Source organism: Muscardinus avellanarius (genome assembly GCF_963383645.1).
Source record: "Muscardinus avellanarius genome assembly, chromosome: 17".
Classification (NCBI taxonomy): domain Eukaryota; kingdom Metazoa; phylum Chordata; class Mammalia; order Rodentia; family Gliridae; genus Muscardinus; species Muscardinus avellanarius.
The window spans coordinates 2,263,466-2,407,644 of record NC_137803.1 but is presented as its reverse complement, the minus strand read 5'-3'; the positions used below and the strand labels follow the sequence as shown (position 1 = coordinate 2,407,644).

Below are 144,179 nucleotides of genomic sequence, written 5' to 3'. Positions count from 1 at the left end.
GGCGCCCATGGGTGCCGATGGAAAGCACCACCATTAGGGCTAAGTGAATCATGAGGGATCTTGGAGGGGCAAGGATGGCGCATCCTTGAGAACAACAGGAGGTGGACGACCAGAAATCCCACATCCAGCTTGGGGCCTCACCCTGCGCCCTCGTCAACATCGCTTGTCCACACATAGTCCAGAAGCATGGAGTGCCAAGAATCAGGGAGACTCAAGCCCCCACTAGGGAAAGAAACCAAAAGCCACATGACACAACTGCAAGGTAGAAACCCTCACCCTTTAAGAGATACAGATCTAGAGAGTCTGAATCTCTCTTCATCCAGATATGTTTTATGTTTCTTCTTACAATGTTTTTGATTTGTGCATCTTTCTCTATTTTTTTTGTATTGAACCCAAAGGCATTCTACCTCAAAGCACAAATTTTTATTCTTTATTTTGAAACAGGGTCTCACTAAATTACAAAAGGCCTCACTAAGTAGCTGAGGCTGGCTGTGAACCGGGATCCTCCTGTCTCGGCCTCCCAAGTACTGGGATACAAGCACGCGCCGCCATGCCCAGCTTTATCTTTCTCTGTTTAATTGGCACATCACCGTATGTACTTATGTAGGTCTGTTGATGCCCAGACTCAAAGACCCACACTGTTCTTTTTGGAAAGCCGCCCTACCTGGTGACCCTCAGGACTCCAAGAAATGGCAAACAAATGCTAAGCAACAACCGTGTCCCGGAACCGGGTCTCCTGCGGCTACTCGCCTAGGTCATGGGACACCAGCAGAGAGAGAACAACAGGACAAGAAAACCAGAAATGCGTGGTAGACAGACGTCTGCCCCAACACCTCAGCAACTACACTAAATGTAAATGGTCTAACAATTAAGACTGCGATCCAGCACATACTCCTCGCAGGTGTCCACGCTACTGTGCACCCCACCTCCTCCATCTAACACCTGCACAATCAATATGGTGGCCTCCAGGCACATACAGCTCCTGAACACGTGGAATCCAGCTCTCAGTGGAAAGAGAAAGCACACACTAGGTGTTAAGGATGAAGAAGACTTCCCAGAGGAGGAGCTTCAGTGGGCAGAAGGAAGCAGAGACGGGAAGGCTGTCCTCAGATGGAACAGCACGTGGCTGGCTGGGGGCAGCACGAACAGCCTTCTCAAGAGCACAGCGTACACAAAGCAGAGTAGATTCATTTGCTGGGGCTCTCATGACAAAGTACCACAATCTGGGTGGCTTAAAACAATAGAAATGGAGGCCAGATGTCCAAAACCATGGTGTCAGTGGGACCACGCTCCCTCCAGAGTCGCTAGGGGAGAGCCTTGTTTCTTCGACTTCTGGAGGTTTCCAGCAAGGCTTGGTGTTCATCAGCTTGTGCCACCACTGCAACTGCCACCTCTGTCTCCACACACCCTTGCCCCACCTCCACACCACACACCACTGTCCTCAGCCTCCACCTACACATCTGCCTCCGCCTCCATTTCCACACACTATCACACCTCAGCCTCCACCTCCACATCTGCCTCCGCCTCCATCTCTACACACCATCTTTCTCTACCTCCATCCCCACAGGACATCTTCCTTGGCCTCCATCTTCACCAGTCATCTCTCCTGACCTCCATCTCCATAGTACACCTTCTTCAGCCTCCACTTCCACAAGTGTTCTTTTCCCAGGTCCGAGCTCAAATTTCCCTCATTTTAAAAAGACACCAGTCATGGGATTAGGGCCCGCTCTGCTCTGTGTGAGTCCATCTCGACTGGGTCACATCCACAAGGATCCCCTTGCACAAATGAGGCCATGCTCACAAACGTTGGTGGCCAGGACCTCAACAAATCTTTTGGGGACACAAGTCAGCCCACCGTGAGGAGTGTCAGGAAACAGAGATCGGAATGAGGAGCTAGCCCTCAGAGGGCAGCAGGCCCACCTGGCAGGGAACCTGCCATTTCTGTGACCCATGCAGAAATGAGCTCTCCCACCAGGTTCAAAATCTAAATTCCTTCTGCCAGAGCCTCTTCCCTTGGGAAGTAGAGTCTCAGAGCACCCCACTCTCCCACAGGCACACCAGCCAGCTTCAGGAGTTCCTTGGGTTCTGTGGGGAAACTTCTGGACCCTGGGTCGACCTTACAGCTCTTTGAAGCCGGATGCTGCAGAAGAACCAGCATTACATGGAGGCCAGAGCTCTCTGTGAAGACCACTGTCTGTCAACATTCACATGACTATCATCCAAAACCACCAACCACACATCTTAGAGGGAGAAAGGTTTATTTGCTCTCAGTATTTTTTGGAGATTTTGAGTCCGGTCCATGTGAGGCTAGGTCTGTGAAGCTCAGGACACGGTGGGAGAAGCAGAGAGAGAAGCAAGCCAGGGGTCCGAAGCACAGCCCCTGAGGCCACACCCCCGGGACCCACCTTCTCTAGCCTCACACCACCTGCTTAGGTGACTGCCCAGTAAATCAATTGCCATGGATTGCTCCATTGACGAGATTGCAACCCTCATGACTTAATTACATAAACTCTGAACATTAATACGTGAGCTATTCAGGGAACATTCTATATGTAACCATAACAACCCTGCAGACCTGAATGGTGTCAGGGGCAGCCAGGGGCAGTGACGGGGAGCTTGGTCATGCCAGCCCCGTGGCACAATGCCGCAGACTCCCAGAAAGTCTGCAGGCTGCCATTATGCATATCTTCTGACACTACTGCTGTGTAGCCCAGCTGAGGGTTCCTCAGCCAGCACATGCACACCCAGCTTAGAAATATGTATTAGAATTTCCTCAGACTATGGAACTTTGCATACAACATGGATCCCAGTCCATTTCCAAGTGGGACTGAATCACTCACACTGGACAACCTAAAAACAGTGTGTGTCACTGAACACCTGCCACGTCGGGATGCGATAGTTTTCAGAAATTAAAAGCACAAATGCATAAACACATATTCAATATCCCGACAGAGGCTCAGTAAATCTTAATGAAAATGCGCTGATTAAAGACATCACCCACCGAAGATCCAGCTTTGGGGCTGTGAAATGCTATCAAATTACAGCCTCTTGCCTGGCCTCTCTGCCTGCTCCCCACTCCTTTGGAAAGATTTATTTGTGCCTGACCCTGAATCTGATGCCTGCCCACCAACTGTCCCCGTGAGGAAGTCCCTATATCTCTTTCCAGAGGAAATACTTAGATAAGAAGACAACCATTTTCTCCAAAAGCTCATCTGTTCTGCCATGATGATCTCTTTAGAAGATGGCCATGAAGGGAGTGGCTGTTGGAAAGCCTACGAGAGGTTGCTGTGCTTTGAAGAACAGAGATTTCTAGTGGAGCAAGGAAATAATGAGAAGACACATTCCCAGCCCCCCACAGCCGTAAATCCCTCCACCCAACAAGGCTCGACCGGAGGACTAGACATGGGGTCCCCTTGAACCTCCAACGCTCGGCAGTATGGTCACAAACTTGCAGACCTAGCTGAAGCCTAGATTCGGGAAGCTGCTCTTGTGACCAGCTCATTCAAGCAAGTATGTGAGCCCCACCTTGGTGCCCATCGCTGCCTGCTAACCCATTTCAACTTCCTTGTCCCCACGTCCCCCATCTCTATTTCCAGGGTACCAAGGAAGTCATATATGATACTGTGATTTACAGGAACAAGAACGGTGCCCCCCCCCACCCTGCATCTGTTCTGTCAATAGGGATCCTGCAGAGATGCATCTAGAAAAATTAGAAGGTACCAGGATGAGCAGACTGCCGGTCATACCTGCCGGTCACCGAGCAGCGCTAGTGACATCTTCTGGTTGGAGCTGATAGCAGCTGCTCCTCACACCCTCCCTGTGACTGCGCAAGCTGTCTGGAGCATCAAGTCCTGTCATGGCTCATACATCAGCAAAGAGACATCTGGGACTTTGATAACGGCTGCCAGGATCCACTAATGTGCCCACTAGAATGTTCTCCCCGCTTGGCTCAGCCTTGAACGCACAGACAGGCTAGCTCTTTGCACACCGAAAGCTGTTGAATTGGGGGAATGATTTGTTTGCTGTTAAATCACAGTTGTACCCTTCGGTTAAATTCATACAAAAAAAAAAAAGAAAGATTCTTTTCTAGTGTAGCTGTCGGCAATAATATTTGTGAACCCTGAGCCCCATAATGAGAACATTCCCGGAAACAGGCAGGGGAACCAGCGGAATGATTTAGGACGTGTCCCCCAAGCAACGTGGAAGCCTGATTTTTCCCAGGCGCAGACTGACACAGGGCCATGGGGAACGGAGACAGGAAAGGGGCCTCGAGGTGTATTGTGCGTCTCTCTCGTGTTCCTTCTCAACATTTACATTTTATCCATGATGGTGAGGTCTTTGGGTTTTTGTTTTCTTTTTTTTTTTTCAAGCAGTAAATTCTAGGTCCATACTCTCTGTGTCATTGATAACAGAAAAATATAAAAATTTTAACCAACCCAGCAGCAGTATCTTTCTAAGCGCCTGTGGTTCACATCTGAAGCCCACCAGCCTACTGAATACAAATGCATTTGCTTTGGGTCATACCACCTGTATACCCAATCTGCTAAGCGTAGCCCACTGGGGCTCCCTACTTCAGGGAAATTGTTATAATGTGTCACCTGGTGGTACAAAGTTGATCTTTTTAGATTTTTCCTGACTGTCACCCAGTGTGCCTCTAAACAATCTCTGTGGGTGGAGATATCACCAGAACCATGTTTTCAACAGAATACATTGGAAAAGAGAGGTTGTATTTTCCTCCAGAGTTATATAACGAGAGACAAACTCAGGAAATAAGGCAGGCGTGGTGCACATAATCTCAGCACTATGATCCCAGTACGTGAGAGGTTCAGACAAGAGGACTGCAGGTTGAGGACAGCCTCAGCAATTTAGTGAGACTCTTAGCAACCTAGCAAGACCATGTTTCAAAACAAAAAAATAAAAAGAGCCCGGATGTAGAATGTCGCGGGGTTCAATCCCTAGTAACACACACACACACACACACACACACACACACACACACACACACATAGACCACCTCCCTCCTGCTGTCTTGCCGGGGATCCTGCACCCACCCTTCCCCTGAATTCAAGCCATCTCTCTCTCAGCAACCTGAGGGTAATTCTGTCCCACTATGGGGAGGACCCAGTTGTTCAGGGTGCCGAGGAACCTGAGCCGGCGATCTCAAGAGAAGAATTCCCAGAGCTCCAAGATCGGTCCATCCCACCGGCTCCCATGTGCATTGGCTCAAGTTGTACCCTGCATAATTGGGGTATGGAATAATCACACTGTGGCCTATGCAAATAGAACCTGCTGATGGGCCTTGCAAGACCTCCACAGCTGTGGACGGCAGCCTCTGGGTGAGCTTCACCCTGTTTCCCCCTGACTTCCTGGAAAGGAAACGTCTCCTGGGGTGGGCTGGGTTGAACCTTATTTCTATCCTAGTACCTTCCTGGTTGGCCTAGAGTGCTGGCTCCAGATTGGGAAAAAAAAAATTCCCCAGTGGGTACCTCGAGGGGAGTCTTTGCTATTCAAGTTTCAGCAGCCAATGAGAAACAGGAAGGCAGGGCTCAGGAAAGCTGGGCTTCTTCCTGTTGGGAACGTTTAGGCAGTACCCTGGAATCGGGATGGCAAATGCAAAGTCCACTTGGACTGAGCCCTGCGTTCCCCTGTGTCCCACCCAGGCAGACGTGTGACGGCATCACCCCTAAACAGCCATGCCATGCTTCCAACTCAGCATTTCACAGTCTACAGGAGAGAACCACTGGTGATCAAAATTGGAGGCTCTGTCTTTAAAGGTTCCTGTGGGCATCTGACATCTTCACATCTAAATAAAGAGTAATCTACATCTGCAAAGGAAACTGGAACGATGCACAGTGGCTGGTCCTCAGGCACACACCTCCCTCCCACCTGACAGCCCTTGATGGCCCTGCTGTGATTGGTCCTCAGTATGGGGGCAGTAAGGTCAGAGGAGCTCCTAGCTTTGACCTTGCTTTGCCGCATTTGCAGCAGACCCTGACGTCAGTAGTGGTTTAACTTCTCCTACTCCCTAGATATTAACTTACTAATAAGCTGAAACAACTCCCTTGGATTCCAGTGTTTTGAAGTCCCCATGGCGGCTCTCTTCATGCAGCCTTTGTATGCAGCGCTGGTGCATGCAGAAGACTCCCTGAGCATTACCCTGGAGCTTCATGGATAAAGGTGCAAAGACTGTGGCTTTGGGAGACAGAATAGCACATTGTTAAAAATTAGACAGGCATGGTGACACACACTTGTAATCTCAGTACTCAGGAGCCTGAGACGGGAGGATCGCAGGTTGGAGGGCAGCTTTAGCAAGTCAGTAGGACTCTCAGCACCCTAGTGAGACTTTATTTCAAAACCGAAAATAAAAAGAATTAAGAGTGTAGCTCAGAGGTAGAATGCCTCTGGGCTTCATCCCAGTAACACACACACACACACACACACACACACACACACACACACACACGTTGCCTGAGTGATTTGCTGATAGATAACTAATCATACATTACAAAGAAAATATTTTCCATAAATAGTTTACTTCCTCTGTTCTGTCATCAGTTCTAATGGTAACAGCAACTCAAAAAGAATAATGTTTAATTATTATGCACCAAAATTCCTCCATGTGTTGGAGTCACTCGCTCAGGATCTGCTCTGTGGAGATCCTCACCAAATTTGTTATTGCTCTTGAAAAAAAATAAAACCTTAAAATCAGGAGTAAAGGATAGATACATGAGCATTTTAACTTGTCTGACAGCAGGAATGAAGGCCAACCTTGGAGCAGGGTAACAGAAAACACCAGCATGCCCAAAGGCAGACAAAGAACAGGCTCCTGAAGAAAGCCCCACCCCTGACCTAGTGCAGACGCCATGCTTCTCCCCAGGTGGGTGGGGCCAAGAGAGGAGACCAGGAGGAGAAATAGAGAAGCTGAGCGAGCTTAACCATGCCCCTTATTTGCAGAGTTTAAGTAAGGGCAAACCTACGTTCCTCTGTCCCATGGAACCGACGTGGAAGGCACTGATTGCCAGTGCTGGATACTGACCTCCCCCAGCTCTAGGCTGCTCCGTTTCATAAAGCACCACTAACTGAATGATAGATGGAGAAGTCGCTCGGGCAGTAGCCAGGAGCTCTCTCCTTCTGTTCTGAGACCCGATTCCAAATTTGAGCCTGTGAAGTGGCTTGGGTGATCTTAATTTGACAGTTGTCAACATTTCAAAATCATTGCCAAGTTCAACCAAATGGAAGTCTTTGATCAGCCCCGGCTCTCCGTGTGTGTGTGTGCGTGAGCTCGTGTGTGCCGGTGTGTGTCTAGCAGAGAGTTGCCAATCTGAGCCGGATGATACACCTGTGCGCCCTTCCTCAGTCACACCTCATTAGCGTCTCTCGCTTGACGGTTTCTGCAGGAGGGCGAGGGGAAAATGGAGCTTCAACTTCAATAAGTTTGGTCCGAGATGGAGCAAAATAGGCAGGCCAAAATGTTTGGGTGGTGGATTCAACTAGACACAGAAATCTGAAAATAAGGAAATGATTGCACCGAATAAAAGCTTTTGTATAAATAAGACAGAGACGGTAGTTGCGGGGAAAACAGTTCACAGCCAGTATCATTTCATGCTTGCATGTATTTTGCTGCGCAAAAGTCTTCGTCTAAACTAAATCGTTCTCAAGAGCAACTGAGCTGATCCAAGAGCAGAAGGGAAAAAAGCCAAAAACAAAAGGAATGCTAATCATTGTGAAGATAAGGAGACTTTCCTGAGATATGCTATGTACAAAATCTCTCATTTGGAAGTGAAGCCATTGGCACACGGATGCGGGATCACTGTGGGAAGGCATGGAAATAAAAACGCAAAAGTATCTGAACCCATCGAGCAGAGAACAGCGCCGCTGCGGCTCTGATCACCCTGGCGCTCTGGCTGTGCTGAGGCAGGGCTGAAGGTCAGCTCTAGGAGCGCCAAATATCAGGAAGTCCTGGAGAGAAGAGGAAGGAGACTGCTCTAGATTTTCTTTCCTATGTTTCATATTTTCATGTGTTGGGAGTAAAGTCCTCCATCAAAGCCCAGATGTATAAATAAAAAGCCACATTTGATAATGGAATCCATGTTTGCAAATGAAGTCAATGGATGACCAAATAGCACACAGGCGCACAAGGCTCGCAAAATGCCTTAGACACTGAGATGTGATTTCTGGTTGACACTATGGTGTGAGCTTCTTCAAACTATCCCCAGCTGGATCGTGCCAAGCGTGCAAGTTGTAATCATGCTGAGCTTGTAAGATATTGCCGCTTGACATTCAAGTCCTGTCACCACTCACTGGACAGAGGCTGGGCAGAGTCTCTGCAGGGTCTGGAACGCTGTCCAGTGATGCCGCTCGGCTTCCCTGGGCAGCTCAGCCTTCCCAGTCCCAGGCTCACCTGGGCCCATCCAGGGTACCAGGATCATGTGAGCTTGTGCCAAGGCATGTCCTGCACCACTGAGTTCAACACCAGGGTCCATCCGTCAGAATTCCCCCTGCCATCTATGGGATGAACACAGGTGACCAGAAAGTTTATAGAATTGATCCATGATAACCATGTGTCTTTCTACCGTGGGACTCAATGGTGAAGTTCAAATAGGTTTTGTGGAGGGAAGGTAGAACCCAGGATCTGTTTGGCCAGTTTAAAGGGACAAGATTTTTCAATGCATTGACCCATATGTTATGTGGACAATGAGCTTCACCAAGGGCCTGTGAGATTTGGCAAGTTTGAAATGTCCATCAACCACTGGAAAGTGCGCCACAAATATCTGGTGAGCCCCTCGGCCCACAGACCATCTTCCCTGATCCAGAAGGGTTATTGTCACATTTAGATAGAACCACAGGTCTTCTTTTAACTTAACGGTCCTCCAAATGTGTGTGCTACCAATGGTGACTGGTGTTTTAATGAAATTTTTTAATTTGAGATAATTACAGGTTTGCATGCAGTTCTAAGCAGTGATACAGAGAAATTCCCCTGTACCTTTTACCCAAATTCCTGGAATAGCAACATCTTTCAGGACCGTAGTAGAATGTCGCCATGGAGACAGTGATGTTGACACTGAAGATACAGAACATCCCCACCTACAACAGTTTCTCCAGGTGTCCTAGTCGAGACACCCGCCCAGACCCCACCCTCTCTTTTGCTCCTACCAACCACTAATCTGTTCCCCATTTTTATAATTTTATCACTCTAATAATATTATGCCTGTATTCCTAGTATTGAGGAGGCTGAGACAGGAGGATCACAGGTTCAGGGACACCCTCAACAACATAGTGAAACTCCCAGCAACCTAGTGAGACCCTGTTTTAAAACAAAAAATAAAAAAGGGCTGAAGTTGTAGCTCAAAGTCAAAAATGCTCCTAACTTTATGGTATATATATTTAATAAAATCAGATAGCTATGTCGACTCGGTGTAATTCCCTGGACACTCATGCAGGCTGCTGCAGTCAGAGAACTTCTCCTGTTGCTAAGCAGTATTTTGTGCCCCAACTCCAACACTGAGAGCACTCCAGGCACCCTGGACACACAGCTGTATTGAGTCCAGCCTGAGGTCACTATAAATAACACTGTTGTGAAAATCCATAAACAATGTTTCTATGAAAATAAGTTTTCTTTGAGGCAAATGAAACTGAATGTGATTGCTGGATTATGGTAAGTGTGTTCTGACTTTTTAAGCATCGTACACTTTTCCAGAATAGCTGTAGCTTTTCTCCATCCAGAACAGCAGTGTCTGAATGAGCCAGTCTCTTCATGTTTCGACAAAATGTAATGTTGGCCTTGTTACTTCTTTAGTTTCAGACACTGCGTCACATGTATAGTGACATCTCTATTTCCATTTTCCTCAGTGATGCTGGACCTCTTTCCAGATACTTGGCCGCCATCTGTATTTCCTCCAGGCTGAACTGCCTGTTCATGATTTTTTCCCACTTCTAATTAGACTGTTTCTTTCTGTTTCTAACAATGAAGTTTACCCCAAATCACTGGTTCTCTTCTCACTTCCCTCATCCTTCTGTTGCGCCTATCCATTGAGTTTCTACCTCACGTCATGCATTTTTTACTTCGAGTGCCCATTCTCATCTTGGTAACTCCTGTTATTCTGCTGACACTTCATATTTCCTTGTGGAGACTATTTCTTTTCTCAGACTTTCTGCCTTTTCACCTAGCATGTTGTGGTGGAGACTTCTTCACAATTTTTTTTTTTATCACCTTGACATTTCTGTCACCTGGTGTTGGCATCTGTTGGTGGTCATTGTTCTGTCTTCTGGAGAGCTCCCTGACTCTTGGTATGACGCCTGCGTTTCAGTTGAAAGCTGCACATCTGGGCATTACGTTTCCAGAAGTGGATCTTTTCTAAGCTTCAGTGTAACTGGTTCCCTCTGATGCACACTAATGGGAATGCCGTAGCACTTGAAGTCGCCAGACTGCCAGAGGCAGAGACTCCTTCTGTGCTGCCAGTGACCTCCAGGTGCTCAGGGCTCCCTCCCTAAGGGTGAGCAACCAGAATCCACCCCTAGTCTATGATGAACTTCTGTGCGATCAACATTTTTCAGCTCCACATAGGAGTGAGATCAATATGGCACTTGTCTTTCTGTGCCTAGCTCATTTCACTGCATGCAACATCATCCAGGTTCATCCATGTTGTTGCAAATGCTAGGATTTTGTTCTTTTTATGGCATAACAGTTTTCTGCTATGTATATGTACTGACGTTAACACCATGCCCCTCCTTGAGTCAGGCTACCCTAATCCACCTTCAGATCCTTCAAATTTAACTTTTCTAGACACATTAGAGGAATCAATCAGTTTGTGGTCTCTTTTGCATCTGGCTTCTTTCTCTTTTGAAGATTCAACCATATATGAATAATTTGTTCCTTTTAGTTGATAGACTTTTCAATTGCTTCTAGTTTGGGTCTATTAAAAAATGATACTAGCTGGGCATGGTGGTGCATGCTTGTAGTCCCAGTACTTGAGAGGCGGAGACAGGAGGATTGAGGTTCACAGCCAACCTCAGCTACATAGTGAGGCCCTCTGCAACTTAGTGAGACCTTGTTTCAAAATAAAGAATAAAAAATGGGCCAGCCTTGTAGCTTGGAGGTAAAATGCCCCTGGGTTCCATTCCCAGTACGGTAAAAAAAAAAAAAAAAAAAAAAAAAAAAAAATTTTAGGAAGTGTTTTCAGGGAAATAGAGTCTAATTTTTCCTGGATTGATGCTACCTAGAAGTGGGTAGAATTGCAGGGTCATATGGTAATTTTATGTTCCAGTTTAATTTTTTTTAATTACCAAACTGTTTTCCAAAACAGCTTCTCCTCTTCCTCCTCTTTTCTCCTTCTTCTTCTTCTTCTTTATTCTGTTTTGTGGTAACTGGGTATTGAAACCAGTGGCATTCTCATATGAGAAATAACTCCAGCCTTTTTAATTTTTATGTTTTTGTTTTGAAACAAGACCTCATTAGGCTGCTGAGAATCTCACTAAGTTTCTGAGGCTGGTCTTGATGACCCTGCCGTCTCAGTACTTTTGTTTAGGGGTGTGGGTACTAGGGAGTGAACTCAGAGCCATTTTACCTCCAAGCTACACCCTTAGCCTTATTTATTAATTATTATTATTTTTGTCTTGAAACACAATCTCAAACTTCTGTCTCAGGCTCCCAAGGACCGAGATTACAAGCGAATGCCACCACTCCCAGGTAGTTCTTGACATTTTTAAGAGTAGTATCTGTGGATTCTCATATCTCTACATCCTCACCAATATTTGTTATTGGCCATCCTATTGATTGCAGCCATTCCAGGAGGTGTAAAATGGCGCGACACTGAGGCTGTCGTCCACACTTCTTTAATGGCTACAGTTCCTGAGCATCATTTCATGTACTTTTTAGTCACTCGAAATTTTTTGATTGAATGTCAGTTCATATCTTTGTCCATTTTTATTGAGTTTTTTACCTTGAATTGTAAGAAGGTTTTGAAAATTCTAGATGCAAGATAAATGTTTTGCAAACATTTCCTCTAAGTCCACCACTTGTTTATCCATTTTCTTATTTTCTGTCTTTTTGTTGTTGTTGTTGTTGTTGTTTGTTTTATGTTTTTTGTTTTGTTTTGTTTTTGTGATACTAGGGGTAGAACCCAGAGGCTTTTCTATACCTCCAGGCTATACTCCCAGACCTATTTTATACTTTATTTGGAAACAGGGTCTCACTAAGTTGCTGAGAGCCTCACTAAGTAGCTGAGGCTGGCTTCGAACCTGTGAGATTCCCCTGCCTCGGCCTCCCAAGTGCAGGGATTGCAAGCGTGCGCCACCATGCCCAGCTTATTTCCTGTTTTTTAAAGTGGGATGGCTTTAAGTTGTGATGAGGCCAAATTTGTGCATGATTTTCCTTTATTGAACCATGTTTTGGGTGTAATCACTAAGGAATCCTTGTTTTATCAAGGTCCAAAAGACTTTGTCCCATGTTTTCTTTTTAAAGTTTTCTTGCTTAAAGGTAAATGTTGTGTATGGCATCAAATGAGAATCTAAATAATTCCTTTTGCATGTGGCATCCAGTTGTTCCTGTACCTTTCTCTCAAATAACTGACTTGGCACCTTTGTCAGAAATCAATTGACTCTAAGTACTGGATTTATTTATAGGCTCCCAGTTTTATTCCCTTTACCAATAGACAGATCTGTATTCACATTACCACCATCATGAAAACTGTAGCTTTAGAGAAGGTTTTAGAATTAGGAAGCAAAAATCCTTAAACAGTCTTACCTTTCAAAATTGTGTTGGCTAGTCAAAGTGCCTTGTAATACGTATAAACATTGAGAATTTGGTTGGCAACTTCTGGGGGAAAAAATCTGCTGGAATTTTGAGTAAATAGACAAATAAGTAAGAAGTGCCATGCTACCAATATTGACTCTCCCAATCTAAGAACCTGGAATGTCTCTCCATCTACTCAGATTTTTTATTTTCCTCAACACTTCTGTAATTTTCCATGTACAGGTTTGGCACTTCTTTTATTAAATTTGTTTCAACTTACTTTGCTCTTGTGGCTAAAACTGTACTCTAAATTTTATTTGGAGGGCGTTCCTTATTGGCATATAGAGTTCACTTGACTTTTTATATTTATCTTCCACCCTGTGACCCTGATATCCTTGTGTATTTATGCTAATAGTGTGTGTTGGTACTTATGTGAGTAGATTCCTGAGGCTACTTTATATACAGGATTTGGTCATCTTTGAATAAAACAGTCTTACATCATCCTTTCAATCCACATGGCTCTTGGGTTTTTGTTTTGTTGTTTTGTTTTTTCCTGGCCTGGATGTGCTGATTAGGACCTCCAGTGCCTGTGGAGTACAGGAGATAAGAACTAGAATTCTGCCTTCGTATTGAACTTACAAAGGAGCTGTCCATCTTTACCATGAGGGTGGCATCCTCTGCTGGTCTGCCTCTGAGGTGCTGTGGGCCTAGTGGCTCACAGAGCATGTCAAGGGAGAGCCCTTCCACTCCGAGTGTGCTGAGGAGCTTTGTCCTGAACAAGTGCTGTGTTTAATGAGTTTTCCGCACCCATCATCACACTGCTTGATGTGTTGACGTTAAACCAACCTTGAATTCCTGGGGTAAAACCACTTCACCATGTATAAAGCTTGTGTGTGTGTGTGTGTGTGTGTGTGTGTGTGTGTGGCAATAGGGATTGTCGGGGGCATTCTACCTCTGAGCTACGCCTCCAGTCCTATTTTTTATTCTTTAGTTTGAAACAGGGTCTCACTGAGTTTCAAAGGGCCTCACTAAGTAGCTGAGGCTGTCTGCAAACTGCGATCCTCCTGTCTCAGCCTCACAAAAGCTAGGATTACAAACATGCACCACCACACCCAGATATAAAGCATTTTTATATGCTGCTGAACTTTTATAATCTTTCAGTGAGGATTTTTGTATTTATATTCATAAGGAAAATTGGTCTGTAGCCTTCTAGGCCATCCAGATAGGGCATCCTTTAGATGTTTCGGTGGGGGGAGGGGGACACAGCCCTTCATATGTGTAAGTCCTTGCACATAACCAAGACTAGATCAGCATGCTGTGCAGGAGCAAGGAACGGCCTGTACACATTTCCTTTCCAGATCTTCTCTTCATGTTTTTGGCCACACTGTCTGCACTAAGAGGTACCTGGAAACCGTGATGTTAAACAATCATAGCTGACATTTTCAACAAATGCCTTAAGAACGGAGGTTTCCTGCAGTGTGAGCTCTAAGTCAGGTCAAATGATGACCACCTTTTGCTAATGGGGCTTCTTCAGGGGTCGTGAGGCAGGTCACAGGGTGCATCTGGCTTTGGAGGTTATTCAGACCTGCTCTGCCTCTTTTGATGGCCGAAAAGCTGCAGGTTCTCACCACCATCCTGGCACTCAGACTGCTGGTTTTCAAGGCTGCAACAGAACTGAGGATACTGGTGGAGTGGGCTGTGTTGAGAGTGGTAAAGTGGGCTGTGTAGATATGCTCCTGGCCTCACTGTTTGAATGGAGACTCACCAGAATTTTTTTAATACGTGTGTCTTCAATTGTTACATGCCTTTGGTCAGTCTTCAGAGTTCCATAAATAAATAAATAAATAAATAAATAAATAAATAAATAAATGTCGACTTTGGTAATTTTGCCAGTATTTTCCTTGCTTTATGGGCTAGTGTATCAGTTTCCATCATGCTGTAACAAATTACCACAAACACAGGGACTTAAAGCCACACAAACTCTGTCTCACAATTGAGGGGATCAAAAGTCTGAATCTGATTTTACAGGATTAAAAGCAAGCTGTCACGAGGCTGGGTGCATTCTGGAAGCTGTAGGGTAGGGGTTCATTTCCTCTCTCCTCTCTTTGCCCACATTCCACAGCTGCTGACCCTCCACTGTCAGAGTGGGCAGCCACACCCCGGCCACCTCTGCTTCCCCGCTCGCTCTTCTCTGACTGTGGCCACGAGGGCTCCCTCCTTCACACCTCAGAGATCTTTGTATGACACTCGGCGTCTTGGCTAATCCAGGAGAATCTTCTACCACAAGGTCTTTAAGTTAATCACACCTGCAAAGTCCTCTTTGCCAAGAAAGGCAACACTTCACAGGCTCCCGGGAATCAGGGCGTGGGCATCTTTGAAGAATCGCGATTTAGGGAGGACTGTACAATGTGCTGCCCTCCCCCGCCATGCGCAGCCACACAGTCCCGCAGGGCTGGCCTGATCCAGCTCCAGCCACCCACTTGTCTTTTGGCTTCTCCTCAGTTGTTCCTTAACAATAAACAGTCAAAACTCTCGGTGGCTTACAGCAACAGTGCTAAATTCATTGGCCCTGCTACACGTCAGTGTGGTCCACTGCAGCTCCGTGGCCTCTGCGGAGCTCTTGCTTTATTTTCATATTCCGGCTAAAAGAATTCCCCACCTGTGGCATGCCAGACTTGCCATTTCCCTTGATTTAGGATGGTAGTTCTCAACTAGTGGTTATGTTGCCACTTGGATCCAGTTGTGATCAGATGTGCACAAGTGTAGAAGGACCTTTGACGTCTCTGAGAATAATTAGTTGCCTGCTGGTTCTGGTTGGTCGTGATACTTCTTTACAACAAGATAAACTTTCTAACTGACTCATGGGGCACTGTGTTCATAAGCTTGAGACCTCTTAGCACCACAATAAGTAAATACATAGAAGGAAGGGGGAGAATACAAATATGAGACGTCTACTATGTCCAGCTAGTTATAATAAAATTAACGATATAAGTAGACTGCATCACTGTTTAAAATTACACAGGAAAAGAGAAATTGAAACAAATGTGAGCACAGGAGAATGGATTATTTAGAGGATAGTCTAAAATTTTTATGATAAAAGAATTTATCGAGCCAATATATTTGATCTATTCATGGACTCTTCAAATAATTAGGAAGATCCGTGTACAGGATCCCAGATTATTTGTCCTCATATTGTGCTACACTGATTCCGAAACTGATATGTCATTAAAATTCAGTCTTGCTCAAGTAATGGCAAAGTTGGCTGGGAAGTGTTTCAAAACAAAAACCCCCAGAATAGAGTCTCGAAACCTAAGGGTGAGTTAAACATTGTGCTGTGTGGAGTCCACAGAAAGCTTAGCCCTGTGCAGAAGTAGGATTTGATTTCTTTTTTCAAAACAGAGAGCCTTAGACTGAAATTTTTACCAGTATCAAGTATGTAATTTTGGAATTTTATATATTATGATGTTCTACCAATAAATTCAAGTAAGTTTTAAAAATAGAATAAATAAAACACTGAGTTTAATTCACTATGAAAGATGAAGGTTAAACCAAAGTCTAAATATTTTCTTAGCATGATTTTGATGAAATAGCAATTTTTTCCCCACCCACAGTATCAGAAATCATGGTCTGGCTTCAGGAAAACAAGAAGTTCATTCCTGACCCACGTTTGGAGTGCTTGGTCTGTTGCCAGCTAAACCAGAGGCCTCCGGAAATATTCACAATATCTGAACATGGTTCAAGACAAGGTGGTGCAGCACAGCCTACCGGATGCCCACGTCTTCCCACATGACTGTGAATAATGAAACCAACATGACAGCAGAATTTGTATCCAGGCATCTCCAGAGAAGTCCTCTCAATGAAATCTGAAGATGACGACCACATTAAGATACTTCTGTGATTCCTAATCTGACCGCTGTTTTAGCCCACTTTCCTATAATAGTGACCAAAGCACTTGATGCAAACCACAGAGAGGAGGAAGGGTTTACTTGGCTTACGGTTCCAGAACTACAGGGCATAGTCGGCCAACTCCATAGTCACCGTCATGGCAGCACTGCATGCGGCAGGGGACAGCAGTTCATCTCACAGACGGGCAGACAGAAAGACAGGAAGCAACAGGAAGGGAGAAATACAACCCCCAAGGTCACGTTCCCACTGAACTACCTCCTCCAACCACCCCTGACCTACCGGGTTTCCTAACCAATAAACCCATCCAAATAATCAGTCCTTCAGTGTATTACCCATTGATCAGTCCTCAACCACTGATCAGTCCTCAACCCACTGATGAGATTAGGCCCTCAACTCAACTATTTCACCTCTGAATGTGTCTCACTTCCAGCACATAAGCCTTTCAGGGACAACCTGTACCCAATCCACAGCACCATTTCTTGCCTGTATTTAAATCAATTGATTCAAAAAGGAAAAATAAATAGGGCTTGGCTTGAGAGTCTACATGAAGTAATGTCTATATAAAGGTTGACCGAGACTAGTTTAAAACGCAGGCGAATGCTATGTTGTTAATGGAGCTTTTGCTTTAGAAGAGTCAGGCCTGATCCTGCAAGGCTGGAAGTTCTCAGTGGGGTTAATGAGAGGATTCAATTTGCATTGCAGATGCGGGAGGCAGTGTGGTACAGAGGGGCAAGATCCAGGAGGACGGTTACAGGCAGGTGCAGGCGGCTAGAAGACATTCAAATGAGAGGCAGAGACCCTGTGCCCCTACCGCCCATCAGGCTCCCAGGCGGGACAGCTGAGCAGGGGCCTCTGAGACCTGAAAGGCAGGACCCTCAAGGAAGCCAGACCTTCTGGATTCTTCTTCCCACCCCTTCCTTGGGTTCAGAGGCACCATTTAAATCCAGAAGGTCTCATGTCATTAGCCCAAAGCCCACAGCATCTGGCCACAGCCGCCTTCAATCCATTCTCTTTCAGAGAGACCCACAGAACTTATGCCTGGAGGATGGTTTCAGGCAAGAGAAATCATACAGGATGTTTCTCTAAATACTTAAAAGAAGGCCATTTAATTTGAAATGGTAACATGTTAACAAGTACAACGGCAGCTTGAAGAGCAGAGAGAGCAGAAATGCATACAGATAAGTCACAGCATCAAGAGAGGGAGGGACTGGGGTGGGAACTGGGGAAGGGCTGAGTGAGTGATGTGTGCACGGATGCCTCTCCATCTTGTACCCCATTAAGATGTATGACTACAATGCACCAATAAAATAAAATAAAAACTAGAAATAGAAGCTGGGTGTGGTGGTGCATGCTTATAATCCCAGCATTTGGGAGGCTGAGTAAGGAGGATCGCGGTTCGCGGACAGGCTCAGCTACTTACTTAGTGAGGCCCTTGCAACTCAGTGAGATTCTTTTTCAAAATAAAGGATATAAAATAGGGCTGAAGGCATAGCTCAGAGGTAGAATGCCCCTGAGTTCCATTCCCAGTACCACACACACACAAAATAAAAACTAGAAATAAAAAAAAAGGGTTGAAAGGTGGAAACACATACCAAAAAAACAAAAAGCAAAAAACAAAAAAGGTGTGTAGAGGCTGGGTGTAGATATAGAGCATCTGAAAATATCAAGCTGGGCATGGCAGCACACACCTGTAAGTCTAGTATTTAGAAGGCTGAGACAGGAAGATCAAAGGTTTGAGGCCAGCCTCAGCAATTCAGTAAGACTCTCAGCAACTTAGACTCTGTTTCAAAATAAAAAATAAAAAGACTTGAGGTGTAGCTCATGGGTAGAATGGCCCTGGGTTTTATACCCTGTAGCCCCCCAAAAAAACCATAAAAAATTGGAATAGTAAAATTATTTCATTGCAAATGGACCATAAAATAGCAAAGCAATGCAATGGTATCAGTGAGATTTAAATTTTTAACTTTTTTATTGGTGCAGTGTAGTCATACATCTTAACGGGGCACAAGATGGTGGAGGCGCACACGCACACATCACTCACTCAGCCCTTCCCCGGCTCCCACCCCCTCCCTCCCCCTCCCTCCTTCTCATGTTTGGCTTAGTGATTGACTTCGATATGTTTGTGAATGTACATCATGTACGTTAGGGAATTTCCCTCTTCCCCCTCTGAGCCCCCTCAGTCAGGTCGCCTTAACTGCTCATCTGTGGTTTCTCCTTCTTTGTCTAGAGCTCCTCCTAGGGCCCTTTTTCTCCCTACCGTCCACATATTAGGGAGAGCATCGATTTTGTGTGTGTGTGTGTGTGTGTGTGTGTGTGTGTGTGTGTGACTGACGAATCTCACTTAGAGAAATGGATAAAACTGAAGATTTAAATTTTGTAAAGAAAGATGTAGGCCTAAGACCACAAGAGATTTCCTCAGAAGCTTCTGAGCATAGTCACAGCCTATGGGGCTGGAGCAGCTTGAAACCTGGGTCATCAAACAAGTTTGGCCAAACATTTTGGAGACTGAAGGCAAAGTGTGGCTCCTTCCCAGATACAAGCTGCAGTTGCTGGGATTTAAAAATGCATAGAAAGGAAATGGGATGTCATGGCACAGTATTTAAGGGGCCGAGGCAGGACGATGGCAAGTTTGAGGGAAGCCTCAGCAACTTAGCAAGACCCTGATTCAAAATAAAAAATAAAATAAAATAAGATAGGGCTGGGAGTGTAGCTCAGAGTTAGAATGTCCCTGGGTTTAATCCCCAGCGCCACAAACGTCCATATATGCATACATAAAAATATAGAGAATGAAAATATCTTTTCCTGTTGGGAGGACAGCTCTGCTGTTTAGCTGCTTTCTGGCTCCAGCTGAGATCTGCCTGCACACCAGGAGGGTCTGTGCAGGGAGGTCGGCCCGCAGCAGAGGCAGCCCTGGGACGCAGCTCAGGCAGGGATTCCAGGAGCAGAAATCAGGCCCTTGAAGAAGCAGGGGCAGGTCTGCCAGGTGGCAGGGCCGGGCCTCTGAGAAAGAGACCTGCCATGCATTCCAGAAGATTCCACCCACGCTTCTATCAGAATAAGTTCTTTAGAAACTCATTTTTGTACCCGTTTGTCTCTTTCTTTTGTTTGGATTTCGTTGGGAAGACCAGACGTGAGCAGAAGAAACTGTCTTTGGAGATCAATTCTTTCTGCCCCCTTCTTCTTGGACGCCAGCGCTCGCAGGATGGTCTGTGTAGGTGTAAATGACACGCCGAGGAGAGGGAGGCTCTTCCTCACATCCAACACTGTCATCCCCATGAAAAGGAAAAGGCAGGGGTCATTTATTACAGGTTATTTTTCATGCAAAACACCCCATGTTCGCTGTCATTCCAAAGGCCTCCGACTACACCCTGACTCACACATTAATGGGGCTTCAGGCCATAACCTTTTATGGCATTTGGAATTTCAGAACCTCTGATTACTACCATATTTACATATCCTTCAGTAAAAACGGCCCTCCACAGAGAGCCGTGAAGTGCTGCAAATTTGTTTGGCCTTTAGTCCAGTCTATACATGAACTCTGGATTCAAAGCAGGGTGCATTAAACGATACCACCTTGTCTCACGATGGTGTTTCCATTAGTGGGACGCGGTTAACCCTTTGCAGATGCGCCAGCCATCCAGACCAGGAACATCAATTGGGGGAGGTCTTTTCAATAAAATTAATAGTTGCCACTTACTTGAACTACCTTGACCATCTGATCCCATTTATATGTTTCCATATAAGAGAAATATTCATGTCTGAATCGGCCCTGATTTAATGGCCTCAGTAGGATTTGAAGTTGATGGAAATTTACTGGAAGTTTTAAGAACACCATTGAATTATTGCACCACCGCCTTCTAAGAAGAGATCACCAATCACGGGCTTTCTGATCGCCAACAGAAAGGGAGCGTCTTTTGTCTGCGTGGCATGACCAGTACCTGCTTTCTTTCCTTTATTTGCCAAACTCTCTTATTCTGCTGGATCAGACTGCAGTGTCGAGTCTTCCCCTGGCTTGCTGGTTTAGCCACGAGCAGAGTACTGCAGGCTACCATGTGCCATGTTAAAAAGCTGCTCAGCAATCTAGCCGTTCAACGTGAAAAATGCTTTTTTTCTTTGGTACTGAGGATCGAACCCAGAGTCTTTTACCTCCGGGCTATACTCCCAGACCCATTTTATATTTTATTTGGAAACAAGGCTCACTAAGTTGTTGAGAGCTTCTCTAAGTAGCTGAGGCTGGCTTTGAACCTGTGCAATCCTTCCCTCTCAGCCTCTCAAGTACTGAATACAAAGTGCTTTTTTTGTGGTGTGTGTGATGGTACTGGGGTTCCTGGAAACCCTTCTACCTCCGGGCTACGCTTTTAGACCTATTTTTATACTTTTTTTTTTTTTTTGAAAACAGTGTCTCTTAAGCCAGCACAGCTGGCTTCGAAACTGTGTGATCCTCCTGTCTCCACCTCCCAAGCGCAGGGATTACTAGCGTGCTCCACCACACCCGGCTTTACAAAGTGCTTTTAAAACCTAACACTTTACCTAGAAAGGCAGTCCATAGCTATGGTGGAAGTATTCCAGGAATAGACCACTTGCTGCAAGTCTGGCACTGCGCAGACTGAGGGACGCGCAGTGCTCGTTTCAGAAAGAGAATATACAAACCTCCCTTAATCTGATCATCGAGCTGCACGGGATTTTGAAAAGACAGAGGGATTGTTGTTATTTCCTTCCAAAACATAACCTCCTTTCTGCGAAGCTGCACCTACAGATGGCCAGTGTAACATCAAATTTCAAAAAGGATTTCCTTGCAGATTAACCTACGTCCTACTGAACTTTCTGAGCATCCTTTAAAGTATGTCTGGTTGAGAGGGGTATCCAGTGAAGGGAGAGATGTGTTGCTGAATTTTACACCTTTAAGCTGTGGACGCTGCCTGGAATCATGAATGTGGGACTCTGTTTCCATGGTAAAAGTGACAGGACTGATCAAAAGCAGGGAAGGTTAAAGACCAAGCCCAGGTGTGCCCGGCGACTATTTACAACACTCAACCCACTTACAACTCCTTCCAGATACACAGTGTTCAAACACTCATGTTGTAATCCTCACACCACCTCCTTCAGATCAGGGCTAACGACCTGCCGTTGCTCTGAGGCTTGGTATCTCTTCTTAATCTCCATCTTCCAACACTCTTCCTCTGTTCTCAAAAGCTATTCCATCTTTCTGACTAATTGTCCACCCAGAATACGGTGAACATCTGATGTGCATCTAACAGAGCAGCGTGTCCCAAAGACCTGTGGTAGCAGACACAGTGTCATAAATGCGTTTCACCCCGTGAAACAAAACATATTAGTTACTGTACTGTGTTAGTTAGAATATTAAAAAACTGATCCTTCTTCCCCAGTCTCTGAAAAATAGGGTAATCTTTTAGCTTGGTTAGAGAAGCAAGGTTGAAATAATAGGAATTATCATGGAAAGGACTCTTCAATGTATCATCAAATCAATCAAAGCATTCAGATGTGTGTGTGCATGCGTGCGTGCGTGTGTGTGTGCATGCGTGTGTGTGTGTGTGCGTGTGTGTGTGTGTGTGTGTGTGTGTGTGTGTGTGTGTGTAGGGGGGCACTGCAATCTGAACCCCAGAAGGGTTCTACCTCTGAGCTACAACCCTAACCCTATATTTTTAAATGTTAAAACAAGGTCTTACCAAGTTGCTGAGGACTTCTTTGAACTGCAGACTGACTTAGAACCCATGATCCTTCTGTCTCAGCCTCCCGAGTACTAGGATAATAATCCATACCTAGCTGTATTCAGACTCTTTTAAACTCCTGCATATTTGTTGCAATCAGAAGCTGATTTACAAAGTACAAAGAGCAGCTATCATGTATGAAGCTCTTACTGTATGCCAAACATCGCTCAATATAAATGACATCCTCCACATTGCTTCCGACTCACTGGAAATATCTGATGGTGCTGGGAATTTCATGTTACCACCTTGACACTCGGAGACAGAAGTTCACTTGCCTAAAGCTATGGCCAGGTTGGAGGCACCAGGGAAGGGTCCGAAATTGGGTCTGGCCTCTGCCAGTGTTCTTGAGCACAGCTGGGTTAAGGACGGTCTCTCCTTTCCCCATAATTGTAATGTCCTGCATCTCAGCTCCATGGATGGTATTCGAGGAGGTGTGCCCACCCAAGGATCAGCTTGTTCAGGGGAAGAACTGATAAAACAGCCGACCGCAGGCTGGGCTTGAAGAATCCTAGAAGAACAGCGTCTGAATGAGGAGGCATGCTGCAAAGCAGATTCTCCTCTTACTCAGAACAGACTGGCCATGCCTTTCTTCCTTATTTGATCTGTGCTCCTTTGGTTTTTTGTTTTTGTTTTTGTGGTACTGGAGATGGAACCCAGGGACATTCTACCTCCGAGCTATACCCTCAGCCCTATTTTTTATTCTTTATTTTGAAACAGGGTCTTACTGAGTTGCAAAGGGCCTCGCCAAGTAGCTGAGGCTGTCCATGAACTGCACTCCTCTTGTCTTAGCCTCCCAAATGCTGGGATTACAAGCAGGAGCCACCACGCCCGGCTTTTGATCTGTGTTCTACTTGCACCTACAGAAAATGCAAAGAAAAACACATGTTCCCCAATCAAATGCAAATGGCTGAAGGATTGTGGACTGTTTGGGATTCTCTGCCCCATAGCACACTTTTGTTCCCGTGGGAGCCACAGCATCTGCCAAAGTAAAAGATTTTCATGCAAAGAAGAATAATAAATATCTGTCCAAATAAGCAAACCAAGATCAAGCCAAGAGGCCCCCTGTAGACCTGACTCACGCAAAGAAGGATAATAAATACCCAGCCAAAGGAGCAACCTGAGATCCCGCCCCAAGACCTTGTTCTTCCCAGGCCCCTGTAGATCTCACACAAAGTGTAGGAACAGCGCCACCCATCTCACACAGCAAACCTCCAAAAACACAGGCCAGCTTCCCAGGCCAGGCTGCGAGCAGACTGCCTGAGAGGAAGGGCGTGCTGGAAGCCTCGAGTGAGAGCATTATCCCAAGAAAACAGCAAGGCCGGTGTTTCACAAAATTATAATCCATCACATACACACACATGGACACACACACACACACACACACACACACACACACACACGTACGCAGGGGTATTGCAGAGAGGAACACAGTGAGTCCCTATACATGGTCAGATGTACGTTTTGATAAGCCACTCAAGCAGAGTAGCCAAGCCAAGGGTGCAGGGTCTGGACAGATGGACGGACAGCAGTTTCAGAGTGTCACCCTGAGGTGTCCCCTTGAATCTGCCCCGTGTTGTCCTCACAGGCAGGAGGAACCGCACGGAGCTGAGCTGGGGCACGGAGAACTGGAGGACCCTCGCTGTGGCACTCATCCGGGCCCAGGCCTGTGACAAGTGACCAGATGACAGGGTCAGGGTGGCGCTGGGACCAGTCTTGGGCTGCTCCTCACTGTACAGGTCTCAGGCGAGCAGAGTGCTTCGTTCATGGGCCCGTTGTGCTTGACAAGCTCACGGGCTGGGTTTTGGATAGGTTGGTCAACACACCACGCATCCAGGTACTACTGATTTAATTCTGTGAGCTCACAAGCAGCCATTTTTATTAGCATGATTGATTCGTCATGACTGTTGTCTATTTAATAAATTTATAGTTTATTAATTTATCAGTCCATTATGGTTGTGCTAGGCAGATGGTGGCTGTTGACTTCTGCAAACAAAGTATAAAATCTTTCTACCTCGACACTTATACTCAAAATAGTCACTTCACCATCAAGGAGAGGAGAGCCCTGGAACCTATTCGAGCAGTCTGCCTTGCCAGGAAAGTTTCATTCTAGGCAGCCTTATCTGATTTGATGGACATACCAGTGGGCTCACTGGAAAGGGAGGAGGCATTTTTTTTTTTTTTTTTTTGGTGGTACTGGGGTTCCTGGAAGCCCTTCTACCTCCGGGCTACACTCCCAAACCTATTTTATATTTTTGAAACAGGGTCTCTTAACGCCAGCGAGGCTGACTTCGAACCTGCGCGATCCTCCTGTCTCCGCCTCCCAAGCAGGGGGATTACAAGCGTGTGCTACCACGCCCGGCTTAGGAGGCATTTTTATCTCACACATCGGTCTGGACTTTGGGGCAGTGCTCACACACAAGTTCAACTCCGTGCACAGCTTTGTCGCGAGCAATTCCTTCTCCTCCCGGAGAGAGGTAAGTCCCACGAAGTTGTACGAACCTGCATCCCCTCTTCCATGGGAATATTTGCTTTATCTATCCCTGACAGTTCCCAAAACAGATATAAATGCATTTGCTTCAGAAAACAAAGCCACACACAATTCTTTAACTCATTAACATGATTTAGCAGCGACTCTGTATTGCCTTTGGCTGAGCAACCTGGAAAAACTCCTATGTATACAGACTCGTGTTTCAGACCAATACTCCATCACATATTCAAAATATTCCGGATCAAAGACCTTCACGCAGCTCCTAGGGAAAAAATGGCTTACATAAGAATAGCCTTGTCCACATGTGCTGAGCCAGTTTTTAAGAATGAAATGTAAATAAACAGTATTTTATGGATGTGGTGACCGTGATTGAAGAAACCAATAGGAAAGGCAGGCTCCATCTCATGTGTGTGCACCCAGATGTTTGCTAAGCAAATGTAAGCACAGCGATAACAAACAATGGCGCTACTGTACCCAAATGTACCCTTTCCTCAGCATTTATCTTCTTTCTCCGTCTCTAAAACCACGTGCGCGTACCCAGAAAGAAAATAACCATGGTGTGGAAGGGCAGAACTAGTACATAGTCTAGTCTATGAATACCTTTTGTCCCGACTTTCATTGGCTTTGTGTGCTTAGAAGATATAAAATAGACCTTTGAGAATTCCATGAAATAACTCTACTTTATGATCGAATAGCCCATAAAATGCACACGGAGAGCCATGAATGTAATTTTCAAACCAAATTGAATTCCAGGCCTAGGTGGCTTGGTGCTTTTGACTAGTGGAACAGACTAGTTATCTTGAGCGAAATGTACAGGGAGAGGCTGGAAACCCCAGCTCTGTGCTGGAAAATCAACTTTGCTTTCTTTCTGTGGCCACAGACAACTCACCTCCTGCCCAGCAGGCTTCTTCTAACTGGATGTTATCAGTCCCAAAAGCACTTGGACAAGAAATCGAGGAGAAAGCCACCCCTGTGGCTCTACAGAGCTGGCCCAGCTAAAAGCCAGTCTCCTATCATCCCTGTGGGAACACGGGGAGAACGTGGAATGGACGTCTGAATAATGATCTTCAAAGAGGCAAAAGCCACACAAGTATATGTGCAACCAGAGGCCAACTCCAGAAAGCCTGACAGTAGCAGAACCCAAAGGAAACTCGTACACATTCAATCTGGACCAGGCCCATTACTGCAAAGCCTTCGCCGACGCCTTCAGTGGTTTGATTCTACTGTAAATTGATACGTAGTACAGATTAAGAAAGTCAGAGTTATGAGAAATCTGAGCTGATCTAACCCAGTACTGTCACTGGGCCACTGCAAACACGATCGCACTGCCCTGCGGGTTTTGTGAGATTGTGCATCAGCAGGGCTTCTCATAAAATGCCCTCGGTGCGCCCAACGCGGTGATCAGCCTTCGGATAGGTCACGGACACGTGCTCTACCTGCATGCGTAATGCCTCGCGGGGAAACTTACGTCCCCCCCTCTCAGCTCTGCAAACACACACACCACCTGCCCTTTGAAGCCACTGTATCCTCCCAACCCTTTCGGGCAGACATAGTAGTGCACGCACATCATCCTAGTACTTGGAAGACTGAGACAGGAGGGTCGCAGGCTTCAGCCTCAGCAACTTAGTGAAACTCCGTTTCGAAATTAAAAAATAAATAAATAAAATGGGACTGGCAGTGTAGCTTGAAGGTAGAATGCCCTAGACTTGATTTCAAAACCAAAAATAAGTAAGTAAATAAATAAATAAATAAATAAATAAATACCCTTCTTGGCAGACAAAGAACAGTGGCATTAGCAAACAGAACAAAAGGAAGAGTTTCTTTTTCATCCTTGTCTCCCATTGCTGATAGTGAGCCTGGTACCAACGGTTGCTCAGTGAACTATACGCGAAGCCTGTCTGTTCTTCGGGGTTCATGGTTGGTGTCCAGGGGGGTCGCTTTCTCTGGAGAGGCAGGCCAATTTTGTCCAGCCATGAGACCTTCCACTCTAACAACAATAGAGCGAGTTGGTAACCACCAACTCATGATGTTCCCTGGACCAAACCGTTCCTTTAGCACAAGAGTCTCATTGATGATGAAGGAGAGGTCACTGGGCCCTTCACTGCACTGTTTTCTTGGCCATCAAAACCCTCAGACAGCCGGGCGTGGTGGCGCACGCTTGTAATCCCCGCACTTGGGAGGCTGAGACAGGAGGATCGTGCAGGTTTGAAGCTAGCCTCAGCTGGTTTAAGAGACCTTCTTTCCAAATAAAATATAACATAGGTCTAGGAGTGTAGCCCAGAGGTAGAAGGCCCCTGGGTTTCATTTCCAGTCCACAAAATAAATAAATAAAAAATAAAAAAACACTCAGACACCTGCAAACTTCCAATAAAACTTTGAAAGAGATACAAAAATCATGCTGTTGTGTTTATATAAAAATATTTAAGATGTGGGAGAAGAATCCTTGACATAAAAATTGTTTTTGTTGTTGTTGTTTGATTTTGGTGGTACTGAGGTTCCTGAAAACCCTTCTACCTCCGGGTAACACTCCCAGACACTATATATATATATTTTTTTTTTTTAACTTGGAAACAGGGTCTCTTAAGCCAGCATGGCTGGCTTCAAAACTGTGCGATCCTCCTGTCTCCGCCTCCCAAGTGCAAGGATTACACGCATGCATCACCACACACGGCTTAACATAAAAATTGTAATGCACGCAGAGGACCATCTTTTGTGTGGAGATCTGACATCTGTTTTATGACATGAATGGGTGAGATCAGAGCTTCTGCACCTACCAAAAAATCTACCCTCACCTTTCAAACAGGGACCATTCTCAAGAGAAGCCTGGTTACGTGGTACACGCGACTCGGCAGCTAGGACAGCTCCGCGCGTGCACAGGATGGAAAGCAGCCCACTGTGGTGACAGAGTGATGCCGTGACACGCCACAGAAGGATCAGTGGGCCTGTCATGTGCAAAAGAAAGTCTCACTGAGACCAAACCTTCTATAAACTGTATTATGAAACATCCTAAGAGCAAATATTTTTAAGAGATGCCCTTTGCTTATTCTTAAGTTGTTTTTAAGGGGGGTATCTTTTACAATTCCATTTTCTTCCCTTTTTTTTCTTTTCTTCTTTGCTTTCTTCCTTCCTTCCCTTTTGTGGTACTGGAGATTAAACCCAGGTGTGCTCTACCTCTGAGCTACACCCCCAACCCTTTTTAATACTTATTTATTATTCATTCATTCATTCATTCATTCATTCATTTTGGTGGTACTGGGGTTCCTGGAAGCCCTTCTACCTCCAGGCTACACTCCCAGACCTATTTTATACTTTTTTTATATTTGGAAACAGGGTCTCCTAAGCCAGCACGAGCGGCTGGCTTCGAACCTGCGCGATCCTCCTGTCTCTGCCTCCCAAGCGCGGGGATTACAAGCGTGCACCACCACGTCCGGCTCTAGTTTTTATTTTTAAAATATGTATTTCTAAGTTGTTGAGAGTCTTGCTACTGGCTACAGCTGTCACTGAACCTGCACTCCTCTGTCTCAGTCTCCCAAATACTGAGATAACAAGCGTGCAGCACCACGCCCAGCTGCAGCTTCAGTTTCTTAAGAAGCACAGTGAGGAAGCACACCAGGGTACCATCAAAACACAGGAAAACAGGTCTGCAGCTTACGTGTTCCAAGGGATGTTTCACAAGAGGCCGTCCATTTTGTTAAGCTATATTAATGTGCTTATTCAAAGAAAAAACTCCAGATTTGACGGGTTGCTCTGCCTTTAGAGTAAAATATTCAGAGAGTTCATCAAAAGTCACTGAGAGAAAGCTGAAACCTTTGAAGAAGAATACCTCCATCACTTCCAAGCTGTACAATTTAGCTGAAGCCTTTTCTACTTGTCTGCAATGATTCAAAAGTGGACTGATGTGAAGGTTCTCTAATTGCCAGGCCGTCTACACCGACCTGGTGCCAACTCTACACAGCGCCCACATTTCAGGAATCTCCTTGGAGCATGACTAGACTCTCGGGTTCCCGAGACGCCCTCTGTCATCTCTCGGCGGCTCGTTCCCCTGCCATTCACAGCCAGGCGACGGGGAACAAAGCCTGAGCTCGGATCTCAGTGTGTTATGCTAAAAATGCAAAATTAAAGAAAAATGAGGAAAGTTTAATATTAGCAGGGAATGTGATTGATAACATTGTGTCATGTTACGATTTTTAATATTATAAACTGAGTTTTATGTTACTCTCTTCTAATAGTGACATATTTAACATTTTAAGACTGGATATAATAATTTTATGGGGTAAAATGGGTATTATTAGATGATTATACTGTAGCACTTTGTCAAATTCTTGTATATTAAATACAAAAGAACTACAATAAAAATAAGAGCCAATTCTGGCCTGGCCTCCGCTGAGGGAAAGCAGACAGCCCCTCCTGGGTTCTCTTCCTGGGCTCGCAGTGCCCGGCTTTATCTCAAGGACCTGAGTCCTGTTTCTGTGGTCCATGAAAGGCAAGCAGGACATTTTGTCTCCATAAATACTTTCAGGTCGTTTGTTGCTGGCCATCAGGGGGATCTTAGATTTATTCTGAGGCAGTATTACCAACCTTCTTTATTCCTTGGGATGCGTTTCTGGGGCAATCCGGCCTCCGATGAGCCAGTGAAAGGGCAATTCCTGGGTGCCAGTTAAAGAAGGGCTGAGATCCGCGGGAACAGGCCTTGGACACCACGCAGCCAGAACTGCCTACACCTCTAGAAGCGATATCCTGGATGGTAGCAAAGCCAGACTGAACTTCAGCCCAATGTCTATACTAGCAAGAGGTTTCCTTGGAGGCAAACAGTTTATAGCTAACAAGGAAGGGAGGCCCAAGACCAAGCCAGACGGCATATTCAGAGGACAGAAATATTCAGAGGTCAGGAGGTCAAATTGTCCTCTAAGGCTGTGCAGGCCCGGTTGACTACCTAGGCCGGAGGAGGCTGGGGAGGCCTTGGCCTCCACAAGGCCAGGACACGCAGGCATATGAGGCCAGGTTCTCAACTCCAGTGGCCCAGGGTGCTTCTCCTAGCTCCCTGCTTAGAAGACAGAGCCTTTCTATCATCCACGAACACACATCTATCATTTTCTGAGTATAATAAAAGAGAAAAACAAAATCTTGACTTCTCTTCCAAATGCTCAGTGCACAACAACTACAGAACAACGTTGTAGTTTTTCTCTTAACTGATTCTTTACTCTCAAACATTATATAATATGTATATATCTAATGCATACACATATACATTCTATATATACATATATTTCCTATATGTGTTTAAAGACTGTATGTAAGCCGGGCGTGGTGGCACATGCTTGTAATCCCAGCATTCGGGAGGCTGAGACCGGAGGATCGCGGTTCACGAACAGCCTCAGCTACTTAGTGAGGCCCTTTGCAACTCAGTGAGACCCGGTTTCAAAATAAAGAATAAAAAATAGGGCAGGGAGTGTAGCTTGGAGGTCAAATGCCCCTGGGTTCCATCTCCAGACCCACAAAAAAAATAAAAATAAAAATAAAGACTGTATTTATACAATATATGTATATATGTGAGTTGCATATATATAAGTATATAGATATATAGATTTAGATATCACTACAGATACAAATACAGGGAAAGGTATAGCTATAGATCTATATTTAGAATATATAGATGTAGATATGTCTGTCTACATTTCTGAAACATTTTCATTTTATAGTTTAAATATATGAGGTCTTAATAGCAAGCCAGTTTAACCCAAACAACCAGCCATTAAGAACAGCACCACACAGTACCTTCCATCTCCCGTGGGCTGCTGCCCATCCAGATGTTTCCCGGGGCCATTTGGGAGGCCATAGGCCATCCGGACTGTCGGGTGTGCAGGCAGTAAGAGTGGGCCCGAGACGGGAAGCATTTGACCCTGCTCTGAGTCACGAAAACAAAAATACAGCCCAAGCCTGAGCTCGCGAGGGGAGGCCCCGTCAGTAGGCGGCTATGTGGGCCTCATTTGGGTCCAAATGATGATTCGGAGCATCAGTTATTGTTTCAGTAACTCAGATTCCCTGATACAGAAGGCTCTGACAGATCAAAGTGGTAGAAGGAGAAGGAGAAGGAGGAGGAGGAGGAGAAGGAGAAGGAGAAGGAGAAGGAAGATGAGGAGGGGAAGGGGGAGGAGGAAGAGGGGGAGAGGGAGGGAGGGAGGGAGGGAGGGAGGGAGGGAGGAAGGAAGGAAGGAAGGAAGGAAGGAAGGAAGGAAGGAGAGGAGAGGAGGAGGAAATGGGGAGAGAAAGAGGAGGAGGAGAAAAAGAAAGACAGAGGAGAAAGGAAGAGGAGGAGGAGAGGGAGGGAGGGAGGGAGGAGAGGAGGAGGAGAATGAGGAGAGAAAGAGGAGGAGAAAAAGGAAGATGGAGGAGGAAGGAGGAGGAGGAGGAGGAGGAGGAGGAGGAGGAGGAGATAGCACCTAGCACCTGGAAGCAGGTCCTCCTTCGGGTGCAGCAGCTTAGGCAGAATGAAGGCTCTCTAGGGCCCCAGCCCAGCACATCATGTGGATCCAGGCTTAGAACTGAGAGAACTGTCGCTGGCCACCTCACCATGTTCTTTACCCTTGTCTGCTTCAGGAGTACATCAGTAAAGCTGCCTGCTGTCCCCCAAGGCAGTGGCAGCGCTGAGGGGGAACAGTGGGCCCTGGGCAGTGGGAGAGGCAGCAGGCACCAGAAGCCAACTCACTGCACTGCACCCAGGTCGCCCAACATCCCACAGAGCCGTGGGATTGAACGAGCTCCCAGCAGGCTTTGTGGAGTGTCATACATCCTAACTCATGGTTGGCCAGGTCTCATCTATCCTAACTCTTTTGGTGAAAAGTCTCATGTAGGTCCAGCTCAAAGGCTCTGTGTTAACCCACAACTCTGGACACAGCCTGCAAGATATGTCTGAGCTTAGGGGAATTTGTTTACATTTGCTTTTTGTTAAAGGAAATCAATAGTTGGCCAAACAAATCTTGTAAAGATATTAAAAGCCCTTTGCACAAGCAGTTGTATGGGTGATTCCAAAGACTCAAACTATTAACCTATTTGGACGCATCTACTCAAAATGGAATGTTTCGGGGCCATTGACTGGCTACACAGAGAGAGGGCAGGAACAGCAGCTTCACATCTGGTCTCTGGATTCTGCTTCTCAAACAAACAGCCCTTCACAGAGGCCAGGCCCAGGCGGCTGGGTGGGGGGTCTTCAGAGCCGAGCCTGTGGCCTTCCAAAGACCACACAGCCAGTTGGAAAGAGCTGGAGCTCCTAACAGGATGCATTTACCCTCCACCCTGTTCAGTCACGGCTAAGTCTCACCTGCTGTGCCCACAGAAGAAGCTTGCTCTCAGGCCTGGTGGGCCAGGGGCTCCAGAAACTCCTTCTCCCTCTCTTATTACACAAGGATTCTGACTCATCGCATGCAGGCTCTGTCCGTTGGACTTGGGCTCCTCGTGGGCAGGGGCCATCGGTATGAGCAGTGCCTAATGAACAAAGAGGACACCATTCCATCCTCTAAGTGCTCACAGGTGCAGGAACGCTGAGGGTGCTCACAGAACACAAGAAAGGGAACGAGGCCGATGGCCCCTGATTTAGTTTTTAGACTTGATTGGTGCAATGTAATTGTACATCAGAGTGATGTCAAAGAGATACGATCACACATGCGCACAGCACTTGGCGTGCTCCTTCTGCGTCCTCCCTAGCTCCCCTCCCCATCTCCCTGCAGGAAAAAGGAGACTGGAGAAAAGAAACTTTTAAATAAAGTGGTATCCGCATATGAAGGTATCACTGCCAACCCCTGAATTTGTTGATGATGCATTTTATTTCCAAAAGAAGTAATATTAATGTTTGAGACTGTGGCACACGATCGCCCATGGACAACTAGCTGATAATAGGGGAGACAGTGCAGCTGGCCTCAGAGCCAGGCAGTCCACGTTCAAGTCCTGGCTCTGCCACTGCTTAATGGCGTGGCCTTTGGTAGGTTAATTAACCTGGCTCAGCCCCAGAGTGGTGATGCTGACATCCCTAAGTCCGCAAAGTGCAGATAATAAGATGATCCTTAAAAGGCTCTTAGTAGTCATAAATAAGATAGATGATGGATAGATATAGATGATAGATAGGTAGATATTATATGCATATATTACATATCTATAATGTGAGTGTGTGAAGAACACAACAGTATGTTGCATCTAGACTAAAATCACTCATGAAAGTGGAGAGAAGGAGAAGAGGGAAGAATGAGAAGCCAGCTTTGACCCTGGTGGGAGAAGGCGTTTAATGACTCAGGCACAATACTAACCCTAGTGTTTATAATGCATCACATCGACACCAAGCAAGGCACTTGCCAAACACAGGCAATAGCACGCTCGCTACTGCTACTTGACCAACTCAGACACAGAAAGCAAGCCCCTGGAGAGGCTGGCCAACTGGGACTTTCGGTTTTGTTTTAAAGCAGAGGAATTCCTGCTGCTGTTAATACTGCTCTGTGTGGTATGTGTTGGTGAAGTAAGTAATCACACGCACGGTTCCCCAAGCTGGGAGAAAACATTAGAAAAAAGAGAAGGGGGATCGTCATTGGCAATATCTTATCCTGAAAAAAAAGATTCTACTCAAAGACAGAATGGTGCCAGCAATATAAAACTAGTACAAAAATAATTATGATTCTGGAATAAATGATTGGAAATACCAGTGTACAGGTATTTTCAATCAACACTGGAGATATAGAAGAGAAAAAATTTCAAGGGGATGTCCTGCTAACGTCCTACGGTGAGGAAGAATCCTTTATCTCAGTGGACTTCACAGACACGTGTCTCACCAAGACCTTGGGACCAGACGGGCACGGCCATGTCCAGTCCCACTGCCCTCTCTCTGGATACTCTGTGTCTGAGCTCCGTGAGGGGCTTGTCCAGCACATAGCTGCTGGTAATAACGAAAGACGGTTGGTTTATTTTGGCTCCTGCCCCATTGAAACCAAAGAAACCTCCATCTCATAAATGAAGGTGTTTATGGGGAGCATTCCGGTTGGGTTTTAAATTGTCAAAAATTGTAAAGCAGCCATATTTTTTAAGCCATAGTACCACCGAGCTAATTGCAGGGACTATTTTATATTGTGACATGTGTGTGGCACAATACGGAGACAGCACGTGAACTTGTCAAAACAAATAAACCTTTTTTTAAATTTAATGAAATCTATTTCACAAAGAGCTAAACAAATTATGGGGTAGAGGCAAATGTCTACTACATCATTGGCATTAATACCTGCAGAAAAATACCGGAAACTTTCAGGGATTGAATAGAAAACTAATTGAGCGCAGAGGAAAGTCTCCGCCACCCTGGGAAGCGGGCCATGGCAGCGTCGGGACAGCATGGACCTTCACAGCTCAGACCTCAGAACAGTGCACCATGCTTGGAAACAGGGACGTACCACTGGGCTGCAAGTGATGGCTCAGAATCTCAGAGATGTGTCAAGATATGTCTTAGGTGTGGCTAAGAGGAGGGGTGCTGAGACAATCCTCAGGTTGTTGGGTTGCTACTCCTACTTACTGAAAGGCAGAGACCAGGCACCATCTGATGGCTACTTTCTTGTTTCTGACCTTACATGTCTGTCTGTCTGTTTGTTTATGGGAGGGGGGGTAATGCTGAGGAATGAACTCAGAGATGTTCCCCTTCTGAGTTACATACCCAGCCTATTTTATTTTCCTATTTTGAAATAGTGTCTCACTAGGTTGCTGAGAATCTTGCTAATCTGCTGAGGCTGGTCTTGAACCTGCTTCCCAAATACTGAGATTACAGGTATTTGTCATTATGCCCAGCTGAGATATTAGGCCAAAATCCAGAAAGGATAATAAAAATTAACAAGAAGCAGCTTGCTTTAAAGGGAGCTGGGTGAAGAACTGCAGGGAGACCTGTGTGTGGGTACAGGGGTAAAACAGTTAGATCTCTGGATTCCTCCAACAAGATGACACAGAAGCTCTAGAAAGAGCAGCTGCCCCACACTGAGGCACACACCATCAAAAGACAGTTACACCTGTCCAGGGGGGCCGAGCAACAGATGCTATCAGAGCTCTGTTTGCACTAACTTTTTACTAAACAAAATCACCAGGAGCAGTAGTGCATGCCTGTAATTTCAGAACGTGTGAGAATGTGACAGGAGGGACGCAGGTTCAAGGCCAGCCTCAGCAATGCAGTGAGCCTCTCGGCAACCTATCAAGACTCTGTTTCAAAATAAAAAGTAAAAAGGGTTGGTGGTGAAGCTTGGAGGTAAGAATGGCCCTGTGTTCACACTCTAGTAACACACACATACACACACATGAAAATAATTTACAGGCCCATCAAGGCAGAATTAGCTAGGTAAATAATACAGCCACAAAAATGAATTGCTTTGCTACCATTAAAAATAGTGTTTATTAGTATGGAAGACATTCACACAGTAAATTAAACAAGCTTTAAAAATAATGGCTATTAGTGTGGAAGCAAGCCATGCAACAGTGTGCAAACAGAACCTCGTTTGGGGTAAGCGAGGGTATCACAGCACATGCCACACACGGGATCACGGGGAATCACACGCACCACGTGAGCTGTGGCCGTCTTTATGGGACTTCACACTGTTATTTTATGTTGGGCTTATCTGCCTTTTCTATTACTTTTTTAAAATCAACATGTTAAGTCTCACATTAAAGGGAAATTATTTGAAATTTTAAGAATGGTGACATTAGAAGATATTACTGAAAACTGAAGTGGAGGAGAAAGAGGGGAGTTGGGAGGAGGAAAAGGAAGAGGAAGCAGCTGGAGGAGGGGAGAGTAGGAGGAGGAGAGGCGGGGAGGCCCTGCATACACACACACGCACACACACGCACACGCACGCACACGCACGCACACACGCGCATGCATGCACGCACACACACACAGGCACACATGGGCACATGCACACGCGCACACGCACGCACACACATGCATGCACGCACACACACGGGCACATGCACACGCGCACACACACATGCACACGCACGCACACACACGCACACACACAGAGCGGGAGAAGCAGATGCAGAAGTACACTGTTGTTCTCATACACCACTTTTCCTCCTTCAGTCTCTGATCAGCCAGGCCTATTTGTTTCCAAAGTGTGACAGCAAATGCTGGTCATAGCCTCCTTTTCTGCGTCTGAACAAAATTTTAAAATTTGAATTCCTGCAAGGAGACAGCGAGATGACATTAGAAGGCGCTGCCTCTGGAAGCCAAGCACTCCAGGGAGTTCATAGTCCTGTGGAGACGCAGGACCGTAATGTGATACCCATTGATTTTTTTTCCCTACCAATTCATTTAAAAAAAAGAGAGAGAGTGTTACTAAATCTAAAACGAGGCAAGCCTGCTCGGATGGTGGCGATTCACTGCATGAGCTGACGCCTGCCACCACAATGTGTCCTTAAAGCAGACATGGGCTCGGGGGCCTGGGGCGACCCCAGCAGCACATGGACTTGGGAGGTGCTGGGAGACGGCAGCCCTCTGCCCCAGAGCCCAGAGGCCGCACACAGGGCCACAGCAGCTGGGCAGCCCCTCTCCCGGCAGGGCAGCGGGGCTCAGCGGCCAGACCCTGTCAGCTCGTCCCTCGGAGCGAAGGCCATTTCAGTGGCTCTTCCTGAGCGTGCAGGAGGGTTTCTCGGATACTGGATACTGGTTTCCATGGTGAAGCCAATTCTCTGGGGAGCGGGCTGGGTTGATAGCACTTTCCACACACCAGACTACTACAAATTCCTGGTCTTTTATTTTTAAATCACTTGCATGGTTTTGGTGTTGCTTCCCAGACCAACCTGGGAGAGAATGATTTTGCAGATGAGAAGGGCTGGAAGGAAGGCCACGGTGGACAAGGTTTGCTTCAGGCATCAACCCCTCCCCGCCAAGAGCCAGATGAGATTCTGGTCTTGAGACTCGCTCCACAGAACAAGGGTGGCGCCTTCTCGGTGTCCGTATTCGCTCCAAGTTGAAGAGTTTCCTGCACTCAGCTCCCTGCGACCACCTGGAAGGATTAGTGTGGTTTCCACTCAGCCATACCAGGGAATTTTACTATACACATGCAGCACCAAATCATCCTCATATGGAGAAAAAAGAAATGGAGCAGCTTCTTTTTTTCTTTTTTCTTTTTTCTTTCTTTTTTTTTTTTTGGTACTGAACTTGGAACCCAGGGGTATTCTACCTCTGAGTGACACCCACAGTCCTATTTTTTTTATTCCTTATTTTGAAACCAGGTGTCACTGAGTTGCAAAGGCCTCACTAAGTAGCCGAGGCTGCCCTCAAATCACAATCCTACTGTCTCCGCTTCCCAAATGCCGGGATTACAAGCGTGAGCCACCACGCCCAGCTTGGAGCAACTCCTGAGAGTGTAAAGGACGTGCACAGCTCACTGGAGGATGTGGGAAGGGCCACGGTGCTGGATCTGGGCCTGTGGTTGCTGTGGACTGCGGTTGGGGAAGGCCTCACAAGGATTCCGGCTGGATTCGTACATGTCCCCCAACAGCTGTAGTCATCACTGAGTTCTGTGTTTACCCCTCTGGAGTGAAGACTCTGTGAGAATGTCCACAGGGGAAGCGGTGGACCCCATGCGTGGAGCAACGCAAGCTTTGCAGAGGCTGCTCCCCCTGCCCACGGTGGTCCCGTGCGGTCCACGCCAAGTCTTGCCACCCACCTCCTAATACTACATCCGTGTGGCCACCTCTTGCCTCCTTCCTGCATCCTTTTAACCCAAGCCACCACCCACCACCACCACCACCGATAGGCCTTGGGAAACACAGCTCGGATGATGTCACCACTTGCCTTAAATTAAACCAGTGTCTCGTGTTTTCACTTGGCTTAGGACCAGGAGTCCTGGCCGGCCCCAGCCCCTAGGTCTGCACTTCTGCACACCACTCAGCCTCTCCTGTCCTCTGCTGAACCAAGTTCCTGCCTGGAGCAAGCTCTTCCTCCAGCCTCTCCCCTGCCAAATCTCTCCTCCTTTCTTTGGGTTCAGCTTCCACTGTTCCTTCAGGTAAGAATTCTTTGACCCCCCTTACCCAAATCTAAATTGGAACTCCCCCTTTTAATATCTCAGTTTGTGCTGGGTGTGGTGGCGCATGCCTGTGGTAACAGTACACTGGAGGGAGGCTGAGGCATGAGCATCACGGGTTTGAGGCCGGCTTTAGCAACTTAGCCCGTTTGGAAATAAAAAGGACTAGGGGGAAGAGGTGCAGCTCAGAAGTAGGATGCCCCTGGGCTCAACCCTCAGTACCACACGAAAACATTACAAATAAGACGTTAATGTGTTGATATCAATCTACTTGTATGGGTTTCATTAAATATCTTCTGAATGAACACCTAGGTAGCTTGTGAGGAGATCTTTGTGCTTTACTAACACCTGGCTCCTGGCTTTCATTTTCCTGCAAGGATAGTTTGTCAAATATCTCTCCGCAATCCAAATTTGCAAGTTCTCTCTTAATTTGCATTCACCAATGGACAGGTGCATTTCAAAGCTTCCAAAGGTGGAAATGCAGTTAACTCACAACCCTTGTGTCAACTCCTTTTATTTGCCCAAAGGACGTTTCCAGAGCCTATCAACTTGTGAGGCCTGGGCTGCAAGAGGAGATCTGGAGGAGCCACTGGCCTGGTTCTTAGTGAATTGTGTCTCTTCCAGGAGCTCTCCCATCATTTCTTTCACAATGTCTTCCAGAAGACCGCTCAAGCAAACCAGGAGAGAGGATGTGAATCTACCGCCTTATTATTTTTTTAGATGTGAGCAGCATTCATCTATTTCTTGGCACTTCTTCAATTTCCCAACCCTAGAAGACCACCGATTATGCTCTCGTCTGCAGGTGGTTCCATGCCCTAGGACCCAGTAGAGGACATCCGAACCCACGCCAAGCATGCAGATGGCCTGCCCACACATTCTCTCTCCCCGTCCTCTCCTCCTCGCTCCCTCCCACTTTGCAGAAAGGAGCCGGTCACAGTGAAAAGAACTGGGTACAGAAAACACGGCTCTGAACCCCTGATGTGTGCCTGAGCATTCTCACTTCTAGAATCCAAGACAACTGACCCCACAGATTAGAGGAAGGAAAATTCATTTGCTCAATTTTCTTGGGAATTTAGAGTCCAGTCCATGTGAGGCCAGGGACTGAGTATCTCGAAACATGGCGGCAGGAAGTGGAGAAAAGGAGACTGCAAGGCTTTGCGCTCACACCACGGAGGCCAAGAGCCACGGGAGCCAGCAGGGCGAGGAGAGGACCTTATGTAATCCCCAAGGACACACCCCTGAAACCCCTCCTTAGCAACCAAGCCCTGCTCTCAGCATGGCTACTACCTCTTTTCTGTGAGGTAGCTAGAGGGACACTCTAAATCCAAACCCTTATCATACGTTTTCCAGCAAATCAGCTCATGGTCATGTAATCCAGAATGCATCTCAACAGTAAACAGCCTTATCGGCTCTGAGTATTGTATTGTGGTCACTACTTGCCTTGCAATTGTCCTGATCAGAAAATATTTGAGTGGCATTTGAAGCCTATCAGAACCATCCCTGAAATGAGCTCAGCATCTTTTCTCCTCTGCAATCTTACAACAGAAGCTTCTTCAGCCTTTCCTAAAGTAGCAGTGGTATAAAAGGAACCGTCTGGAACTCCCCAATGACAACTCTCTTCCAAGAAACCATTTTAAAGTTACATAACTGATTTACGGTGGCTGCTAATTCCCTTCTATTAATAGGGCAAATTTAAATTCTGGTTCTCCAAGCAAATATCCCAGAAGGGGATCCTTATTTTGGTTAATGACAAACACAGCAGGTGTTCGGCAAAGGGCCTGACCTCTGTGGGCTGCTCCAGGGTGCTGGGACAGCAGAATGACGAGCATTCCCTGATGCCGCTGCAGTCTGCAGGGATCTGCAGGGTGGGGCACCCTGCCATCCATATTCTGTCTGCCAGGCTTCCAACTCTGCCTTCTCATATCCGGAAGATCCTCTTTAGAGGCACATGAGCCCCATCTGGCTTCCTACTTGCCCTGACCTCACCTGGTTATGAGTAGTCCTAGGCAGCTCTGTGTCCAAACCCCACACCAGCTACATTGCCTCCTCCTTGATACCCACAAGAGTATTGTGGCCTACGGATGCTTTATTTTTATTTTATATTTATTTTTCTTAGAAATCTCACACAGTTTCCTGGTTTAAGCCATGAGTCTAGTCACACACAAGTCTTTGTTTTCAGTCTTATCTCCTCCTATATTTTCTGGTCTATGCTTCCAGCTAATATTAGGGTAATGTTATTATATGTGAAAATAATGGAATGATGATAATGGTGATGATGCTAGTGATGGTGATATTGGTAATGGTGACTATGATGATGGTGATGGTGGGTATAACCATGGTGATGATGATGGTGGTGATGATGCTGGTGAAGGTGAGCATGATGATGGCGATGGTGGGTGTAACCATGGTGATGATGACGGTGGTGATGATGTTGGTGATGGTGACCATGATGATGGTGACCATGATGATGGTGATGGTGGGTGTAACCATGGTGATGATGATGGTGATGGTGACCATGATGATGGTGATGGTGGGAGTAACAATGGTGATGATGATAATGGTGACTGTGGTGGTTGATTATGATAAAGTAAACATGGCAATGGCAATTATGGTAACAATGATGATGATAATGATGAGGAAGAGGAGGGTGCTAATTGATAACAATGATGGTGATGTTGATGGTGATGGTGGGGATAGTGATGATGGGAATGATGGTAGTAACAATGATGGTTATATCAATGATAGTGACGGTGATGACAACAGTGATGAATAGGGAGATGTTGTGATTGTCATATACTGGTGCTGAGGATGCTGATGGGGTGAGAGTGGTAATAATGGTGATGGTGATAATAGTAATGATGGTGAGGACTGTGATGATAATAATGATGGTGATGGCGATGATGACAGTGTAATGGTAATGATGGTGATGTTAGTAAGAATGGTGATGGTGATGGTGATGATCAGGGTAATGATGGCAAGGATTATGATGGTAATAATGGTGATGGTGAGGATGATAGTGTAATGGCAATGATGATGATGGTCATGATGGCGATGGTGATGATGATGTAATAATGCTGATGATGGTGATGATCATGATGGTAACAACGGTGATGATGATAATGATGATGGTGATCATGGTAGTGATGGTGAGGATTGTGATGGTGATGCTGACAGTGTAATAATATTGATGGTGGTGATGGTAATAATGGTGATGATGTCAACAGTAATGCCGGTAATGCTGATGGTGATGATGGTGATGGTATTAATGGCGATGGTGGTGATGGTAATGGTGAGTATGACACTATAAAAGTAATGATGGTGATGATGATAATAATGGCGATAATGATAATGATGACAATGGTAATAATAAGGATGGTGATGATGATGATGATGATGGTGTTGGTGACCATGGTGATGACAATGATAATGATGGTATCATCAGAACCTCAGGCTTTTTGTGGGCAGAATTCATGTCTCAAGAAAGTATATTTATTCAGAAGATAATTTATAAAATATAACAGGACAGTCCTACTCTAATAAACTTGCTGATCTCAGGAACAAAGACACTACTATTGAGCCTCAAATCTAAGTGAAAAATGTGAACTTATACAGGTCAGAGTGCTTAGTTTTTAGAAGTTAAAGCAGATACCCTGGGGATTATGTAAGTAAAGTCCTGCATGAAAAGTGAAGAAATCGCTGAAATTCAGGACAGAGCCAACCAAATAGACCCAGAGTTGTCCATAGAATGCCCTCATGTTTATCAGAAGGGAAGACTCCAGCAGCATTTAGCCATCCCTGTCTGGCTCCCCAATTGCTTTGTGGGCTCACCATTCACGTTCGGGATGTCCACGGACGCACACACACGGGTGTCCATGAGCTTCCCTGGAAACCATGCTGGCACCCTAAAGTTCAGCTAATATTCCTCCTTCGTTCTCTGAGGGTGCTGTGCATACGTGTCTTGTGTATTTGACAGATTATCTGCGATGAGATGATGGCAAAAAAAGCCCAACCCTCAGCCATCTCTGTGCTCCCAGTGCTTGCATTCTGGCTCAGGGCTTCCCCGGGGGTCTTCTCCCCACCCTGAGTCTGGCTCAGGGCTTCCCCGGAGGTCTTCTCCCCACCCTGAGTCTGAGTCACCTTGGGAATGGAGTGGGGGGACGGAGTGCAAGTCCACACCTTGCTCATCTCTACCAACTTGCTTCTCTGCCTTTGCTACAAGCACAGGCCAGCACTGATGCAAAATAAAACCCCATTAGAAGCAGCAGCCCAGCTGAGCCAAGATCATCAAACCGTCTCGTCAGCCCGTGGCCAGCTCCCAAGGCTGAATGACCCCCATGCCCAGCCCAGCTTGGGCCAGCCCACGAGGCGCCGGGCGGTTTGTATCTGGAGACTGGAAGGAAAAGTCCAGGGCTCTTGCTCTGCACCACTTGGTTGAGTGGCTATTTGTCTTCTGGGCACGGTCCGGAGCAGCAATCATGGCAGTCTCTGCCTTCGTGTGTTTACGCTGTGGAGTAGGAGAAGGGCGAAGAAAGACGCACATGAGGCGCACGTGGCGACAGTCTGTACAGAGAACAACAGTGAGGAGCAGGGATGGCAAGGCCTCTCCGTGCCGATGACCAGCCGGGAGGATCCCCTGCAGAGGCCCTGAGTGAGTCAAAGGGGCTCTCCGCAGAGCGGTCGGAAGGCACACGCACTCTCATCAGCATGACATTTTATTCACCTCAATGCACAACCTGCTGCCCAGGATGTAAATACAGTGTATTTGTTGACCAGAATATGGAAAACCAATTTCTATGGGCTTCTGCAATGTGCCCACAGGATGACCAGGACAACAGAGATCTCTCTCACCGGAAACACTTCTAGCTCTAGTTAAATTGATATTCTATATGTGTATATATGGGCCATAAGGCTTTCATCTAGAAAAGGCACTAAATTTGAAAATATAGAAATACCTTAGAAGGCTGACCTGCCTACATCTGACTCCTCCTGAGCTGTTTTCAAAACATCCCATTATTCTTATTATTTGAGAATGTGAAGGAATTTCACTACCCTGGAGTCCTTCCTGACTACAGTGGCCTCGAGGCTGCTAGGCACATTGGCCTTGCAGGGAGGAGATGACCAGCCTGGTGCCCCGTCTCCCCGCCATCCACATGTGTCTCAGGACAGCTGGCTAGAAGGTCCAACTTCTTCCTGCTCCCCTCCACTCAGGCCTGAGGAACGCATGAGCCCCCTCGCTGGGCTCTGAACTGTCTGCTGCCCAGGTGTACAGCCAAGCTACCTGGACGGGCCAAGATGGGGCTGGCACAGGGAATATGTCACCTGTTTATCCTGGCAACAGCAACCACGGCACATCCCCGTGGGATCTTGGAGCAGCTCCCCAAGCCTCCCTGGGCAGAAGGGTCCTGCAGATTCGGGGCCAGTGCAGCCAGAGCATCAACAAGCCAGTGCCTAGGTGAGCAGAGGAGGCCTAGCTGAGGGAGGGCAGAGGAAGAGATGAGCCTGGGATGGCAGAGAGGAGGCCACCTGGAGCGCCCAGAGCCCGGAGCAGGCCCAGCCCAGAGGTACTGGTCCCACAGCACTATCTCTCTCTGAGTTCCTCGCCTGCTTTAGTCTCAAGGTAGAATGCATAGCTACTGAACCTACCTGGGGAGCCTGGAGATCTTGAGAGGGAGGGCACTGGTAGGCCCAGCCTCCTGGTCCATGCCAAGGCTCCCAGGACAGGGGACCTGCCTTCCTGGCCATCAAGTTCCCTCTCAGAAGGCGTCTTCCCACCTATAAACTGTTCCCTGTGCACATTCTCCATGAAACTGAGAGAATGCGCCTCAGCCTCCTGGGAGGAGCGCCACCCCCGGCCCCAGCCCCTTCTCTTCCCCAGACTCCCAGCCCCACCACCTCTGCACCTGTAGAGCTGCTGGCGGCCGCTGCTGCCTTCAAACACGCGTCCTGCAGCTCTGGCACACCCAGTGAGCCAGCGCAGGGCTCAGAGCCTGGCCCTGCTTGGTCCAACCTGTGGCAGGGCCCGGCACAGAGCTGACCCCAGGGAAGGGCAGGAGGCTGCATCGCCCTGCATCTCTCCACATGACCCTGGCCATTCCCCGGCCTCCAAGGCTGCCTTCTCAGCCTCCTCGCAGGAGGCAGGGAGATGCTCACTGTTCTGGGCTGAACCACGTCTCCAGGTGCATAGACCTGGCTCAGCCACCCACCTGGCTCTGCCTGCCCCTGTGCCCCTTGCCCGGCTGGACCCTGGGACCCGTGGCCTCCTCCTGAGCACAGGTGGGATTCTGGGGCAGGCAGAGCTGGCAGCACCCTCCTGGGCTCCATCCCCCACTGTCCTCTCTCGGCCTAATCCTACACCCACCGGCTCCCCCTCCTGGTGGACATTCCCCAGCCTCCAGAGGGAGAGGCTCCTGTGTGCAAGTCACAGGCTGCTCCTCCCTCCAGCCCCTGCAGAGGTCGCCTCACACGGGGAGGCCCTGCGGATCCAAGGCCCTTCTCAGAGCCCACAGCCTCCCCCAGCTCACTGCTCTCACTGTGGAATGTCTGCATGCACCTGCGAATTCAGCTGCTCTGGGTATCCCCAGGAGAATGGAAAAACCCTGGAGAGGCAGAGGCCCGGACCACTCCCCGCATCCCCAGCCCCCAGTGCTGGAGCAGAGCACGAGGCCGGTCTCCGCGGAGCTGGGTAGAGTGAGGCACCACAGGTCATCAGCACTGTGGGTTCCGTGTCACCGCCCTGCCTGACTCCACACAGCCCGCTCTGTGTGCAGTAGGTGCTCAATATATGTCTGCTGGAAGAGATAATGGAGAGGGCTGAGCCTGGAGGCGGGCTTTTGTGCATATGTGACCACCATCTACCATCTAGTGGTGGAAGAGGGCAACTTCAGGAACACCACCATTTTGCAAAGAAATCTGGGGAAGGGGAAGGATCCAGGAGTGCTGCGTCCAGGGTGGCCCCGGTGGTGGGCGTGGCCGGCGCCTCCCGCCTTCTTCCTGTAGCCGACCTGAGAATCCTGCCCTGTAGCCGGGTAGCCTGGGGAGCAGCATATTGGGGAAGGCAAAGGAAAGAAACACCAACACGACTGTGGAAGGAGCCGGGTGAATTGCATTGTGACGTGAGATTACAGCGCACAACGGAAGTATAGATATAAAAAAGGAACGAGATGTCCACGTCCGGTCGGCTCACAAGGGGGCAGTGCAGGTGCTCGGCCGGGCTGTGAGGACAGTCAAGCCCATCTATCCGCCTCTGATGCAGGTGCGAACAACTCACTGAACATGGGCAGCGACTGACTGTGCACACAGCTCATGATAGAAACACCCTGATTTAAGCTGGGCGTGGTGGTGCAGGCTTGCAATCCCAGTACTTGGGAGGCTGAGACAGGAGGATCGCAGTTCAAGGACAGCCTCAGCTACTTATTGAGGCCTTTTGCAACATACTGAGACCCTGTTTCAAATAAAGAATAAAAAATAGGGCTGGTGGTATAGCTCAGAGGTAGAATTCCCCTGGGTTCCAGCCCCACTATTGAACAACAACAACAACAACAACAACAACAACAACAACAAATCCCTATTTATAAACACAAAACCATTAAAAAAAAAAAAAAGGCATCGGAGCCGGGCGTGGTGGCGCACGCTTGTAATCCCAGCTCTTGGGAGGCTGAGACAGGAGGATCGTGCAATTCAAGGCCAGCCTCAGCTACTTAGTGAGACCCTGTTTTTAAATAAAATATAAAATAGGTCTGGGAGTATAGCCCAGAGGTAGAAAGCCCCTGGGTTCCACCCCCAGTACCACCACCAAAAATAAGAAAACTTTAAAAAGCAGCTGGAGACCATGTGACTTAATCATTCTATGGATTTGAAGAAATAATGTAACTTTCCTTGTAAATTTCTTGAGAGTAATTTCGACCTACACTCAGGAATCAAACTCAAGTTTACAAAACAGCCCATAAGTTAGCCCAGGAGCCACCTGATCAGTCCCGTCATATGGCGGAGACCGAGGTGTGCATGGCTCCCCCGAGTTCCTCTAGGGCTTACCAGGGACCCGGCTGGGCAGCCCACGGAACGAAACGCAGGAACCCTGAGGCCAAGCTCGGGGTGGGAACTGGAGATAAGGTTCATTTTCACTTTTAGACGTCTTAGAAATGCCAAGGTGCGCCAAGCGGGTCCAGTGTGCGGGGACACTGCAGGGGCGCTGCCCTGTGTGGAAGGGCTGAAGGTGCGGCAAGAGGGTGCGTGGGCACGGGTCCCGGGCCACCTCCTCCAGGGCTGTCGTGTTGGAGGGGAACGGCAAAGACGTCGAATGTGAACAGGCGCTGCTAGAGACGTGCGCACCCATGGATGACTATCCAGGTCAAATCAGGAAATTACTTCGGGAGGAATTCAGGACTCAAAGATTTGAGTCGAGGCTATGGGGTAATCTAACAGACTGAAGATCCCTGTGGTGGCCACACTGCACAGGCAGGAAGATGAGCGGTCTTAGAAAGCAGGCGGGGAGAGCCGGGCGTGGTGGCACACTCTTGTAATCCCAGCATTCGGGAGGCTGAGACAGGAGGATCACGGTTCGCGGACGGCCTCGGCTACTTAGTGAAGCCCTCCGCAAATTAGACCCTGTTTCAAAATAAAGAATAAAAATAGGGCAGGGGGTGTGGCTCGGAGGTCAAATGCCCCTGGGTTCCATCCCCAGACCCACAAAAAAAAAAAAAAAAAGAGAGAAAAAGAAAAGGAAGGAAAGAAAAGAAAGCAGGCAGGGAGGCTGGGGACCAGAGAAAGGGGCGTCACACTTCTGCCTCGGGTGCAACACTCCGGTCCCTAGAGGTGGCACAGAAGAACCACGGCAGGCTGTCCTGGTATCTGTGGGTCATCTGAGACGGCCCAGAGGACAGTGATGCACAAGGAGCCGCAGAGCTGGCCCGGGTATCCTAATGGTTCATTCTGGGTGGGTAGGGAAGAGATGCCGGGGTGGGTGCTATCTCCCATATGAAAAGCCAGAACGAAATGCAGAATAATGGGGGGAAGCTCATCTTTATATGCAGGCAGCAGCCCCTGCAAACCTAAGAGGGGGCAGTTCTGTGATGCAACAATCTCTGGACCCAGGGCACGGAGGGCAAGAGAAAGGGGTGCGCCTGGTGCAGTTAGGGTGAGGGGTGCCTTAAGTGTGTCTGTGTGCCTAAGGGAAGAGCTTATGGAGACAAGAAGGAAACTAGGTGCAGACACACCTGGAGCTCACACCTGAAGCTCACACCCAGGCCTTCAGAACCTCCCAAGTCCCCGGATCCTCACTGTTGTGCGTGAACTCTTAACTTGCACAACGGTGTCCATGACAATCACCCACGCCTCAAGGGAAGGTCTCAGAACACTAGAGCATCTAACGCAGGTGCACTCCCTGCCCGTGTCCAGAGCGTCTGATGCGGGCATGGTCCCTGCCTGTGTCCAGAGCAGGCTGATAGCATTTACACCCTCCTGAGCTCACAGAGCTCTGTGACAATCCGTGGAATAGTGTACATCTGAGCGCTCTGAAGAGCAGCCACGTAACAGAAAAAGGCCACCTGTCACATGGACACCATCGTCCCTAGCTATGGGTGCCATGTCCCTCATACAGCAGGCGAGGAGTGCACAGAGTGGTGGGTCAGATGAGCTCACGTGCCTGGACCCTGTGGCCTCTGAAGGCCACTGGTTGGGTCCTTTGGGTCAAGGGACGCTTCTCTGACTCACAACTGCCCAATGGAGTTAATAGTGCCTCCCTAGAAAAGCGCCAAGACTGAGTGAGACAGAGCAGAGGAAAACACCTGCGGTCCAGCACCTGAGGGGCCTGGTAGGTGTCCGCTGCCTGCCCTTCTCAATGTCCCTCCCTCTCTCCATGTGAGCGCCGTGCCTCCTGCACACAGGCTGAGATGCCTCACGCACCTGCGTCTGACCATGGGCTTGCTGTGCGGGCTGGCACTCACCCTCTCCTGCGGTCACCATCTCACAGCGCTGTGTCTCATACCAATGTGTTTCCTCTGGACCACTTCACTGTCTGCCTCTGGGAATTTTAGTAACAGGGGCATACAAACCCAGAAACGCAGGCACCACCCACATGCCCTGGGCTGCTATTTTGTTGATGCTCCATCGTGTGGGTATCTGATGTCAATGATCATACTGTTGTGTAGAGCCCCGCTCTGAGTTAATGCCATCAGGGATAACTGGCAACCTCCCAGTGCCTTTCCCATCAGACTTGACAATTCATAAATCTTTCTCTTCCTTTCTTTCTTTCTTTCTTTCTTCCTCTCATGTATATGTGAAGGGGTACTGGGGAGTGTACCCAGGGGCATTTTACTTTTGAGCTATACCCCAGCCCAATTTTATTTTATTTCATTTGGAAAAAGGGTCTCACTAAGTGTGGAGGGACTCACTAAGTTGCTGAGGCTGGCCACGATCCTGTGATCCTCCTGTCCCAGCCTCCCAAGAACTGAAATTACAAGTGTGCACCGCCACAACCGGCTTACAGATGCTTTAAGTGCAGATGGGCTACTTCCTCGTTTCTTTTTTAAAAATTTTTATTGGTGCACTGTAGTCATACATCTTAATGGAGTAAAAGATGGTGGAGGCACACACGCACACATCACCCAGTGAGCCCTTCCCCTAGTCACACCCCATCCCCTCCCCTCTCCCTCCTCCTCATGGTTGGCTTAGTGCTTGACTTTGACATGTTTATGAATGGACGGAACTGGAGGACATTATGCTAAGTGAGATTAGTCAGTCACAAAAAGTAAGAAATCAGATGCTCTTCCTAATGTGTGGAAGCCAGGGAGAAAATGGGTTCTAGGAGGGACCCTGGAGGAAGGAGGAGGAACCACAGGTGAGCAGATGAGGCGACCTGAGGGGCGGGGACTCCCTAAGGTAATGATGTACTTTCCATTCCCTTGGACTTCTTCCAGAAATCCACGTCACCTGTTTCCCATGCCCAGATGTCCTTAGGGATTATCCACGTCAACTCAGGAATCCTGTCTGAATTCCAAGTAACTACCCCGATCAGAATGATCAAATTCTTCCAACAGTAAGGGAAGACGAGTGAAGTTCATTGGCGGGGTTGCTATCCTCCGCTGTGTGTACACATATGAAAATCCCAAGGTCAACCCCGGTCCGTATGAGAAAGACGGGGACGGGAGGCAGCCGGGGCACCAAGTGCTGAGCACGGACGTCACTGCCAGCATGATTCACGTCATGACCCGAGACTGTAATGCACCGAGAAGTGTATTTGGAAAAAGTTTCCTGTGGGTGTCGCCTGCTGCTGGTGCCACAGCGAGAGGTTTGTGGAGGTGGTGGAATAGGCCCAAGGTAGACCCAGGATCCACAGGACATACGTGATGGGTAAGGTAGGACAGGGTCTGAATAGACTTCAGCACCCTGATTATTGAATTGTATAGTTTTTTTTGTTTTTTGTTTTTTTTTTTTAGGGCAGTATAGGGACAAGTCAACTCATAGTCACACACAGATGGAGGTTGTGAGGGAAGCCGACTGGAACATTCTCTGGCTAGGGAACAAAACATTCCGTGGTTTATGGCTGGTGTGGACGCCTCGAGGTCGCGGTGGTCTGGGGGTTGGTGTCTTTGTCAAGGTTGCTGAAGGGCCTGATGGCCATGCATGAGCTGGGAGGAGGTCTGCATGACCGGGGCGAGTGGCTTGACTGGGTCCTGACATCTCTCCCCCTACGTCCTTAAAAGGACCCTGCCTCCCTGAGGCTTTGATGCCCTCTGCTTTAGGCCCTCGTTCCCCCTCCTGTGAGGCCCAAACACAGGCTCCTTGCGCACTGGCTCTTAACACCGTGCTTAGTACACGGCAGGCCATATGTTAGGCAAATCGTGATGTCAAAAACTTTCTTCACAATTTCCACCATTTTAAAGAAGCCTGTAATGTTTTTCTTTGTGTTATTTATTTATCTATTTATCTATTTATTTTTGGTGGTACTGGGGTTCCTGGAAGCACTCCCATCTCCGGTCTACACTCCCAGGCTTATTTTATATTTTTTATTTGGAAACAGGGTCTCTTAAGCCAGCACGAATGGCTTCGAACCTGCGCGATCCTCCTGTCTCCGCCTCCCAAGCGCGGGGATTACAAGCATGCCGCCCACCTATAATCTTTTGATGAGCAGCGATGTGCGTGTTTTTCTGGGCAAGGATTATAATTTTGTATTCTTCAAAAATGAACAGCAAGCAGGGTTGTGGGGTCTGTCACGTCTGAGGGCTGCCCTGGCCCAAGCCTGTGCCCAGCGCGCAAGCACCGAGCCTGTGTCCAGTGCACCTGACTCCTAGTTTATGCCCAGTGCGCATGCACGAAGCTTAGGACCAGTGCGCCTGACACCCAGCCTGTGCCCAGTGCGTATGCACCAAGCTCCTGCCCAATGTGCATGCGCGAGTGTCCCGCAGGCACCAGCCCAAGGCCCCAGGTAAGGCTCTAGACGGTTCCCCACCGCTTGCCCCGCTTCTGTGAGCCTTCCTTAGACCCACTCCACCTCATCTCAACGCCAGTAGGCCTGTGCTAGAAACTGGCTCACCAAGCTGCCCCAAGAGTGTTTTCCAGAAGGAATCCGGCATGCCCTGAGGACACAGCGGAACCAGAGTCCGGGAGCAGGGTGTCTCGTGAGCCCTGCTGCACTGCCTAGAACACTAGCGGTTGCGGGGAGCCCCTGGCCCCTCAAGTCGGAGCTGTGGGCATCCGAGGTAAGGGTTTACTGTGAGGTTCTCGGTGCGCCAGACTAACGGGCTTGCGATAGGACCTCCTATGGTCTTCCGGTGAGGGAGAGAGCACTCGCCCCGGCTGTGCATCCCCGAAGGCAGCTTCGGAGTTGGTCCCTGCCCACCGTGCTGCTGTAGGAGGTGGGGCTTTGGGGCGGCGAGGAGGCCCTTAGTGCCCTCGGGAAGAGGCTGGTGGGGGCCCGGCCCCGGGATGTGGCAGAAGGTGGCACCTGCGAAGCAGAGAGCAGCCCACCAGACACGGGGTCCGCCGGCCTCTTGATCGCCAGAGTCCCGGCTGCTGCTCAGAGATCCCCGGGCCGAGGTGTGTAGAGCAGCCAGGGCGGAAGGAGACCACAGCTCGGGATAATGTGTCTCGCTACTCTACCTTTCCCCATAATGGAAATCGAACAGAAGGGCGCATCCTCGCCGTGTGCCCAGCTGGCTGCAGGACTCCCCTTCCCTGAAGCCATCCTGCGGCCTTGGGCAGCGGGCAGCGGGCAGCGGGGAGGAACACAGGTACTGCAAGAGCCTGCCGCGCAAGCAAACGCCGGTGCGCCTCACTTCTCCCGGTCTTGTTGATAGGCCCTTGAATAATATTGACCTTTTTAAAAAGGTAAAATTGAAGCCGGGCTTGATAGCACACGCTTGTGATCCCAGCATTCGGGAGGCTGAGACAGGAGGACCGTGGTTTACCGACAGCCTCAGCTACTTAGTGAGGCCCTTTGCAACTCAATGCGACCCTATTTTAAAACAAAAAATTAAAAATAGGGCTGGGCGTGTAGCTTGGAGGTAGGATGCCCCTGGGTTCCATCCTCCATACTGCAAATAAAATAAAAATTACATATATAAAAAGTTTATATGTAAAATAAAAATAACATTTTATATATGTAAAATACATAAAAAATAAAAATAACATTTATATATAATAAAAATAACATATAATATATATAAAATAAAAATAAAATTGAAAATACTCGTAACCTAAAAGAGGAATTCCCTACTGCCAGCTAGAAACTGCATGGTAGCCAGGCACAGCGCCCTCTGCCTTGTTTTCTGCCCTCGCACAGGTACAAAATCATGTTTCAGTACTTACCTCCTTCCTTCCTCTTTCTGTCCAGAGACATGGGTGTCTTTTAACTTTAAATCACATCTTTTTGGGTTAGAACTGTGACTGCATCCGATGGCCCTAAAACTTGCTCTTGCTATTCAGCAAACCACAGCACCAGCCTCCCACATACAGTTATTGGTACAGTGATTTCACCCTTTGGGAGTGACCAACTCGGAATTCCTCTCCCATCCATTCCTACACAGCCTGCGTGGCCATGATGTAAGCCTTTGAATACCATGTGCATTCAGTGGGGGTAAAAAGAGTGTGCTATGGGAAAGAAAGAAAAAGACCAGCTTCCCTTAATAAAAAGTGTGTACATCCTGAGCTGGGCGTGGTGGCGCATGCTTGTAATCCCCACGCTTGGGAGGCTGAGACGGGAGGATCGCACGGGTTCGAAGCCAGCATCAGCTACTTAGTGAGGCTTTCAGCAGCTTATTGAGACCCTGTTTCCAAATAAAATATAAAAAAGGTCTGGGAGTATAGCTTTCTACCTCCGGAGGTAGAAAGCCTCTGGGTTCCACCCCCAGTACCACAAAAAAAAAAAAAAAAAAAAAAAATTGTGTATATCCTGGAGTCCACAGCTTGGAGAAAAACACCCTGGCCATTTTGGCCTCTTTACAAATGACTTAACTTGGAAATCATACGGAAACTATCACGCTTATGTAAATACAGAACCATAACACTTTGGTTTATGCTCAGCCAACACAAACAACCACAGATCAAGACGGCTGTCAGATGATTTAAGCCACCTTCTGAAATAGGGGGAGATGTCTAACGAATCTCAAGAACTCCAAGATGATTTTATTTATTTCAAATTCCAATAGAATATGTTTTATCTAAATATTTTTATCACACAACTGAAACACTGAATTACTTTTTTTTCCAGAAATAGAGTTAAATACATCAATCTAGTTACAAATTCTAATATAAAGAGTACAAAATATAATGTTATAAACTGTATTTTTTTAAAAAAAGGAAATACAAATTCTATGGTCTTTTGCATTTTACTGCTTCCAAGTAAAATGAGCGGAATTGAGGAGGAGTGGACGTTTCCCTTGGCGGGTGGCCATGGCGGGCCACTCCCTATAAGCACATCATAGGTCTCTACAACTCCTGTCAATCACGGCAGACAAAGGATTTCTTGCTGGGCTCATCCATCACCTGTCATTTCTGTTTTCTTTGTTTTCTCAGAGAATAGAGTGTTCTGCAATCAGAAGTCACCAAAGTTAAAAGCAGTAAAGCAACACATTACTTTAGACACTGGTGTAAGAGGCAGGGACGCTTCCAAGCGCAGGCCTTCCTTCTTCTGTCTCCAAGATTGGAACCTCTCAGTGTGCCTGTGGGTGGGGGTCTTGTTCAAGGAAGAAATACCAGTAGAGAGTTTCTGGCTATACGGCTCAGGAGGTGCTGTCTTCTACGCAGACTGGGAACTGCACCCACTTTCTTTGATCTGAAAGACACCCCATAAACTACACCAGCTCTCCTTGTTTAAAGAACAGGAGACCAGAGCCACCATCCCAAGAGGCACCAGAGAGATGGGACTTGCTGGCTGCCGTGCCCAAGGCTGCATCCTACATCCTACAGGAGCGAGAGGCTGTTGACCCTAGCATACCACGCCTTGCAGAGAGGAGGGGACACGCCCCAGTGAGAGGTGTGCAGCGGCCACGCCCTCAGCCCGACAGGTCAGCTCTCCTTCAACGCAGAGTGACCACGGGTGGCTCCCACCTGCTATTTCCCGGAGCACCTTATTTTCACAAAACCAGTGTATTTCTTGGTTTAAAAATAAATAAATAAGTAAATAGTGGGGAACCCTCTTAAAACATTTAATGCCTTTTAGAACTCCAAAGGGGGGGGGGGATCCACTTGGCTTGAAAACGTGTCTTGTGTTGACAGAGTAAAGTGTCCTCTTAAGACAGCGAGAAGACTTCCCAGGAACCAGGCAGAAATGTGGGTGGGGATCGCAGGGGATTTCCCAGAGAAGAAAATTAACAACCACTTTTTCAAGGGATTTGAATGTGCATTCTTTGAATTAAGGTCTGTGAGTGAATATCCTGAAAGATTTTTAGAAGCTCGTTATTTGTGTATTATTTGAATTGGAAAGTGAGGAAGGGCTGTGGGCAGGGCGGGGCGGGGGAAGAGGAGCAGCAGGTGGGAGGTGGCGGGGTAGAGCTAGCAGGTGCAGGAGGCAGCAGAAGCAAGGGCGGCTGAGGGCGCACAAGGAGCCCTTTCCTGTCTAAGTGGCATCAGACTCAACACTGTAGAACTCCTGCCGGGACCCCGGAGGCCGCCGCGGGCAGAGGTAGTAGGAGGCCTGTAACAGTCAGAGGGTGGCATGAAGAAGCAGGATATGATCATTTGAAAGAAAAGCGCATCAAAACATACTGGCTAAATAAATAAGAAAACACTAATCATATTAAATATTACTGGTCGAACTGACGTAAACGGACTGACAAACCCATACAGCACAGAAGATCAGTGGAAGCCAGGAGCCAGCCTGGGCGGGCGCGGTCTCGGGCCCGGTGTCTGCGGCCCCGTGAAAACCTTATTTCTGCACTTGGTACAGTGCATCACTACGTGAGCTGTCTCCCGGGTGCCAGGTTTCGAGATGCATCGTGCCTCGGGGACCCCAGTGTGCCCCTCTCTCCCCACCAAACCAACTGGGAAGGGGTTACAGAAAGACGCTGCGCTTCTCCGTGCCGCTTCTGAAACAGTTAAGAACGCAGACGATACCTCCGTGGCGCTTTGGGCACAGAATGTCTTTTAATAACTAGAACACAGAACAAACAGGATCGACCCCTCGTCCCTGCACGTCCCACACGGTCACCTGTTGACTTTCAGCTGAGAAAACAGAAAGCCGGAAGAACGCAGAAATGATCACCTTGGGGAAATGATCCGACACAAATCGACAGAAAGGATTTCTGATTTCTTAGGTGGTCAGAGGACCACACCACTACCACTCTGCTTCAAGGCAACCTCATAGACAACCCACACCAGAGCGGCCCCTGCACGGACGCACCTCGGCACGCCAGCGCGGCAGATGGTTCCCATCGTGCCTGGTGTAAGAATATGAGGAAAGTAAGTAAAAAAAATAATATAATATATATATATATATATATAAGCTAGCAGTTACATTGCATTGTCTGCAAATGTCGCAGTCACCTGAACTGTCAAGTAATTTAAACTCAGGAACAAGTAGAATCCAGAACCAAACATCAACTAACAATAACAATAAAATAATAACAATAATAACAATAATAATAATATAACCCAACAAATCATTAGAACAGAAAAACCACACGTCAGGGTGTGTGTGTGTGTGTGTGTGTGTGTGTGTGTGTGTGTTTCAACAAGTCTTTGTATCAGAAGCCCATTTTTCTACAAAAACTGTACTAATCCATTACTGTATTAAGTAAACTGTCTCTCTCACCAGTATTAAAGGTTAGGATAATTTCTGTACATGTAAAATTATTGCTTTTTCTGAAAAATATATTTAGCATGCTCATTTTAATCCATTTCCTGCCTTTACAAAATTTCACAATTAAAAAAAAAAACTAGTAAAGCTTTTGCAAAAAATTTCACAGAACATTTCCATTCAAGGCAGCAGTAACTTCTGATAATGCATAAAATCATATGTGCAAAAATCTGAAACTCTCAGAGATATTGCCATCACACATGGTGTCACAGCAACAGGGAAAGAAAATCTCTTATATTGTGAAATACAATTTAAGTTGCGTACATTGCGTGGTTTAAGGCCCTTTACCTCGGGCCTTAACCCCGCCACGAAAACTCGCACTGTGTTACTGCGGAAGAGGTATATAAAGCCATCCCCGCCCACGGGCCTGCTGACCCCACGTCTGTGACGAAGCTCCTCGCCCTGAAGAGGTCACTGGGCCCAGGGAGAGAAGACACCTACTTGCTGGGTGGCACAGGGAAAGATCGGGATGGGGGAGGGGAGCAGGAGGTTCCAGAGCATCAGCACCCTAGTGGTCAGGACCCCAGAGCTGCTCAGAGATCCTTCTGCCATTACCAACCAGACCAGAATTGGGAGGATTCAGTGGCTAAGTAATGTGTTAAGACCTGCAGTCTTCCTTTGTGAGCAGTTTGCATAATGTAGCCCTGTTACAAAAAGGTCCTGAGAATAAGCAGAGAAGTCTGCCCGGCTTAGTGTTCCGCCAGCTCGCTCGCCCACAGACATTTCCCTGGAGGGACTTAGCACGCATGCTGGGAAGGGTGAGGCAAAGCAGGAGACGCAAGTGGCTTCTGAGGGTGATGCGCTCGAACCTCTGAGTAACTAGGTCCTGGCATCACCCCATCCGCCATGCCCCACTTCCACAGCACCTGGACACCACCTCCTTCCTCTCTCTCGGTTACTGTTTTAAATACCCTCTAAGACACGGAGAGGCAGTAGTATCAATACTTCATCCACCTGGCCACCACCTCCACCCTGACACCATTGCGACAGTCCTTCTGAGCATTCATTCAGAGACTCCTCCGAAGGCGCACAGCTTCTCTGCTCCGTCCAACACACACAAGTATCTTTGAGTATTTTTTCCAGTGTCTCAAACTCGTCTTGAATGATTCTGATGCCTTGAGCTCCCACGGTGCCTGCCAGTACCGCTGCTTGTTATAAGAAAACACGGGCTATGGTCGATAAGCACATATACGCGTGTGCGAGATCTACACGGAATTCTAAGCTTAGCATCTTCGCCGTTCCTAAGTCTAAGGAGGAGAGCAGAGGTACCCACGCAGTCTCCGCTCCGGCACAGTGGCTTCAGCATTTGAGGTGTCTTGTCGGGAGACTTCGGCTCTTCCTCCTCGAGGCGATCATGGTCACTGCTGGGAGGCTGCCAGTGCGTCCGTGGGAACACTGCCCACGGCCGTCATGGGGTGCACAGGGCGCTGCAGGCATCTCTAGGTTCCCTTCCTGAGGGGCACTGTTTGCACGGTCCCTGTATTAGCATGGTCTCCCCCCTGCGGAAGAGAAAGAAGACAAGAGAAATGCTCAGCTCTGCCTTCTAGCTTGTTAGGTTACTTGTAGAATGGCCCTGGGAGAGTTCAGAAATTGGTGTTTGGAGTTGGTATAATTGAGCCATGAGGGTTGGAATCCCAGCAGTGGGTAATCCATTCTAATGGACTGACCTGGGTTGTACCCAGTAGTCAGTCCTGCAGGGTGTGGCTGGAGGTGAGCCCTGGGGCGCAGGCAGTCTGGGGGATTATGTGTGGCTCCTCCTCCCTCTGCTCGCTCTCTCTTGCTTCCGGCCTCCATGATGTGAGGAGCACAGCCCACGTGCTATATCCCTCTTGACACCTCCCGCCACCATGCCCTGAGATCTGCGTTCCCCGGCCTCATAGGGACTGGACCCGAAACCTTAAGAAAATAAAACCCCTTCCTCTAAGTTACATGGCCAGGTCTTTAGCTTTTGGCTGCAGGAATGCTGACTGGGACATGGCTCCTCAGTACGACTTTTCTGCCAAGACCCAGCAACAGAAACAGACGTTCAAGAGCAACACAGAGCCAGGTGCATTGGCGCATGCCTAGGCTACCAGTAACTGAGAGGCTGAGACAGAAGGACCACAGGTTCAAAGCCAGCCTCAGCAACTTACTGAGACCATCAGCAACTTATAAAGATCCTGTTTCCAAATAAAAAATAAATAAATAAAATCAGTCTGGGGTAGTAGCTTGGAGGTATAATACCCCTGACCCCCCCACACACACACACACAAACAGGAGCAAAACAGCCAAGTACACAGAGATCCTCTGACTTCAGCAGTAGCTCTTTTTTTTTTAATTTTATTTGGAAACAGGGTCTCACTAAGTTGCTGAGAGCCTCACTAAGTAGCTAAAGCTGGCTTTGAACCTGTGCGATCCTCCTGTCTCCGCCTCCCAAGCGCGGGGATTACAAGCGTGCCCGGCAGCAGTAGCTCATTTTCTATGAACATGAAATATTTTACATTTCCCTTCTACCTTCCAGAGAGGCAACTGTAGGAAACCAACGTCCAATGCCTTAGAAAGAATCGTAAGACTTCTCTGTTTCACGTGTATGTACAGCAAATAACACTGTCTGAATTGGCTCTGGAGAAAAGATTACAGATGGCAAGAAGAGAGGGAAAGACTGGAAACATACACTTCTGCAGCACAGCGCAACCTCCAGGTGAAAGGCAGTGCGGAGCACAGCTGAACAGGGGCACATGAGTGAGAAGAAAAGCACAGTCCTCGTGCAGCCTGTCGGAACGTGAGGGCTCTTTTGCCAATTTCCATAAATAATTGCCAAGCTGGAAAAACAACAGTGGCATTCTAAAGTGAGGGTCCGCTGGGGAGAAGCAGGAGTGAGCAGGAGCCTGCAGCTCGGGCTCCCAAGCGCCATCTGAGGCATCAGAAGCGTCACCCCTGTGAGCAAGGTGTTTGCCATCTGAGGGCAAAAGCCAACGTGGTGAGATTAACCTTAAACTTTCAGCTAAAGTATTTTATTATTATCGATGCTGGTGATTGAACCTAGGGGCATTCTATACCTCTGAGTCCTTTTTATTTTTTAACTTGGAAACAGGGTCCCATTGAGTTGCTGAGTCTCGCTAAGTTTCCGAAGCTGGCATTGGCCTGTGATCCTCCCATCTCCGCCTCTCAGGTGCAGGCCTGGCTTCAGCTAACAGCTTGAAGAAGTGAAACCAACCTCTTGAAATGTGAACTGTCCCACAGTAAGGAACGGGCCTAACTGACGTGAATTAACTGCCCCCCTTTAGTTACCAGTGTCAGAAAACTCCTATTTAAAGCTAGTCCCGCATTCATGACTCCTACCAACTGACATAGAAAGGGGTCAGGAAGATACTCAGTGAAGCCTGATGCGGGCTTGGGGCGAGTGCAGGATAGAGACACGTCGGAATGCAGCAATGCTGAAAGTTAGGAAACGAAACGGAACAAGGGAAGTAATCAAATATGTCCTGAAGTAGCTGGTGAATTGTTTGCAGTTAGCGTAGAAAGATGTTCTACTCTTGTGCCCAGGGATGACACACTGGGTAACAGATGCCATTGTCAATAGGACCCTGTTCTAGACACATTCATGAAAGAAAGTAGCCTCTGCTCTAATGCAGGAGAAAATGGCTGACTCATAAAGACACAGACCTGTGAGCATCTACACACCACAGGCTGCAGCCCGCAGAAACATCCGCCCACCACCGCCTTGGTCCAGAAAACCTGGACTTGCCCTGGGCAGAGTGCTGGCTGGGCCCACACCGGTGACCTAAGATGGCCTCCTCATCAACAGGCTGGATATTTAAGCTGCAGGGCTCAGAAAGGTTTGAAAACCACTTAAGGACTTTGAAGCCTGGACAAACCACACAACAAGGTTGCTAAAATGTGTCTAAATCCTGATGTGCAGGCTGGCTCCTGCTTCCCTTTTATAACTGAAGGGGTATGTTCCATGCCTCATTTTTTAAGAGCCATTTTAAATTATTGATTCACTGGGGCCACTATGTTATTATTCAATAAAGCAGCCCTACCGGGCTTTTTTAAATGAACAAAACATGCCAGGAAAGAGCCCCAGAAATGCTGGCATTAAGTGGACCCATTGTGATATTCTGACCACACACAGGCTGCTTTCTCCTCCTACAAGAAAAACAGTGGCCAGCAAACAGGAGGTGAGCTTTGAGAGAATTTGGCTTTTCTTCTTCACTGCTGTGCGTGGAGGGATTTTTCAGTAACACTGAAAGAAATACTGTCTGTCTTTAAGGCAGCTCCCTGCTCCAGGGATGGGTGTTGACTTCTGCAACTCAACGAGGTCTGGTTTTTTCCCTTTTTCTTTATAAGGCAAGTGGACATGAGTACAGTGATGGGTGTGGATGGATGACTTATACACAAAGAGACCTGAATGCCTCAGGCCACACCAAGAAAACCTTGGCCTTGCAGCGATGGGCAGCCCACAAATGAGGCTTGGGGAAGACACATGGCAGGATGCTGGACACTTCGACCTGCATACCACATCCAATGCCCCTAAGCTCCCCCAACAGGTGGCCAGGCTCACCCAATAGCTCATACTTAAATACTATATTATACTTAGAGAAAATGGTAATATTTTCATTCTGCCTCAAGCCAGAACCTTGACTCAATTCAATCCCTTCCATTTCTCATCCCACATCCAGCCCCACACCTCCCTCCTCCCAAACAACTCTCCAATCCCCCGTTCTCTGTTCTCCAGCCCTGCCTCAGCTGGGATCACCCTGTGTCTCCCCGGGATCATACCCAAAGGCCCCAAGACCTGCTCAGCCACGTGCCTGGAGTCTCCACAAATCCTGTCTCAAGGTGGGATCTGCAGAGGCCACCTCTCTGAAAGGCCCCACTTGCCTTGAGGATGAGGTTTTCATGCCTCACCATGGAGACCCATGCCCATACTGTCACCCCAGACCTTTGTGACCCTTCAGCCCACCGTTCCAGTGCCCTTCTTCAGCCATGCCGAAACTCGGTGTTCATTAATATATTTTAGAACTGTGCCTTTTTTATACTTTCATTGGTACGTGCCACCTCCAACAAAACACACTTGTCTACTTCTAGGTGATTCCATGTGCTGGACTTTCTTCCAAGCATATCCACCCCTCCACCCCAATGGTCTTCCTGATGCCTGATTTGGGACTTCGGGTCCTAGTTATGTCAAGAGGCTGTACCTGTTTCCTTGTCTGAGCCACCAGTTCTGGAGCATACCAGCCACAGAAGCAGGGGACATGTTCCTCCTGTCCCCACCCAGTGTCCTGCAAGGACCTGGCACGTAGTGGGTACTAGGGAGCATGAGTAATGAGAGAATAAATGGTGGCCGTAAACCTGGATCTCCAAACATCGTCTCAGATAGTTTAGCATCTATTATGTCTATGTATCAAAGCCCAGCAACTTCTCAGCGTCACATCAAATGACTTCTGCATGAACACGCAGCGTTGCTTGATCCAGAGAAAGCCAGTGATCTGCAGCCTCTAATACCCACAGGGAAGAATCTGATTTAAATATTAATTAGCTAATGGTAGCAAAGCACTCTAAACACAAAAAAGAACATCGCTGATAAGCATAATGAAGACATTCGAGACCTAAATAACTACAAAATAAGTCCTTGAAATTTATAAGGTATCCTAATTTAACACTGAAACTGTGATTTTATAAATAAACTACAGGGTAAAAAAAAAAAGAGCCCTGACAGTAAAGCTCTACCTATTACTGATGTGTTTTCCAATTATTCTCGCTGACAAATCTCCCTGGGGGTTCTTAAAGGTATAGCACCACCACGTGAACTGCATCATGGTATGAGATTATAATGCACCAATAACAACGTAAAACAGGCACAGTTCTAAAACAGATGGGCGCACATGGAGTTTCCTTAAAGACCCAGACTGTTCAGGTATAAATCAAGAAAGCTATTTTCAAGGTAAGGAAGACAAAGGGAACAGGACAAGCCATGACCTCAAATACAGAGCTAAGCCACAGAGCTGCTACCATGAGGCGTGCTCACCGAGCCTCGACAAGGCCGCTGCCCGGGCTCAAATGGGAAGAACACTGATCCTCCGGGGTCTCGCACCCAGAGCCCCCGCTGCAGATGCGGGGCCCGGATCCACACCACCAAGCTGATAGCTCTAAACTACTGGGAACTGGACGCGAGGCAGTGATGAGCCAGCTTACAGAGACAACAGTATGAACACACCCTTTGTCCCTCGAATTCAGGATGAAAAAAAATTATTCATTCCCAGCATTCCCAGCCGGGCGTGGTGGCACACGCTTGTGATACCTGCGCTTGGGAGGCGGAGACAGGAGGATTGCGCAGGTTCGAAGCCAGCCACGCTGGCTTAGGAGACCCTGTTTCCAAATTTAAAAAAATATAAAGTCGGGTGTGGTGGCACACGCCTGGAATCCCCACTCTTGGGAGGCTGAGACAGAAGGATCGCACAGGTTCAAAGCCAGTCTCAGTTACTTAGTGAGGCTCTCAGCAACTTAGTGAGACCCTATTTCCAAATAAAATATAAAAATAGGTCTGGGGGTATAGCCCAGAGGTAGAAAGCCTCTGGGTTCCACCTCCAGTACCCCCCCCCCAAAAATTAAAAAAATTAAAAAATATAAAAATAGGTCTGGGAGTGTAGCCCAGAGGTAGAAGGGTTTCCAGGAACCCCAGTACCACCAAAATAAAATAAATATAAAATAAAAATTAAAAAATAATTCCCAGCATTCCCAACCATAAATAAAAGTAATCAAGACTACAATGTGAGTGGTTCGATCTCGTGATCTCCTGCTTCTCCCCGGGAGGGGAGCATTTGAGCAGCTTAGGCAGATTTAACACGTCACTGAGATTTCGCCTGAGGAATCTCCTGCATCAGCCACGATGCGCCTGGTGCTTTCTGGCCCTGTCTGTCACACATACTTATCACAAGTCAGGTCGGGGGCCGAGTTGGCCCAGCCTGTGCAAGGCCCTGGGTTCCACCCCAGCCACAATAAATAAATAAGTTAATGAATGAATGAATGAATGGCAGATAGGCCAGTCGCCAGTGAATTTAACAGGATGCCGTGTGAGCAGGAGACCTTTGGGCTTCTTCCAGGTATGACTCCGATATGTAGTTCTCCAAGTAGGACAGGAGGACCAAAGTGGGTCCCAGAGGCTCTTCTGGGGCAAATGGGTTTCATTAATGATAAGGACAGTGCTACCTAATTCATGTTGAGGTCACCTGCACTTGAAATTCATTATTCAGCGGGAACTTGTATTTATTTCATAAATTGTTATAACATCACAAAATATAGCACCTTTTGTTTCAGAAATGGGTCTTTTTTTAAGAGAAGCCACGTACTAAGAATCTCATCATAAATGGCAAGTATCTTGTCAATGCTTCATGAAACTTTTAACAGACAGAACAAAACAACCCCCAGTCCTGAGCTGCAGTGGCAGCAGACACAGGGTTTGTTGGGGGCAGGGCAAGCTAACTTGATTCTACCACCCAGATAGGGCTCAGGACTTGGGGACACTTTGCTGCGGAAGGAAAAGTCTGAGATCACCTAACCTTCTGGGACAATAGGCTAGATTGTCCTGCCGAGAAGGTATGTGCTCTCGAGAAGACGAGACAGGAGGGACGGGGGCAGAAGAGGGCCGAAGCCACGTGCAGGAGGGCATGGCACCTGTGAGGGCGCTGTGGACCCAGCAGGACAAGGGCTCTGCAGATTTTGTGCACAGGAAATAGCTCAGTGTGAAAGCTTGCACAGGTGATGATACACAACAGCCACACCGCACGTTCTGGGTTTCTCAGGCGCCACTCCTTGCCGGCACACTGGCCACGGGAAGACTGAAAAGACACAGCCCCGGAGCACCACACGGAACCTGAGGCCTTGATCGTAGCAGAACACAAAACTGACCTTAAAGAAGGCTAAATAGAGCTTACTGTCAAGCAAATTTAGACCCAAAACATCTTGAGGGAGAAAGGCATGAGTTCTAGTGCCTTCAGGCAGAAGCAGTCTCTTCCAATCCCGTTACCCCCGACACCACCAGCAGGCACAGGGTGTCCCAGCGTCTGCAGCCAAGATGGCTCGGATGTGCACACGCGCACAGGTCCCAAGTCCAGACAATGCCAAGTGACCAGGCATTTGGTAAAACCAGACTCGGTGCTTTAGTGGTGAACATCCCGCGCCAGTCCTACCAGCCACCACACGAAACCCGAGCACCCAATTACTTGTGGACTTACTTGTTTGGGGGTATCCGTGGAGGCCGTGTGAACTTCGGAGCCTCGGGGCCCGTCACATTCAAACACCACTGCGGGAACAAGGGGTCTGTTAGAGGACCGCGAGCTGCCAGAGTGTGCACATTAGAGAGTCCATTACAGATTAAACACTTCCACAAAAAGACACCAGCGCCTGTGGCCGGAAAGTACCAATTTACCGTAACACTTACAGTAAGAGACCATGGTAATGGCTGCCTGGGGCCACTGCCCTTTTTAATTCAGAGCCTCTGCTGGCGAAGGCAGTCACTGACAACGTTAATTATCAGGGTGTACGTGAGGGACCCTCTTCCTGCGTCACTTGCCACTGGGCCCATGTCACTTCACATCAGGCTGGCTGCCGTGTGTACCCTTCACACTTCTGATGAAGAGCGCGTGGCCCCCAGGCTCTCCAATGCTCCTGCCCTGTCTTGACACATGGTCTGCACCGGTCAGGTCTTCACTGGGGCCTGGGACCAGCCAGAGTGCAGCCAAACCCACGAGGGCGCAGGCTGAGCCGTGCACTGGGCCACAAGGGCCCTCTGATTTCCATCTGTGCCAGTGGCACTATAATTCATTAGCATATTCATTTCTCGATTCTAATTAAAGTGGGGCCACTGCAACAGGCTTATCTCAAATTAAACCACACAGTACTCGGATGCCAAAAAAAATTCAGGTGCAGAACAGAGAAGCGTGGTTCTCTCCCAGAGGTGGCTGGGGTCGCCCTGGCTGACGGCAGAACTCTACATGTGTCCACCAACAGACAGCCCGAGGGCTGGCGGGGCCCCCGTTGAACTGGCCACGGTACCTGTGTGTGCCCGCATGTGGGCCCTGAGGAGGCTAGGCTGGTGGAAGCTCTTCCCACACTCGACGCACACGAAGTCTCCTGGGCGAGCCTGTGTCCGGAGTGTCCCTGTGGCGGCGTGGCATGGAGGCAGGAGGAGAGGAGAAAAGGGAGGGAGAGGCAAACAGAGTTAGTCTGTCTGGTGTGTCAGCGTGGAAGGCCACCTCCAGGCCCTGGTGACAACTGTCAGCCTTCATCTTGGCTTAGCTGACAGGCCAGGCATGCTCAGTACTGGAGGGTGCATAAATTACGGGGAATTAAAACCCGCTTCTGCAGCAGGGTGGGGATGGGGAGGTGCCACTGGCTGTGTGGTTGCCGTGGGCAGGTGTGGGGCTCAGAGCAGCTGGACACGCGGCTCAGTCCTCACCCAGCTCCATCAAGTAGTAGATCAGTGACACTGTGTGACGGAGACGAGGTGCACGGGTAACAGGAAGTGAGCGGGACCAGAGCCCACCATGCCCCGGGCTGCCATCCCAGGAGACAGGTGCGGCGGGAGCCAGGCAGCAGCAGCCATCCCTCCTCTGACCCTCTGACCCGTCTGCCTCCAGCAGAGAGGGGCAGCAGGGACCGTCAGGCCAGGGACAGGCGGCAGGCCTGGCAACCGCAGGCCAGACCCCACTTTTCAAAACTGGGTTGTCACTCTGCTGCGGCAGACCAAGCCCTGAGCTACGAGCTTCCTTCTGGTCCAAGAGGACTCACACTGATGAAGAGAGGGACCCAAGGGTGTTTGCTATCTGTCCGTACACCTTTACTACCTCCTGCTCTTCTCACTGACAAAAAGAACACAGCCTCCTCTTCCTGTAACTTCCTGTAACGGTAGCACCACGGGAAGCTCCCTGGGCCTGCCTGCCTCTGTCAAGACAATGGCAATGAGACGCGCTCAGGGAAACCAACAGAAACGTTAACTAGAGAAAAGTTACGCCCACGGCAACAATTTGATTCTAAAATGAGGACGTTTCATTTAGCTGAGCATTAAAGTCTAAAGTCTGACATCTGAATACATGAGGTGCAGGCTGAGGACAGCGAGAAAGACTCCGTGGGCAACATGAGAAGGAAGTTCCCTCCATCCTGCTCTTCCAGAGAGACCCTGCAGATCTGAGCAGCAGAAGACCTTGTGACATGACCGATCTCGTGTAGAGGGACAGTGCAGAAGAGGTGGCAGATCTGCTTGTCTCTTATGTGACTGACCATGAAGCAGAGTCTTAGAGACCTGTGAGAACTTGCTCACCAAGCACCTGGGTTCTTGTTCAGGAAACACAAAAAAGGAAAAATGTAAGTACCACGTCTCCCGTAAGTGGGCAGACACTGGCCACGTGGACAGGTGCTCCGCTCGGGGCAGCGTGTGATGGCAACTCCAGGAGAATGACTTTGGATGCCCCGAAAGCCCTGGGACACTGCTGCTTCCTGTGTCCTCTGCCTCCAGCTTTTGGTGCAGGCAATCATTTTTTGCATTATGACCCCAAAAGCACCAGCGACAACAGCAAAAGGGACTGCACAAACTAGAAAGCTTAGAAAATAAGCCAAGGTTAACAAGGGCGTAAAAGACAGCCTGTGGAACAGGAGGAAATGCGCAAACCACACAGCTGGTAAGTATCCAAAAGACACGGGACAGAGCCTTTGGTTTTAGGTGCTGGGATTCAGTCCTAGGGTCTTGAACGTGCTAGACAAGTGCTCTATCGAGCGACAGCCCCACCCGAGAACTAAAACTCAACCCAGCAGCGGGAGCGGAGGAAAGGCTTGTGAACTCGCCCTGGCCGCGAGCCCAACGGGCAGGGCGCGCTGGCTCTGCACGCTTAAAGTGGAACCCCCTGCCGCCGGCAGCGCCCGCCAGTCTCTCAGGAGTCGCTTCCCGTCCTCCTAGTCGAATCTGAGATTCTAGTCTACAAACAGCTCTGGCTCCCCGCTGAGCTTCACCAGCTGAGCACCTCGGGAAAGGATCCCTGGCCAGGCTCTCCCCTGTGTGATCTGGGGCCACTGAGTGTGGAAACCCAGCTGTGCCTGTACACCACCCAACTGATGCCGATGATGAGGACGAAGACGTTGATGATGCTGATGATGGGGGGACATGATGATGGAGGAGGAGGAGGAGAAGTAAAAAGTGATGAGACGATGATGGTGAACCACATTTGTGTTTGACAACATCCCAAACTAAGCCATGCGCCATGCCTATTCTCTTCCTACTACTTTAACTGGGTATTCCCAACAGAAAATTCACGGCATTTCTACTGCTCACCCACTCTTATTTCCTTTGTGTATGTGCATGCATATGCGTGTGTGTGTGTGTGCGCGCACACATACACACACACACACACACACACACACACACACACACACACACACACTGGTTTCCTATGCCTCTTAAAATATCACTTTCTCTTCCTTTATATTGTCCTTTATGGTCAGTAAGATCATGCTCAGGATACTCCAAAATTCTGAGCTCATCAAGAAAGGTTATAAACTTCATTTGAATTGAAGACTACCTGGTGAGCAAACAGTTGGAATGTGCTGACCTAGAAACAGGTGTGGATGGAAAGTGGCCTTAGAAGTGAAAGAAAAGGGCCTGGGCACCCCAGCGGGGCACAGGCGCCTCACAGAGCTTCACTTTATTATGCTGGAACATGCCATCTAGAGGAGAAAGACGTGAGAAAGTGTCTCCACACACAGTACGGAGTTGCTCAGGATGTGAACCTCACCATCACCAAAGGATGCAATGCCCACTTGGCATAATGATGTTTTTAAGATTCAGCAAGAAGGACCTCAGCCAGGTGTGGTAGCGCACATTTGTAATCCTAGTACGTGGGAAGCTGAGATATGAGGATCGCAGGTTCGAGGCCAACCTCGGCAATTTAAGAGTCTCGGCAACCTGGCAATACATTATTTTAAAACAAAAAGAAAAATAGAGCTGGGGGTCTAGTTCGGAGGTAGAATGCCTCTGAGCTCAATCCCTAGTATCACAAGAAACAAAAAGGATGTCATATGTCATTTTATCTAGTTATTCTAGTATCTTCAAATTCTCTAATATCTATATTACTAGAAACAGACCACAAATCCAGAGACACAGATAATTTATTATTTTGTGACTAGTGTATTAGTAAGCCACTTATGTTGCATTCCTGTGTGTACAGGCGTGGGGTCACACTGTGGACAGATCACAGAAAATGCAGTGCTTTTTATTCTCTCCAGCCCCTAGGAGACACTGATGGTCACTGTCCTCCATGTCCACTGGGCTCTCCAGACAACACATTCCAACAGAAGTGTCACCTGGGCCGACCCTTGTGCAGTCTGAGAAATGGCCTTCTTATTACTTCAGAGTCAAAGGCAGTGTCCTTGGGAATCACGTCTTTCTCTACTCACAGAGATCTGCCCGCTGGCAGGACCACCATGGCCCCCAGGGCCAGGCCACGCATACAGCAGGTGCCTCTGTCCTTAGTAATGACTGGCCTGTGCACTCTGGCCTCCCTAACTGCCAGATGCTGCGACGGTCACGTGTTTAATCAGTGCCCTGTGAAGAGAAGCTCTGGCCTCTAGATCTGCAGGTGCCACCAGCCAGGAGATACACAGCCACTGTATCAGAGCGGTGGGGAGACCCACAAGGAACTGACACACTCGGTGAATGTTCAGTCAGCATTCTTGAAGCTATAATCCAAACGTCTGACCATGCAACTTCAGGAAAAGATGATGTATTTTCTTAGGGTTTTAGGTTGAGTTCTTGTGAGGCCGGGGACCGTGGATCTCAGGGCATGGTGGCGGGAGACGAAGAGAGGAAGAGCACGTGGCTGTGCTCCTCACATCATGGAGGCCGGAAGCAAGAGAGAGCCAGCAGAGGGAGGAGGGACCACATATAATCTCCAACGCCGCACCCCAGGGATCGGCCCCTCCAGCCACAGCCCCTGGCCCAGGCCACACCCCAGATCAACCCATTACAGTGGATTTATCCACTACTCGGATTACAACCCTCAACTACATCAGCTCCAAACATAAGTGAGGTCTTTAGGGGACAGTAACACATTGCAAAGAGCACTGCGCCATGGGGGCAGAAAACCAACCATCAGCGGCACCAATTTCCATGCCTTCCATCACAGATCCTAGTTCAAATGTGAGGCTGCACAAATTTCTGGGGCCACGGTGACAGACATGGAGGCCCCCGAGCAGGGTCTGTCTTCTGTCCTGTTCACCTCCATCCTCAGACCCACCAAGCCTCTGGCTTTCCTCTGCCTATAGCGCTTTCCAAGCATTCAAGTAAGGGAAGACCAGAGGCCCGGCCCTAGGGAAACACCACTGGAGACAAGACAGCCACTTCAGGAAGCAAAGCCAGCCGAGCATGCCGAGGACTGTCACGGGGCTCCAGCAGCAAGGGAAGGCACCAGTGCTCATGCCGCCCGGGGTGGGGACCTTCCCACCACATCATTCAACCTGAGACTGGTTGGCACTTAGCAGGGATCTACACAGCACACCTTGAGTTCTCTCAACCTGGGAGCCGAGATCCTAAAAATGTACTTACGAGCAAGCATATTTTAAGACCAAAAAGTCTAAAAGACCCAAATCAGAGCAAACTTAAAGAACCAGTTTGCTGATGGCTTCTGTGTCTCAATGTGCACACATTAGAAAATAAACAGTCTGCCGGGTGTGGTGGCACACGCTTGTAATCCCCGTGGCTTGGGAGGCTGAGACAGGAGGACTGCGAAGGTTTGAAGCCAGCCTAAACTACTTAGTGAGGCTCTCAGCAACTTAGCAAGACCCTGTTTCCAAATAAAGTATAAAGTAGGTCTGGAAGTATAGCCCAAAGGTAGAAAAGCCCCTGGGTTCCACCGCCAGTACCACCAAAATAAATGAATAAATAAATAAATAAATGAATAACAGTCCAAAAAGAAGACATTAGCTTTGTAGACTACGGAGTATTTTTCATATTGGAAAGATAATATCTAACCACTTTCGTAAAAAAAAAATTAGAATTTTTTTAAGAAAAAGGAAAATATTTCAGGCTATTTTGTACTTCAAATTCTGCCACTTGAAACCTTAATATAAAAGTCACTTTTACTTTCTTAGAAAAAGCAGCAGGTACTACCGAACGCGGAGGCCTTATAACCCACAATCTGTCAATCATATACATCAACTTACGTGACCAGCCTGGCCTAGTTCGATGGAATTGTTAAAACAAGGTGCTGATTTCCAGCCCAGCTGTAGCAGCACAGGACAAGAGGGTGAGGATCTGCTAAACCACGCCCGCGGCACAGCGAGCTCTATGACCTCCCGCCTCTGGAATCTCACTGTAGTTGTAAGAAAACACTTGGACTGAGGGTGGCTTCCCACAAAGGCCAGCCAATGGCGCTGCCTGGCAGCAACAACCTGCAGGGGCACCGAGACACACTTAGGAGACACCCAAGCCACAGCAGGAAGGGGACCTGGAGCGGCCACTTCCGAGTCCCCCAGTCATGTCTCCCTGGAGGCTATGGCCGCAGCGTGGTGCACGCCCCTCAGAGGGGCCAGAGCTGACGCTGGGCCCAGCTCTTCTCCTAGAAGCACTCCTAGACCAGCCCAGAACAGCTGGGCTCATGGACTCTGCAACCGCAGGTCTCACACACTGCTGTCTTCAGGTGGACACAGGACAGCTCCAAGGACCTCACTGCAGATGCACAGAAGTGGAGACCCCCGAGATTTCTCCCTGGAGGGCAGTAAGGGCCACAGCGTCACCATGCCAAGATGGCGTGCCTGTGGACATGGGCCGGTGGGCGCCCAGGTGTCGACGTGATGATAGGGTGCCCTCTACAAGACAAGATCCCCAAGCCCTGGACCACATCCTTGGACAGTGTCTGAAGCACTGGATGTCAGACATTTCAGATGGTAACCCACAGCAAGAAACTGTGGGTCTATAGTGGGTATTCTCTGCAGACAGGGTTGGTTAGCACCATCTAACAGAGACAGGGCCCACAAGGGGGTTACTTGTCTTATTTTTAAGAGGGTCTAGATTTCAGTGTAATGCGTAATGGATGGTGAGAGCTACCTTCATTTATATTTAAGAACAAAAGCATCATGTCCCAGATATGTGTCCAAAGGGGCATGAAAAACCACTAGCAATTTCTTGTTAAATACTGTGGAGCATCCCTGATCCCGAAGCCTAAAATCCAAAGGATTCCCAAAACCTAAGTTCTGTAGTGCTCACAGGACACTCCTGGTAGCACAGGCCACGCTTGGCCCTGGTGGTTCACTGTATACAAACTTTGTTTCACATATAACTTACCAAAACTACTGTATAAAATTACCTTCACGCTCTATGAATAAGGCATATATGAAACAAAAATAAATTTTGTGTTGGGTCTCATTCCTAAAATATCTCATTATGTATATGAAAATATCCCCCAATCTCCCCCAAAATCCAAAGTACAAAGCAGTTCTGGCCCCAGAGACTCTGGCAGCACTTCTATGAGCACCACACTGAGGTCGAGAAGGAAGGCAAACGGGGGAAATGGTTTCAGGAGTTTAGCACAGCTGGGCCCTCCAGACCTCGCATGGCCCACACACATCCTCCCAAGGCTCCGCTCACTAATACCAGAGTACCCTTTAGCTGTTTTTAAAATTAAAAACTTAAGCGATCACTTCAAGTAGACATTCTTCTCTTTTGAAAAACAAGGACAAGGAACATCTACCAACACTTTGAGGAAAAAAAAAAAAAAAAAAAACATGAAGCAGGGTCAAGACTGCCTGGTCCTGTCAAATCCCAGTGGAGGGGAAACATAGCTGGGCTTCCAAACTAACACAGGGGAGACACTGTGCTGGGACTGCTGGCCGCTGACCGGGCTCACGGTTCCTACAAGACCGCATTCCCAGGCCGGCAGCCCTGCCCACATCCTCAGAGGTCCAGGCGGCCCCGGGCCAGGGAAGCCAGCAGCTCTGCCTGGATGAGGCCACCTGTGCCTGCCCAGAGACTCGTGGCAGGCCAGCAGGCGGCGCACCTGTGACCTTCCCGGGGAACCCTGGACTGCCAGGAGGACGGAGCCCACGCATCTTACCTCTGTGCTCTGGCCCGGGGCTGCCAACTCCCCAGCCCTGGTAGAGTGTAGCCAAGTCCTTTGGAATGTACGTCTTAAAGATGTTGAGGATGTCCACACGCTTCTCGTGGCCCTCGGCCGCTGGCTCTTGTTTGATGGAGTGCAGGATGGGGGGCCCCCCAGCTGCTCCGGGCTGGGCCTGGGAGGCTGCTTCCCCTCGGGGCCCCGCAGGACAGGAGGCCAGCGTCCTCAGCTCCTGAGCCGCCTTGGAGGGGGGCTCCCGGGGAGGTAGAGGAGGGCCCCCTTCGCCTTTGGCGGGGGGCTGGCCCTGAGGCTGAGGGCTGAATTTGGCTTTCAGGGCATCCGGGGTACTGTGCTTATTGGTGGAGGCAAAGCTGGCCCCCACCGAGGGGCCCCCATACTTCTCCACCGGCTTGCTGTTGGCTGAGGGCTGGGCGCCCACCCGGGTGATGACCGAGGGCGTGGGGGTGGCACTTCTGCTGAGACCCCCGCTGCCTGGGGTGGGCGCTGGCTTGTAGCTGGCCTCAGGCCTGGGCTTGGCCGGGGCCCCCTGAGCAGCAGCACTGGGTGGCTCCTGGCTGTGGCCAGGTTTGGTCTGCCGATACCCATCAGGGCCCGATGCCCACAGTGCGCAGGGACTCCCAGAATGACTCTCCTTGTTCTTAGGCATGCTAGCGGCTTTCGAGGTGGTTCCTAGGGGAGAAGAGCTGCCTTTGGGTCCTGGCGTGCCCCCGGGCACCTGAGTGCGAGTGAGGCGGGCAAGGAGCAGGGGCTGGCACTCTTTGCCCCCAAGAGCAGGCGGGGGGCCCGTCCGCCCACTCCGGGCCAGGAACACTAGGCTGCTCCTTCCGCTCTTGTGGCTGCTGGGCTGGGTCCACTGGGGAGCCATGGAGTCACAGCTGACCCTGTGCCAGATGCGTTTGTGCATCCACAGGACCTCGGGGTAGTAGGTCTTGTGGCTGCAGTAAGGACATGAGTGAGTGACCAGAGCGGCCTGCAGGGACGATACCACTTCCCTGTGGCTGGGGTCATCGCGGGTGGACCTCACGCTTAAGTCCAGCGGGACCAGCTCGGGGGTGGGCGCCGTTCTTCCTCCCCTGGGATGCTCCTTGTGCAGATCGGACGGCCTTTCCTTGGGGTGGCCGGCGTGGCTCTCCGACATGGGCTGCACATCGGTCCCCTCTGAGCTTGGAGGGGCCTCCTCATCGTCGCCCTCCTGCTTGAGCGGGAACGCTGGCGTCTGCAAGTCCACAGGCGGTCTGTGCAGCTCGGGGCATTTCGACGTCTCTCTGCTGTGTTCAAGTATGGGCACGGACGTGGCGATCCCAGCCTTGCCCTCGCTGGCGTCTCCTGCTGGCGGGGTAGTTCCCAGTGTGTGACTCTGGTCCCCGTTGGAGAGCACAGGAGGCGCTCCCTCTTCAGAAGAGCAGCAGAGCCGCGGCTGTGCCCCTGGAGGACGCAAATGTAAGAGGGGAAGTTACCATTTCTTATCAGACACAGCAAGGCGCAGGCAACGAGCACTTAGAGAACATGAGGGCCGAGATGAGCTGGGGAGGCCGGTGGGGGCCGCCCGGCTCTCCTGGGTTTGCCCTCCAGGGCTCTATCTATGCCAAAACTGCAAGGATCTGCTGCTCTGCGTGGGGCGTCCTTCCTCAACCAGCCAAAATGACTCCAAAGAGGGGATGGCACCGCTGCAGGTAACCGCACTCTACCTCACAGGAAGCGGCCAGCAGGTAACCGCACTCTACCTCACAGGAAGCGGCCAGCTCGCATAGCCACAAGGAGCAGGACTTAGCTGATCACGACCACGCAACACTTCACCCACTCTCCTGGAATCTGAGCTCGCCCTGACCAGCTCAAGGCGAGAAGGGCAGAGAGGGCAGCTGCAGGCCTTGGCCACGCAGAGGCAGGGCCAACAACAGCTCACTGTCCGAAGGACGAAGGACGCAGCACTGGCCTCCAGGACTGCCGGCTGCAGGGCGACTCCAGCCCAATCTGGTCGGAAGCACAGCCCTGCAGCCTCGCCTGCGAAGGTTCCAACTGCAAAGCTGGACACCCGCTCCCCTTCAGGGCCTGAGAGTGGCAGCAGCCACCCTTCTTCACCTGCACCGCGACCCGCCGCGGGTCACTAGAGCGGGCTCTGGCGGACGCCGCTTGCTCCGCAGTGCAGCCACGGAAGGGCGCCGCTTGCCCCATGCAGCTCGTTAACCGTGTCCCACATTCCCACCACGGAAGGCCGCCACTCCAAGGCAGCTCCCTGGCACTTGTCTCATTGCCACAACATCGACATGAAGTCTGATACACAGTAGTTTTCAGGGAATTTCACCATCAGGAGGTCAGGAGGAGGTAGGTAACAGTTCCCCTGCCTCCTGGAGCCAGGGCCTTTTTTTTTATAGCATTTAAAACAAAGCAAATGGGAGGGAGGTCCCGAGTTAAGACGAGGGAGTGTCAGACACGAATTAAGAATGGGCAGTGTCGTGGAGAACACTGCAGGGAGACGGAAGGTCATCACAGTCCACCTTTGGGTCCCACCCCATCCAAGGAAGCTTGTCTGCTTCCGGACAGTTCCCACTTAGCACATACTGTGTACGTGGTCAGACGGGCTTAAAACGGTGACCTCATCCTATGTGCTAGGACAGCTCCAACAGGTCACCCAGGGCACCACGCGCACCTCGCATGCAGTGCTGACTCAGGCTCCTGAGACCTGGGCTGGAGGAGGCCGTAGGTGAGTGCAGGCTGGAAGAAACCCTCGCCCGGCCGCGGAAGGTCTGGTGTCCCACACACATGCCTGGCCAAGGAACACGGCACACCACCGCAGAGCCAGGATGCTCCAGGGAGGTTTTAGACCATCTCCAGAGGCAGAGAAGACAGCCCAGCAAAGACACATCCCAGCTGCCCAGAAAATCTGCTCCTCGCCTTGGGTTTAGTTATAACTAGACATCAGGCTTCAGGGGGCATAGAGATACCCTGGAGAGTTTAAAACATTCCTAACTACAGAACCCAGGACTCCTCATCGCCAAGCCCTGGGTGGCCTTCCATCTCATGGCCAGGTCTCGAGGGCAGGCTAAGAGGCCAGGGACCTGCTTTTGTTAGAGTCTGGCACTAGTGGTTTGTAAACAAGGTTTTTAATGTTCAATGGTAAAACATGTATCTACTTGCTCAGGGTGTTCTAGAATGTTCTAGATAAGACCTAGAAATTCTATCTAATTAGTAAAACAATCATTTCCGGAGATTCTCTGTCAGGGTGGGTAAGCTCACGGGAGGCGCTTAGCCGAGGGAGGGAGCTGGGCAGCAAATGCTCATTTTCAACTTGGAGGCAATTAATGAGCCACTCGGAAACAGGCTTCAAGGATTATGCTCACATAAACCATGTGACTGGCGGGAGGGGGTGATGCGTGGGGCTGGGGAGGAGGCTGGACTCTGGAAGGAGGACTGGCCAGCCTTCCCACTGCCCCGCAGGGCTGGAGTCCTCCGACGGGCAGACCCACTTGTCAGCCGTGGGCAGACACGGGCAGGTCAGAAAGTACACGGCGGACCTGGCCGCTCCGCTGACACCAGGGCCCTGGACTCGAGCGTTAACAGGGGAAAGGAGGCATGCCCAGTATGTTACACGCACACCTAAGGAGTCACAGAGAGCAAGGAACATGGGCGGGCGGTTTTCCTTGTGTTAAAAGAATGAGGATTCATGAAGCCAGGGCCAAAGACTGCCCATTCCCGTGTGGAAACACAGGTGGTGAAATGTGACACTGTACACGTGGGGTGCTCCAGAACAACTGTTTAAAACCCCCACACTTTATGTTTCAAAAAAGACCATAAACCATCACGCTGGAACTTTGAGCAGGACACTAGTAATAAATTACAAGTAAATTCTATAACTCTCTAGTCAAAGTTATCCATGGGTGGGAGCTGACAGAGCCTCACAGACACACCCAAGGAGACGCTGGGGAGAGTGTCCACCGGCCACCCGCCCCGGGGATGCTGGCGAGCCCTGCGTGCCTGGGGCAGGGTGCTCGTGACACACCTGGAGAAGAGCTCGGCCCAGGCAGCCTGCCGGGCCCACGCCACACCACCAAAGTGTCCCTCTGCCATCTCTGACTCTGGGCACGCAGCCCCACGGTGCATGCCCGCCTCGGGCAAGCCTGGGAGGGCCTGCGTCCCCCAGGACACAGGCTGCCCAGCAGGCCTGGAAGCTCAGAAAGTTACTAACTTGCCTACCCAAAGTCTCCAAGGGACATCTCCATGAACACACACACGCACACACACACTCACATGCTCATGCACACACGCACACGCCTACCCTCAGAAGGTCTACTTTGTAGAAGAGATGACTCCCCTCTTGCCTTCACTTTTTCTCCACATCTGCAAAGCATTCTTGGTGTCACTTAAAACTCGCCCAGCAGACACACTGCTGCATGCCCCCCAGGAGAGCTGGGGTGCGGCACAGGGCCGGGCTGCCATGGGGCCTGGAGGTGCTCAGGAAGTACCCTGCAGTGGCCAGGCGCATCCCTCCTCAAGGCTGGGTACCCAAGGGGCTTTGCATCTCTCAAGCCCAGGGTGCACCCGCAGGAAGCACCCTGCTGTGGAGCTGCGCTCCATGCCGCCCCATGTGGACAGAGGTACCCCGCCTCCCTGTTTAGCTGCTGTTTTAAGAAACAGCCCTGCCCATGCTCAGATACTCTCCTCGCCGGGCTTCTTTTCCTAAGTGTTTACAGAGGATTTTCCTTCTTCTATACCTTGCTGTTCTGTCCCACAAAGGCAATTATTTATCTCTGTAAGTAATGGACACACACGGGGCAGGGGGATTTCTGACCACTCAGCCGCTCGGGCATCTGAGGGAACACAAGGTATCCCACTCGGGGCTGAGGTCTCCCGGAGTTGTTCTGCACGGTTTGGGGACACATGAGGGTCCCTGCAGGCATCCATGCTGGACAAGAGTGGAGACCAGGACCACTCACGGTCACCTGGCGAGGCCCAAGTGGGCCCTGTGCTCACAGAGGGAGCCAGCAACAAGGCCCATGCCTCCCTCGGTGAGTCTTGGGGTGGACCTCAGGCCAGCAAGGCGGGGGTGGAAGAGAAAGCAGCGAAGAAAAGACGAATGGTCCGCACTGGCAGAACCACGCTGGAGTGAGACCCGGAAGCCGGAGCCTGGTGCCCGGCAGCCCCCCTGGGCAGGCGCCCCGGGGAAGGCAGGGTCAGATAGTGCAGACACTCACTCCATCTGCGCTGGGCAGTCTCCCGTGAGGACCCTCACCTGGTTCTGAATCTTTCAACTTTATCATTTCCTCTCACATGGGAAATTGAGATGCTAGCTCTAATCCCCCACTGTGAGTGCCACCTCTCCCACACGTCACATTTCCTGCACGCAGCCAAACACCTCGAGTGTCTGATCATGCAACCTCGGGACTGGAACTCAGCTGCACGGACTGCCCCGGCCACGGCCACCTGTGTCCTTCCATCTACAGGAAAACTTGCAAGGGCAGTAGGACCTGCGACATCCCAGACTCTCAACTACAGGGACATGTCCCCGTGCTGTGTGCTCGGACCCCACTGCCCTGAGGTCAGAGCCCACCAAAGGCCCACCGCCTGGGGAAGCAGCCTCCATCCCATACAGTTCCACTCTGGGTCTCAGAATGTGCTGGGCAGGAGGTTTGAAAATCAGAAGATTCAAGAATAGAAGGACGAGCCAGGCGTGGTGGCGCACGCTTGTAATCCCAGCGCTTGGGAGGCTGAGACAGGAGGATCGCGCAGGTTCGAAGCCAGCCTCAGCTACTTAGTGAGGCTCTCAGCAACTCAGTGAGACCCTGTTTCCAAATAAAATATAAAATAGGTCTGGAAGTGTAGCCCGGTGGTAGAAAGCCTCTGGGTTCCACTTCCAATCCAAAAAAAAAAAAAATAGAAGGACAAGCCCAGAGGCTTGGCTAACACTCCAAGAGGAAGACCAAAGCCTTCTCCACCAGCACAGACACTCAAAGGCTGACGACAAGAAGGAACCAGGTCTCCAAAGGAACAGGAAGAAGCCCCGTGAGGAAGCCAGGCTCCAGCGCTCCGAGACCCGGCTCAAGAGCCGAGTCATGGAACGTACCCCAGGCTCCCCGAGGCCACAAACCAGAGAGCGCCACATGGCCAGTCTGCGGTGTGGCCACAATTCTCAGAGATACTCCAAACACTGTAACCCCAAGCCCCGAGACCCAAAAGTCACAATCTTAAAAGTTTTAAGGTTCTAGTTGTCTAAAACCCTAAAAGATCAAAGATCCCCAAAAATATAATTCTGAGGAAAAAAATAAATCTTTAAGACATTGAGTACATTTCTGAATGGGGGTTTATGTGATAACCGTATAACCAAAAGAACACCTCCCAGGCCACACGATAAACAGGCCGTGAGGGCATACCTATTTTTGTAGGCGTAAACACACAGGTGTATCTAACGACGTCAGACAGCCATACTGAGAGAGAAACAGGCCAAAGAGTGTGACGTATAGGTACTTATCACAGTGGTCAGCGAGTGCACCCACCTCATAACCGGTCAGCTGAAACACTGTAAGGGTAACGGCGGTCTTCCAATGGGATCGACCAATCGCCACCATGGTCATCACTGCACAGAGAGTGGCCCAAGGAGCCGGGCCCTTGAGAGAGTTTATCTTGCACAAGGGCAGATGTGCACAAAGGACATTTCTTCATGGAGGAAGAAGTGTCCGTGGCCGGTGCTTAGACACAAAGCCAAAGTTGCGATCCATAAAAGTTCCATAAAAGTCAACGTGCTTTTATGGAATCAATTGCAAAAATACATAAAACAAGTTAGAACTCTTTAAAAGTCTTTACCCCCTACCCCTTTCTACCTCTAGTATGGGAAAATAATGTGAAATAAAATACACAGCATAGAAAACTAAAAAAAAAAAAAATGCTAACATATTTAAATAGCAAAAAACTAAAAAAATAAAAGGAGAAAAATGCAAAACAATTCCCACGAAGGAGTATTCCATGGGGATTGCAGGCCTCGCTCTGGTAATTGGAGAGTGATGGACAATGGTCACGGTCATTGTTTTGCAATCTGGAACCTTGATGGACAGGTGCCTTGTCTGTTTTAGGGCACAACTCTTCAGAGAACAGATCACGTTAATTTTCCTCTGAAGATCCTCGTAGGAGTCACTGTGCAGGACTGCTCCCCTTGCGGTCGGCCACCACCGGTGCCGGCTTCCCTGCTGCTGTGGAGAGCCATCTGTGTGCTCGGGTGTCTCATCCTGAAGGCCGCTGAGCTGGAGGATAACGCCTGCTCTCCGAAGAAGGGCATCTCTGAAGGAAAGCAGGCCGCTACTCGTGGCGGGCAAGGAGAGCACGGACTTTAGTGGCCTGGCAGGGGAGTGCCCGTCCCTTTTGTCTGTGTTTTCAATTCTCTGATCTTCGATACACTCCTGTCTACACTTGTATGTGCTGTATGCGGGAAAGCCAGACAGCCGCTAGGGAGCGCGCTCCTACTGATGCGGAGGCAGCAGGGACCCACCTGTCAAGTTCTGCCTTCACCAGACCTGTTCCATCTAGCGGGTAGTGGGGCCTCGGCCTCAAATTGCCTCCCCATGTGAACTGTGATTTTCAGGAACTTGGCTCTGAGGACCTCGACATGCAGAATCCCAGCCTTTCAGTGTTGTAAGCTGGGGGTCTTAGGCTTTAGGGATTATTTTGGGGGCGCACTGTAATCACACATCTTGCTGAAGTCCAGGGTGATAGAGGCACACACACACCGCACTCACCGAGCCCCCAGCTCCCACCCTCCCGCCCCCTCCCCGCCTGCCCGGACTCAGCTTTGGTGAGTCCCTGTGCTCATCACGCCCACTCCCATCCCCTTCCCATCGCCCCCAGGGAGCTCCCTTCACGCCCCTGAGGTCCCTCCCGTGTCTGGAGTCCCTCCATGTACCAGTTTCTCCCTAGAACATACGACTTTTCGCTTTTTGTGACTAACATCACTTAGCATAATGTTCTCCAGTTTCATTTCCCCACAAATGACACAATTTTGTTCTTCTTTATGGCCGAGTAGAATTCCATCGTATATATGCCCACGATGCTGTAATCTCTTCATAGTCTGGCAGTTATGAAGTGTGCCGCTCTACACAGATGTGCTGTGGGAGCAATGCACGGCCGTCTTCAGTTTTTTGAGGTAGGGATCCAGAAACAGTGCAGCTGGGTTACATGGCAGGTTCCGTCCTATCTTCCTAGGAGTCCCCACATGGTTCTCCAAAGTGGCTGCACCAATTTACAGTCCCAGCAACAGTGTAGCAGAGTTCCTTCACATCCTTGCCAGCACTTATTGTTTGTGAGTTTGCTTTTTGCATATGTGGCACTGGGGATTGGACCCAGAAACATTCTATCTCCAAGCTACACCCCCAGTCCCCTTTTATTTTTATTTTGAAACAGGGTATCATTAGGTTGATGAGAGTCGCAATGCCTGCTGAGGCTGTCCTCAAACCTGCGATCCTCCTGTCTCAGCCTCACAAGTACTTGGATTACAGGTGCCCAGGAGTACGCCCCATGCCTAGTGACCCTTGGGATTTCTAAACCACACACCGGGGAACACAGGAGAACAGGCCTGGAGGAAGTTTCAGGGAACCAGGGAACACCAGGAGGACGTAGAACCCGGCCTTCTCTCCTACCACAGGGAGCACGGGGGCTCAAGGGCCATGCCCTGACATTCGCTCTGGGCACCAGCTTGTCCAGAGCTGCCCTGACACACAGCAGAGCTGGACCATCATGGGAGGAAATCACCCAGAGCCAGCCTCTTGGGGCAGCAGCCTGCCCGTCCCTTTTCTCTGCAAAACTCTCTGGGTAAATCAAGCTGCGGCCAGGACTGAGGAGCAGTGGGCCAAGACCGGAGGGCAGACAGGAGCCAGCGAAGGTCAGACTGCAGGGGAGGAAGGGGAAGAGACTCCCTCGGCACCAGGCGCCCTGGGGGTGGGCAGCTCACCGCCGCCCTCCCTTCAGCTCTGAGTTCTAAGTGATAGAGCACGGGCTGCACCCAGAAAGCCGTGACTGGCCGCCTCTTCAGCACCTTGTGCTTTTGTTTTGCTTTGCTTTTGTTGTTGTTCGGTTCACTGTAACTTGGTGGATCCTGCACAGGCGGTTTTAAGACAGAACCAGGGTTCTCTTTCTTCATCATTTCTCATTAATGCTTCATCATTTCTCAGTTTCTACCTTCAAGGACAGCAAGCGATCTCGCCCCGTGAGGAGCCGCAGTGTCGGTGTGAGCAGTGTCGGTGTGACCGTGGCCCGGGAGGGACAGGCATGTCTCCGGGGAGAGGCTCTCACCCTCCCTCACCCGCTCCACCCCACTCACCAGGAGCAATGGCGGCGGCGGCCTTTCAGTTATCACATGGCTGGCTGTTTCCATTTTCCCATGGATTATAATTTCATGGCTTCCCACTCAGGGTGAAAACAACGTTCAGCACAAAACCATGAATATCTTTATTGTACAGCGGGACTTCCTCTTTTCGCCACCCTCATCCATCCCTGAAGCTGGACAGCGGTCGCCACCAGAAACAGCAGGAGGCGCCGCTCAAGCCTCCCCACCTCCCGCCCTGACTCGGCAGGCACCGGGAGACCTGAGGAATGAGACCCTGGAGCAGCCCCCTCCCTTAATTAAACTCCCGCGTATGAGGTCTGTGATGACCTCACCTGGCAGCCGAACTAGACATTGAGATAATTGGTTCTTCCATCCCCAGCAGCTCTAATTATGAAGCAGGTTAATTTCCTCTTCTCCCCCGCCCAACCAGATATTCCTCTTCGGTGTAAAAGATCTACAGAAGTCCACAGACGTGTATTATGGGATGGGGGGCAAACAGGCACTTTTGATATTAAAGAAAATTGCCTAGATCCAAATTACAGTGAGATCTCTACGAGGCGTGCGTGACGACCTTCCTCCCGGGTACAGCGTGGGAAGCTCCTGACGAGGACCACCGCCTCAGAAAGGCCATCCAAGGCCTGGCGTGGGGGCATGGCTGTACTCTCAGCACTTGAGCTGAGCCAGGAGGACCTCGGGTTTGCGGCAGACCTCAGCAACTCCGTGAGGCCCCCCACAAATTAGTGAGACCCTGCTTCAAAATAAGAAATAAGATAGGCCTGGGGGTATAGCTCAGAGGTAGAATGTCCCTGGGTTCAATCCAAAGTATTACCAAAAAAAGAAAGAAAAAAGGAAGAGAGGGAGGAAGGGAAAGAAATATGATTCGAAATGTTTCTAGTTACGTTTAATAACTGAATTTCTAGTGACTGATAAACATCACTTGTCAAAAATACTTGATCAGAGGCAAGAACGTCCCGGTTCTTAAGTAGCTGTTATCACTTTAACTTGCCTCGCTTAAGAGCTGGCAACCCTCAAAATACAGGACAGGAGAAGAAGGTGTGCCTGAGACACACTAAACAACTGGGCCTGGGGACGGGGTGGGAGGCAAAACTCAACTGAAGCAAGAGATTCGGAAAGAGAGCACCGCCTGGCGCCTGGGGCCAGACAGTCCCTGGAAAGGTACTCCAGTCACAGAACCTTAGGAAGGACCAGCAGCCGCGCTGGGTCCCGGCAGGCTGGACCGGCCGTCCTAAAAACTGTTTGAGAGAGAGAAGTTCCCCAGGGCTTTGCAGCTGGAAAATAATTATACTTCCTGTGCCCGCAGAGCAAAGAAGTGCTGAGAAACACTGCCTCCTGGCTGGCTCAGCCAGGAAAATGGAGGACCATAGCACTTCCGGGTCAGAGGGCACAGGAAGGAGACCAGGCCCCCTAGCTGCAGGAGAGCGAGCGAAGACCCCCAGCTTGTCTACTGGAAGGCCAGAGCCACAGCACGGACGCCCTGGATTCACAAAGGGCAGCCCTGCCTCGCAGAAGAAAGCACCGAGCCAGAGCCCAACTTGGCCCTGAGGCCAGAAAAGTTCTTTTTAAACAACTGTTCATACCCACGTGTAGTGGTGGTACACACCTGTAATCCCAGTACTTGGGAGTCTGAGAGAGGACGATCACAGGTTAGAGGACCGCCCCAGCAAGTACTAAGACCCTGCTTCAAAAAACAAATAAGTAAGTAAAAAGTAGAGCAGGGGGTATAACTCAGAGGTAGAATGCCCCTGGGCTCAATCCCCAACACCACAAAATAAATAAATAGATAAATAGATGAGTGAATAACTGTTCGTGTCGTTATCCATGCACCGTGCTGTGTGAACTAGACACACGGGTGTGTACACACATACACAGAGCAGGCAGATGGACACACATCAAGTGTGAACGATAAGGAAAGGTCTGAACCCACTCATGGGCAGTCAACCATATCATGAATTTTCTTATAAATGAGTACCCATTTAAACCCCAAAGTGTTGGTCCTACTTTTTCTGTATGTTTGAATACACAAGTTTTTATTTTAAATGGTAATTAACCTATTAGCATAAATAACTTGCAAAACTGTAACAGTTTGTTAATAAAAATATGTAAATGTCTTAGAACTTTGAAAGCCATATTTAGCTGTGTGAAGGAAAGCAATTCCAAATGAAACGTGGGTTCTTACTCAGCATACGACATTAATAAGAAAACTTCAAGCTTAAAATTCAAGGAAGACCTTCCCCCCCAAAAAAAAACTTTCTTCATCACTAAGTACAAAATCAACACTTTAAAAGTTAATAAGATACCTCTGCATTCTGGGACAGCTTCTGATTACTAAAATAGTAGTCAGTTACGCCATAAAATGTAATCTCATTCTAGAAACCTAGAATTTACTGAGCACCTCCTCCTGGATCTGACTGTGAAAGCCCAGTCGGTTTTTGTTATTGTTGTTTCATTTTTATCTATTTAATTTTTGTGGTACTAGAGATGGAACCCAGGGGCCTGACCTCTGGGCTACACCCCCGAACCTATTTTATATTTTATTTGGAAACGGGGTCTCACTAAGTTGCTGAGAGTCTCAGTAAACTGCTGAGGCTGGCTTCAAAACTGTGATCCTCCAGTCTCAGCCTCCCAAGCGCGGGGATTACAAGTGTGCGCCACCACAACCAGCTGCTCTTGTTTTAAATCAAACCCATGCGAAAGTAAACAGAATCCGAATCTGTACTCAAGACTACCACACATTTTATACATCTCCTTTGCTCCCTGATTCCAAAGGCAAACTAAAACTTTCCATTTGAGAAAATGCAAACAAAAGCCAAACTAAAAAGAAATTTAAAAAAAAAAGTTATTAACCAGACTTGGATGTAATAGCAAAGAATACTTGTATTCATAAATACATGCCAAGTGGACACCTAACATGTACCCTCCTTACAAGCCTTAGAAAGAGCAGTCCCTGTAGCTGCTGAGAAGGGGCTTGGGCCAGGCTTCCACGAGGGAAGCGCAGGCCAGCTCTGCTCGTGGCCGCTCTGCGTCCCGACACCCGCGCCCACACCCCACTGCTGTCCGAGGAAGTGAACCCAGAACCCTCACCAGCCGCCTCACAAAGACCACTGGTGTGTGCTCTCCAGAGAATGTTTTAGGAGAAAGAGAAGGTATCTGGGCTCGAAAATAGAAGTGACAGCGTATGCTTCCTCCAACACCGATGATTAACGTGCCCACAACCCCGCACATGCGTGGTTTAAAAGTTTCTATTGCTACAATGCATAAAAATCCAAACACAAAGTCCAAATTCTGTACATTTTATAAAGAAATGATAACAACCCCTTTCTTTTTTTTAAAAAAAAATCAGGCTTATGTATTATCAGTGCCTTTGGATTTAAAATCCAGCACGTACTTGACTTGGAAACAAAGGCCATTTCATAACACAAGTGGTCTGTGTTCTGAGGAAGAAGGCCCTGGGCTCAGACAGCTCAGCTGCCGGGCACCAGCAGCCAGCGCAATGCGGAGCGCTGCCACCAGAGGGCGCGCGTACCCAGCGCATGGCCTGTCCCTCCCTGAGGCTCCATGTGTGGTCCACTCCAGAACAGGGTGGGAAAGACCTTGAAGGACCGGCAGTCATTAGCAGTCCACCCAGGGCTGGCCCCGAAAGGCCATCAGACACGTCTATTTCTTCTGAAACAGCTCTGCCATTAAGCAAAGCATCCCCTGGCAAGTGAGATGCTCTAGAATGCCTGGGGGTCAGAGCGCCTTCCATCTCCTCTACACACTCATCGATATTTTCAGAAAATAAAAATGCAGAGGATGTTAACAAAATATTCGAATTATATGGCAAAAACATGAATTTAAGCAAAGTAATATGTGCCCTACATTAGAAGTTACCAACAGCACATCTGACCTCAAAAACGTCCAGCTTTTTGAAAAATTTTTTCAGCTTAATGAGGTAGCAATTGACTTCTAAAACCCGAGTGGCTAACTTGAAAAAGGTTTCCAGCAGGTATCATTACCTTGGCTTCCAAGTAGTCCCTTACAAAGTTAACACATGGGTGTGCTGGAGCGGGGTTCGGAGCACGGCACCCCCAGCCTCAGGCAGGGATGTCCTCCGCTGCGTCTGGACCTGAGGCCCAGGGCCACCCAGCACTGTACTACATGCCGGCCCCACCCATTCCACGCAGCCTCAGTCCCCAACAACCAAGGCACTGCCGGCTCCAGACCAAAGCCGTCACCCACCACACCGATGCGAAACCCAGTAGCCAGGAGCGCTGCGGTGGTGCACGCTTGTAATCCCAGTACTTGGGAGGCTGAGACAGGAGGATCGCAGCTTTGCGGCCAGCCTCAGCTACTTAATGAGGCCCTCCACAACTGAGTGAGGCCCTGCTTCAAAATAAAGGATAAAAACATAGAGCTGGGGATGTAGCTCTGAGGTAGGACTGCCCCTGGGTTCCATCCCCAGAACCGCAGAAAGAAAGAGAAAGGAAAGAAGGAAAGAAAGAAAGAAAGAGAGGGAGGGTACTAAATACACAACTCTGGGATGAAATGAAGTGGGTGGGGAGTGCAGCCCACTGGGCAGCAGGCCCTTCCCCAGCTGGGCCCTCAGGACAGGGAGGGGCGCACTTCCCAGAGGCACAGAGGTTCCAAGAGGTCTTTCTGCCCTTGGAGTATGGGCTGAAAGCGGTTTTCCTTCGCCCCCACCTTACCGCATCACAGAGGGGGGGGGGCAAACAACGGGGAGGTTGGGGGACCACGCACTTGTCCAGCCAGACAGGGACCTGACCCCTGAGGAACCATCACCCTCACACAGGCACTCAGAGCCAAATGAACGCACCGCTCTTCAAAGGGAGACCGGGAGCGCTCTGAGGCTGCTTTTCCACTGGAAGCCTCCAAGCTACATCCTAACTTGCCATGAGAAAGCGCGCAGGCACTGGCTAAGTGGAATCCCGTGGCCGTCCTCCATTTAAGAGCGCTAGCGATCTTGTGATCGCACAACACACGCACGTCAGAACTGAAATACTGCAAAATAAAAATGAAGGGCTTGTTGTTTTTAAAATCTGGGGAAGTGAGGGAGTCTCCTTCAAGTCTAGATCACTACGTGTCCATGACCCACGCTTCTGACGGTCAGCACTGTGTGCTACTGGGCAGCAGGGCTTCCTAAGGAGGACACCCCTGCGAACCAGGCTTTCCAGAAGCTTCCAGAGACCATCGGCAGAGCGGCCCTGGGGGACGGTGTGCAGGACACTCTCGAGGACCCTGCTTTTGCTCCGCCCAACAACTTTTTTTTTTTTAGTATGGGGAAGGAGCCCAGAAGCATTCTACCTTCTAAAGGACCAAGTTGGCAGCAAGGTCTGGTGACTCATGTCAGCAGAGAGTATCAAAGGATCAGAAATATTATACTAGAACTCTCGACTGAATTTTCATTAACAAATTTAATGATAAATAGAGTGTGCAAAGTAAAGACCCCCTGAGGCAGGTCACCACCCGCCAAGTTCCGAGCAGAGACCGCCCAGGGCTGGTGGGAGACTTATACCCCTCGTGTGGCTCCACTCTGGCTCCTCCATGGGACCCCAGTGCAGTGCCCACACACGTGGACCAGCACAGTGCTGCGGCGGGGGAGTGTGTCTGTGTGTATGCGTGTACGTGTATGAGCGTGCACATAAGTGTGCAAGCCTTCCTGCATTACCTCCAGCTCGGCCTCCGAACCCCACACCGTCCAGGCACCAGTCCCACCAGGTCCATTTTCACTGGTGTGCCTTTCAGCTCCGTCAGCCCACTGTCCACCAAGCCCTGATCCTGGCGCTTCCGGGCCTCTCGTTCACCGACTGGTCCTCTGGGAATCACCCGGTCACCCTCTGCATTGTGGCAAGTTGGCCGTGCCACCATTTTTTAAAGGACCAAAGCCTTTCCCCACATGGTTCACAGGGCTGGGAGGGAGGGAAGCACCCCTTCAAAGGCTGAGAGGCTGCAGCATCGGGAGGCACGTATATCCAGAGCCTTGGGGGACAGAGCTGATAGGAAGAGGGGACACATTCCCCATGCATGCGTTTAGCCACAACGAACCAGGGCCCTTGACAGCAGAACACTGAGTTTTAACAGACTCGTTTCTTCCCAGGTGGGCACCAAGGAGCTGCTGCGGGCAGGGGGCCAGGTCCCCTCGTCGCTGACCATGGCAGACCCTCACTGGAGCCTCGGCTGGGGGAGACTAGCCATGGAGATGGTAGACACCGAGCACTACGTGACCCTGGGGTGACCTGTGAGATCCCTGAAAACTCATGGACATCAGCACAAAGCTGGAAGGAGAAAAACACCCAGACATGGCAGACGAAGGCATCTGTCACCACAACCAGGACCCCCTCACTCATCAGACATCACCATCGCAGAACCAGGAACACGGTGACAAGGACGACATGGAAGGTCACAGGAGGGCACCCAGAACCACAGACAGACGCGTATCCACGAGGCTCCTCTCTGCCCACATAAAGCAACTGCCCCGCTGTGCCTGGACGCCCCCTACCCCCCAGAGCCACCGTAACAGACAAACTCCTCGCCTGGAAGATCCAGAACCTCCAGCCAGCCGCCTGCCTCCTCTGTGTGGAAAGGAAACAGAGCCGCCCTGGCCCTCCAGACATCTGTCCCCACACTGCCCACCTGAGCCCAGAGCCAGGTCCTGCCACCTGCTCAGAGCCAGAGACACAACAAGCCGAGACACACAGAGCCATGAGATCGGAAAAGTTAGGATGTCAAGAAATACACAGCAAATGAATGACTATCATAATCTCCCATCATTCAATTAAGAGAGCCACAATGAGTGTAAAAGTTAGAATTTCAGAGAAGCAGACAGATGTTTCAACATTATAATCCTCTGTGAGGAAACTGGTTCCACAACCCCCTCCCCACACATGGACACCCAAACCCCGGGGTGCTCAAGTCCTTCCTACGAAATGGTGGGGTGCCTGGACATCGCCTACACACGTCTCCCACACACATCAAACCATCTCTACAGTACTCATGAACCTAATGCCACATCTATGAGTAGAAACAGTTCTTACACCCTTTAGGGAATAATGACAAATAGTCTGTCCATGTTCAGTATAAGGGCAATTTTTTTCAATTTTTTGTGTGTGTTCCAATTTTTTTTTTTTTTGTGTGTGTGTGTGTGTGTGTGTGTGTGTGTGTGTGTGTGTGATACTGGGGGTGGAACCCAAGGGCTGTCTACCTCCGGGCTATACTCCCAGACCTATTCTATATTTTATTTAGAAACAGGGTCTCACGAAGTTGCTGAGAGCCTCACTAAGTAGCTGAGGCTGGCTTCGAACCTGCAGGATCCTCCTGTCTCAGCCTCCCAAGTGCGGGGATTACAAGCGTGCGCCACCACGCCCAGCTCCATATTTTTTAGACATCGTTGGTTTGACCCATAGATGCTGAATCCAAGATGTGTGTGTCTGTGTGTGAGTGATCTATCCAACATAAGCACACAAAAGCAAGAATCCAGAGAGCTGAGACAGAAGAGGACCAGAGAAAAGACTCCAGAAAACTGGGACAGACTGCTGCTCCACGCCGCTGGGCCCCTGCTTCCTCTGCCTCAGTGTGCTTGAGAAGTTCAGAAAAAGTGAGTCTTTTAAATATATAGAAGAAATACTAATCTAGAAGCCTCTGATGACTGAATTTTCATTATCAAATTTAATGACAAAAATTTCATTGTCAAAATTAATTACAATTATTAATGGAGTTAATAAAATTTTACTTCTTAACCTTACCTCCAAAAAGACTGTGGGAAATGCAGCCATTGGCACAAGTAATTTGCCAACTAAAGAGAGAGAGACACACAAAAACAACAACTGAGATACTGAGCCGGGCGTGGAGGCGCACGCCCCTCATGCCAGTACTTGGGGGGTCGAGGAGGATCACAGGTTGGGTCCAGCCTCAGCAACTTAGTGAGAGGCCATTTCAAAATAAAAAAATGAAAAAGAGCTGGGGGGCAGGTTTAGCTCAGAGGCAGAATGTACCTGGGTTCCATTCCTGGTATCACCAAAAAACAATCTAAGAAGCCAGTTTTGAAGTCAATAGTAAAAATTAGGGTGTGGGAATAGCCAGGCGTGGTGGCGCGTGCTTGTAATCCCAGCACTTGGGAGGCTGAGACAAGAGGATTGCACAGGTTCAAAGCCAGCGTTAGTAGCTTAGTGAGGCTCTCAGCAACTTAATGAGACCCTGCTCCCAAATAAAATATAAAATAGGTCTGGGAGTATAGCCTGAGGTAAAAGGCCCCTGGGTTCCATCCCGAGTTAAAAAAAAAAAAAAAATTAGGGTGTGGGAGTTACTCAGTGGTAGAAAGCTCTTGTCTAGCAGGTGTAAGGCCCTGGGTTCTATCCCCAGAAACACACACACACACACACACACACACACACACACACACACACACACACAGCTAGGATGCTGCAGGCCGGTCCACTTGCCCACCACCTAATGCACCTGCAGAGGCTCCTGTCCCACCTGGAACCCTAACAGGCAAACTGCGTTGCTGCGTAAGGGGAGGACCACTCTATTTAGATGGGATGGAAAACTCTCCCTGGAAAATTAATTTTGGAATCAAAAGAAATAAACCATTTACTTGTGGGTGATTTTAGAGTCAGAAGAGAAGCAGAGGAATTTGGGCCCAGAACTCTCCTGCATCTGCCAGTGTTCACCAGGTATTAACACACCAGGCACATTCACCCAGCAAAAGCCTCCCAGGGGGTTCTGCAAAAGTCCAGGCTATCACCAATTAAAGACACCAAAGAGGAGACACATACGTATTCAGGTCCCTCACCAGGAACGCAGCAGTCAGCTCGTTGTCACGTTTTAATCTATAAGTGAGAAGAAGTTATGGGTCTTAAAAGGAGATAAAACATTCAGATGTCAAGAAAGACAGAAAAGAACAGTTGGAATTCTAAAACAGCTGAAACTATGAAATGCTTCAATCTCAAGCTGTTTTAAGACGGCTTGAAGCACACTGAATCCCTTCGACAGCACTGCCCAAGACTCTCCCAGGATGGAGATGTCCCGCCAATCCGCCCTGTCTGCTGACAGCTACGTGGGACGGGCAGTGTGTCTGAGGACCCACCTGTCGGTCCAGGTAGAGAGTGTGCTCTGCCCCTTCAGGACACACTTGGAACGGAACATCAGACCCGATGCCAGGTATGCACGGTCCAGCACTTCCTGGCCGTACAGGAGCGTCTTCCAGAAGTGCGTGTTAACAGCTGCACTTGAGCCAGGAGTGCTCCCAGCTAAGCAGGGTCCCTGCCTCCGCGACGCTGCCCCAGCCCGCCAGTGCCTGCACCAGAGCTCGCGCCCAAGACGCGTGCAGCCTTCAGCGCCCAGCAGGGGAGACAACCAGGTGAGGCGCAATGACCAGCAAGTGCGCACCGCTCCCGGTCAACCCACTGAAAGGTCAGGAAGGCACAGTGCCCACAACTCTCCTCTAACTGAAAATACAGGTATCAAGCCCATTTGGTGGTGCACGCTCGTAATCCCAGTACTTGGGAGGCTGGGACAGGAGGATCTCAGGATCACAGCCTCAGCAACTCAGGAAGACCCTTAGCTACTTAGGGAGACCCTGTGTCAAAATGAAATGACAAAACAGGGCTGACGGGTGGGTGTAGCTCAGAGATAGGATGTTCCTGGGTTTAATCCCAGTGCCACCAAAAATAAATGAATAACAAACAGATATTAAAAGCACCAAACTCAGTTATAAAGTAACTCGACTACGCAGGGAAGGCACAGCTCTGGGCTCAGGAAGCCCAAAACCTGGTCCTGAGCTTCCTTCTCACCTATGAAATGGGCAGGCTGACCACTGCAGCATCGCCCTCAGACGTGGCCTGGTCTCCTCACAGCACCAGGGCTCTGACCATAGCATCAGGAGGAGACGCCACCTGGACATCAGAGCCGCCCGGCCAGCACACGATGCTGTTAAGTGCTTAGAAGGTCACTTCTCATCTTATTTTTGTTGTGCTGGGTCTTGAACCCAGGTCCTCACACGCTCAGCAAGTGCTCAGCAAGCGCTCTACTACTGAGCCACAGTACCAGCCTTTGCTTTTTCTTGCCTTAATACAGAAACTAAGAAAGGGCAGAGGCCATCTCCACTTTAAAACCATCTGAGTAAAGTCTGGACCTCCGACAAAGTCCAGCCTGAGTCTGTCCCAGACAGCGCATTTGGTCTTCTCGAGACTGTGCTGGAAGGCTCCAGATGTTGAAATGGCCTGGGCACGGGGAAGCGCAGCCCTGCGGGCACTGCTGAATGCCAGAGACTGGTTCAGAAGAATCACGAGTGTCCGCCCTTCCCAGATCCGGCTGCCGTGTAGGGCAGGGACCAGGCCAGCCAGGTGGCCGTGCTGACCTCCAAGGTGAGCACTCCCGGCAGCGAGGCTGCGAGGCTTCTCCCTGGGGACCCCTGAACAGGAGGAACTAAAGTGGAGCCGGACCTGAGGAGGGCGGTCCTGCCCACGGACGCGGCCATCCGCCTGCACACACGTGTGGCGTCACAGTACACGTGTGTGACACTGCACAGCCTCCAGCCACCAGGGACCTCTACACACCCTCCTGGACTCCACAGGGTGGGCCCAGGAAGGACACGAGGCTGGACTCCGGTCCCCGAGAGACTGCAGGAGGGGGGCGTGGCTACAGAAGGACAGGCAGCACCTGGAGGGCACCCCTTGCAGCTCCAGGCATCCTCCTGCCCTTCCGCTAGGACCAAACAAAGGTCCTCTGTAAAAAACACAGAACCATCAAAACACGCACCTTTTACTATGGTGTTGATATGGCAAAGTGCATGATTCTAAAAAAATAGTAAGTAAATAAAATGTGTGATGACTGGTCCAATTTCACCTTCGCAAATAACATACCTCCCAATCCCGCTCTCCAGCTCTTCAGCATTTCATCCCCCAGAAACCAATTTAATGCACCCAGATAAAATGATTTCTTAATCTACCCACCTCTGGCACGTGACTTATGAAGCTAAAATTGAATCAGGTCTTTCAAGGAGGAAGCAGGCAAAATTAGTCATCAAGTAAAGTTCGTCACAAAACCTTATGCATAAAAATAGCACTTTTACTTATTCAAGACTAGTGAGTACCGCTGCCAAGGGGGTTTCCTAAGTGTTTTCTCAAACTGATACAACACTAACAGTTTATAGGATCTTATGTCACTTTGGGTGTGGGTGGGAATGTTGTTCCTAGGCCCCAGGGTCTCTGGGAACACCCCCAGACCCCTCATGTAACTTCTTAAGGAAAACTTTGAAACACTAATGCTAACCAATACCCTCTCTCTGAAAACAAAATCACTTTGAGATTGTTATCTCTAACAAAAATGTAACGATTAACTATAGGAATAGATATACAGTTTCCTATGCACGCCCATTAAGTAAGCTAAAGTTGGGCATTGTTTGGCCTCGGTCAAACCGAGTGGTTGTTTACAGTTGTTTAAAAAATAAATAACATTTGTTCAAGGTTCTCTGCCAGACTCAGCTACTTAGTGAGGTCCTTTGTAACTCAGTGAGACCGTGTTTCAAAATAAAGAACCAAAAAAAAAATCAGGCTGGGGATGTGGCTTGGAGGTAGAATGCCCCTGGGTTCCATCCCCAGGACCATAATAATAATAGTAATAAAAAATAATAATAACAATAATAATAATGATAATAATTTTATCCTGAAACGAGTAACTTTTTTTTCTTCAATAGCATACTAACATGCACTTAGGTGAGATTACACAGGAAAGACTCTTGTTTAAAATTGGTATGCCGATTGCAAACGTGATTTTCCTCACCTTCTTTTCAGCCTGCATGCCTGAAATTCAATGCAAGTTCTTAAAGAAGGAGCACCCCCCCACACTGTGTGCGTCACCCGGTCAGTGTAGTTTTCACATCTGTAGTGACTGTTCTAAAAGTGATCAACGTCTGAGCCTCAAACCAGACTCAAATCTACGCAACTCTCCACATCCACAGCTCCTGTAGCTGCAGACCCGCCAGCCACAGACCCCAAGGTGGAAGGCTGCGCGTGCACTGACTTACACCACCCTTTCTCTGCTCATCATTCCCTTAGTGAGATAGGAAGTGTTCGTATACCATTTACATTGTGTCCGGTGTTTTAAGGAACCTCTAGAGATGATTTATAATACAGGAGAGGATACCGTGGGTTATAGACAGATTCGTCACCATTTTATATGACACAGGCATTCGCAGATTTCCATATAGCAAAGGGCTGCGGGCCAACCCCCCACACACCCAGGGATCACTGCACAACACTGTCCATCTTAATTTTCCTTTTAAATTTTCTTAGGTTTTATTCACCCAAAAATGGCTTCCTACTTTACTAGCACTAAGCTATTTAAGGGACTTTTCTTCCCGCCAAATTAGCTTACTTACGAATAATTTATGTGAAGGATAAAATAAGCCACTAACTTCTAAATGTTGGTGTTAAATGAGGGTCTTAAAGTCCTTAAAGTGACATCGTCAGAGAAGGATGCCATAAGCAGGCATCTGACGTTCATCTTCACAGCTAATGTTTTATATTAAACATGGTGAATCTGGCTTTTAATCTTTCTAAAGCAAGCGATAATGCATAGATGTGTACCTGTGCATGCACACACACACTCTTAAATCCAATGGCTCACCAGGAAGGATTCAGTCAGTGACCCACTATGAGAAAGTAACAGATAAGAGCTGGCCAAGTAAAACTCTCCAGAACTGGACGGATGAAGGGCTTCGAGGGCATCAATGCCAACCTGCGAGCTTCACCTGCCACCTCCGGCCAGGGGTGGCGTGGCACGTCTGGCCCTAGCCTTGGCACCAGCCACCTTCACTAGGCGCCAACCTCCTGCCACCACGAGCACCTTACACAGAAGAGCGTCTCTGCGTTGGTGGTTGTAGGGAGGGGCGGCGAGGCAGAGCTGCCTCCGCACAGCACAGCACAACCCATGGTGCTGCTGCCCTGCTTGGTCCAACAGGGCGCGGGCTTCCACACAGAGAGCTGGGTTCTCAGCACAACGGTCCCCGGAGGGAAGAGCCTGTGTAGTCCCGTGAGCGAGTGTCCCTCCACCTGCCCCACCCGGTGAGCACGCTTCCGCAGATGCTTGGTGGAAACTGGACTTCTCCATTTCTACAGAGTGGGAACACCGGCTGCCCATGCAGCAGAAATAAACCCTCTCCCGAGGACCATCTGGGGGCGCCTGCTCCAGGCTGAGTCTCCATGGCTCGGCCACCATGCGCTGGGAGAGAAGTTCTGAGTCCTTCACCCAGCGATTCTTTGGAAGGTAGCAGCAGTAAATAGTCACTCACATTTGAACTGCCAATTAGCTTGGCTTGCAAATGAGCCCAGTATACTGCTAGTGACCATTTTCAGGAGCTAGAAATTAAATCCATTAATTTATCCTGAGAGTAAACTGTTTCTGCCCATACATCCTTTTATACTAGATGGAGAATTATTCTGAGTAAAAGACTTGAGTCTTAGCACTCTGAACTAACTGAATCCTAAGGGAAGGAAGACAGAGAGACACATTCTAACTCAATCACAAAAACCAGGCCCACTAAGACATTTTCAAGAAAATAGTTTCATAGCTGGAAATCACACTCAATCTAAGGCGGCCAGTCTCCTAAGAAGGCCGCCATTTTATCACGCCCAGCCTCTGCCTCTTTTAGGGAAAGCTGGTGAAGTCCCTCCAGTCATGACAACCGCAACGTGGTCCTGGGCCATGCTCCGCAGAACGAGGGCGACCTGCCTTAGGACGCTGGAAGCCAAGGCTCCCGCCAACCACCCCAGAGGTAAATCATCTAAATGTGCCCTCTGGGGCTTTGGGAGATTTAGTCAAACATTTAACCCTGTCTCATGAATAAAGTCTAATCCAAGGCCAACATGAGATCAGGAAACTGCAATTCTGATTTTTCTGTGGGAAAAGAAACAGAAACCAAGAGTGCCTAGAATACTTCCCCCTGAGCCCGCATCCGGCACTCCTCAGAGGAGCCGTGGATGCCGGGCCATCACCCGCACACTCCACCGGAAACGCAGTGGACACTACCGCTTAGAGTCTCCCGTGACGTGAGGCGTTGAGCCTCTGCTGGAAAGGGGGAGGAGCAGGAGGAGCGGGACGGGGAGGAGGGGGAGGGGGGGAGGAGGACTTGCAAATATGCATCCTGAAATCCTACCTCCTTCTTCAGCTGGTCTAGAGAAAGAGCGTGTCCCCCTCCAAGTCTCCACTCTCCCTTTTCTAAATTAAATGGGTTAGGGGAGCTTTCATCTCAAATTATGGCTGCTGTTAATAAGCAAACAAAGGAGGAAGAAAACTGAATGCAGAAATATTTAGCTGTCCTCATGCTTGGCAAACAGAACTCTCACGTCCTCCATAAATATCTTGGAGAATACCGGGCCGGGACCATGGGGATATTGACAGATAAACAGATTTCCACAAAGCCGCTCAGCTTGCAGCGTTTGATGGTGGCTGTAAAGTTCTAAAATGAAACTTGGCAAACCGTCTTAGCATGATGCCTTTGAACTCAGAGAGCCCGACTGCACAGCTCCTGAACGGCCGGTCCCTCTGCTGCCTTCAAAGAGCAGGCAGCCCTGCCCGGGCCAGGCCCAGCGCTCCGCCCAGCTCCCTCAACGTTTTATTGGCCCAGGAAACCGTGGAAGCCAAAGTCCTGAAGGCAATGCCAGCAACCTCGAGAAACCTTTAATATCTGCAGAATCTCCAGCTTTCTCCCCAGCCTGCACGGCTCTTTGTCCTTATCAAGGGCATTCCTCTGCCTGAGCTGTGACAGCTCCCTCCTACACACTGTGTGCACAACTGAACAGGGGCACTACCCGAGAATACACTTTTTACTTAAAACACATCATATGAAGTCCATAAAAGCCTATTTCAGAATTTACTGCAGACAGTTCTTGGTCACTTAAAGCCAAAAAGTAAAAACTAGAGAATTATTTTTCTCCTTTTGTGATTAACTTTTTTATTGGCAGTACTAGGACTTGGGTGACCAGGGGCAGTCTACCTCTGAGGTACACCCCCAGCCCTATTTTTAATTCTTTATTTTGAAACAGGGTCTCACTGAGTTGCAGAAGGCCTCACTAAGTAGCTGAGGCTGTCCGCAAACCTGCAATCCTCTTGTCTCAGCCTCCCAAGTACTGGGATTACAAGCGTGTACCACCATGGCAGGTGGTATATAATAGTTATATTAGCCTGGTAGCTTTCAGTTGGATAAAATACAGCACCAGAGATTTTCATATTATATAGTGTGTGCGTGTGTTTTTTTCTTATGTGTATATGTTTTATTTATATATAAATATACATAGCCGGGTGTGGTGGCACACGATTGTAATCCCTGCACTTGGGAGGTGGAGACAGGAGGATCACACAGGTTCGAAGCCAGCCTCACTGGCTTAAGAGACCTTGTTTCTAAATAAAAATATAAAAATTAGGTGTCCGGGTGTGTAGCCCGGAGGTAGAAGGGTTTCCAGGAACCCTAGTACCACCAAATAAATAAATAAATAAATAAATAAATAAATAAATAAATAAATAAATAGTTTTCTTTATATATGTGTGCATTTATACATAGCACACATACACATATATACATATTTACATATGCATAAATGAACATGTATATTTATTTATACTTGTGTATGTGATATATATAGGGGGGGGAGAGGGAGAAAGAGAACGCAAAAATACACATATGAGTTCTCTTTATGGAATTATGGTTGTTGCTGAATTTCTGCATAAAAGTTTCAGAAAGCCCTGAGCTAATAAACCAAAACATCAGGCCGGGCGTGGTGGTGCACACTTGTAATCCCTGCGCTTGGAAGGCAGAGACAGGAGAATCGTGCAAGTTCGAAGACAGCCTCGCTGGCTTGAGACCCTGTTTCCAAATAAAAATATAAAAATAGGTCTGGGAGTGTAGCCCGGAGGTAGAAGGACTTCCAGGAACCCCAGTACCACCAAAAAAAGAAAGAAAAAGAAAGAAAGAAAGAAAGAAAGAAAGAAAGAAAGAAAGAAAGAAAGAAAGAAAGAATAAACCTAAATATGAACTCAACAACTGAAGGAAAATAGTATTTAAATCTTCAAAAGGCAAGGGTATTCACCTATTAAATTCCACAATTTTGCTAGTAACCAAGTTGTAAAAGTTTCTCAGACTAAAGGTCAAATGTAACTGTGAATTTTTCATTAGATTATAAGCAATGTTTTAAAAAATTATAAATATTTCAGTAAAATACATATACAAATATTTTTTAAATTTCCCTTTTCTCAGCCAGGCATAGTGACACACACTTGTAATCCCAGTACTTGGGAGGCTGAGACAGGAGAAGCTCAGGTTTGTGGCCAGCCTCAGCTACTTAGTGAGGCCCTCCGCAACTTAGTGAGACCTGGCTCCAAAATAAAGAATACAAAATGGGACTGGGGTGGAGCTCAGAGGTAGAATGCCCCTGGGTTCCATCGGGAGCCCGTGTCTGCCCGAAGCGAGAGTCTGAACAAGTAACATCCACTGTCACCAGGAACAACCACAGCCGCTCCGACGCCGGAGAGCTAAGGCTAAATGCCAGAACTGAGTTGCATCTCCAGGTTGTGAGCCCCGGTGGTTCTTCCAGAATTATCCATGAGCTCCTGATACACTAAGTGTAAGAAATGGGTGAGAACTCTCCTTTTCTGAATGTGTGTGTATGTGGGGGTGCGTGCACACACTTGTGTATCTACACAAGTAAAAATGCTTTACACAGAAACACTGTAAAACATGTAAGCAAAGCGAAGTGGGGGCAGGAACAGGAGGTCAAAACCCCGGCAGGCACCACCGAGGGGCCGTGGACAGCTTGTTCTTGTCCACATCTTCCACAACAATTAAGCCGTACATAATATAACAATATATAAATGAAATGCACTCATTCTGGGCTATTTGTCAAAATATACATTATAAAAATATTCATCATTCACACAGGTTGTTTTTTATTTTTTAGTTCAAGAAACACTTAGGGAAGGACGTCAGAGATGCCAACAGCTGTTTCTGGTCCCGCCGATAGCTGAGATGAGATTGGTTTTCCTCTGAGCCTCTTTTTCTCCCTGCACGATCCGACAGACTCCAGTAGAGCTAATAGTACATGGGCTTCAAGTCCTGACCAGGTCAACTGCACACAGCAGGCAACCTCCGCCCAAGGATCCTCCCTGGCCGGCCTCACCTACTCACCCCCTCAAGTTTGGCGGCAAAAGGCACCAAGACCCCAGTTCCACAGTAAACCCCAAGAGAGCCTAGCCTGAGCCTGAGCCTCAGGCTGCGGGCAGCCAACAAGATCAGATGCTTCCTACCTGCATTAAAATAACATCAACTGTCCAAAAGTCCACCCCAAGAGACACTCAAGGTAAGACACAGGACACCCCGTTAGCTGAAATTCAGATACTCAGGCAAATAATGTACAACTTTTAGCATAAATTTACCCCAAACATTGCATGGAATATGTGCATACCTTCTTTTTTTTTAACAAAATATTCATTGTTTATCTGACATCCAAATTTAACCAGATACACTATATTTTTCTTTACTAAATCTGTCAAACTTCACTTCCAAAATAAACAAAACAAAGCACTCCTGAGACGGACGCCTAGCCCCCTCTACACACACACAACACGTGTAAAAGCAGATATAAACACACACACAGTATATGTAAAGAAAAAAACTAGCTTGCATCTCTATGCACACGACTGATTTGATGCAAAGAACAGACTCATTCACAGCAGATGCAGAGGACCCCAGGGGGAGACGGCACCGTTACCCTCAAAAAGGACCCGAACCAAGCCCGGCGTGGTGGTCCACGCTTGTAATCCCAGCATTCGGGAGGCTGAGACAGGAGGATCGCAGTTCCTGGCCAGCCCCAGCTACTTAGCGAGGCCCTTAGCAACTCAGTGAGACCCTGTTTCCAAATAAAGAATAGAAAATAGGGCTGGGGGTGTAGCTCGGAGGTAGAGTGCCCCTGGGTCCCATCCTCAGTCCCAGGGTCTTGCTAAGTTGCTGAGGTTGGTCGCAAACCTCTGTCTCAGCCTCCCAAGCACTAGGCTTATGGGCGCACACCACCCACCACACCCTGCTAAAATCCTATTACACTTTTAAGCAGTTCAGGAGGCAGCAGAGATGCCCCTACCTACCAACCTGATGTTTCCCAAGGAAAAATGAAGCTGAGGAAGAGGACAAACAGAAGAAGGGTCTCACTGTCAACATGCACACCTCAGGCCCACTCTGCCATCTCCACAGCCCCAGGACGGGCCTCGGCGACACCTCAAGCCCACTCTGCCCTCCTTCCGCATCTTGGAAAAGCAACGCCCAGCACTTTCCCCAAAGTGAAAAATCTCCACCCACTCCACTCTCTTCAGATCCTAGTCCAATACCAAAATACTCAATAAAAATTATATGCTGTGACTCCTGAAGGAAATCAGTTTCTTGAGAACCAGTAACACTATAGATGACTTTTAAATCAAAGGAAACAGGGTTACGAGAAGCCACACTGGAAACCTCACCATCGTTTCAGTATCAGTGATGCTCTCCGACCATCCAGCTCAGTTAATGACGTTCTCTATCACGTGTATATTACAGTCAGCTGACGGACTATCATAGGTACAAAAAACCTGATGTCACTCAACAGGCTGCAGGGATCAGCTTCCTTCATGTACAGACATTGTCAGTGGTACCCTTGGGTCACCGTGTCTCACGGCACATCTCAGTAACTGATGGTCACAGTAACGTGTAAGACCAGCCATCACATCAAATTTGGGATACAGTTTGTTCACAGCACTGAAAGTTATTATTTTGGGGTAAAGAGAAAGAACAGGAGTGGCACTGGGATTTGGCACACGCTCCAGGAACATATCTGGCAGCTGACTAATGTCTTAGTCATCTGTGGAAATTCTCCTTTCAAGTGAGCGGTAGCCTCTGCAAATAAGGCAGGAGAGGAAGCCTCTTTAGACGGGCATTCACCGCACATGACATCGACTCCAGAAAGGAGGGCCTTGTGTTCCCACCTCTAATCCAGAGATAAATAGCCCTGGCCCTTTTTAATTCAAGTAAAACACTGATCTAAAACTGCAATCACTTTAATATGCAAAGGCTTAAACAAAGTGTGAATGCAAATACTGGCCCCCCTCAGGAGCCGCAAAGTCCTCAAAGAACAGTCTCAGACCAGATCAGCGCACAGGAAATTACCTGAAACACAGTGTCTCCTCTGAGAACCTCTGGGGTCCTGGGCGACCCATGGACACCTACTGTGAGCTGAGCCGGTGCTGCCATCACCAGTCTCTGGTGCTGTCATCGGACATGACGTCCAGATTCCTGACAGCCAATAAAAAGAGTGCTGAGCGTTTGAACAACGCCAGTGCAGAATCACCCTTACTGGACAGGACATCTCTCTGTGAGGCACGCGGTAAACTTTGAGGACAAACCTAATCCATTAAATTCGCGACTAGGTCGCCGATCGATGCCCGTGGATGCGTGTCTCGCCCCGGCTCGTCTTTAAGGAGATCACAGGTTGAGGGGGACAAGCGCCGTGCCGGGGCACCCGACAGATGCGGGGAGACCCTGCAATGCAGAGCGCTCCTGGACACGCCGGAGCAGAGGTCATCCTGCCTGAGAGTAGGAGGGGCCACAACACAGAAGACTGAGCCCCCTTTCTCCAGGTGTGGGGTTGAGGTGGCGCTTAGACCACAGAGAGCGGGTAAGTGGCCTGTCTGGGAGGACACTCATTGGCTTCCACAGGAAGGATCACGGGTACACAGGTGAAGACATGCACCCCAGAGTGGCAGGAAGACCAGGAAGGGGCGCATCTCAGGCAGAGAGAACGATCAATACTGCCCGGGCGATGGCGCACGGCTCCAGACAGCCCTGCCATCGCGGGACAGGTGCACACCTGTCCACCAGATGTGCTCCAGAGCACACAACTGCCTCCCCCACACCCAGCAGAAAACCTCTCCAAGTGCACGCAGTGTCCCCAGCCACACCTGGCCCGGCGAGCAGCCCCCTGCTCCTCCCGCACCTGTCCTTCAGCACGAGGCTCAGCAGGCATCCCCGAGCGGGCATCCCAGTGTGACCCTCTTCAGCAGGTGCAATCCTGCTTGCTTCAAGGAATGCGCCACCCTCAAAGGGACGGAGAGAAGACGGGATCCAGCCACTGTGCTGGCTATGGAAGGACCACTCCGTCCCCAGTTGGAGGAATGAGGCACATGTTCAAGTCTGACTCAGGGAGGAGCAAAACCACGGCCTAGTAACGACAGCGCAAAGGTCTGGAGCCGATCACAGTATCCACAGCGCACACACTGCAGACTAGCAAACACCACGTCCGCAGGGTAAGAGCAGCTAAACCACATGGCTGGGGCTTCCTTCCATCTGTCTGACAAACCTGCCCCGGGACCCCTTCCTAGGACCTGGGCACCAGCAGGCGCCAGCTCCGGAGCTGATCCACACCGACGCCACGGAGGCTCCCAAGGTGCACAGAGGCGTGGGCACCGCAGAGGAGTCAAGGCAGGGACATCTACTTCCACAGGAGCCACAGCCTCCATCCCACAGCAGAGGAGACAGACCCAGGGCTGAAGAGCTGAGGAGGAAGGCAGGCATGGCGACTCAGCAACAAAGAAGAAAGGAAACTCCGGGCCGGCATCCGGGTCCCCAGGCGGGCACACTGTCCCTCAGCGGCACCCATCCGTGCGATGGTCTCTCTGTGCCTAAGTTTCCCCACTGATGAAATGGAAAGGCAGACTAGGCACCTTGCAGTTCCCTTCCATTCTAAAATCCTATGGTTCAATCTTGTGCCGAAGAGACAGGGATGAGATAAGTCACGTGTCTGCGTGTTCCCAGCAAACCCAACGTCAAGGTGGTGTTCACAACACTGGGCTTGTGTGTTTGCGTGCCTTTCCTCGGGCTAAAGAACTTGCAGAGCATCATCTCTGGGTACAGCAGCTCTAGGTTTATTTTGGAAGGCTAGGGATGAGGTCTTCTGTTGGAGCCAGAATCAACAAGCACGCCACGTACGGGTTGTCAATGTTTAATGACTGCGCACACGAGACACGCTCCTCGTTACCATTCCGACAGTCCACGAGGACGCTGCAGCCGCTCTGGACGACACCCATGCCGCCCCGTGTGTGGAGTGAGGAAGGTGAGCTCCAGCTAAAGTGCTCACTAACTCACCAGGTGCTAAGTGTGACTACCACGTACACCCAAATATTCTCCTCAAAGAACAAACACGGCTGCTCTTTTACGCTGTAATAATTGTGTATGGGCGCTTTCATCTCCTACTTCATTCCCTGAACGAAGTCCTTGGTGCCAGGCCCTCAGAGCACCTTCCCCCGCGTCCTCGGTCTTCCTGTCCATCTCATGGACCCCTCAGTAGCCTGGCATCTGCGGTGCCAGCTCCACCAGTCGCCCATTGCTTCCGGGTCACCGAGTCCCGCCCTAGTTTTGCCCTCTGCTCATTTCACTTTGGAGAAAACAGCCCAGAGTGACTGTGTCTTCATCCCGTCCTGGCACCGTCCACGAGCCCATGACACCTACTCAGTCAGCCAGGTGTGCCAGCACGGAGGAGGAGCTGGGCAGAGCGAGGTTCTTCCCTTTGGAGGCTGCAGGGTGCCAGGCTTTCCCTTCACCAACTCTGCTGGCGGGTACTTAGCAGGTGCCTCATCCCACCTGCACCCCCAGGACCGCTGCTACCTGCTGCTCAGGTCCAGCGAGGACCGTGCCTTGCAGAGCTGTGCCCGGGCACTTCGCCCCTCTCCAGTTAAACCACCGCTCCTTCTCTCCCGTCATGCTGCCAAGAGCCCCGGCCGGTCGGGCTGATCGCTTTCTGATTTCCGGAATCCACAGCCCCTCTCTCTGCATGGGTCCAGCCTCTCGAGGGCCACGGATGCGGCATCATGTTGAGACAGACGCTGCTCTGATGGCCGACTTGGCTTCACAGAGAGCCTGGCCCAGCCCCACACACCCGATACTCCCCTTGTGGAACCAACAGCCTTGCCCAAGCCCCGTCTTGGGCCAACTTCTCCAAGTGGCCAGCGGGAGAGAGCACGGTTTCGGCTGAGCACTGAAGGAAGCCCTAAGCTGAGTAAATACCAACTGCCCTCCGCGGCAGCAGGCCGGGCCGTGGGCAAACACGCTCCCGGCCACCCCGGCAACACACTCTTACTCTTGTGTCTGGGATTCGCCTCAATCCTGTGTCAATGGGCGAGCCTATGAAATGGTTTTCCCCTAAGCCGTTCTAATTGCTCTCTGAGCCCCAGTAAAAGGGAAGGAAAGGGCTGTTTGACCTTGCTCTGGGGGCACTGGCAACCTGGCCTGTGTTCCCAGGCAGGCACCATGCCGGACTCAAAGCACAGCACGTGCCGCACCCTGGCTCCAAATCTGGAGGGAGGGAGAGAGCGTGTGGCGGTCTGGTGCGCACCAGCGCCGGTCTGCGGGAAGATGGAGATTTCTGGATGAGGGCAGCTCACTGCTTGTTCTAATCACCTTCCTTCCCCTTGACCATATCTTCTCTTTCTGAACACTCCTTAATTCTTCCGATCGCACTCCAACCGAGAGCACTAGATCCGGAGCACTCTGTCTATTCGGCTGCGCCACCTCCCTACACACCTGCAGCTTCCTCTGCCTCTGTCTAAAAATTCCAGGCTCCCAGGAAGTCCTAGTGCGCATCCTGGGTACCGAGGGTGGGCGTGCACAGAACGCGGGTGCAGTGACAGAGGCTAGAGTAACAAGAAATGAACCAAAGCAGGGCAGGCGGCTTGAACCTGCAGTGACACATGGGCAGCAGTATCGGGCCTGGTCGTTTTGCATGCGAGGCGTGTTCTAAATCTGTGCCTGCCCAGCTCCCAGCCGCCCGGCCGCTGCTGGCTGCAGGTGAGGATGGCCCCCACACAGCTCCTGCATGAAGGGGCCTCAGAGACGTCTGCGGCTCTGTGCGTGTCTGTGACTCCTGCCGACTACAAGCTCTCTGGGCAGGTTCCCTTTCGGCCAGCATACCTGGAATGTGTGCGTTTGCTTGTGAAGCACCTGTCCATGTTTTCCTAAATGATAGATTGTGAGTCTCCTGATTCCACTCTGTACGTGAAAATATTACTCTTCAAAACTTCAGTTATGTCAGGTAATCCCAGCATTTGGGAGGCTGAGGATTATGGTTCACAGCCGGACTCAGCTACCTAGTGAGGCCCTTTGCAACTCAGTGAGACCCTGTTTTAAAATAAAGAATAAAAATAGAACTAAGGATATAGCTAGGAGGTAGAACTTCCCTGGGTTCCATCCCCAGTACTGCAACAACAACAACAACAAAAAAAAAAAACACTTCAATTATGTAGCTGCATGTGGCGGTGCAAACTTGCAATCCCAGTACGTGTGAGGCTGAGTAGAAGGATCAGAGGTTTGAGGCAATCTCAGCTACTAGGCCCTACGAAACTTAGTGAGACCCTGTTTCAAAATAAAGAATAAAAATATGACTGGGAGTGTAGCTCGGAGATAGCATGCCCCTGGGTTCCATACCAATTATCAAAAAAAAAAAAAAAGCCCTTCAGCCATATATCCTTCAAAATCTCCTAATCTCTCCTACTCCCTAAGTAAAAATATAACTGTATTATGATATCCAAAAACGTACTTTATCTTTCTCAATCCAGCTTGGTAACCTACTTTCAATTGCTGACTTTTATTTCCAATTGTGCCCTTAAGAAGTCAGTAATGACGGCCTCATGGACAGACCGATGTGGCAATAAAAGTAGCTTGACCGTCAGACTTTCCAAAGGTCCAGGCCAAGAAACAGTATCACATTGATTCCTGGGTGTCACTTTTTACATTAAGCGACGGCACTGTGGGATTTACTGGAATGGGTACACAGGTCTGAAATCTAGCTCCTGCTCTGTCCCCAAGTGGACCACCGGCTCTCACGAGGACCACGGTCACCACCCACCCCTTGATTTCTACAAACCTGCCTGCCATGCTACCAGTCACCCGTCAACACTCCATGAGAACCTACAATAACTTAAATGTTTAAAGAGCCAGCGATTTTTTTAGTAACGGGACAGGCAAGCATTTTCCAAATCTCTGTGTAAGTTTTAAGGAAAAAGAAGGTGCACTGTTGATTGGAATACACCATTACTGTTACCTGTTTCTTTTCAGAAGTGGCTATTTCAAAGGCCTTATCCAAAATCTAAAAACCAGGGTGCTCTGAGAGCAAGTAAATGGATGTGACATGGTGTCTTTCCTTAAGGACACCCCCGACGCGGGAATCAGATACTCCGCTAGACCCCTCGCAGGGTCTGCTGCAGGGCAGAGGGCGTAGGTGGGAAGACGCCAGCCTTGGGGCCATGGCTCTGCCACACCAGTGCTAACTTCTCTCTTAGTAAGCTGCAGTAGTCTATTTCTTCTATGGTCAACATTTTGTTAAACTCAAGTGCTATATAGATATAGATATAGATATATTATGCTATAGTATTATGTGAGGTGTCATGTGTGTGTAAATTCTCAAAACATGAATTACCTAAAGAGAAAATGTATCCAATGCCTGTAAGATGTACAAACAGTCTCCAGAATTTAAGCCAAGAAGGAAAAAATAATAAATGGTGAGAACCGCCCCTGCTCCCCACTTCAAAAGCGTGACTGGACTAGCTTGGGTGACTCGTGTGATGGCCTCAGTGCAGGGGGAAAGGCCCAACAGCATTCTAAATTACAAAAATATTTCTCTTCAAACCAGGAAAAAAGAAAGACACTGGGCTAGCCTAGGACTTTACCCAGTGTGCACTCCAAGAACTTAACCAGTAAAAAATGTTATAATAAAAAAGCCAAGAATTGAACTTCAAAAAGCCAACCAGGGGCCAGGGGTAGCACTGGGCCAGAAGGGATTCACAGCAGCCAGGAGCACTGGCAGAAGGACCTTGTGCTTCAGACAGCACTGCCTCCCCGGCTTGGACACCGGGCTGGGGACCAGCCCCTGAGCAGCTGGGTGAGACGCGGGCGGAGCCAGGGCTGATGCGGGTTCCTGGGCCGCACTTGCAAGTGCGCAGGCGCAGGCGGTTCTCAGCGGCTCCCAGCAAAGACGTGTTGTCTCTGCATTTGCGTGTGGCAGACCCTCGCGCAGCTCGCCACACAGACGGCATGACTCAACTCTGTTCTAACACCCAACAAGGAAAAGCAGGACGAACTTCTGGTTTGTCGGAAAGAAACACACAGGAGTCCTCTCCCACTGCCTCACGATACAAATAGTCCTGCCCATGAACTCTCATTTCTATCATTCTGGAACTTTCAGGTAAAACACTAACAGGTTTGCAAGGAGAGAACAACACCCGTGGCTTCGTGGAGAGAGTTAGGGTCCCTTAACTAAAACATCCCCATTCGCTTACAACCACCCAAAGCAAAAGATATCAAAGGAAGTATCCAAATGCATAAAGTGTGTGGAAGGTAAAGAAATTATGAAAACAAAGTTGGCCAAGCATCTCTCAATATTTACACGGCTTCCGTTTGGACAGTGATTCATCCCAGTTAATTGTCTGTTAAGACACAGGGTTACGTGAGTCCGAGGGGACTCATTACAACCGCACACTGACTTCAATTCTTCTTCCACTCATCTGTCTAGGGTTAAGAAAGAAAAAAAAATGTGTGTGTGTGTGTGCACGCACACGCATGTGTAGTTATCCAAATATATGTGCATGTCCGTGCCTGTGGTGTGCACAGCGTGGGCATGTTCATGTATGTCCATGTGTCCTTGTGTGTGCACGTGTGTGTGCATGTATACTTAAGCAATGTGAGTGTGTTCACGTCTGTGGTATGTGTAGTGTGGGGGTGTTTGCACACGTGTGTGGCATGTGTGCACAAACATACATGCCTGTGTCCATGTGTACTCGTGTATGTGTGTGCATACCTTGTACAAATGTATGTCATGTCTGCGGTTGATGTAGTGTGGGAAGTCTGTGCATGTGTGTGGCAGGTATGTGCACAAGTGTACATGTCTGCGTGTATTCGCGTGTGCTTGTGTGTGTGTGCGGGTGTATGTTATACAGTGGAGAGCTGGGTCTAGAGCAGAACAGGCAGAAAGGTGCCTCTCTCTCAGAGGGGATCAAGACCACACTCCCTGTTCAAAATCGCACGCTCTGGGACACCAACTGGATAAGTCGAAGATGCCGCTCTGTGGAAGGCAGAAGGAAGGGCGAGTGGGCCCAGCAGGTGCCTGTGTCTGTCCCCGCTAGCTGGCGCTCAGGGGACACACTGGTGCGGGACACCTGCTGGGTGGCCACCTCCGCCCAGGGACCTGGACACATGATCCACAGGGTCCAGGCTAGGTGACCTGGCATGGAGCTGCCGGGTGGGACCACGGCACAGGTGCCCTGCAGAGGGCCTCCTTGGACACAGCTCAGCAGGCGCAGAGCCACCGGGCACACGGGTACAGGCCACAGGGTCAGCTGGGGAAGGGCTACCTGGCCCACGGGTATGCTGGCTCACCTGCTGCAGGATCGGGCACAGCCTCTTCGCTGCTGTCCTCAGTGGGCTCGTCGGCCAGGCCGGAGCCCGGGGAGTCAGCGGTGGCGCAGGCAGAGCCAGGGCTGCTGGGCTGGGAGGCTGAGTCGCCCTCGCTGAGGGAGCCACAGCGGGCCCGCGCTGGCCGGTCCCCATCAGCCTCCCTGTCCCGGCGTGCCCGGCGGTGCACCCGGGAGTGCAGCACCATCTGGTGGTACGTGCGAAAGATCTTGCCACACTCGAAGCACTCAGAGGACTTGCCCTGGCCGGCGGCGGCGGCAGCCCGGCGGCTGGGGCGCGAGGCAGGCCGGGGATCGAGGTGGCCGGGCAGCATGGGATCCCCAGGCACGCTGGCCCTCTTCCTGGGGGGTCCCTGCGTGGCCGGAGCGTCCTGCTCACGCTTGCGCTTCTCCTGGCTGACCAGGATGAACTCGCGCCTGTCCTTGTCGAAGGCCACGTCCCCGCCTAGAGCCTCGTCCCAGGCCCCGTATTTGAGGTACTCGGCCGGCTCGGCCACCTTGCCTCTGGTGGCCAGCTGCCAGGCCTGATAGCTGTTGACAGGGTCCAGCTCAGCCACTCGCCTCCCGGCTTGCCCACCGGGGGACACGTCGCCAGTCACGGCCGGTCTCAGGTTGAGGCACTGTAGGAAGAACTGCTTGGTGTCCAGGGGTCCCTGGGCGGCGCCCTCCTCGGCCGGGGCTCGTGTCCGGCTGGCTCCGACCTTGCGGTGTATGGTGTTGTGGGCGTTCAAGCTGTCCAGGTTTGTAAACAGGTTTCCACACTTGGTGCAGACTTCGTAGAGGGACAGGCCGGCGACAATGACCTCCTCCTGGGCCACGTTGTTGATGGTGGCGACGGGGTCCAGCTCGCTCTTGGGCCGGTTCTTGCTCCCGGTCTTGGGGCCGTGCGCCTTCATGTGGTTCTTGAGGAACCACGGCTCTTTGAACCTCCGGCCGCAGATGTGGCAGCCGTGGTCGAAGGAACCGCGATGCTTCTTCATGTGGGCCTTCAGGAACCAGGTCTGGCTGAAGGCCTGGCCGCACACCTCGCATGGGAACTCCCCGGGGCTCAGCTCGGGCTTGCCGTTCTCCACGCAGGCCTCGCCGCCGTTGGGCACCTGCGCCGTGATGTGGTCCCGCTCCACGTGGCTCAGCAGCGACTCCTCCCGCAGGGTCACGAAGCTGCACAGCCGGCACTTCAAGGGCTTGTGGGCCTGGTGGATGTGCAGCTCCAGGTCCTTCTTGCGCTCAAACTGGCTCTTGCAGAAGGAGCACTGGGCCATGGGCTCGGCCTCCTCCGGGGCGCCGGCCGCCCCCTCCACCTCCTTCCGGCCGCTCCGCAGCAAGACCTTGCTACTGTCCAGCGGGGCCGCGCCGTTCAGGATGCGGTTGCAGGCCGACGTGCTCTTGGTGGGGCTGGCACAGCCGCCCAGGCCCTCAGACACGCGCAGCTCGCCCAGCTGCGTCGCGCCCGCCTCGGGCTCGTGGCCCTGAATCAGGGTGCCCGTGCGGTGGCCGCGGATGTGAATCTTCAGGTTACCCTTCTGGGAAGCCCTGTGGTCGCAGTAGGGGCACTTGTATGGCTTCTCGCCCGTGTGCTTCCGCATGTGCTGGGACAGGGAGCTCTGGAAGGGGAAGCTCTTGCCACAGATGCAGCAGCTGTGGAAGGCGGCCTTGTCCCCATCCACCCCGTGGCTCCGGCCGGCCCTGGGCGGGCTGGGGCCCCTCCTCAGCTCCACCTCGGCCTCTCTGCTGCGATCCATCGGGAAGACGAGGGGCGTGGCGGCAGGGCTCTCGGGTGCGCGGGCCTGAAGGGGCAGCGTCTTAGCGCTCCATCTTCAGAGGGGCGTCTGCTGCCCGGCCGCGGGAGGCAAGCCCACAAGGAGGAAGGGCATATCCCAGGTGGAGCCCGTGGCAGGCAGCACTGAGCACCTGCAACAGAGACAGAAACCTCATGAGCACAGCTCCCGTGTTAATGACACTCCGGCTCCATCCCGCTGGCTCCACCCCCAGCCAGTGCTCTGTGAATGTAAGGGCAGGGACACTGGAAAGTGCCCAAGACATGGGCGTGGAGCTCTCTGCCTCTTTAAACAAAATCAGCAACCACAGTGTGGCAACGCAGCAAGGCCCCGTCACCAAAGTACTATAATCAAAAGGGCTGGGGATGTAGCTCAGAGGCAGAGTGCTTACCTAGAAGAAGTGAGACCCTGGGTTCAAGCCCCACTACCAGGAAAAAAGGTCAATAATTAAGCAATCGCTGGCAATTAATTGTATTACATAGTTTAAATAAGGAGTTATAATATTTTTTCTGCAATACTGGGGGTGGAAGCTAGGGGCATTCTACCTCTGAGCTACACCCCAGCCCTATTTTCCCTTTACTTTAAAACAGGGTCTCAGTGAGTTGCAGAGGGCCTCACTAAGTAGCTGAGGCTGTCTGCAAACCGTGATCCTCCTGTCTCAGCCTCCCAAATACTGGGATTACAAGCGTGTGCCACCACAACTGGCTGAAATTATACTTTTTTGCTCCCAAAGATATTAAATCGTAAAGGAACAATGACAGGAGGAGAGTCTGTGGACTGTCACAGGCTAGCTGCAGTCGGGGCCAGGGAAACGAGGGGCAGAGACCCGGGCTGGCGGACAGGCAGGAGAGCTGGGCAGAGGCCGCTGACAGCTGCAGACAGCTGCGGACAGACACAGGACTGCATCTGCTATGGCGGAAGGAGCTCTTTGCTGGGGCAAAGGTGGCTGAGTGAGGAGGGCCGCATGTGCAGAAATGGCCTGAGCCCTGGAGCTGCATTACTGCTCTGGACCCCAGCGGACACCACGCTGCCTCGGCCACTCGGCCACGTGGAGGGCCTGAGCCCAGCCACAACGCCAGGCCGCCACGCACCTCTGGCCTGGCTTACAATGGCCTCCCCTCCTGGACCCCCGTGCACATGCCCCAGATGGGCCCTAGCCACAGGATCCTCCTGATTCCTGAGGTCATGCAGCCCCTACCTGCCTCCCCGCAGCCCAGCCAGGAGGATGAGCTGCCCCCATGGCAGGTGTCTGGGCCCACACCACCGCACAGTGCAGCCACCGCCACCCCACACCTGCCGCCCACAGGGAGCAAGGCGGATGCCTCCTGAGCCCTCTCTCCAGCCTGCCCCAAGGTCAGCTTGAATGGCGGCCGGCAGGCCACGTCCAGTGCGGAGCGGCACCGGGAACTGAGAACCCGCCTGCACCACTAGAGACCGTGAAGGACTGTTCACACCAGGTGTGAGCCCGAGAGTGTTCACACCTATCTGCCATCCGAGGATGGCACGGGACCTTATCCACAGCCCCTCAGTGGAAGACGCCCTGCTGGCTCTACTGGGCACCACAGCCACACTCTCAAGACAGATGCCAGACAGACCACTGCCAACTGACCTACAGCAGCAGGCCCTGAGGAGCGACTCGGGCACAGACAGGGCATGCCAGCCTCTTCCACGGACAGACGAGGAGAGGTCTCATGGGAATTACAGACCTCAAATGTCTCGCGGAGCCAGGCATGGGAGCACACACTTGTAATCCTAGCACTTGAATTGGAGGAGCGCGGTTCGTGGCCGGCCTCAGCTACTTGGTGAGGCCCTTTACAACTCAGTGAGACCCTGTTTTAAAATAATGAATAAAAAATAGAGCTGGGGGTATAGCTCGGAGGCAGAATGCAATTCTTTTTTTTTAACCACAAAAGAATAAAAATTTAAAAAAAAAAATGTCTCTCGGAAGCTCCAACAAGTGTCCAAGCCAAGGCACCAAAAGAAACACTCAAGGTAGCCCAAAGGGAGGCAGCATCTCTGGCCACACTGCATATGTGCCCGGCAGAGCCAAGCCACGGGGCACGGGGCCAATCACTGGCCCTGCAGAGAGGGAGCGTGAGAACTTCTCCCAAAACCGGATATGGAAATGAAGGAGCCAAGACCATGTCTTAATGACAATTCGCTTTAAGCTAATCGAGGTTATTTGGTACGTTTTTGGTCTTGGCCCAGGTTTTGAATGGCTGTGTAACTGTTCATAGCTTCATGGGGCTAGTGATACGCACAAGCCTGGCCTTTCTGCAGAACTTACCTCACTGCCTGTGAAACGCAGAATCGGATATGACCTGGAAACACACTATTCACATGCACCTTGCTGACCAATCTGGTATAAAAGTCTGACAAGCTTAAAGAGCCACGTAGAAAGGTTTATGGAGAGGAAGCAAAGAAGGACCCTGAGGCTGGCTGGCTTTCGAGCGTCTCCACGGGGGCCGCAGCACCAGGAAGGCTGGTCCGTAAAGGACCCTGGATGCCAGGCCTCGTCTGGCCTTGAATAGCCACAAGCCAGCAACAGAGACGCTTCAGAGAGGCAGCCACAGAGCGTGGCGGCAGAATGGCTCCGCAGAGACTTGCAGGAGCCACCGTGCGGTGTATTTGCTGGGTCTCCTCTCACCTAGCACAGCGGCTGGGGCTGGGGGCCAGCCCCCTCGCCCTCTACCATTCAAGCTTCCTTGGGCTGTTTTACACCCCTGGCCCATCCCCTCTTCTGTCAGGGGCTGAGTCAGGAAACAGGAAAGATGCCCCGTCACAAAGGCCCGGCGCACCTGCTAGCAAAGCCCACCTCTGCCCCGCTCTGGCGGAGCCCCTCTGCCCACTGGATCAGCCGAGGGCTCCTGCATCACCGTGCTCTCCTGGCCCCTCAGGCCAGCAGGCGCTACTGCACTTTGGGAAACTGAGGCTGGCCTGTCCCATGCAGAAGTTGGGCCTTCCAGGGCCAGGCCTGAGGACACACACACCAAGGGCCTTCCAGGAAGGCCTCACTCACTGAGACGTCCCTGCCGCCTTCCTCAGGACAGCCTTGCTGAGCCAGCCCAAGCCGGATGCCTGCTCGCCCCGCCCAGGGGCTGGGAGACAGCTCCTTTCCCGCGGGCTCCTCCACACCAGCTTAAAGCTGTGTCCCAAAGCCTGCAGCGCCCTGCGGGCACTGGAAATGCCTGGCAGGTCTGGGGCTGCCCACGGTGAGACAGTCCTCCTTCCTGTCTGTCTCGCGCTCCTCTGCCCACCCTCATCTGCAGGAAATCCCTGCGGGAAACATGCGGATGTGCTTATAAAGGACTGCAGACACCTGGACAGGGAAAGGCGTGCACAGTGAGATGGAAGGAACGCACTGGCCGCTGGCCGTAACAATATGTTAAAAGCCCAGGGCCCCGCCCGCGTCCTAAGGAACCAGAACACCAACCACGCGGCCAGGCGGAGGCCTGGAGGCCTGTCAGCGCGCCCTCCCCACACCCGCCAGGGACCAGGAAACGCCTCAATAATCCCCCACCAGCCTCCCCCTCGGACTGCTCTAGCCAGAGCAACAGAGCTCCTCCGAAACCATTTTTCATGGCTACAGGCAACCATCTGCTACTTGAGACAAGAGCAGAGCTCCCAAGAATGAGGCAAGCCCCCCTCGGCAGGCTCTGCTCCAGACACCAGGGCGGCCACCCCACGGGCCCTGCAGGTCCCTGGGGGCAGTGGCCGGCCACACACACAGCAAAGCGTGCAGGCTGAGGTCCAGCCAGGCCCTCGACTCCACACTGCCCAGTTTTATTTTCTCAAACAACCCTGCGAGGCGCAGGTTGGCTCGCCAACATCTCCTGAATGCAGCAGCCTGTGCGACACCAGCGTGCTGAAACAGCGCGTGCTCACCGGTGATCCAGAGACTGGACACAAGAGTGTGGCTGGGCGAGGCGCCCTGCGGAGGCTGCCGCTCCTGTGCGCCCACATGCACGGAGCACAGGCCCAGGCCGGGCCAGCCCCACGGAGGGCCACCCCCTCAGTACTGTAAGAAGCACTGCAAACTCGTTCCAAGGCTGAAACTGGGAATTTGCCAGATAAGACAGCAATTTAATTGTTGCGGCATAAAAATGACTTGCCAATTAGGGTTTTAAAATAGATTTCTAATGGACCTCTCGCTCTGAAGCTTCTCTAGAGATGGAATGAAGGGCGTGGAACTACTTTTTAAGAAGAGCTGGTAGAGTGTTCTAAGCAATATATTTCCTTTTGTAAAAGATGGGTGCTACAGTCACATTTATAAAAAGTAGGGAAAAGTGAAATGTTTATTAAGGAAAATGGATCTTCATTACATAAAATGCATGGTAATGGAGAGGAGGAGGAGGAGAAGAGAGAGGACAAAATAAAGGGCAAACTCCACTCTGGAGAGCGATCACAATGCTGGGCGCGGTGGGCATACCTCTAATCCCAGTGGCTGAGAGGCGGTCTCAGGATGATCACAGGTTTGAGGCCAGCTTCAGCAATCTAACATGAGCCTGTCTTAAATTTTAAGAAAAGCCAGGTGTGGTAGCACATGATTGTAATCCCCGCGCTTGGGAGGCTGAAACAGGAACGCACAGGTTCAAAGCCAGCCTCAGCTACTGAGTGAGGCTCTCAGCAACTCTGTGAGACCCTGATTCCAAATAAAATACAAAAGAGGTCTGAGAGTATAGCCCAGAGGTAGAAAAGCCTCTGGGTTCCTCCTCCAGTACCACAAAAAAAATTAATTTAATTAAATTAAAAAAGAATACTAGAGCTGGGGTATGACTTGGAAGTAAAATGTCCTTGAGTTCAATCCTGAGGGCTATTGGGGGGGGGGTACATAAAGTGACTCCCCCCCAGATTGCTTACATACAGAGGATTCGGGATAAATTGACCTTGTGGGCAAAAGTCCCAGCTAGCATATCCCTACAGGGATGCAGGGCTGGGAGCCAGCAGTGTGGACGCAGAGACCCAGCACACTGCAGGTACCCCAAGACACAGCAGAACCCACACCTCAAAGCCAAGACCCGCAGAGCCAGGAAGGCCAGGACCTGCACCTGGCTGAAGATATTCCAGCATTATCACAGCGAAGGTCACTGACCGCCCAGGCTCCCGCCCCGGGAGGCACCTGCTCCTCAAAGGTGGCTGGCGCCACCCAGTGGGCAGGGTGGGGCATGAACACAGGCTTCCTCGCCAGGGCGCCCCCTGGTGCCTGCTGAGTGCACAGCTGCAGGCCGGGAGCTAAAGAACCAGAGGAGCCATGGAGGGTCCCAGCTTCAAGGCCCCAGGCCGGGCAGGAACACTCCTGTACACCCGCCCTTACAGAGGACAAGGGCTACGGAGCGAGAAGTTTCCAGAAGGCCAGGGAGGGAGCGATGCGCGTGTCTGCAAGGCCTGGCCAGATTCAGGAACCAAGTGTAGGCACCAGACCAGCATGGGCCGGACGCTAGGCCCTGAGACAGCTGCACTGTCCCTGTGCCACCGGGAGCACCAGGCCCTCCTGGGCTGCCCCTCCTGGCACCCAGGGACAGCTGTGTCCTGCCACTAACTCACTCCAGCTGTGTGGCCCTGAGCAAGCATCTTGACCTCTCTGTTCCTCACTCCCCCTCTTCAGCTCAAAATGTAATGGTGGCAATGGTGCCTATCCTTAACACTTGCATGGGGTTTAAATCAGCGCGTGTGAAGTGCACCGTGTACCGCTCCGTGATCAGTGTGTCTCTGGGATTATTAGTAAGTCATCGCTGAGCAAGTCAACGAATGACTGTGCAGTATCCAAAGAGAACTATGCCCTGACACGAAAAATACCTGGTTTAATAAACCCAGCAGGACAAAATATTAGCAGCTTCAGATGCCCATTAGAAACGGCTACACAGGCCGGGAGTGGACTGGGAGGCTGAGACCAGAGGACCGCAGGTTCAAGCCAGCCCAGCAACTTCGTGAGGCTCTGCGCAACTCAGTAAGACCCTGTCCCAAGTAAAAAAGTAAAAAGGGCTGGGGTGTAGCACAGAGGTAGAGTGCCCTTGGGTTCTAGCCCCAGCACCACACACACACACACACACACACACACACACACACACACCTACGCGGTAATGTGCCTGCCTTTACTGAGGCATTACTGTGTCAGGTTACTAAATGCAATTAAAAATTTTTCGATTCTTCCATCAATATCTCTAGCTGTCTGCAAACAGACATGTTCAGACATTTTTTAGCTCCGGCCCCCTTGCTCCAAGCTATTGACATGGCCTCCATACCAGCTAGTGTTTGGGGATCAGAGCTACCCTACCCCACTGTCACACAGGGCGCTCCTGCTTTTTGGACATACACGATAGACTGTTTACAAGAAAGACAGACAAGTAGCAAGTGTGCCAGAGTGCTGCTCAGATGCAAGGAGTGTGCCCACTTACACTCTGCTCTCCTATGGATTTGGAGTTTCTCACCCAAGTCAAACAAACCCCACCTGTTGCTTCAAAAACGTCACTCCCCGGCTCCCCTCCAGCTCCCTGGCGCCCCCCTCTCCCTGCCCCTCCCCAGACCCTAAGAAATGCATTTGAGAAAGTACCTTTCATTATTTCATTAATTCAACTTTTTCATTAATTCTACTGGGATTTCTTTAAAAGACTATATATTCTGATGTCTGAGTGTCAGGCCCAGAGCTTGGAGAAAGTCGCCCAGTGGCCAAACCTTCCCACAGGCCAGAGGGCAGCCAAGACGGTCAGCCTGAGCACCCTTCCCCCACAACTGTCCTGTCCGTCTATCCACCGGGTACAAAACAGTAAGCTTTTTCTCCTTGTTGTAAACAATCATTTTCTGACCAGTCAAATATGGCGTTGTCAGGGGGAAACAATGTAAATGTCTTTTAACAGAGTAAGTCCATCTCTGCAAGTCAATAGTAAATCTTACCATTTTCTGCTCTATAAACCAGCACAGCACAAAAGCGAGCTGGTCCTGGGCCACCTTCTCTGAAAGCTAGCCAATGGACACTACGGTCAGAATCTTCTGAAAAGGGGGTCATCGACGGGAAGGCTACTGGGCGCACAGGCTCTGCTGAGCAGAGGACCGTCCTGCTCGCCTGCACGGCTCTCAACTTCGCTGGAAGTGCCCGGGGCCAGGCCACAGGACAGGCGAGAACAAAGGCCTGCTGGGGCAACCGAAAGTGGCACTTCCGCTCTGGGTCCTCAGGGCGGGCGCCCAGCCAGCCCAGCAGCCTTCCCGGGCTGCCCCCAGCAGCCTCCAGAGCTATTTCAGTTCTACCTCACTCATTAACCCTGTCGTGACACGGAGGCTTCTCCCAAGCCCTGGCTACTGGCCCCTGGCTCCCGCCACCCTGCAGAGAGAAGCTGGAGCTGTGCTGGCTGTGGGGCTGCTGATGTCAGCAAAGGAGACGAAGGCTGGATGGGGGCCCTACACGCACACCTCTGGGAACAGGGGGGTTCAGAACTCCCCCACCAAAAATTTTTTTTAAAACTCCACACGGACAGAATGCACAATACTCCTAAAGCCCCCAACGGCTGTCTGCAAAGGAGTGCGTTCTACCATGCCAAGAGACTGCTGGATAGGGTACTCCCCCCTCCCGCACTGCGGAGCCATCCTGGAAGGGCCGTGGGCAGCGCCCAGGGGCCCGCCCCAGGCGGGTGGGTGCAGCCGGCCGCCACGCACACTGTGCGCTTGTTCTCCTGCAGACAATGGAGCAGCCTCATGAGTTACACTGTAGTATTATGATCAGGAATTAAAATACATCATTAACAGCCCGGACAAGCTTATCTTACTGCAGAGACAAAAAACCCATTCTCCGCCCAAATGGGGAAAAGTCCCTGATAACAATGAAGGGTTCCCTTCCCTCCAAACCGCTCTGCGCACGATGAACAATCGCTCTGCGCACGATGAACAATCGGGGCTCACAGTCCCCAGACCGGGGTCCCGCAGAGCCGCATGAAGTGTGCATTCAGTAAGCGAAGGCCGGCAGGGCCGAGGACAGGCCTCACGGCTGCTGCTGTCCCCACACCAATCAATAATCCATTATGAACAAGCTACATTTCCACTCTAGGAAGGAGGGGTGAATAGAAGGCGCCCAGAACCCGAGCATTCACACGAAGCCCCACCTCGCCGCCCCACTTGGGGAGGACACACGCCCCCTCTTCCAGGGCCAGCAGCCCGCCTCCGCAAACCCACCCGGCAAGACCCAGTTCGGCTATTTCTACTAAAAACACTCGTTCTAGGGTTCTAGAGGTAAGGCTCAAATATGCTTTGTTCCAAAAATGAAGCGTAGGATGGGAGAGCTCTCTGTCTTAACAAAGGTTTCCTTTGAATGATTGAACACCCCTCAAATATACTGAAGCAAGCCCCAACGCGTCCCTCCCCAAACGCAGCCAACTGTTCATAATAAGGCTTTGTGACGCGACTCTAGCCATTCGGCAAGACCTGATTCAATCCTGGACCTCAGACCCCGGCTCTGGAGTCACCCTCTATTTATAGCAAAAATGCATATGTGGCCCAAATGTCTTTCTTCTGTAAGTAGGTTACCTTTTATGAAGCTGTTTACCACACACTGTCAAAAGCTCAAATAAATGCCTGGTTCAGGAGAAAAGGGGGAGACTTCATCTTCAAGAGAGAATTCCAAAGACAAAAGCATTTGCTAACAGTGAAGATAAAAGAACATGTTCCCCCACTCCAAAAAAAATTAAAAATATAAAACAGCATTTGTAAGCTGCCTGAAAGTTCTTTTACTAAAACATAAAGGTTAGTCGTCAAGTCTGATCCTATAGCCACAGGGGGAGCAACTCAAAATATATAATGTAATTATTGATTACATTTAGAAAGGCCCAGGAATAAATGAGGAAGGGGCTTGGGAGGAGGGGAGTTTCTTTCCCCAGCTATAAATAACACATCTGGGAAAATCAAAGGTGTTCTGGAAACTAAGTCTGTGTGGGAGTGAGCGCGCAGAGGGAGTGTCTGTATTCAGGGCAGCAGCCTGCTCGCCGCTCCTCTGTCCCCCACGTGGGCACGGTCACCTGCCTCGTTATCTGCTACTTCCTACTAACCACGGCTCATATTAAGTAGCTGGTTTACCAATCTGTTTTCCACTAGGAGAGTAAACATCAGAAAACTACAGCCGCCGGGACAGCGGGAGCCAGGGCCTGCCCCGTGATTTTCCGCAGATAAATAAACGTGCTGTTTTCGGCCCTCGGTCACCACAAAGGGCCAGCGTGAGATTTGGAGGCAAATCCAGCCTTCCTGGAGCTGCGTTTTGCAGGATAGTTAATGATCTTGCCAACATTTCCACTAAGAGTCCTGCTTCCAGAAGCCTGGAACTACATCCCCTGAGAGCCGAGGGCCGGAACGACGCCCGGTGGTCACCGAGAGGCCGCCCTCCCTCCGCAGCCGGAGTCCCTCGCTGTGGACGCCGCCAGTCCTGCTAGCGAGCGGGCGGGGGGCTGGAACTTACATCCTGCATCGCCACCCTTAATGCCAACGTAACGAATAATTCAGAAACACTGAGAACCCCAGAGGAAAACCAAGACTCATCAATTTCTATTTTTACTACGAACATGAAAGAGAGGAATGCCTTCCGTAAACTGCCAGGAGAATCCAATTTAAAAGTGGCTGAGAGGTTTTCACCCTGCCTAAGCTCCAACTTAGTGTCTGACACAAGATACTTTTGTTCAAATTTTTTGAGAAATTAACAGCAGTGGAGACAAAATATCAGGCAGAATCTCAGGTTCTAGTTACTGCCAGATATCTTTTCTAAAATTTCTATTAGTTGGCTATAAAATATGTCTCAACCGAAATTTGTTTATACAAATTAGCTGTGTATTTTACTTTAGCCAAGGAAACCACTACCAAAGCACAGTATTCATCCCCACCCCAAACACAGTACTGCTCTATTTTCCAATCTCTCACTTAAAAATAACAGCTCTCCCAGCATGAGAAAATAGATTACAACTAACACCCATCTAACATGATCTCCTTCCTCCTTTCTTCTGAAAGAGCCTCGAAGTCACCACCATGTAGTAATAAAAGAAAGAACTGTGCCCAAGAATACAAAGAGAGATGATTATGTGCAGTAAACCACAGAACATTCTGTTAAACATTACCTTTCAAGGTAGTCCTGGTTAGCACTAAAGTCACTCCCCAAAAATCCCTTCATTAAGAGCTCACGGGGAAAGTAAACACTCCGATAAACAGCTCTACTGAAATCTAAGGAATGTGTTGCAAATATCCCCAGAACTGGGTGCATTTGGGGAAGAAAACTGAAAGTCACACCCTGTTAGGCAATTTGGATTCTCGTCTGCCGTTATAAAAGCAATCAATACTTAAAAGAGAATGGAAATTGCAAAAGGAAAAATCTCCCCCAAACAACACTGTAGTGTGCAAACACGAGACCCAGTTAAATTATCCAGACCCAGGACTGCTCATAACTACCGTAACCAGACCCAGTTTATCACCAACATCCCCAGCACCTCTGAACGCAGCCGCACGACTCAGCCGCTGGAGGAGAGTGATCTATCCATCAGAGAGCACGCTTACTTACAAAGAGCAGTCTAGACGGAAACAGGAGGCAGCACGAGAAAATAAAAGTATTTTTCACACACGCCCCATGACACGCGGCTGCAAGTTGCTAAGCTTGGGGTGGGTAGAAGACCACCTATACTTTCCTTGCACAGAACAACAGAAAAGGGATAAACACGCAAAGCACCACTGAAAAGTCCCCATAGTGCCCTGCTGCACTCTTCAGAGACCAAAGTAGAGAAAATGTCCCCTGCGTGGGGCCTGGAGTGGCGGCACAGCATGCCGGCGGCGCGGGGTGGGAAGTCAGTCCTAGGAGTCACGCGTCTTACCGGGTTGTGGCTTGAACCTCAAACACTTCTGGATTTCAAAGCACTCCACCCTGCCCCTCGGTGGGTCCCCCGGGCTGGGCCTGGAGAGCCCGGACACAGAGGGCACACTTCACAGAGGACGGCCCTGCCCTGTGTCCCGCACGCAGACAAGCCGCCATCACACCAGTTGCTTGAAAACATTTTCCAAGCACCGCAAAGCCGGGGCGCCAATGGAGGGCACATGCATCGGTGTGGATGCCTCTGTCACAGCGAGGTCTACACTTCCAGCCAAGATCGATGAAGACTGGTCTGCGATCTAGTACCGCAGGCGCCCTACCCACGCCACCCTGGTCCTGGCCTTGTCCTGGGCACCCAGGAGCACATGCAACCCTGTGCGTTCCTCTCCTCAGATGCTTCTAAAGCAGATGTTGGAGACAGATGTGCAAGGCACTGATTAGAGACAGATAGAAAAAGGATGCCTGAGAAAGGTGGACACCTGGCGGCCTCCAAGCATGCTCAGCTCAGCAAGGGCACTGGCAGGTGGGAGGGACCTGGGAGGCCCCGGCTTGGTTCCAGATACTTCTGCATGGTTCAAAAAAAATGACTGCCGGGTGTGATGGTGCACGCTAGTAACCCCAGCATTCGGGAGACTGAAACAGGAGAGTCCAGGCTCACAGACAGCCTCCGCTACTTAGTGAGGCCCTCTGCAACTCAGTGAAACCCTGTTTCAAAATAAAGAACAAAAAGAATAGGGCTGGAGGTGTAGCTTGGAGGTAGAATGCCCCTGGTTTCCACCCCCCAGTACCACACACAAAAAAAATTACTTACACGTGCGTGGTCATGAAAACACACCGTGCACGTGCTTTGTGGGTAATAAAAAGGGCTGCTCATGAGCTTGCTATGGCCGCCCAGGCCCAGAAGAAACACAGACGGAGGACAGACACGGACGCAGCCCCTCGCGCCCCACGCAGATGCACTGACCCGTGCAGAGAGAACCAGGAGCACAGGGGGCCCGTCCCCACGCTAGCAGGGCGCTGAGGACTCAGGCGAGCGGCTCACAAGAGCAGCCCCACGACGAGCACCAAGGAGGCTGCGCGCACCCCCTAATAGCTCCAGCTAGGAACAGGAAGAGGCCATCGTCACCACGGGTGCTGGTCAGAGGACTGTCAGGAGTGGTCTCCCCTCCAGGAGAACGGGCAGAAGCCATCCCTGTTGGGGGGCCACCACATACACTCCTTCCTCAGACCTGACCCTCTTTTCACCAGGGATGAAGCCAGCCCCGCCCCTCACTCCTCCTGGCTCCCTCCAGGGCCCAACCGCTCCAGCAGAGCGCCCCCTGCCTTCCGACACGGGCACCCACTCAGGGATTCTGCAAAGCAACATGGGACCAGGATCAGGAATTGCGGGCAAGGGGTCGAAACCCTGGCTCCAATGAAGGCCAAGCAATCTAACCTGTGGTCCTTCCTGTACCTGGACAGCTGATGAGTTGACCACGCACGAAATCAAACTCAAATAAGTCAGGGTAAAGGTGGGGCAGGCCTGGGCTGCGGTGGCCTTCAAGGAGCCACCCAACGGGAGCCATCACAGGTCGCCGCATCCAGCCAGGCTTCCTGCCGCAAGTGGGGGAACCATACTCTCCCCGGAGCACTGTCAAAACAAGGGTCTGGGTCAGACGCACCTCTGCGCCCCGGTGCAATCCACAGACTGCGCTGGTCAGGGACTGTGGACTCCCATCCTGAGCGCAAACACCGCTGGCTCCTCCGCTCCGTGCTGCAAATCCTCTTTGAGCTCTTCATCCGAGCGTACGATGCAGCGCAGCCATCCCGTTTCCTGTTCTGTATTTACTGAGCTTCGCCTTTCCAGAAGCACTCTGCGGTGCTAAGTACATCTCCATCAGTAATTCACACATGGGTGCAGCCTGCCCGTGACAGAGAGGGAGTCGGGTACCTGGAGTGGGCAGCTGGGCTGAGCTAAGCTGACCAGAGGGAAAGGCTGAGTGGCGTGACAAGACACAGCAGTCAAAGATGCTGAAGCCAGGACTGGTGACACAGGATTGTAACCCCTGCATTCGGGAGGCTGAGGCCGGAAGATCGCAGTTCACGGCCAGCCTCAGCTACTCAGTGAGGCCCTCTGCAACCCAGTGAGACCCTGTTTCAAAATAAAGAATAAAAAATAGGGCTGGGGGTGTAGCTTGGAGGTAGAATGCCCCTGGGTTCCATCCCCAGTACCAAAAAAAAAAAAAAAGATGGTGGTGAAGAACACCAAATACACTGCACAGAAAAAAGATCTGCCCTCGCTCTGTGTGCACAGGAACTGCTTTTCTGGAACGTTCACAGCAGGCTGATCTGCCAACCCGAGCCTTTTCTCCTCTTCCTCTGAAGCGCCGGTTCTAGGCACATACACCTGCTCCTCCAGCCCGCCCTCGGGTGTCACAGGGAAGGCTGCTGGCCATGCAAAAAAGCCCTTCAGAGTAAGCCACCAGCCTTACAAGGAAAGGCGCTAACATCAGCAGCACAGGCCCTTCCAGTCGTGGGACGCGGCAGAAAACCCTTCCACTGTAACAGAGAAGACAGCCTCCCTGGACATGAGAAAACACCCCCACCCTGAGGACGTGGGCAGCCCTCGCCCCAAGCCCCGGGCCCCAGCCGCTGGTGTGAAGCGTGGTCACCAAGACTGCACGGACTTCACCCCATGTGGCAGGCGGTGTCACGGCGCCCGAACTAGGAGTCACTGAGGCGATTCTGACAGGGCCCCCACTGTGCCGTGCGCCGTCCTCCCAAGGCACTGGAGAAGTCGTCTCAGAGACACGCAGCACACTGCCCCGGGCCCCAGGAGAACCCACGGGGACACAGGTCCGGGCCACGGAGGACAGAGGGTCAGGACCCACCAGCCTATGGGGAGGGAAGCAGGTCCCGGGCCGCGGAGGATGGAGTCAGGACCCACAAACACACCAGCAGGCCAGCACACAGCTGTGTGTGGGGATGTATGTGAGGGTGTGTGCGTGCAAGTGTGCACACCTGTGTCTGTGTACGTGCGTGTGAAGGCGGTGTGATGTGGCACTCTGGGAGACCCACCAGTGGCACACATGGGGTCATTTTGTGTTCTTACCTAAGTAACCCACACCATGTGCCCCCCGCAGGCTCCAATGACATCCCACTAGGACACCTGGTGGCGCTGCCGCCACCCTGCCCCTCTCTAAGCTGGGCTCCCCACCCCGCGAGGCTCAGTTCCCCTCCTGGGCAGACCCCACTGCAATGCCGCGGCTCCCACAGCGCTCTCTACACCCCTCCCACAGGGCCTGCACAGGGAGGCGGACCTGCGGTCTACACCGCACGCCAGCACGTTTCTTGGGTCAGGACTCACCAAGCAGTGGCTCTCCTGTTCCCCCCTAGGTCAACCAAGGAGCAGCCGCGGCCTCACAGGACAGAGGAGGATGGGCCAACCTCCCACAGGGTGCCCTGAGAATACTGGCAGCCAGTCCTGGAGACACGCCGGGGGTCCGTGACACGGGCCTTCTCGGGATCCGGCAGGGGAGTCTCCCGGTCCCAAACGATGCCATCTTGTACAATACACAGTCCCGCCAAGCCGTACTTAGCACCGCAAAGTGCTTTTGGAAAGACAAAACAAAGCCAGCAACATGGTGCACACTCACAAACAAATCAAAGTCAATCACTGAGCCAACTGAGGACGAGGGGGGCGGGGGACTGCGGAGGGGGAGGGAACGGGGGGGGGGCGGGGAGGGTAAATGGGTGCTGTGGGCCTGAATGTATCCACCATCTTGTGCCCTATTAAGATGTGTGACTACAGTGCACCAATAAATAATTTTTAAAAAAAATTAATAAAAAACTATTCACCATTTAATAACTAATCTTATACTCTTAATACAAAAGGTTTAAAAAGACAAGTTTACTTAGTTGTAAATTACTTTTGCTTCTCATACAATGTAAGGGGCATTAAAAAAAACACTGAAAGGCAAAGAGAGATCATTAAAAAAACATATCAACAGAAAAAAAAAAAATCAAACCAAGCACTCAGCCAGGAGCCGTGGCACATGCCTATGTTCTCGGTACTTGGGAGGCTGAGATAGGAGGATCACAGGCTGAGTCCAGCCTCTGCAACTTAGTGAGACCCTCAACAACTTAGCAAGATGACACTCAGCACCTCAGCAAGGCAGTTTCAAAATAAAACATAAAAAGGAATGTGGGCAGCGGGGTAGCTCAGAGGTACAATGTCCATGGGTTCAATCCCTGACACCAACATCAACAAGAGCCTAAGCACATCCCAAACAGCACCCTGGTGTCCCTGCTCACACCCTTCCAGGCTCCCTGCATCCCATGACAAAAACGAATCCATCCCGGTGTTCTAGCACGCACCCAGATGTCCAGTAGAGGGATGCAATCTAAACCGAGCTGACACCGGACGCCGCCACCGCGGCAGCGGAGAGTGCCGGGCCCTGCACCTGTGAGACCCGGGTCCGCGGACCTGAAGTGCGAGGCCCCGGGTCAGGGCAGCCGGAGCGGCAACCACCAACAGGTCACAGGGAACGGGGGTCTGGGGACCCTGGTTTAGGAGACACCTTATGTGCGACTACTTTTCAGGGCCAGAGTTCTGCGGTCAGGATAAGCTCTCTCCAGTGCGTCGGAGCGCAGCCAGAGACACGGCCGAAGCCCCAACCCGTAGATCCGTGCTCCACTACTGAGCCCGCTCCGGTCTGGAAGGGATGACTACTTATTTTTTCCAGAAGTAATTGATGGGGCTTCTTAGACAGACTGAGCTAAGACCTGGCTAACACGCAGCTGCTCCCTGGCACTTGGCTCATAGCTGTCTGGGCACTACACCTCCAGGATGCCACACCCTCTCCACGGAACATGCCACCAGTAACAGCGAGCGCCATCTTCTCACACAGCAGGGGACCACGAGGGCTTCCTCCAGTCCTGTGGCTGGGCACACCCAGACAGGCCCGAGGCGGCCACGGGACCAGCTTCTCTCATGCCCGGGACCACTGGGTGGCAGACGCCACTCAGAAGCCCTAGGTCGCCTTCTGCACATGGCCTTTGAAGGAAACCGTCCAGGGGACCACATCACCTCCAGTTTCCACAGGGAGCAGAAGCTCCTTAGGACAACGGTATCTATAATGCAGAGCAGAATGTGGGAGGAAGAAACGCACTTCCAGCGCCTGGTCCTGGCACACCTGGGCCCTGGCCAACCCCAGGTCCTCTTCCTCAGGCCTCAGCCCAGGACTCGGCCGCCGTGTGCACACAGACAATGCACTTGCAAGCGCTTGACACTGGCCCAGTCGCCTGCGAGAGGCTTCCCGAGCGCCCAGCATGCCTGCCAGGAGCCGGCCAGCTGCAGGGCAGAACTCAGCCCACGGAGACCGGGACGCTGGCTCCTCCTCCTCCTCCTCCTCCAACTTTGGTCGATATGACTGTCCCCAGACCCACAACTAAACATACATGCTTGCTCCTGTGCCCCTTTCCATCAGAGCAGCATTCTGAGGGACGCTCAGTTTAACTTTCCTCCTGGCTTCTAGCTGCCTCCACGGAAGTCTTTCCAGCTTCTACTGGGAACGCTCTGGTGGCCATAACGGCACACCAGGCAGGAACGCCACTGCCACCCCAGCGTCCCAATAGTTAGAGATTTCCTCACACAAACCCACATCTTGTGACTTTGCTCAAGCCTACTGGGGAACAAGAGCGGTGTGCACATCTCCCTCCGAGGACTGAAAGATGGACCTACCTATAGGCTCAGAATGTCCCTTCAGGTAGAATAAGACACCACAGCCCAGGTACCTACAGGAAAAGCCCAGACCTGCCTGGTAAAAACCAGAAGCCTCCACTCTGCATGGGCAGGAGGAAAGGCTGGATCAGAACCCGCCCCTGATTCTGGCTCTGGACTGCTGGGTCCCAGCTCAGGGCTGCACCTCCCAGGAGGGACCACACGTTAGTTGTGCTCCAGAAACGCCCCGCCCGCAACTACCACCCAGAGCGCATGCGCTGTGCAAACCTGTTGAAAGAGAAGTCAACCTACCTCCGTGCAAATGAAGATTCAGATCTCTCCCACATCAGACTCCAGAGACCGGCTTCCAGGGGCAGCTTTCAGGGTTGAGCGCCCAAGGAATCACACTCTAGCCCCCACGCTGCCCTGTGTCCTCATGGAAGGTGTCAGGGGGATGTGTTCTTGGTTAAAATGTTTCTTCTAAATGATCATCAAGTTTCTTTTGATACTCTTCCAGCTATGCTAAGAAAAGTGATCCCAGCCAAGGTCAAAGTAAAACTGTTGTTTTAGCTTGACAGACACCCCAGGTCTGTGAGAGTCCAGGACCAAACAGAAAAGGTCCAACTGAGCCCAAAGCACCTCTCCAGAGAACGTGTGCCGGAGTGAGAACACCCAGGACCGCTCACCCGCCCCTCTGGGCCCTAAGTTGCTGAACTAAGCGTGAGTTGGGAAACCTGGCAATTGTCTTCTTATAATAAAACTCTGCTCCTACCTTTAAGAAAATACGTAATGGTGCACCAGCCCAAGGCCTTTCCAAACTGTAGAAGACATTTTGGGGAGCAGGAAGCCCAGTGTGGAGATGCTGCTAAGATGCCACAGGCTGTCCTTCCCACACCTGGGCAGGCAGTCGAGGCAGGAGCTGACTCTGCAGCTCACAGAAGTGAGCAGCAGCTGTGGTCAGGAGGACGTACCATGTGTGGCTCTGATCATCGGGCCACGCAAAGGCACCTGCTGAGGCCCCAGCCCCGCCAGCTTCACTGACCATCCATCCCGCCTTCCTGAGACACCACTCTCCTGCCCCGCTGCACCTGACTTTACAAACCAGACACTGGACACAGAGCCAGCCTACCACCTGCCAATGTGCCCGTCAGAACCAGCATTCCGCGCAAACCTGAGCCCCTCGATTCAAATGTTACAGGTGTTGACGCGCTCGCCAAGACCTGAAAATCATCCCAGGTGGATCTGACAGCTTTAAGGACACGTGCACAGTATCTTTTCACAAATATAATGCTCCACTGCCTGTATGCTACACGGAGCAGGAAAGTCCAGCTTCTGGATGCTCAAAGACACTGAGCTGCACCCCGGCCCCTTTTCATTTGGAAACAGTGTCTAAGTTGCTGAGGCTGGACTCAAACCTGTGATCCTCCTTCTCAGCCTCCCAAGTCCTGGGATTACAGGCATGCATGCCAACTCCCAGCTCACAATTTTGTACAAGAAGAAAAAAAGAAGGAAAGACGCTACCAACATGCCCTTTATGTGATCAGGCCACGTTCCTGTACCTACAGTCTCTGCACGGGACACGACTGCTCTATTCTGAGGAGCCTCTGCAGACTCAAGCCAGCCAGGAACCTAGGAAACACTGCTGAGAAATCCCAGGAGGCGCAGCCGCAGCAGGAGAGCCCCCAGAGCTACAAGACAAGGCCAGGAGGCCCCCAGTGAAGGGCATGGCCTCCTGGGCCTGCAACGCCTCTCCAAAACCCTGTCCCGGTCATCTCACATGTGAGCTAAAAAGGTTCCCGTGTGTATGTGTGGGGGGGGGGGGGCACTAGCAATTGATCCCAGGGGTGTTCTGCCACTGAGTTACACCCCCAACCCTTTTTATTTCTTTGTGTATGTGTGTGTGGTACTGGGGGTAGAACCCAGGGACTATCTCCAGGCTATCCTCTCAGCCCTATTTTATTTATTTGGAAACAGGGTCTCACCAAGTTGCTGAGGTGACTTTGAACCTGCAATCCTGTCTTAGTCTCCCACGCACTGGGATTACAGGCATGTGTGACCACATTGGGCTTTTTTTTTTTTTTAACGAGATACCGCTAATTTACTGGCCTCAAATCTGTGGCCCTTCTTTCTTTTAACTATGTAGTTGATGTATCTTGTAGGGCCGGGGATGCATCCATCGTCAGACCCATGGAAGGTAGAGCAGGGACAGAGGGACAGGAGAACCCACCAGTGCCATCCACAGCTCCAGGCACCTCTTTTTTTTAATTTTCTTTTCTTTTTTGGTGTGGACTGGGAGTGAAACCAAGAGGCATTCTACCTCCGACCTACACCCCCAGGCATGCATGCATATATATATATATATATATATATATATATATATATATATATATATACACACACACATATACATATATACATATATACATATATATGTATGTGTATATATATATATATATATATTTTTTTTTTTTTTTTGGTGGTGGTACTGGGGTTCCTGGAAGCCCTTCTACCAATGGGCTATACTCCCAGACCTATTTTATACTTTTTTATTTGGAAACAGGATCTCTTAAGCCAGCACGGCTGGCTTCAAACCTGTGCAATCCTCCCGTCTCTGCCTCCCAAGAGCGGGGATTACAAGCGTGTGCCACCACACCCGGCACCCCTAACCCTATTTTTTATTCTTAATTTTGAAACAGGGTCTCACTCAGTTGCAAAGGGCCTCACTAAGTATCTGAGGCTGTCCACGAACTGTGATTCTCCCGTCTCAGCCTCCCAAGTGCTGAGATGACAAGCGTGCGCCACCACGTCCAGCTAAGAGGCACCTCACCTGAGGACAGCTGTCACCTCCTGCCTAGGCCACCTCCAGGGGCCCGGGCCCCCACAGGGACCTGCAGCGCAGTCAGAGCCAGGTCCCTCTGCATGAGGGCTACACACAGAAAGGGTCATCCTGTGCCAGGTACACTGATACCTGGTCCTGGTGTACACTGGGTTTTAACTAAGCTCCGGCGTTCCAGCCCAGTCTCCCTCCTCGACAGCCCTTGGCAACCGAATCCAGCATTCCAGAGCCTTACATACCCAGAGCCAGCTTCCTGCCCCTGGACACACAGCTTCAGATTGGCAGGAGCAGGCGGAACAGGGAAGAAGAAACATAAGAGGTTTCATTCTTTGGCAGCGAAGGAGGAGCGATGCTTTAGTCAAGGAAACTCGGAGGAGAAAGAGCCTTTTCAAAAAGTCTGTGCGCCATTTCCCCGGGGCCGGGGGGACCGACCTACATCAGAGAAAGGCCAACCCCGGGACTTTTGGGAGGCACCAGAGAAAATAGTTCCAGTCCCGATTGCACTGTGGAGTGAGGAGACCCTCTGCTTGTACGAGATAACATTACACCATCACTTTTAGACCTACTCCGTGACGAGAGATAAAGGAGGGGGGCATCGGGGAGCAGAGCGGATGAACAAATCTTAGGAGAAGCCCTGACGCGCTACGATGAGCTGGGCCTCTGCCCTCCACGTTTTCCTCCTAAAGACCCACTCAGAGGAAAGCAGACCACAAACCCAAACCGGGCCTCACTCTGCACAATCCCTGGCTGCTCTGCCCAAAGTGACAGGGTCATGAGATTCAAGGGTAAGCTGAGGTCGGCCATGGACCAGAGGGGACGCAGGAGCAAGCTAAGGACAGCGCAGGCCCTGCGACAGGAGAGGTGACGTCCTAGTGACACCCGGAGCCTTGGCTCAGGTGCGGCACTCGTGTTGATCTTCCAGATTTGGCAGGCGCCAGGGTGCCATCCCCTGCACAGGGGCTGGGTGGGTGGGAGATGGGAACTTGGCGTTGTCTTTGCACCTCCGTAAATCTGAAATCATTTCAAAATTTCAAAATGGAAAATAAGAGCCGGGCGTGGTGGCGCACGCTTGTAATCCCAGCATTTGTGAGGCTGAGACAGGAGGATCGCAGTTCACAGCCAGTCTCAGCTACTTAGGCCCTTTGCAACTCAGTGAGACCTTGTTTCAAAATGAAGAATAAAAAGTAGGGCTGGGAGTGTAGCTCAGAGGAAGAATGCCTCTGGGTTCTATACTCAGTCCCGGAAAAAAAAAAAAAAGGAAAATAACAGTCAGGCATGGTGGGGCACGCTTGTAATCCCAGTACTTGGGAGGCTGAGACAGGAGGAACACAGTTCCCAGACAGCCTCAGCTACTTAGTTAGATCCTGTTTCAAAATAAATAAAAGTAGGGCTGGGGGTGTAGCTTGGAGGTAGAATGCCCCTGGGTTCTGCAAAAAGGGAAAAAAAAAAGGAAAATAAAATTGCACTGCATTGTATATGGTATGAAAAACCAGAAAATCACTCCCCAGTATATGCTTTTAGAAAGTTCTCTCCTTATGTAAATAAAATGTTTTTTAAAAATTAATGATATAAATGTGAGGTGGCGGTATGCGACTACAATCCCATAGTTGGGAGACTGAGAAGGGAAGATCACAGGTTCAAGGCCAGCCTTAGCACTTTAGCAAGAATCTCAACCACTCGGTGAGACCCTGTTTCAAAAGAAGAAATAAAAAGGGCTAAGGGCATAGTACAGAGGTAGGATGTCCCTGGGTCCAATCCCCAGCAACAAAAAAACTAAATTAAATTAACGACACAAAAATACATGAAAGCTGGGGAAAAGGCTAACATATAGGAGCTTTCAAAAGCAAGCCAAGAGCTGGGCGTGGTGGCGCACACTTGTAATCCCAGTACCTGGGAGGCTGGGACAGAAGGATCAGGGGCTCAAGGACTGCCTTAGCAAGTAGTGAGACCCTCATCAACCTAGCGAGACCCTGTTTCAATACAAAAATTAAATTATGCTGGGGGTGTAACTCAGAGGAAGACTTTCCCTGGATTCAATTCTCACCATCCCCCCTCAAAAGCAAGCAATTTAAGGCATGGCTCCACATACCTGCCTCAGCCGAGGAACACGGGAGCCCTCGACTCCCTCAGAGCCTCTGCAGGAAGCCACCTCTAAACTGCTCAGGTGCCAATGGCCAGCATCGCCAAAGTGGTCACCCCATGCCACACCCACTCCTAACTGCGGGGCGCCGGGCTGGGTGCAGCTGGGCGGTGGAGTGCCTGCCCCAGCTGGGCGGTGGAGTGCCTGCCCGGCCCACCAGGCCCTGGATCCCACCCTCGCACCCCTCCCAGTAGACAGCAGCCCGCTCGGCCTGCTCACCTCCTGTGGTGCCATCACGGCACCCTCCCTCCCCACTCACAAATCAGGATCTGGCAGGGTGAAGGCGGGTAGTGTTCCATGCTTGGTGTCCTGCAGCTCAGTGTGGCCAAGCCAGGGCCACTACCACCAGCTGGCGAGGCCCAGGGCGCTCTCACTGGGGTCGGGGGACTTAAAAGCTGCCACGTGCTCAGATGTTTAAGATACTCCCTGGGAAAGAGGCTGCAGGGAGAAGAGGCAGGCGGGTGGCCCCGCAACCAAGGACTGGGCGTGAAGACACTTTGGGGAGCCAGGACCCAGCAGGGGGCTGCAAACTGCTGTTGTTCAAAGTGCACACTGCGCCCAAACCCCTCTGTGCCCCCGCCCTCCCCGACTGCAACTCGAGGTGAGCAAAAGCCGGGCTTCTGCATTAACCACAGCCCCGCGCACCAAGAACGCGTTTTCTGACCATCAGCTACTTCTCCCTGCTTTTAGTATCCTCCCGTGACTCACTGGAAATTACCAAGTTCCCCTGGGAGCAAATATTAACTCAAGCTCTGTAGGCTAGTTTATTTATGATGTTAATTACTTGCGTCCCTATCAGGATACCACTCAGAAAGGAACCCCGTCCAATGTGCATCTGTCCACCCTGGGTGTCACCCCTATGCTCAGGGTTCGTTTGGAGCCAGTGAAACAGAAAGAACGCGCTGACCAGGAACCTTGTTGGGGGGGGGGGTTCTGTGACCTCCTACCCCCTTCCCAACGCCTCTCCCTGGTGCCTCCCCTCCAGTAGAGGAACGCCCGGCCAGGGCACACGGACCGTAGTCCATGCCATGGGACCCATTCTTCCCATGTTGGGCCGGTGCACCTAAGTGGGGTGTCCTCGGGGATCACCCAGAAGGTGAGGTGGACGCTAAAGACAATGACAGCTTTGAGGACAGCGCCCACAAGGCCCTGAGAACCAAGAGCCCATGCTCCATCCCCGGCAAGTCTTGCCGAGGTGCTCAGGAATCCAGGCAGGAGTGAGGGTCCAGATGTCCTGCAGACAGCGCAGCAAGAGGCCTGGAAGGAGCCGCGATTCTGATCAGCGCGGTGTCTGAGCGCAGACATGGGCCCAAAGTGAGAAGCGCCAGGGACACGCAGGTGCCCAGGGCCAGGTGTGCCAGGCAGCCGCAGGAGCCCCTGACCAGGAGAAGAGGACTAACAGGAGGGATGCAGCTGTGAGCAGCGGCCAGGACGGGAGCACGCAGGACCCAGGCGGGCAGAGCGCTGGTCGGAGGGCAGGAGGAAGTGGGAGGAGAGCCCGGCCACTGGAGGCAGGAACAGGTCAGTAGCCGGACCAGACCTAGCAGTGTCCATCTCACAGAGCCGGCCTAACCAGGACTCACAGACTAGTCCTGCACCTCACCCCAAAGGTTCCATGGCGGGGACCAAAGCAAACATCCACCGCCTAACTAGGGCGTGGGTACCTTAGAGACAGGAATGGTACCAGCATTTCCCACCTACACACACCGCTTTGTCAAGGGCCGCAGGCGCTACTCAACCAAGGGGGAAACAGAGGGTGATGGAGGGGATCCCAGCCGCCCCCAGGCACACTCTCTGCCCCTTCCCATGTGATGCTGACACGGACGCAGCGGGTCAAACCAGCTCTCTGGGATCCCGGCCTCCAAAATACGTTGCAATCTCCGTGGGCAACCTCATTTTCTAAGAAGTTTAGCAATTTCCTGCGTTTGCAAACACACTCAAACTGTAAGTACGTTCAATTCCTGATTTTTCTTTTGCCACACTAATCCATCTTTGGATACAGAACATGTGTCTGATCCCTCTCAAGACAGCTGCATACAGGGACTACGGGCAGAAACCGGCACCTCTGATTCCCCGTCTACTGATGCCTAAGCCCTCTGGTGCGAGGGCAGCCTCTCAAACAAGGAGCTGGAGTGCATCGAGCTTGTGCCAGGAGAATACGGAACACTTGGGGGTGAGCACACTAGTCCCAGTTCTCCAGCTCAGGTGAATCAGAAAGGCACCAAAACAGGGAACTTTCCACGCACACACAAACACGTGTGCTAAATCTGAAATCAGATACACCCTAACGAGGACAGGCAGCGTCCATGTGGGGCAGGCCCAGGTGCACCAGGAAGGGAACCGCCGGGGATCCATTAAAACGCTGCCCCGTCGTCCCTGCTCATTCTGCGGCTTAGTCCTCCAAGAAAAAGGGCCTTTGTTCTAAGGACTGTACTGGCCACACCGTCACACACTTACCTGTCCTTCTAACAAGGACAGTCTGGAGCCAGCAATACGGCATTCACAGAAGGCCCCAAAGCTCCAATTTCCCCCGGCCCCCAGGCCTCCTGACTTCATTTTGGGACAGTTTTGTTTCTTCTGATGAAGTCATACTGTGGCCACAGGCTCGCTCTGTATGTCTGCATATAAATAGCCGGGAAGTCAAATCAGGGCTGCCCAGGCCCCTCGCCTGGTGGCAAGTTTCTGCCTTCTCCCCGCAAAATATAAAATTAGTAAACTAGGCAGTCTGGTGAGGTCACCGGCCCAAAATGACACCCAAACTTATTATTATTAAGGATTTGCTGTCCTGATTCTTATGTGACTGAAAAGGCCACACTCGTTGTATCTTTCTATGTGGAGGCTTTTCAAAAATAAATGTTAGCGGAGGTCTCTGAATGTATGCATTGTACAAAGCAGAGAGCTAAAAGCATGTACTCAGAATTTTAGATTACATATTTTCCCTTCTACATTGAAATAACCAAAAATCTTGTAATAGTTTCCACCAGTGCGGATAAAAGAGCTTTCATTCCATGTAAGAAGAAATTAAAATTACTGGGTGGGGGAACGAGGGAGAAGTCACTTTTTAAATATGGTTAGCTTCTTACCAAAAATTTAGTGTTTCTGAAAATATAATTTAATGCTGGGATTAAAAAGAAACTTCAGCCGGGCGTTGTGGCACACACTTGTAATCTTCGCGCTTGGGAGGCAGAGACAGGAGGATCGCGCTGGTTCGGAGCCAGCCTCACTGGCTTAAGAGACCCTGTTTCCAAATAAAAATATAGAAAATATGTCTGGGAGTGTAGCCCGGACGTAAAGGGGCTTCCAGGAACCCAGTACCACCAAAAAAAAAAAGAAAAAGAAAGAAACTTCATTTTCTATCTTTACCTTCTACCATTAGAAATCCTTGGAACTTGAGATGTTTAACCCACTATACTCAGAAAATCAGGCACAGTCATTCTGTTTCCTTCAACTAATATTCCTTAATCATAAGAATATAATCACTAAATTGTATACTTAAGATGGCTAAAATGGTGAACTTTGTTGTATTTTATCGTGATAAAAAAGTTTTATTTTGAATGTTTAAAATCACTTAAAATGCTCTAATACCATTCTTTCCAAAGACATCACAACACGAAATATTTTAAGTGAAACAGTATCTATTAGGCATCACTAAAGCTGGTGCGGTAGGGCAAATCCCGGCACTTGGGAGGCTGAGACAGGAAGGTTGCAGGTTCCAAGCCAGCCTCGGCAATTTAGCAGCGATCTAAGCAAGTCAGTCACACCCTGTTTCAAAAGAAAACATTTTAAAGGGAGCCAGGTATGGTGGCACACACCTGTAACCCTCGGACTCGGGAGGCTGAGACAGGAGGATCGCAGGTTCGAGGACAGTCTCAGCAAATAGTGAGACTCTCGTCAACCTTAGCAAGACTCTATTTCAAAACTAAAATTAAATAAGGTTGGGGGTGTAGCTCGGCAGTAGAATGCCCATGGGTTCACTCCCTAGTCAAAATAACAATATCAACAAGAACAACAATACATTACGGCTGGGGGTATAGGGCAGAGGTAGAATGCCCTGGGATCAATTCCCAGTACCCAAAAAAGGGGGGCATCACTAAATATATAACCTATTATTAAAATTGCATGAAATGTGTTAATTTTGAAATATGCTAATTTTATCACAAATAAGGATTAGACTTCGGTATGACAGAGAACATCACCAAAATCCATGAATTATCTTTTTGTGTGTGGTACTGAGGACCTATTTTATATTTAATTGGAAACAGGGTCTCACTAAGTTGCTGAGAGCCTCACTCAGTAGCTGAGGCTGGCTTTGAACCTGTGCCATCCTCCTGTCTCAGCCTCCTAAGCGCGGGGATTACAAGTGTGTGCCACCATGCTCAGCTCTCCATGAATTATTTTAGAAAGTAAAATAAAACAAGCTTCTCTAGGTGAAATCAGTATTCATGCCCGAGTTTGGAGCCACAGGCTTGTGGGACACCCTGCTCCTCTCCAGTTGACAGCAGAGCTGGGGGCCCAGCCTCGGGGAGAAGTTCCCCTTTGTTGATGGCTTTGCTTGTTTTGATTCCAACTTTTAACTGGACTCTGGACAAACCCAAGGCAGTGAGGCTGCAGTTCTGAGGCGCACGGTCAGCAGCGGCCCCAAAGGCTGCACTCCCACCCAGGCACGAGGTTCCACAGCCTGACTCCCTTGCACAGCCTGTCTGGGAAATCCCACTTGCAAGTGGTGCCGGATGCAGCCCCACGCTAACACCGTGGTGTCCTGATCCAAGGACCACAGTCAGCTCTGCCTGGAAAACCCGCAGCCTGTGTCTCGGGTTTACTCTGGGAATGTTAATCCATTTGACTTTGGTTACAAACATTTTACAAGCACCCTGGGCCCAGCACGCTGGAAGCACTGACTTAGTTCACATGAAGGACTTCTTATCTGTGATTGTCTACAAATCCTGACATACTGCAAGGCTCAGGCTGCACTTCAACGTGATTCCACGAAGTTTTAAAGAAATGGTTTTTAAAAATTCTTTCTATAGTCCTTTCTCCTTAAAGGAGCTTTTGTTCTTTGATGGCATTTGTTACCTAATTAACTAGAAAACACATTTCACATGCTTTTCCCACATCAAAGATAGGGTTTCCAATACTCCCCACCAACCTACTGACCAGAGGAAATAAGAAACAGACAGAAATACTATTGCCATGAAAACCTTTAGGAATGATTTCAGAAGTGTGCCAGGTCCCAGCACGGGTGCAGTTTACTCCATTAACCAAAGCATAAAGAACACAAAACTCCCTGGGCTCTCCCCTAAGACCAGCGGGCGACTGCCAGCTCCCGGCGTCGTCTACCAGAGAGGGAGAGGCTCCCACTGCCGCATCTCCTTACGTCCGCGTTTGGCGAGTGGTCAGTGAGATGAATCCTACAGATACTCAATGCAAAGCTGTGTGCGCTGGCCACAGCAACACCACGGCTGGCCTCTGGAGGCCACAGAGAGCGGTCAGGCCCTCAGCTGCGCTTGCCCACAGCCCCCGGAGGTAGGGATCCTGTAACAGAAGAGGATTTGAGACCCAGATCACCAGGATCTTGGGCGAGGACACGGTGACCCTGTGGGACACCAAATTCCATCTAAGCGCAGGCCCCCAGCCCCATACCAACCAACATGTCTGCACTGGTATCTCCCATGGCCTAATCCCCTCTAGAATACGTGTCCTGGGGAGAGCACTGTCCCTGCACACTCTCCGCTGGGGGATGAGAGCTGGCCCGCCCCTGCCTCCCTGGACACACCCACGGGTGACCACATCACACGGACGCCACAGAGCAGTCACAGGGCTTGTTGTTTGTCCTCCAGCTCCGGCCTCTTCCCTGGACTGGCCTCCCTCCACAGGCCTCCTAGCAGTCCCCCCTTGGGGATCCCCAGGCCAGGAGCCTCCACTGCAGACAGGCCAGGGGTCCCTACGACACAGTCCTCACTCAGCCCTGGGTATCTGGACCTCAGTGACCCCTCAGACATCAGCTTCGGGCCAATGTGAGAGAGCACACACGTGCACACACACTGCACATGCATGTGCTCCAATGCACGGCACTGCACTTGTATGTGTGCAATCTTACATGTACTTACATATCTTCCCTTGTAGGAATATATGCACAAGTGTGCGCACGTTCAAACATGTGTACTCATGGGCATACTTACACACATGTGTACCTGCTTGTGTGCATGCATGTGACGCCCTGAACACTCCCCGGTGTGTGCCTGCACCCATGCACATATTTACAGTGCACACTTACATTCATGCAATGTACACATGGTTATGCACTTGCACACATGCATCCTTACACACGAGCACATGCACACACACAACCTCCACCTCTAGGCTCCAGCAGCAGCATACTTTTCCTCCCTGGGACTTTGATCCATTTTTCCTGTTGCTCGGATTCTCACTCGTGCCCTTCCCTCTTCCTCCAAGAAACTAGAGTCCTCTCAGCCGGGCGCGGTGGCGCACACTTGAAATCCCCGCACTTGGGAGGCTGAGACAGGAGGATCACACAGGTTCAAAACAAGCCTCAGCTACTTAGCGAGGCTCTCGGCAACTGAGTGAGACCCTATTTCCAAATAAGGAATAAAAAAATAGGGCTGGGTATAGCTCAGAGGTAGGATGCCCCTGGGTTCCGTCCCCAGTATGGCAAAATAAGAAATAAAAATATGCAAATAAGAGAAACAGCCCATCCACAAGAAACAAGAATTAACTAAAATGCTTACATTTCATCAGGGCCCAGTGGTCCACACCTGCAATCCCAGCACCTGGAGGGCTAAAGCTGAAGGATTGCAGATTTGAGGCCAGCCTCAGCAACTTTGTGAGATCCTGTTTCAAAAATAACATAATTGTTTAAAAAGTCTGATGGTGTAGCACAGAAGTAGAATGCCCCGGGATCAATTCCCAGTACCAAAAAAAAAAAAAAAGTGCATATAATTGAGTTTTAAAAAGTAATAAAATAGAGAAGAAAAACGGTAAAATAATATTTAAAACTGTAATAATACTGACTATATGGCTGGATCTGTCCCAGTGACCAGGACCAGCAACCAACCAGGCTAATTGAGAGAAAAGTTAGAAGCTGAAACTAGGTCTCATGACCATCCACAGAGGGAAGATATCAAGAACACTAATGTTTTCCAAAATTCTAGGTCAATAAATTTTCTAACATGAACCAAAAAAATGAATGATTTCTTAGCAAATTATAGATGTCCAAAATGTAACCAAGAACAGACAGAAAAAGTAAACAGACAGGGCTGCAGAAGGGATCAAGAGCTCTCTCCCTCGGACACCCAAACGTCAGCAGGCCAGTCACGCTGACACCCAAAACCTTTCACACCTTCTAAGAAACAACTCGCCTACAGGCTCTCAATGTTTCTGGACCAAAACTATAGATGACGAAAGGTCTAAGAAGGTCAAACAAAAAGACATCCGGACACCTAAGCAGACAGCAACGATTGGCCACAAACAAATGTTCTCACAGATCAAGAAAACACATCTCCCTGGGAAACCGCCTGCGTGGATGGAGAACTAAACGGCCAGGGCACGGTAGTGCTTATCACTCGCTTTTTTTTTTTTTTTTTTTTTTTTTTTTTTTGGTACTGGGTATGGAACCCAGGAGCATTCTACCTCCGAGCTACACCCCCAGCTCTGTTTTTTATTCTTTATTTGGAAACAGGGTCTCACTGAGTTGCAGAGGGCCCCACTAAGTAGCTGAGGCTGTCCACGAACTGCGATCCTCCTGTCTCGGCCTCCCGAACGCTGGGATGAACGCTGGGATGACCACCGTGCACCACCGTGCCCAGCTGTGCTCATCAACTTCTTAAAGGTGATGGTATTTCCCCCCACCAAGTTGGCCCAGGCTTAAAATGCTGGTAATCGCAAACTCAGAGAGAAAGCCTGCACCCGCAGGTACCTCTCCTGCAGGGGGCGCAATGGCAGAACAGTACCTCTGCTGGGAAATCTGGTGAGACTGACTGCTTGGCACGCTATCCTTCCCAAAATTCCACCTCAGGAACCCTAAAGAAACAGTCCCAAAAGTGCATGTAATAAAGTGTCAGTAGAGTCCCCCACGCATAGGAAAAACTAGTAGGTAGCTACCCAGATGTCCAGCAACAGGAGCAAGGTCAGGGAAGGGCAGCTCAGGGCGACCTGCAGCCTGGGCCACAAGCTCTTCCTGACCAGGTCCAAGGTAGTGGGTGTGCACCGGCCACACTGGGCTCCGGCAGATGGGGACACAGCAGGCACGCGGCACCACTGTGACCCGGGCACGCTTTCCAGGTGTGAGGTAGATATGCTGCCTGCGTACAGCATATCTATATAAGTTGTGATATATATGCTAGCTCAGGAAAACTTGTATTACACAGTACCATTTTAAACTTTATAGTATTACTAAAAAAAATCTTAATACGTTCGTTAAGCCAATGTGTTCAGATGTGATTGGCAGATAAATGCCACTCAATAAATAAATATTAACTTGCATAATATAAAACTACCTCCACGTTGGAAAACACCGTGTTCTTTTACCTCTAAATGCAACTTCCCTTTTACATTGTAAATATCTCGGGGCAAAGAGGAGGAAGTGTTGATAGCCTCTGAACGGTGCATTTAGTGTAATTATCTAAAAAGAAATCATTTACTTTGGGCAGTAAGAATGTTGCCCTACTATGGAGCTGTTATTCAGTTACCAAAATAAATTTGCAGTTGGAAATCAGGTAGGGAGCCATCTGCATTGAATACCACAACATCACGCCCTAGAGGAGCAGGAAAAAGGGTGCGACATCTTCCTGCCATTTTGTGACCTCCTTGCATCTGATTTTTGAAAATGTCCGTATGTGTCTTAAAAGCAAAGTGTCTCTATCTTTATACCCCCAGGCAGGAAAAACAGACAGCAAGACACTGGATCCAGCTGTCCATGTGTTATTCTGGTTCAATTATTAAAACATGTAGCTTCCTATTAATTCCCTGCAATAACGGCATTTCAGTTGGACTGGCTACCAGCAAAGAGGCTTCTCCGGAAGACGCAAAGTCCACGTCACGGGCTGGCAAAGGCGCAGACCAGGCTGGCTCTCGTCTCTGGTCATTCCTCTCGCTACAGAACAGGACACTGTCCACTCTCTGATCTCCAGCTTCAGACATCTTCAGCGTATTCAACAAAGTGGATTTCAAGTGACTAGGAAGGAAATTCAACTCCTGGTGAATCGCCGCGCACTTCTGTGGCTCTGAATCCCACCCATCCTCCCACACCAGCCGTGGTTTGTCTAAGAAAGGGATGTTTGGGTCAGAACGCTTGAATTTAGTCTGACCCTGCAATCCCATCTGAGCGGAGACCCTAGGACAATTGAAGAGCCATAAATTTCACATGAACGAGTAGAAACGGCCCACGCTCTTGAGCCCCCAGATACACGGTCAACAGGGGGAGACTGGCTACGGAGGCTTAAATCACTTTCAAGACAGGACCCACTAATGGAATCTAACTTGGAGGGCCTCCTGGGTATGCAAAACTCTAAAAGCATACTGAGCCCGTCCACTATGGAAGGGCAGCCAAACAGCAACAATCCCCAGCTTTCCTTTAAGCAGAAACCGTCTTCACCTACATTCGCATAAGCCCACAGTACTGTTCTGCGGAAACAGAGAAAGGTAAATGGCTGTGTGTGTGTGTGTGTGTGTGTGTGTGTGTGTGATGCTAGGGACTAAACCCAGGGGCCTTCTGCCTCTGAGCTACATCCCCAGCCCAATCTTATTTTATTTATTTTTACTTTTTTTTGCGGGTCTGGGGATGGAACCCAGGGGCATTCGACCTCCGCGCTACACCCCATCCTATTTTTTATTCTTTATTTTGAAGCTGGGTCTCACTGAGTTGCAGAGGGCCTCACTAAGTAGCTGAGGCTGTCCGCGAACCGCGATCCTCCAGGTCTCAGCCTCCCAAGTGTGCGCCACCACGTCCGGCTTATTTTTACTTTTAAACAGGGTTTCACTAAGTCGAGAAGGGCCTCACTACATGACTGAGGCTGGCGGCAAACCTGTGATCCCCGTCTCAGCCTCCAGCAGGAGCGGCCCCACGCCCAGCTGCACTTTCTAGCCTCGCTCAACAATCCAGAGTTGAACTTTGTTATCCCGCTTGGATGCCAGTTGATTTTATGTCAAAAAGTCTGTAAGTTTTCTGAACACTGATACGACCCTTCCAGCATATCATCAACAGTCTGTTTCAACATCTCACCCATTGAAGGAAACATTTCAGCGATTACGACAGAAAGAAATGGAACTTGACCCTCAGTCAAAAGAATGGGATGGGGAGTGGATGCGAGCTGATTGGATGATGTGTGCTTGTATATCCTCTCAAGTCTTGTATTCCAATGTGATGTATGACTACAATGCACCAATAAAAATAAATTTTAAAAAAAAAGAATAAAGTTGCTGACCGAAACACCTGGGCCTACAGGCTGGGACAGGGATAACCCAAGAGTTGTTTCTAAGAACAGGATCCACCCTGGAATGAGGAAGCCATCTCGTCATGGCCTTAGCTTGGAAGTGTGGTAAGACTGAATTCACCCGATGGAATGGCGCTGTGAGGGGTGGCGGGATAAAGGCGAGGCTGGCCCGCCCCCTCCCAGAAACCATCCTGGGGTTGCGGCGCCCCGGCCATCGTCCATGGGGGCCTCCCGTCCCACTGGCTTTCAGACCACCCCACTCCTGCTCACTCACACAACAGCCTGTTGAGAAGTCTCCCAGCATACATACTTCCTAGTAGCACAGGAATAATGTCCAAATAACACTCAAAAAAAAAAAGACTGCCAGGCCGGGCGTGGTGGCTCAGCCTGCGATCCCAGCACTTGGGAGGCTGAGACAGGAGGATCACCGGTTTGCCGCCAGCCTCAGCAACTTAGCAAGACACGGTTTTGAAATAAAACAAATAAATTAATTAAATAGGGCTAGGGGTGTAGCTCAGTGGCAGAATGCCTCTGCCCCTGGGCTCAATCCTTAAAAAAAAAAAAAAAAGTTATTGAAACAGGAACAAAAATCTCACTTCTGCTTTCGCCCTGGGGTCCTTAAAGGAGACACCTCTTAGGGCCCCTCAGGAGCACTGCTGCTCCGTGTGCCGGGTGAGCACAGGCAACGCTTATTACTACTATTATTTAAGGCCCTATTTTAAAAGTCTGATGAAAAGCACTTTGTTCCAGAGGCTCTCTAAAGAGGACAAAGACAGCTCCTCTTACACACTGGAGCCCCGCACAGGAGCCCCCCAACGGCAGCCTGTGCCCGGCCTGATGGGGAGATGACCACACCGGGAACCTCGTGGACCTCAGTGGAGGGCAGAGTGAAAGCTCATCCATGCAGGGCGGCCCAGGGCAAGCACGTTCTCAGTCCTCAGCTCACAGAAAGAGCCCGCTGTCGAGGGGCGACGGCAGTGGTTTTCAGAGGAAGAAATGAACCCTGCCTGGGGTTTCTGCTCCAGAGCACCTCAAGATGAGCAGAGGTAACAGTTGTCATGTTTTATACATTTGCTTTTCCTATTGTGAGTGAAGTTAACAAAAACACCTAACAAATTATGAAATATAGCAAATGATGAGATTCACTTAAGTAGATGCTATTTATATTACTTGTTAAGCTATTTATATTACTTGTTATATATTTATATTACTTGTTATATATTTATATTACTTGCTATTTATATTACTTGTTAAGGCTTAACGTGTAACATAAATAATGCACTAAAATGAATTCCACAACAATCTTAGTTTCTTATTTATTTAATTGTGGTACGTGGGATGGAACCCAGGGCCTTCTACCCTCAGGCTACAGCCCCAGACGTATTTTACTTTTTATTTGGAAACAGGATCTTGCTAAGTTGCTGAGAGCCTCAGAGGTAAACAGCTGAGGCCATCTTCGACCTGCGATTCTCCTGTCTCAGCCTCCCAAGTACTGGGATCACCAGCATGCACCATCATACCTGGCTTAGTCTCTTCATTAAACAGATACCTTTTGTTTAAGTCCTCAAAAAAGAGGACTAACCAAGTAACACAGTTCCCATGCTGGATGTAAACTACGATAGATAAAAGGAGAAAATATATAACATCCATGTTCCAGAACTTCTAGCAAAGTACAGGAAAAATCAACACATTTCAGATTACGAACCCATCACTGGTATTCCCCCCTCCGACAGCCAAGCCCCTGATGACGACTGTTAAGAGTCCTGTGTCTTGGGGGGTGGGCTGGGGCCTAGAATATGGTGAGCAGGGGTTCTAGCCCAGAACACAGCACACACGCTCCCCCAGAAAACAACAACAAAATTGTTCAGGAAGAGAACAGACACGCACCACCGTGGCCTTCCCTGTGTGCAGAAGCTCCGGGCTGCCTCCGCCACGCCACAGGCTGCTCCTGTAACTACCTGGATGCAGAGGGTCCCACTGCCCACCCACGGCCCGCCCAGGCTCTAACCCTCGAGTGGGGCAGCAGGACCCTCTGCAACCAGGCTTCTAACCCTCAAGCGGGGTCTGCGCTTCCCGCCCCGTTCCACAGAGGGAGCGAGGCGATCCACAGCCCCTCTCTGGTCAGAGTCACAGCCAAGGGGGAGGCGGATATGAAGCCAGAAGTGGTGTCCACCATGCTAAGAAGTCCAAGTTACCCAGAGCCCTGTGCCAGAGGCAGATGCTTGGCTGGATGCAGGGAGGGGGCACAGAATTATCCAGAATGGGACCCTTTGTTCTGAGAACACACAGAGGTGGGGCCCGGGGTCAGGCCCTGGCCACGCGGACGTGCACCCCCTCGGTCCATCTCTGGCTCTGGCTCCCACAGAGACCTGGAGGTTACTAAAGAGCCTTCTCCTCAGCTGCTGGGTCTAGCTGAGACGTTCAAAATAATACAGTTCCCTTTGCCTAAGAACGAGGGGCAGGAAACAGACACAGACGAAATCATAGTGGGGGCTTTTTTGTTTGGTTGGTTTGGGTTGGTTTTTGTTGTTTGTGTGTTTGGGGGTGGGGTTTTTTTTTTTGGGGGGGGGGGGTACTAGGAATTAAACCCAAAGTCATTCTATCTCTTAGCTACAACCCCAGCCCTTTTTATTTTTTAAATTTTGAAATGGAGTCTAAGTTGCCGAGGCTGGTCTTAAACCTGCGATACCCCTATTTCAGCCCTCCAAGCACTGGGACAATAGCAGTGGACCATGACCATGCCTGGCTAACAGTAGAGGTTTTTGTGTCCACCGCCCCGCCCAGTTCTGGTGGACTCCCCAGGCCACCCCATCACCCCAGCCGGGAAGGAGCTACCAGTGTAAAACACACACTGCCCTCAGAGACTCGGCAGAAAGAAAGAACTAGCTCAGTCACAATTTTTTATTTTATTTTATTTTGGGCACAGGGGGTTGAATCCAGGGCATTCTGCCTTTGAGCTACACCCCCAACACATTTTCTTTTCTTTTTTTTACTGCTTTGAAACAGGGGCTTGCTAAACTGCTGAGAGCCTCACTGTCTTGTGAGTACTTGTCTCAGCCTCCCAAGTACTACAATTGGAGGCATGTGCCACCATATTCAGCTTACTTCTTGAGTCATTTATGTGTTTTAGCAGTATTGCAGGTGTATTCAGTCAAGTAAAACAAAATTTTAATTTTAATTTTACCTGGTTCTTTTTAATTTTTACCTGTGTTTTTTTTTTTTCCAATGTAGTTACTAGAAAATACAGTTATATACAAAGTCTATATTCTATCCTCCTAGGCAGAAACAGCTCAGGGTCAAATCCTGCCTGCTGTCTGTTCCTGAGCGAAGTTCTTACATTCTTAGGTGGCTGGGGAAAACCCAAAGAAGAGTGCTTT

The 144,179-nt window shown here is 50.2% G+C and overlaps 1 protein-coding gene across 1 annotated transcript; it reads right to left on the bottom strand.

Moving 5' to 3' along the window:
* Positions 1-56,619: 56,619 nt before the first annotated feature.
* ZNF516 (zinc finger protein 516) lies at positions 56,620-108,819 on the bottom strand (the record flags this gene model as incomplete). Its single annotated transcript, XM_080714428.1, has 5 exons — positions 56,620-56,679; positions 63,397-63,464; positions 64,217-64,321; positions 71,260-72,708; positions 107,043-108,819. The coding sequence occupies 5 exons, from the start codon at positions 108,817-108,819 to the stop codon at positions 56,620-56,622; spliced, it is 3,459 nt and encodes a 1,152-aa protein (XP_080570554.1).
* Positions 108,820-144,179: the final 35,360 nt, after the last annotated feature.